Source organism: Halichoeres trimaculatus, unplaced genomic scaffold (genome assembly GCF_033239565.1).
Source record: "Halichoeres trimaculatus isolate MK-OKI-2021-1 unplaced genomic scaffold, fHalTri1.1 fHalTri1_scaffold_22, whole genome shotgun sequence".
Classification (NCBI taxonomy): Eukaryota; Metazoa; Chordata; class Actinopteri; order Labriformes; family Labridae; genus Halichoeres; species Halichoeres trimaculatus.
The window spans coordinates 8,060,271-8,204,449 of NW_027437200.1; the positions used below are offsets into that span (position 1 = coordinate 8,060,271).

The 144,179-nt window shown below is 40.4% G+C and overlaps 5 protein-coding genes and 1 long non-coding RNA gene across 7 annotated transcripts in view; 5 read left to right on the forward strand and 1 right to left on the reverse strand.

Moving 5' to 3' along the window:
- The first annotated feature begins 226 nt into the window (after positions 1 to 226).
- Positions 227 to 33,609, forward strand: LOC141811148 (serine/threonine-protein phosphatase PP1-beta catalytic subunit-like). The gene is made up of 8 exons (XM_074699088.1): positions 227 to 386; positions 26,135 to 26,266; positions 26,360 to 26,590; positions 26,808 to 26,912; positions 27,154 to 27,225; positions 30,649 to 30,800; positions 32,823 to 32,957; positions 33,094 to 33,609. The coding sequence occupies exons 1-8, from the start codon at positions 335 to 337 to the stop codon at positions 33,196 to 33,198; spliced, it is 984 nt and encodes a 327-aa protein (XP_074555189.1). The 5' UTR covers positions 227 to 334; the 3' UTR covers positions 33,199 to 33,609.
- A 7,502-nt stretch (positions 33,610 to 41,111) lies between these two features.
- On the reverse strand, positions 41,112 to 65,259 carry LOC141811335 (equilibrative nucleoside transporter 2-like). 2 transcript variants are annotated; one of them, XM_074699358.1, is made up of 14 exons: positions 65,058 to 65,259; positions 56,540 to 56,596; positions 56,123 to 56,204; positions 52,333 to 52,478; positions 51,132 to 51,271; positions 50,903 to 51,037; positions 50,584 to 50,681; positions 49,786 to 49,855; positions 48,762 to 48,791; positions 47,936 to 48,111; positions 47,754 to 47,859; positions 47,562 to 47,647; positions 46,907 to 47,106; positions 41,113 to 44,538 (listed from the first exon to the last, which is right to left on the reverse strand). In XM_074699358.1, exons 2-14 carry the CDS (start codon positions 56,569 to 56,571, stop codon positions 44,427 to 44,429), a joined length of 1,413 nt encoding a protein of 470 aa, XP_074555459.1. In that variant the 5' UTR covers positions 56,572 to 56,596; positions 65,058 to 65,259; the 3' UTR covers positions 41,113 to 44,426. The 2 variants fall into 2 exon arrangements, with proteins under 2 accessions (XP_074555460.1, XP_074555459.1); XM_074699359.1 differs by lacking the exon at positions 48,762 to 48,791 and having other exon boundaries at positions 41,112 to 44,538.
- On the forward strand, positions 56,314 to 75,786 carry LOC141811337 (uncharacterized). Its single transcript, XR_012600167.1, has 3 exons — positions 56,314 to 56,623; positions 75,353 to 75,465; positions 75,657 to 75,786. It is a non-coding gene; the product is annotated as an uncharacterized LOC141811337 (long non-coding RNA).
- A 7,504-nt stretch (positions 75,787 to 83,290) lies between these two features.
- On the forward strand, positions 83,291 to 89,894 carry LOC141784572 (uncharacterized). The gene is made up of 5 exons (XM_074662422.1): positions 83,291 to 83,499; positions 85,870 to 86,238; positions 86,315 to 86,437; positions 88,439 to 88,539; positions 89,768 to 89,894. The coding sequence occupies exons 1-5, from the start codon at positions 83,442 to 83,444 to the stop codon at positions 89,828 to 89,830; spliced, it is 714 nt and encodes a 237-aa protein (XP_074518523.1). The 5' UTR covers positions 83,291 to 83,441; the 3' UTR covers positions 89,831 to 89,894.
- Positions 89,895 to 94,107: 4,213 nt separating this feature from the next.
- On the forward strand, positions 94,108 to 94,829 carry LOC141784334 (protein S100-P-like). Its single transcript, XM_074662150.1, has 2 exons — positions 94,108 to 94,245; positions 94,692 to 94,829. Exons 1-2 carry the CDS (start codon positions 94,108 to 94,110, stop codon positions 94,827 to 94,829), a joined length of 276 nt encoding a protein of 91 aa, XP_074518251.1.
- Positions 94,830 to 130,665: 35,836 nt separating this feature from the next.
- Positions 130,666 to 144,179, forward strand: part of kiaa0232 (KIAA0232 ortholog) — a 14,897-nt gene continuing 1,383 nt past the window's right edge. The window contains exons 1-8 of the mRNA XM_074699265.1: positions 130,666 to 130,879; positions 133,193 to 133,750; positions 134,795 to 134,935; positions 136,907 to 136,976; positions 137,101 to 137,185; positions 137,306 to 140,681; positions 140,807 to 140,915; positions 142,708 to 144,179. The exon at positions 142,708 to 144,179 is cut by the window's right edge and continues 1,383 nt beyond it. Of these exons, the coding sequence (XP_074555366.1) occupies positions 133,514 to 133,750; positions 134,795 to 134,935; positions 136,907 to 136,976; positions 137,101 to 137,185; positions 137,306 to 140,681; positions 140,807 to 140,915; positions 142,708 to 142,724 (4,035 nt within the window). The 5' untranslated portion in view covers positions 130,666 to 130,879; positions 133,193 to 133,513 and the 3' untranslated portion in view covers positions 142,725 to 144,179. The remainder of the gene's footprint in view (positions 130,880 to 133,192; positions 133,751 to 134,794; positions 134,936 to 136,906; positions 136,977 to 137,100; positions 137,186 to 137,305; positions 140,682 to 140,806; positions 140,916 to 142,707) is intronic.

The window sequence follows — 144,179 nt, forward strand, 5'->3', positions numbered from 1 at the left end:
TTTTCATTGATCCTATATTTTTGTATATCAAAAATGTCAAAATGCCACAGATCCATAACTAAGCAAATCACAGTTTTATTTTTTCACTGTAAGTGAATGAAGGGATTTTTAGATGTTCTAATATGGGAAATGCAAGAGAACTACAGTGTGGTGTGGACATTAAGTAGGAGATCAGGAGAAGTTTCTAAGTTACCGAGGTGCCTTGAACGCGGCATAATTGTCGTAAATGGGAGGCCCGTGAGTGGGAGGAGGTCGGCGGTGCGTTTCAGTGCAGTGAGGCGGTGCCTGCCCTGCCAGCTCCAGACTGCGGCGGGCAGAGCTGTACGCGACAGAAATGGCGGAGGGGGAGTTGGACGTCGACTCGCTGATTTCCAGGCTTTTAGAGGGTGAGTTTCAGACCTCACTGTCTTGATATGGTCGAGATACTTGCCGTTTCTGTCCTCGATTGTTTGGAGGATTCGTTGAGGTACGAGTTAAGGAGAAAGGCCCGTCTGACGTTAGTTGCTAGCTTATCCCGGTGTACTAAAGAAGTGGACAGGACCAGTCCCGTTTGTCGATGATACAAAAGTCAGACACACCTTAACTAAAGTTGTCATGATTTCACAAATCAAGACACTCTAAACCATCTGTTTTTAATTTTGTGTTGTAAAGCGAGTATTTTAGATCTGATCCCAACAAAGTTTTTGTTGGGTGACTGTTGTTTGCCCTGGGCAGGTCGGGAAGAGGACAAACTAAGTATAGAAATTTAATTTATTTCTGAACTCTGTCGCAATACTTCTATTACATCAATGTGGATGTCATCATTTGGCACGCAGCCTTTTGTTGCGCTTTCACTTGAGAAACCTTGTTCAGAAAACCAGTCTGTATTTCTACTGTCTTATTTTTGCAGCATAACACCCCTCAGAGAGCGGCAGCTTTTTACACAAGGGTCAAAGAAGTTAACTTTTCTTTCAAAACCCAGAGTAACTCACTGACTTAAATTTGCCGAATAGTTCATCACAATCTTTCGATTTGTGTTGATAACAAAAACTGTGCTCACAACATGTTTACACCCTCTCTGCCTGTTGCTCTGTAAAACTTGACAACTTGTTGTATGGGATTTGGCGTTAAGATGTCAATTGTATAGAGAGGGCACGTCACAGAGATGTGCTGTTTGTGTGGAAGGGGCACTGCTGAATGGTGATGTTTACACTTCCCACAGGAGTTGATTTTCCCCCAACCTGAGTGTGTGTGCTGTTTGCATTTAAAATAGGGTAACTTATCAACTCCTGGACATGTTTATGAACTGTTTTAACAAATGATGCACCTAATCAGAAGACTATTATTTGCTACAGTAAAAGAAGCAAGCATTGTCACTGTTCACATTTTATTTTTATTATCTTAAAAGAAGCATAGATTCTGTGTGCATATTTACAAAACAACCTACGCTAACACTTTATTCCACCCATGAAGTAGAAAAAAATTTGCTGAAAAAGCTTTTCTAGCTGCTTTACAACCACAAGAACAGTCAGAAGAATCTTCTTGCACTTCATGGCAGCACCTGCTGCCAAATAAGTTGCACTTAGTTGCACTAACTAAGGTTTCTCCTTCTGTCAAAATATTTGCCTACGTTGTACATGGCTTTGTAGAACTGTTGAACTGTAAAGGGGTTGTGTCTGACCAATCGACTTCACAAAAGCCAGAAAGTAACTCAAGTCTCTGTATGTTCTCCATGTTCTCCATTGGGCTGACTCTGATGAGACCACGCTTCTTGTAAACAGACGCATCATGATGACATAAGCGGGCCATGCGCACGCCTTAAATCTAGTACATATTTGAGTAGTGTGACTGCTAGGGATGGGTACCATGTTTAGGTACCTAAATGCATCCTTGTGACTGTGAAGGAGAGGGAAAGTAGGCGATGGTCCATGCTGGACATGAACACAGCATTGCAAGTTGTTGAAGAATAAATGTATAAAATGGAAAAAAAATAGTGCTTTTATTATTAAACAAATTGATATTTTTTACCACTTAAACACAAAAAAGTACCCAAAACTAGTACCGTTAAGTACCGGTACCGGTACCGAGCATCGGTACCGTATCGTTTCAAATGTGAAGGTACCCATCCCTGGTGACTGCACGCCGTACTGACCAGAAGGGGAACAGAGTTGCAGGAGCCATTTGTGCTCAAGCACAGCACAGTATAAATGGGCAGTGCAACCACGCCCTTCATTCTGTAAAAACACGACTAATTCAGAACAGTCCTCACAGAGCCTTTAAATGTGCAAATCATTAGAAAAGCAGTCAAATGTAAACATCTATGATGTTAATCATAATATATTAAAAGGGATAGCACCTATATTTTTAAAAGCCAAGTGTTTTTTGGAGGTTAAAGCCATGCTATAGAGTAAAACATTATTAAGGGTCTGTTTAAATTACAACGGTTTTAGGGTGAAACGCAAAAGTAGTTTTGCATTTCAGTCTTGCATTTACACAGAAATGGCATTTTAGTGGACCTAAAATGCAAACTGTTGAACAAACAGCCATCAGAGTGGATTTCTTCTGAAACGCTGCCGACATCGTTGCTGTGTAAACAGTATGCAGACATTTTCAGTGGACACGCTGACGTCACGCTCCGCTTCACACAAGCGCATACAACAGTACTACAGTATCGTTGTTAGGGTTGTTACTACAATTGTGCTTGTGCTGCTAAATCTGCTGACTGTCTTTCAAAAAACGGTATCTGTTGCTCCACTTCTGCACTTAGTATTTCCAAACTACAGGCCTGGCATGCTTACTACAGTGTTTTCAGTCCCTTAGCGTAAATGCAGATTTTTTTCACTGTGTTTAAGTGTTTTCAGATGAAACGTTGTTGTGTAAACGGAGCCTAAACTGTTGCATTGATATATCTCAAGAAGGCCAGACCCTCAAGCTGTTATCTTCTCCCTTAATGCAATTCTCAGTAAAAACAACTTAAAATGTGCTGTTGGATCATTTAGAAAGTTAGAAAACAGGACTCTGTCTCCACAGGTAGCTGTGAAAACTGCATTTTTGAGTTTTAAAGCACAAAGCAGCCACAGCACTTTCGAAGAAAGCGCTGTTGTTGCTCTGTCCCTCTTGTTATGTGTTGGGTAGTGGAGGATGATTGTGCTAGTGGCACTAAATAAGGGATCTGGACAGGTGAGTTGATCCGTCTGTCTGTCTGTCTGTCTCCTGGCTTTCATTGAGACACAGTCCCTCTGTGTCTTTAGTAAACACGTGGCTTCGGTGAACAAACGGTCATTATCGATTGTCTGTCACACACACACACAGACACAAACACTCTCTCAGACACAGATTCAATGTTCTAGAAATCACACACACTTAAAAACGTCCACAGTTTGGTAGCTCATGCTCATGAAAGAGCTCACTGTGGGTAAACATGTCAGTATAACCTAATCATCCAGATTGATTGGAGCCTCTTATGTAACAGTGTCTGTTTGCTCTTAGTGTGTGTGTGTGTGTGCGTGTGTGTGTGTGTGTGTGTGTGTGTGTGTGTGTGTGTGTGTGTGTGTGTGTGTGTGTGTGTGTCTGTGTCTTTGTGTGTGTGTGTGTGTGTGTGTGTGTGTGTGTGTGTGTGTGTGTGTGTGCGTGTGTGTTACTGGGTAAAGCTTTACAGTTACTACTTTTTCTGCTACATATTTGGCTGCTTTTTAATGCAGCAACCAGGAAACCTCAGAGGAGGAAATTGGAGGGATGGAGGCCTAAAAGCTTCCAGATGTGAGCTGTGAATATATGCAACCGTCCGTTTCTTTCACCCACTTTCCCCTTCATCCATGGCCTTTTTTTTGTATCTGATGGACTCCTTTTTGGGGCCAAAATGTGAGTCAAGAGGGGGGATAAACACAAGAAGTTCTTTTTTTTTCCAACATAAATTAAGCTTTTAGAGAATTCACGATTCTTTGTGTTGTGCTGATATGCAAGCCCTCAAATGCTAATAGTCAAGGAATTATTTTTTTTATTTCTGTAAAATTGAGATTAAATAAGATAAGAATATGGAAATATGCTAAGCAAGACCATCTAGTTTCACATGAATGCAGCTGGTTTTCTTTTTGATCAGGAAGTTTTGGATCAATGTCTGTCTGTCTTATACCCAAAAAGTGTTCAGTTTTCATTCTGTAAACATGTGACACACACACACACACACAGACCATAAATACACACATGCACAACAGGGCCTTATGGCTGTATGTCAGAGGAGACTGTCAGAGTGACGGAGCTGTAAAAAGTCAACTTCACGCGTTGGTAGGGATGAGAATGCTGTAATGCTCTACTACCTGGATGAAATCAGTCACAGATGGCAGATATGTTGTAGCATGCCATGGTTTGTCAGTATGTTGATATTGTAAATGGAGATAAAGTTGTATGGAGGTTGTCTGCTAAACATATGATATCAACTTGATCTGAAACATACAGGCACAGCAGCTTCACAGGCAATCACAAAGCCAGAGCTTTAGCCGGATACACCATCCCTTGGGCAATTGTATAATATAATTTTTTAAATCTTTGTAATGGAAAGAATCACATTTTTGACAAGGCTCCAGAGAATTTTGGGAAATCTGTGAGAAGTGAAAAACATATGCCCCTCTTTTGCTTGAAATAGCTTATTTAACCATATTTTATTTTCTGTTGTTTTGTGTTTTTCAAGGATGACGTCACATGATCGGTCTAATTTAGTTTGTTTATTTGAAAAAAAAAGCAATTTTAAAAAAAGAAAACAAGGATCACACTTTAAACATATTGAACCATCAGACAACAAGTGAGCAATTTTTAACTCCACGACCAAATGACAAGCTGCAAACTACCTTATCTACTGAATGAAAAGTCCATGTTCACTTGCTGAACACTTAGTCAATGTAATTTTTCATACAAGCTTCAAAAGTGGCATTTACCATAAGCAGCCACCCAGAGATAACCCCAGCGGTAGCTTGTTGCTTTAAGGTCAAAAACTGTTTCCCCTCTGGGTGGAACACCTGACCACACAAAGAAAGCCCCCTCCTTCTGTAAATTTGACCACTAATCAACCAGTATGACCATACATACAAACAGCATGTGAACAAACCCATTCATAATCTGCATCCACAGAGGAGCTGAAAGGGCAGAGATGGAATTGTAGAGCCTGCGATGCATGGTTAGTATCAGGACATATAGTTTGTCTGTTCTAGATTGTAGATTCAACAATTTACACTTTTAAAAGGTGGTGCTGACTGTGAAATACAGCTCTGTGTGCTTTATTCAGTTTGTTCTTAACACTACATCAATTTATTTAAAGACCTGACCTCAAACAACACAAAGACCTCTTATCTCCTGTCTGATGAACTCTTGATATCCCTCATCTCAGTTTACTTAACAGGATTACATCTACAGCCTGATTTCATTTGGACATTTATGTTAAACACTTGTTTGCGTTTATGGTTTTCCCGGTGTCAGACGAACCACTCAGAAAGTTTTTGTTTTAACACTCCAAAGTTTGTTTTTCTTCTCTTTGTGCATAAAATGAGATATTTTCCTCATGTGCAGTGCAGGATTTCCTGCAGCACTTCAGTACTTGCTAAATGTCTCACTTTTTCAATGAGCAGTGGTGACAGACAGGAACCTACATGCTCATACAGACGCTCACACTGGGCGCACATATGGAGAGCTCTCTGATCTCCTACTAAATGTCAACAGGCACAGCTGTTCCTGCTGGAAATTAACCTACCCTTTTAGTGACACACACACACACACACACACACACACACACACACACACACACACACACACAGGAGAGAGGAAGGAGTACATTACAGTTCTACTGTAGACTTTTAGCACAGTTGTTTATTTTTACTCTCAGGTGTTTTCACTTTAAACACCAATCAATTAAAAAAAGTTTACTTGTATGAACCAGTCGGTAACAGTTGAACACATACTGAAAGTTACAACTAGTTACTAGGTTTTCCTTCTGTCTAAATTCTTGCTTGTGTTGTACGTCGCTTGGGACAAAAGTGTCTGCTATATAAAACTGTGGAACTGAAACTTTAGCAAGTTACTGCTGTGCTTAAAAAAATATTATTTTATGTATAAATTCACGTTTTAAGAGTTTAAAAAGGTCTATCTAATTACCTCAAACACTTATACAAATGTGAAAATTCTAGTATCATGAGTGAAATGTTACTTTTGTCAAGCTAACGTGCAGGAAGTGTACATTGACGACATAACAGATCCCAAAAGTGAAGCCAAAAGGCTCCCGCAAGAGGACATTTCTCACCTGTGCTTGTTTATTTCCAGGTAGTATACCATTACAGTATAATGAGTCAAAATATGACTAGCTTTTCAAGCTTTCAGTACACTAACGTAAATAACTTGTTTAATTTGCCAGTAGTTTTGGTGCTAACTAGCGAGGGTGATGATACTTAAATGTTTACATAACCTAAAACACATCCTTGATATTGCGATTAAGGTAACTATCTGTTTGCGTCACTGCTTCACGTGTGTTACTTTTGATCCACAGGAGTCATTTTGTTGTGAAAACTTTGCTTTAGTGGCATCTGAAGACACGCCTCCTCAGTGTCCTTCAGTTGTGGTTTGGTTGAAGGGTGTCCAGGCGTTTTCTAGCCAACAGGCTGAACCTGATCGACTGACAACATGGTTTACAATCACTGTTTCCTTGGCGCTGGCCTCAGAGCGCAGCTTTCTGGCCGCTCTGGTTTCATTTGTCACTCTGAATACAATGACTTGTCACTTGCTGCCTTGTGACTGGTTCTGTGAGTCAGAGTTTAAAGGTGAGCAACACAATGGTGCATAGATGAACTTATTAAAGCCAGTTGTCTGTGTAATTCAAAGTGACGTACGGTCTGTCTGGATTTGAGTCCTCCTCAAGCAGACATTCACTTATTGTTGCTTACATTCATTCAGTCCTGTCACTGCTTCACTTTTGGACTAGAAGCTCTCACATGGTTTGCTCCTATGGCTCACACATAGCTGGGAGAGCAGCAGCAGCATTACTCTGATTCCAAAGTTATACGATGCCTGTCCTGGGATTCAGTTTATGGCACTTAGCTCCACCATCATTAGACCGGCAATGACTTCAAACAGAAGTCAGAGGCTTATGGCTTCTGTTTACAAAAGAGTATTACATTTCATTTTTCAGCTCACTGATGTGACTCATCAGGCACCGATTTATCCTAAAGGTGTGGACGGATCAAAATGAAGAATAAGAGACTTGGAAGAAGACATGGCTCACCTTTTGTTATGAATCAGCTGTTTTTGTTGTATGTGTCTACCAGTGTTTGCTTTTCAGGCTTTGTGCTGAATTTTAGTTGTGCACAAGACCAATATTTTCTGTAAAAATAAAAATCTTTCTGGGAAATTTCAGAAGTTGGACTTTTACAAACTGTTACAAACTTTGTCCCAAATTTTTTTTCCCAAAAGTTTTTTAAAAATTGAGACTTTAAACATCATTTACAAGAGTTAAAGCGATATTTCAGTTTTTATGGAGTAGGGTATTATAAGTTGTGTCACTAGAAGTTGTATCAGCAAAACTGGATGCTGGTCAGTTTGGACCTCTTCGACGTGAAACTCCTAAGCACTGAACTTTTTTCAGCATTTAACATTTTGCACCAAGAAGTCTGTTTGTTTTTGCGCTTCTCCTCGGCCTGCAGCTCACTGATTAGCTGTTTGGTTTTGTTGGCTTCAACAACAAATTGCAACCCAACTCCAAAATGACAGAGAGCTACAGCCTCTAATATGCTTTTTGTGGTGGACACACGCGGACACCTTATTAGTGTTTTGTCCTGTCTAACGTTGAGTTTGGGTGGAAGACAAATTCAATGGTAATTCACAGGTAATGGTTATAGTTTAGCAAAGGAACCCTCAAATTTTTTCCACAAGGTTTCTTTCTTCTAAAAGAAATGAAGCCAGCGGTGAGGAGCCATATAGTGCAGTTCCTAGAGTGTCCACTGGGTTTGTAGCCCATTCAGAAACCAACCAATGACATCACCAACACGAGGTCTGTGTTTTATACAGTCTTCATTAAATAACACCTGTTTTTGAGCCACGTCATCTTAGCAGTCTTTGTACTGTTGCCTGAATTCTCACGGGATGCATTAGAGGAGTAGATCCTTTAAGCATCTAACATATAGATGAGATTACTCTGGCCTTAACTTACATAAGTAAGTTAAGTTACATAAGTAGGTTGATTAACATGTTTACCTTGAGTTATGCTCTTTAAATTGAGTAGCAATCCAAGACGGCTATGTCTGTAAACTGCTCCAGGAACTTAATTCAAAAGGTGTTTCGGGAGTGATACTGAGAATCCAAAGAGTTTGGGCTGGGCCAGAATAAAATCATGTTTCAAAGTATCAGGAATTTTTAACATTTTTAAGCTGTGATTGTGTTAAAAAAAAACTTTTTTTTGGTCCGAATTTAAATCCTTTGTTTTAGTCTTTGTTTATTTTTTTTTCTCTCTTTTTTTCCCTTTTTTTTTTTTTTTTTTTTCCTTTTTTCTTTCCTTAGTCTTTGTTTGTAAGCTTGGTTGGAGAAGGTTGAGATGTCAGATCCCCTGAATAAATCCTAAAAACTGACTCATGTGATGTGCTTTTTGGGGTGAAAATCTAGCTCCTTATGTAGTCTGTAGACATCATCATCATTCAACTTTTCACATGATCTGGGGTTAAATAATCAAGCCAAATAACTTGGAGAATCGCATTTTTAACCAAATCAGCCCAAAAATCATAAAAGAATCAGGAAGGAGCATGTCGTGAACTTTTGTCAGTCTGTGGGTATTTCACACAGTCTATGGTATTTCACAGTATTTACATTCATCTTAATGTTTATCTTCTCTTTAGTACCAGTATCAAACATACAACAAGGCAGGAAAAGGTTATAGACCTCCTCTGTGGTTTAGGTATGCTGTCATGATGGTCTAATGAGTAATGGTGAGGATGTTTCCCAGAACTCATCAATGATATCATAGTCTGTCACAGGAGACAGTGAAGTGTAATTTATTGTCTTGTTCAGGGAACTTGATGGTATGTTTCAGATTTCACAGCAGAATCAGTTTGTTTGGTTATAGTCTGTTTAAGCTGACATTTTTCACAGTCTTTACAGAAACTCCCTCCACCAGCCGCCTCAGAAACTCCTCCCTCTGCCTGTATGAGTGTTTTTCTGTCCTCGCTCACATTCCCTCTTCCTTCTGCTCATTACCTTTTGTTGCTGTTCTTCTACATGCTGCTGGAAAGTGGTTATTAAAGGCCCCCAGCTCTCCCAGCAGGCCCGGGCTAAAGCCCTCACTGGTCAGAGCTGCAGCCACAACAGGCCCTCTGTCTGGTCTGCCAGCACAGGTGGCCTGGAGGCTTTCTGTGGCTCTCAACACGCAGCGGAGGGAGAGTGAGGGAAGAGAGAAGGAGAGGAGGGAAGGAAAGTTGTTTTTAGGAGTCGTTTGGTTTGTGGGCAGAGTGCGTGCGAGTACAGGGGCAGTGTTTTGAACTGCTGCTTTATTCTCCATCAGTTTAGGAGTCAACAACTTCTCCTCACTTTGCTCTCTGGTACACTCCCCTCAGCATGCACTCCTCTCTGTATGTTTGTCTCCAGTGTTGACTGACTTTATCAGCAGTTAGTTTTGTAGTGCTGATCACAAAGCACATCTTTTTTGGTGTTTAAAAAACCTTGATTACTTATGAGTTATATTAGGCCTTGTTCAGGTTTAAACAACATAATTACATGACAAAAGTCAACAAGCTGCATTCATAGGAGGCATAGAAAGATCTACAATTATAATATTTACTGCTGCTCATACAATAAATTAGATAGGGCTTGTGTTATTCTCCTGAAAAAGTTATTTCTAGATGAAACATTTTTATTAGAATACATCTGTGACACAGAAAAGCACCCAGAAACTAGATGCTTCTTCAACAGTTTCATACCTTAAGCTTTCAGTCTGTAGGATCTGTTAATGTGTTTGATGGTGTTGAATAAAGAGCCCGACTGATATGGGATTATTGGGGCCGATGCTGATACCGGGGGCAAAAAAAGCCGATATCCAATATATCGACCGATATCCGATATATCGTCTGATATATATAATAAATTCATTGATATACACAGGATATATACTGTATATGAACACAAATCATTATAATACCCATATGATTCAAGACAGAGACAGAACACTATTACATTAAAACAAGGAACTTTAATTATAAAACTATCAACATAAGAACTGTAGTTAAAACCAATGATAAATAAGAACAAGCTGTAAACACAACAATAAATAAATAAGTCAAACTTTAAACACAGTAAGTAGAAAAAAAGTCAAACTGTAAACACACAATGAGCAACTTACACGACGTTAAAACGCCATCTTAAAGTCTTACATTAGATAATGGTGGACGGAGGGGGTGGGCACTCGGGCAGTGTGCAGCCCAACACACAGACACACAGGAACAGGAGTGACAGAATTCCGTGGAGCAAAAATTTTTATAATTGGCTACATTTTGGCCAATGTTGATTAATCGGTGACAGGCATAATCAGCCCGATTAATCGGCGGGCCGATTAATCGGTCAGGCTCTATATAATAAAGTTTATGCCCAAAAAACGATTACTGATGCCTGATACCTGGCAATCGATATCAGTACTCAAGGGTACCAGTTGTCAGTACTTTTATGTGTGTTTATGTGGTAAGAAATATTGATTTGTTTGATAATGAAATATCAAAGTTTTTCCAATTTTACATTTTTATTCTGTTATAAACTTGCAATGCTGTGTCCATGTTCATGAGTACGTGAATCGGTACTCGGTACTACAGTCAGAATTCAGCCAGTATCTGTAAAAGTATCTAATGCGGTACCCATCCCCAATATGTCCTGATCAGCATTTTTGTAGATCCAGTTTTTTAGTGGTTAATATCTGCTGATAGCGAGTCCTGATCCAGTTCTTGGGTTTGCAGAGATTAACTTTACTAAACAGGTCAGAAAGTGGAGCTGCACACTTTTTTCATGTCTTGTTTTTTAACAATAACAGCTGAAATATGTCTTGACCTTATTTATTCCATCTGTGTGTTCAGCTAGTATTGACATTAAAGCCATCTCATCTGTTTGACATGCTCTCCTGTCTGAGGCCTCCTGAACTAGTGTGCATGCACTACAGCACGCTTCAATTCAAGGCTGCCGACCTGAACAGGAAAGTAAAGGAATCAATCCAGTGTTCTGCGAGGCTCAGCATAAACACGGGACAAACATCTGTTGTTAGACTGATCACATCATGTTTGAATCTCCTCATATGTTGTCGAGGACTGTGCTGTACAGCTCCAGTGAGGCAGGATGTGAAACCAAGAGTCTGAACAGCAAGACATGCTGTGGATAACTGAGGTGGCATAAACCTGCATCCCACCTTCTTCTCAGAGCTTTTGGATGCTCTCTACCTGTCTTTGAGGACATTAATCTATTCTTTCAAAGATTTACCTCTGTCAGTAAACTATGCTGCTTGTTGTTTTAGGATGTTTTGGTCGTATGTAACGCCTTGTGAAAAGGTTGTCGCGCATTAATGTACTCACATGTCTGCTAAACTGTGTTCACATTCCAGTTTGAAATATTTCCACACTGTTGACATTCAAGCCATGGGGTTGCTAATGCTAAGCTAACAGAGTTTCCCATGTTTGTTTTGGCCTTTTTGAACAGTACGTCTCTGTGGGGTTACCGTAGGATCCTGTGAAGCAGGTGTTATTGCTATAATGTGCCTGGTTGTGCCCATGTGTTCTATAATAAAGCTAAGTGTGGCTGCTTTTCAACATCAATTTACCAAACCTTATTTGATTTTTTTTAACCATCAACTTTATGAGGTTGGGTGTACTCAGAATGCTCAGTTAAACTGGCGCATTAGCGATGAGAAGATGGACTGAAATGGTAATCACTGATCAATCAGAAAATGTGGATTGGGACATCCTTAACAGAAAAAAAAAAAGTTAAAGCTGTGGGATCAAAATGAGGGAAAGCTCTGAAACATAACCCCAGAAATGGCAGCAATTTAAATATATATTTGTGTCTGTAATCATCACAATCTCTCATCTACTGCTTTAACTGTGGCTATGTTTACATACAGTTATTAACTCTTTCATATTCAGGATATTAGCAATAATCTGGTTGTGCACGCCCATGTAAACACCAATACCCAAAATCACCCCTGGGTTCCTCCTTTTCTAACCTGAATATTTGATCATGCATACGCCTATCGGGGGTATCCCCATCCAAAGGAACATTTATTTGTGTCCTTAACCTGAATATAGAAGTTATGGGCAATAAAAGACAACATAAAAGTGCGAAGAGTCCTGATGTTGCTTGGCAAAGCAGCCAATTCGTATCAACACCCGAAGCAGCTGAGATGGCCACATATGATCTATGTGATCACATCTGAAACCAGTCTGAGCATTCCATTCATAACAAAAAAACCCCACCTGAATATCATTTCTGTTTTTGCTATATCAAAATTCAAATTGCATGATCCCCTGGGATCCCTGGTGTGCTCAAACATGATTCCCTCAAATAAACAATCATAATTTAAAACGTTGCAAAGTTGCATACTTTTTTGAAATAAATAAATAAATACAACTATCATTGCTAAATTTCAGCTTAAAACAAAGAAATGGAGAATATGATATTTTTTTTTTTTTGCCACATGACTCCTGAGAAGTGAAGCTGTTTTCCAGTGTTTTTAACAACAATGAAATATGACATTTTTTGCAGTGACCTATTGGTTTTTGTGTGTTCAGACGTGCATGTATCATTGAACCATGTCAGGGTGATGGGGGTCGCCTGTAGACTTGGTTCAACCAAAAAACATGATTCATTTTATTAATATTTAACTTATGAATTCAGCTTTTTATGATGTTGTTCTACTCCTCTTTCAGTTAACAGAGTGTTCCAGTGTTTCCGTCCTTTAATCCCTGCTGGATTTACTTGGATTTGAGGGGATTTCTCGGCTTTCCTGGCCTGTGATGAAACTTTAGCAGCCATGCACGCAGTGAGATGTCAGAGGCAGGAGAAAAAAGTGAATTACTCTATTAGCTGTGTTGTGTTCTGGATGGCGGAGTCACTCTTCTTGTTGTTGGCGTACGTGGAGCTCTGTGGCTGTGTTGCGTGGCGCTTGGGCTGCTGGCGTGGCACTCTGTTATGGAAACAACAATCATGGAGCCTGTGTGGCGGGGAGCGTTCACCCCCTGGCACCAAACATGGCACCGATCTCACCCTGGCTTTTCAGCTGCCCGTCTATGCTTTCCAATAAAAGCCTCCCTCCCTCCCTCAGCTCTCATTCTGTTCACTCCCTCTGCGTCTCCCCCTCACAAACTTTTCCAACATCTTCCTCGTTCACTCCTCTCTTTCTCTGCCTGTTTATTTCTCCCCCAGTCTCTCCTCTCAGTTTCATCCTTTCTTGTGCCCTACAAAGACGCTCATTCACCCTGGTCTCTTAGAGGCGAACAAAACGCTCGCTGAAAATGCAAAGCGCGCACAGAAAATGCCACTGCAGTGGGGATTTCTGCCTTAATATTCGCTCCTCGCTGGAGTTACTTTGTGTTTCTCCATCACTAAGGGGTCAGTGTTTTCCACTGCCTCTGTGTGGGAGAGGGTGAGACGGAGGAGTGGAGGGGAGCGGCTGGCCTCCTGCCCAGTTGGAAAAGAAAAGAGAATGGAGGTGGAGAGCTGAAAAAGGTCTGACAGGGCATCTTTATTGGTGCTGTGAGGTGCAGCGAAGAGTGAAACATGCACAGTCATACCTGCTCGAGATTCATGACTCAGCCTCAGCCATCAGAAGTTTTGCTCAGTATTTGTTTGGCAAAAAGAGACAAGAAAAACTAAGTCTGGCTGTAACTTTCTTTTAAGGGAGAAGTATTAATGCTGCAAAAATCACTTCTTAAGTTCAAATGGCAAAGAAGTTTAAACATGACAGATATAAGCATTTAGGCATCTTTAGGCTTTAAGATTTTGCTGTCTTTCTCGCAACTTTCAACTTTCATATTTTTGCTTTCATCTGCTGTTTATGCTGGCTGCTTTCAGCAAACAGATCTCTGAAAACCGGTGTTGTTGGTGGACAAAGGTAGCCACAAACTGGTTCATTTTGTGGAGTATTAAGCCGCTAAACACCAAAGACTCACCCACAGCTATAGATTACTGAGCTGATCTTGGGCCGAAGCAAAGTCCTAATTTCAGACCATTCTGAGGGTAATATGTGAACAGTAGTGGTGGGACTTGATTAAAAAAAATAATCGAATTAATTATGCCATTTGTAATTAATTAATCGTAATTAATCACATTTTAATCACATCAATATTCAACATCAGAAGCAACACTTTTCAATCAAACAGATTTTGGTAGAAGACTAAATCATTGAATATTCTCATACGCAAGTTTAAACAACAAAATCCTGTTTATTTTGTTCAGAAGATGTTTTTTTGAGGACACTACTTTCAAGTACATTCATCAGCCATTATGTGGTAAATGGTGCTGTCAGGTTATTAAAAAAAATGTTGTTATTAATTACAGGATTTGTAATTAATTGATCTAATTAATCACATTTTAATCATATATCTGCTTAAGGTCCCCCACATAAAGAATTTGAATTCTAAGGCATTACAAAATCATAGTGCATGACTAATGAGTGAATGAATGTATTCGAATGAATACACGAAAAAGAGAAGATTTGTAAATCCTTTTTTTTTTTACTGGACAATATTAATTAAAATGTCCGTGTTCCCTGCCATTGACATTCGATTACTGTTTACTGCGTCTATAGAAGTAAATTATATTTTTCAGCAGAGAGAGGCGGGGTCTGGTGGAGCTTGTCAATCAAAATCCTGCTCGTAAACTACTGTGGGTGAGAGTGGTGCGCTCTTTAGACGAGAGCTCAGCATGGATATGAGGAGAAATGTTAGATGACAGAGACACAGAGAGACGCTGCAAGTCAGAAAAGTTCAGTCAGCTCACACTCCACCTGAGGATGTGTTGCTGTAGCTCGGAGAGAAAGAGCGGCTCCATCGTGAGAAAAGACAACAGAGATCATGGAGAGGAGCAAAAGATGGAGCGCCCGAGATGAACGCGATGAAAAAAGTTTGATTTGTCTGATTTTTGGACCAAAATCAGGAAGAGAGACATAAGAGAAGAGAGTCCACTCTTCTTAAGTAACTTTGGTGTTTACATAGTCATAGAAAACAAGATTATTTGGGTCTTAAAAGATCATTCAAGATGCTCTGAAAATGGCCAGTAGCTAATGAGTTAACCTTGCGTTGATTTTTATAACACGTTAATGTTCGGTGTAGTTAATTAATCTAATTAACGCGTTAAAGTCACAGCCCTAGTGAAAAGTGATTTGACTTACCTGGATCCACTCAGAAAAAGAGTGTGTGAAATCCTAAACATTAAAAGTTCAATTTTTAAAGTCAGATATGTTGTTTGGACAGAGGATAAGTGAGCATACTCTCTTTGGAGTGCCATGTTGTGCAAAATGATAACCAATTGGAAAGCAAGCTGACTGAGCCAGAGACTGTTGACCTCCTGCTGTGTGAAAGCACTAATAGACCAATCCAAAAACACACAGAAAAAGGTCCAAGACACTTGATTTAGCTGATAAATGTCTGTTTTTTAAAGTGTTTACATTTTCTGTTACAGCACTGCGCAGAAATAATTCGACCATGTTAGATTCATCTTCCTGTAAAACTTTGGTCAGGAAACTCTTCCAGGATTTCTAAAATGAAGCAGTTTCATCCTGAGCTCCTGCAGTGAGAGAGTGAGAGGTTTTGTTTGCCTTCACTGTAAAGTCGAAGGACTGGCCTGTTGTCAATCTCTGCAGAAAAACAGTTTGCATTGTCGAGCTTTTGTGTTGAACCAAAGTCAAAAACAAACGAGTGAATGTGGGTCAGTGGTGTTTCTGTGACATCAGCGTGTGTCTTCTTGTCCGAATGAATGGTCTTACTCAGCTCTCTGCCTCTTCAGCTCACAGACTCGTCTTTGTCGTGGTCCTCCACTCGCTGACGGAGCTCCAGCCTCTGACTCTCTCCCTCTTTGTCCCGGCTGTCAAGCGCTACTTCCTCCTTCCTCTGTACAGTAACGCCCATATATGGTGATGCCTTCAAGACTCAGAGTGTGTACTTCACTTATCTCTGGCTTCAGCCGCTCTCTGCTCAATGAACTCTGCTCCTTTTAAAAACATGGAAAAACAGCTGACCTGCTTGACCCTCAGGAGTTTTCAGCCAGTGAAGCAGAAAAGATGACGAAAAGGCTTCTTTTAGATAACTTTGTTTTCAGACCTCTCTTCAAAGCTCAAAGGTCAAACACTTCTTCAACTTCCTTTCATGGGTTCTGAAATGATTGAAAAAATAAACTTAAAAAAAAGTTTCTTCCAAACTTTTTCAGGTGCTCATTAAGCTGTTCCTTCTCTTGGTTATAGCCTGTAAAGTGACTTTAAAAACCACTTTGTGTGTTTGCTCAACTGTTACAACATCTCTGGTGTGGTTCAGGACATTAATGGGTTGGGCACTACCCGAGATCCTCCCAAATATTTGGTGTGTTAGTTTGCCAGTTGTCAAGCAGCTGCAGTTTAATTCATGCCATCACAGGCTTATTAATAATAACAAAGTTAAAGCGTCGTAACAAAAGGTCAGTGAGGAGTGAAGAGCTTTAAAGCTGGAATCAAACACCGTTTACCTGTCCTCGGGTTAAAGATGTTACATAAACTGACTCTTTGTTATTGTACAGCCCAATGAGCCAACAGCTGTCTACGCCCAAGGGTTTTATTGTATACTTTATGTAAAAAATAAGTCTGAAAGCGTCAGTTTCATATCAAAAACACTAGCTCTCTTGGCCTGCTTGTAAGCAGTTATGGTTGTGTGTGCATTTTGGCAGAAGGAAGTGGCTAAAACTGCATTTTTTACAAAAAGCCCTCACTTTGAAGAACATGAACCACCTTCAGTTTCATGTGAAAGACATCAGCAAGTGTTGACACCCAGCATATACACCAGAGAGAGGTTTGAAAACACAAGTCACTCGATGACTTCATCCATGGATGGTTACAGACTGAAATGTTGGGACATAAACCAGTCAAACACAGGCCTGACACATAGAAGCAGTCAACTTTTCACGCACACACTCACCTACAGGCATTTTTGAGTCACCAGTTAACCTGATGAGCATGTTTTTGGACTGTGGGAGGAAGCCGGAGTACCTGTAGTACTCCACACAGAAAGTCCCACCTTGTCCAAAACAGTGCTGCGCTGTGTCCCAAATCCTTTACTTTCGTCAGTACACTGACATGAAGTGCACTGCATACACTCTGCACTAACTAGAACAGTGTACAGACCAAGCTTATAATAGTTTTGGATTTCTCATTATAGTTTAGTATTAGTTAGTTTCGACACTTTTTTTTCCATCACAGTTTACTTTTAATCAGTTTTAGAGCAGGTATTCTAGTTTTTATTTTTGCAACAAGGCTTAGTTTTAGTTTAGTTTTAGTTTAGTTTCAGTTAAGTTTTAGTTTTTTCATACCTTATTAACCAGGTGCAGGATTCAAATGGGTCAGAGTAAATATTTTGTAATACTGTTTACTTTTAAGTCCAACATAGTGCTCACTGCTCAGTCAATGCTGATACTGAACTGTTGGCTGCTGCCTTAAACACAGGAAAATAATATAAACTTAATATAAAAAAATATAAACATAAATTATATAAAAATAATATAAACATATATTATATGAAACATTGTTATATGAGCTTTAATAATTAGAAACTTGGACTTGTAACAATAAAGTCAGACTCACATGCAATGAAACTATTACAGATGCTCGATTCATTGCTCCTCTACGTTTTGTCGCAGCACAGCGCACAGCCAGTCAGTGCAGTAACAAGCATGTCCCAGTGCGTCACTGTGATGGTGCCGTACGGCGCTCACAACTGCCAAAAACTGTCGTAAAATTGGTTGGGAAAATGTGTCGGATTAAGTTAAATCCTAAAGGCTATTAATATTGTCAAAAACTATAACTAAGGACATTTTTTCTATAATTTTGGTTAGTTTCAGTTTTGTGAACACAAGATACTGTTTTAGTTTACTTATCCTTTTTGTTTTCTTTTCTAGTTTTTATTAGTTTGGGTTAACCGCAATGTATTTTAAACTTTAGTGTTCGTTTTTAGTTTCGTCTATTACAGCCTTGGTACTGAGTCTTACAGGTTAGTGTTGTCCCAAATCAGTCACTGTGGCTTCACGCTTACTGGAAACTACGATCGCATTTCACAACCATTCACAGCTGCTCTTCTGCTTTTACTTGATTGCATTCATCAACCATTGTTTGATCCACTCCTGCCCCTTCTTTTACGTAGCCAATATGGCCACTTCCACGCTCGACTTTTGACCGGTTTGAGTGCGCCAGCTGAGAAATAAAACTGTGTTTTCTCTTACTGTCAGTATGAACGCAATTAGTCATTTAAAACAGTAGGGCTGGGATGATGTGCTATTCTCGTGATTTGATTCTATTACGATTTTTGGGGTGCCGGATCACTTCAAATTGTAAGTCTTTGATATTAACGATTTTTGCAATTTTAAGTTTGCATTTTTAACACCACGCCATGTGAAAAAGTTAAATGATGATGATAATGTCTTCAGACTTTATCGGGAGCCATATTTTCCTTTAAAATACACATGACATGAGTCAGAGAGAAACATTTCACCCTCTGCTGGAGAAAAGCGGTAACTTTTTTCCAATCCAGTTTATAAGCAGAGACTGAAATGAAGAATTTGAATAAGAAACAAAAATATTTTTTGACAAAGAATCCTGATTTTGATGTTGTCAAACATGAAATCCTGATATGTAATTTTTTTATTTTTTCTCCCACTCCTACAAAATAGTGAGTGTAAGTGCAGAAGTACGTGATTTGGGACGCAACTAGTGTGCCGCCATGCTGCCCAGAATAGTTGATAGCTCTGTAATGTACTGTAGTTTTAGAAATCTGTTTCTGTCAGTCATAATTCAAACTTTCTTAACTTCAAACATCCTGTTTTCCTGAAAATAAAAGCACGGGTATGTTTTCTGCATGATAAGCAGGTTTATTGTTTTGGCTGCAGAGGTGAGAAGAGGGCAGTGTCTGGTTTCACATCAGTCTGGTCTCAACTGGAGAAAAATGATGTTTTTACACAAGATTAGTGAAAATCTCACTCTTCAGAAAGATCTTCACCTAATTTGGTCAGGTTTTTGTCCGTCTAATCCTTTAAGTTTGGGTTTGGTCACAGTCTGATCTCTCCTGAGGATTTTCTCCTGCGCTGAAGGCAGCTGCTGTCTCTATCTGAACCTCGCTCTTTCCCAGACCTCCTCTCCCTCCTCCTTCCTCTTCCTCTCTTCTTTATCTTTTTATCCTTTAGTTGCATTCTTAGCTGAGCCTGAACCCCCGGGGGTCATCGCCCTCCTCCGCCTCGTCAGTGAACTGTGCTGACGTCAGAGGGCAGATCTGTCCAGTTCTCCTCCCAGAGCGGGTTTACATTCCAGACAGCTCTCAGACCTTTCAGACCCAAACAGCTCAGACTGCATGAAGTGTGTCTGTGTGTCTGCAAAATACATCCAAACTCCAGATTTACTTCTGAGAGAGCAAACCTCCCCAAAGTGTCTGAAAACCAGGGTCATGGATGAAGCAGTGTCTGTGAAACTCTGACTAACATGGAGCTCAGCAGGAAAACACGCAGACAGAACCACAGAACCACAGTGCTTTAACAGAGCGAGGTGCTTCTCAGAAAACTCGCACTGCACCTGCTTTCCATGCATGTCAGGGATACAGAGAAGGCTGGGAAAATAGGCTCCAACTGTTCAGTGATTTTACTATTGACTGTGTCTAACAGAGCAGGAAAACTGATCTGAATCCAAGGACGATTGCAGTGTGCGACTTAAAGCGTTGAATGGTGTCAAAACAACTTCGGGACTGAATGTAACTAGCGTATTTTCACTTATTCTGTCAGCTGTCCAATTTTCACAGCTGTCCTTCCTTATCAAAATGAACCCCCAAAGCCTTATAAATGTCATCACTTGATTTACAGCGGCACTTTATTTTAATCACTGCCAAAATGAGTGGATAAAAAGGAAAAATAATTTTGCCTTGGCCTGTTTTCTCTCACTTGGTTCTCACCAACAACAGCAGATAGTCTTACTTACTTAAAGAGGGAGTGTTTTTCTATTTCTGGTCTGCAGTTTTACCTCTGGTTCCCCCTGTTGTAGCTTTAGATGATTTTTCTTTTACTGTTGTTTAAGGCCCTGTTTACAGGACAACATTTCATCTGCTAAAACGCAGTGAAAAAAATCTGTGTTTACACAGAAATGCAGACGGACTGAAAACGCTGTAGTAAGCATGCCATGCCTGTAGTTGGCGCTTTAACTGTCTTGTTCAGAAGCCGCTTTTGGGAGATCTCCATCGAGGTAGAGTTGAGCCGGTCATCTGGTGTATTGGTGAATGCCAAGAGCAGAAGTGGAGCAACAGATACTCATTTTGTATAAAGACAGTCAGCATGGTAGTCCACGATCATTACAACGGTACTGTTACCCTGTTGTATGTGCCTGGCGAAGTGGAGTGTGATGTCAGTGTTTCCACTGACAACGCTGGCTTATTGTTTACACGGCAATGGTGTTGGCACCATTTCAGAAAAATTCCACTCTGGAGGCCGTTTTTAAAGTTTGCACTTACGGTCGGCTAAAACGCTGTTTCTGTGTAAATGCAAGGCCGAAACGCAACAAAACTTTTGCAATTCAGCCTAAAACCGTCGTTGTGTATACACCCCCTTAGAGCGTGGTCACACTGGCCATCCACACCTTGCCATTCCCAACTTGAATGGCGCCCTTTAACGCAATTCCCTGGACAGTACAGCCTGCGCTCGAACTACTCCAGTATGAACCACACTTAAGTACAAGTGCCTTTTGTATGCCACTACGTTGTAATACACACGCATGGCCCGCCTTTGTCATCATGAAGCGTCTGTGTACAAGAAGCGCGGTCTCATCAGAGTCAGCACAGTGGAAAACACAGAGAACATGTCTACAACTTCAGTTACTTGTTGGCTTATGTTATGTCATTTCTCAGACACAGTCCTCTAACACCACCAAATTGATAAAATGTGCAATGCCACGGTTTTAAAGTAAGTAGTAAGTGACAACCATAAGCAGTTGCAATGATCAAACCTCATGTCCTCGTTGCATATGCGTGCTGTGAACCAAAGCCAAGGAAGTGTACCACAGTACCATACAGTCACACCAGCCAGTATAGGGTTAAAGCAGGGCATGGTACAAGTGGTCAGTGTGACCGCACTAGAGCCCGACCGATATGGGATTTTTGGGTCAATGTCGATACAGATACTCGGGCCGAAAGAAGCCGATATCCGATATATCGGCCGATATCCGATATATCGACTGATATCCGATATATTTGCTGATATATGTAATATATTCATTGATATACACAGGATAAACACTGTATATGAACACAAATTATGACTAGCTATTGAAGAGTTTCATCTTCCATTTAATGAATGGGACTAAACTAGATTTTAGGAAACAATGTCGCTGCTTTCAAATCATGCAATAAATACAATTACAACAAAATACATTGAAACATTTTCAAAAATTATTTCAACCAAAACAATAACTGGTGAATTTATAAGCACAGGTTAATCCTGCATGGCATTATAAAGTGAGCCGCTGTGTTGTAGCCTTTTATTAATTAACACACAGAAACAGGAGCAACAGAATCTCTGCAGAGCAAATTTTTTTATAATTGGCTACATTTTGGCCGATGTAGATTAATCGGTGACAGGCTATAATCCGATCTGCCCGATTAATCGGTCGGGCTCTAGACTGCACCCCGAGGAAACCCTTTTTTTCACCTCTGTATGAAATGCCTCATTTTAGTTGCTGTCTCTTTAAGGCTCTCTGCTCCACAAACCCCCTTCCCGATGATTGGCTAGCTCTCAGGAGGACTGTAAGTGGCCGTACTATTTGCACAACTTGGTGTTTGAGGCCCGCCCCCTCAACATGTCATCTTAGGAGATCTTTATGTCATGACCAGTGAAGATCTTGTGCTGATTTTTATGATGGACAGTTTTGAACAGCTTCCAGACTGATTCAGGGATTTCTAAAGCATATGACTACGAAGACGTTTGAAAATCTGCATGTTTAGTCTGAACAGCCAGCATCATTACTTCTCATCCATGTTTGAACTCAGGTCTGTGTGGTCGCTCGCTTAAGAGTTTTTTTCTCACAGTAATCTGGGAAATGTTGACTTTTACATCAGGCCAGTGGCTGTGTTTAACGAGAACATTTAGAACTTTTTCTTCCACTATTGCTGCACTTTCAGTATTCTGTGTGTGTGTGTGTTTGTGGTCACATTCCCTCCATGTTAGTATGCAGGCCGTGGGCTGTGGGAGAATCCACTTTATCAGCAAATCACTCTTCCCTGGTTACATGTACTCCATCAGCTCCCTGATCACAGGCGCCAGAATGGTCTTGCTGGGTTACCATGGTGACAGGATGTGGGTACCACCTCTTGGTATCTCTTTCTCTCTCTCTGGTGGGGAAGCTGCAGTGCAGTGGTGACTGAGTAAAGGATGCTGGGAAACCTCCCTGTGAGCCCCTAGTGGTACGATCTGAAGTCAAGGTCACGCAGGGTGTGTGTGAGGACGTAAACAGGTGTATGTGTGTGTTCTCAGGTTTACCTTAACTTACCCATCAGACGAAAGGGGATCCTCTGAAGGGAGACTGATGCTACTGGTCACTTTTTTCCCCTGTGAGTGTATGAGTGTGTGTGTGTGTGTGTGTGTGTGTGTGTGTGTGTGTGTGTGTGTGTGTGTGTCCTATATCAGGACTCCTTCCCTGTCAGCTGAGCCAGCACAGACCTGCAAACGCGTCATCGCTGCCCAGGAAAGGAGGGGTGTGAAATCACTTTGCACACACACACACACACACACACACACATACACGCATATCTGTGGACACTCCTTGGTGTTCTGAGTTTTAAAGAAAGACAGTACAAGGTGTTCATGTGTCTGAACCACACCTGTAAACACACATGTGTGATTCTGGATCATGTTTTATTCTGGCGTATCTGAACCTGTGACACTTTACCTCTGCACAGTCTAAAAATAGCAGCAGGTGAGTGTTTGGCTGCACGAACAAGACAGGAGTTTATTGCCAGAGGTCACAGGGTAGAATCAGCAGGCTCAAGTTGCACACACACACACACACGCACACACACACACACACACACACACACACACACACACACACACACACACACACACACACACACACACTCTTGTTGTCTTTTTAAAGACAACGAGTGCTCCTCGCCCTCGTCTTGTTTGATCGGAGGCGTTTGACCCCGTCCAGGTTTCCATCATGTTGCTGCGTGGTGTCATCTGACAGCAGCGGTCTGAGTCAGCGCTGGCCCACTTCTTCTTCGTGGTGTCTGTGACGCTGTGAGCACATGGGGGGGGGAATGTAGGGCAGCAGCAGAACATGGAAACACTGCAGGGAAAGTTAAAAACTCAAATCCCTGAAGCAGACTTCTGAGGTTGTTGTCACTGCTGGTTTTAATGAATCAGCGTTTGGAGGTCTGACAGTTTCTGTGCCTCTGTTTGGAAATGCTTGGCGAGCACAAACGTGGTTCATAAATGCTGCAAAGTTTTTAACTTTGGAATGTGACCACTCTGCAAAATGTTTAAGCTTCCTGAAGGAAACCATTCAGAGTAGGTTTTGTGAATTTTATCACTTCAGCTACTTTTACTTTCTGTTTCTGAGCTCACAGAGGAGTCTCATGATCAGGTGTTTGAGGCTGTCAATCTGGGATTTTTTCTGGTTTCCTTTCAAAGAATAGAGGGCGGCAGCTAGTTTTTGTTTCCTTAATAAAGTAATTTGAAAATAATGTTTTTAATCGACTCATCTTCAGCAAGTCCCTGACTTTTTAACAACTTTTTCAGTGTTTCCTGAAATGAAGACTACATTTCCCATAAGCACCATCACCCACTGTGCCCCCCACTGAGGGGCCAACTTGGGGATTTTCTAATTGACTGGGGATCAGTGTTTAAAATAATAGAATAAGGAATGGTAGATCGATGTGGAACAGCAGCCACACTTAGCTTTATTACAGAACACATAAGCACAGACATATTACAGCAATAACACCTGCTTTACTGCACCCAGACAATCAAACACAGGACAATCTGTTAGCTTAGCAAAATGACAAAATTATCAGAATTTATCAGAAGTTCCCACTTTTTTTTAGATTCTGATTGGTTGGTGATGGAGGAGTGGTGTGGACAAGCATGTTAGTGTCCCAAAGTTACCTCCTTTAACTCTTGAGCACTATAGTGTGTTAAAAAATAGACCCTACCAGAACAAAAGGAAAAACAATACCTATGAAACTCATGGGGTTAGTTTAAAAAGTTCAAATGTTGAAGATATGATAACAACATATGTAGGGAGGCCTGTCACGATAACAAATTTTGCTTGACGATAATTTTCCAAAATATTATTGCCGATAAACAATATTATTGTCAATATTATTTTGATTTTTTTCCCATTTTTTCATTGATGTAATTATGATAAATGGGATAATAAAATGAGTACACCATATCAAAAGCAAGAAACTTTAATTTCTTAAGAGTATTTAACTGTAATTAAAAGGTCAGGATCTTTTAAATAAAATAAATTAAACAAAAAATATAATAAACTTAAACAAACAAGAAAGAGAAAAAAATACAATGAAAATTAAATGGACTCTCTTTTAAAAAAATACATGTCAATGAAAATATAAAATAATTAATACTAATCAAAAACAATAAAACATAGACCCTGTCTCTAAAGAAAAAACAAAACTCCAAAAAAAACACAACAATAAAAACTATAGCATAAATAAAAGGGAGTTTATACAGTTCCTGAATTGTTTGTAACATGTACTTTTTCCCAGTCAATCCGTACTGTCTGTCAAACATTTTTAACATTTCTGGCTTTCAACCGTATCGAAGGGCTGCATTTCTTTGGCAATGTAGCTGTCTTTGAGCGCCCACCATTTGGAGCTTTTATTTCTCTTTACTTTGCAGACCAAAAACCTCAGTAAGAGCGGATTGTCAAAAAACAAGGCTCCGCTGCACCTCCCTCTTCTTCTTCGTCGCCACTATTTTCAAACAAATGCGACATATCAGCTCGTAGGTGTTCATGAGCTCAGACTTTGTTCATTCTGATAAAAAACAAAATATTCCCACTGTGGCAGGCGGCTTAAGAACCGTATCTTTCGTGCCATCACTCGTATTAGCGTGTGTTTCCTCCTTACCCCTCAGGACGCTCGCTTCAGCTCTCTCCGTGTGTACTCACTAGCAGCCCCATCTTCACCCCAAAGATCACATTTTTGACAGATGCTCACTCTGCTATAAATCCACTCAATCCTCTATAGAACCTATGCACCCCGATGTTAGGAAAGATAGACGTAGTGAGCCATCTTCTCATTCAGCCTCTTTGGTGGAAAGAGAGGAGGAAAACAAACATGCATGCACGTGTCAGTTTATCTAGGCTGGCAAACTTACCAAGCGTTTTTATTTATTGTTCGGTTAATTGATTTATTGATTATTGTGACAGGCCTATGTGTAGGGTTAAATAAAGAGTCATGTTGAGGGAAAAATAAGAGGATTCATTCAGGAATAACCCAACCTAGAGGTTTTTTCCCTAAATTCTGTGTTCCTCCTTTGTGATAAAACCCTGCGTTCTGTATCACACCTGGAGTCTATTCAGACCCCTCTTCGGCAATGATGTTATGTGCTCAAGAGACGTTTAAGAGAAATATATCTGAGAAGAAACAATGTCAAGAAAACTGATGGGAGAAGCTTCTAAAAGTCTGGATATTTTGCATTGATGCTGAGTTTGCAGAAGACACAGTATGCTGAGATCGTGTGCAGTTATCAGATGTTAAAAATAGATTTGTGAAACACAAAGATGCATGCATACTTGTAATCTCTGTTGTGTAAAAATCTGCCTCTCTCAGGGGCGGACAGTGTTAGACTTCACTCACACTTACAGCTTCTGCCTGAAAGTCTAAACACATATGCAATGATATCCCCTCCTATCCTCTTTTCTCTTCTCCAGTGCGAGGATGTCGTCCAGGGAAGATCGTCCAGATGACGGAGGCCGAGGTTCGCGGCCTCTGCATCAAGTCCAGAGAGATCTTCCTCAGTCAGCCCATCCTTCTGGAGCTGGAGGCTCCTCTCAAAATCTGCGGTCAGTACCTCCTGTAACTGTTCTCACTATCCAGAATTCTCTTTCTAACACTCAGCTCCTCTAAACAACTCCTCCTTCCTCTGTCCATCCCAGGTGATATCCACGGACAGTACACAGACCTGCTGAGGCTCTTCGAATACGGGGGCTTTCCTCCAGAGGCCAACTACCTGTTCCTGGGCGACTACGTGGACAGAGGGAAGCAGTCTCTGGAGACCATCTGTCTGCTGCTGGCCTACAAGATCAAATACCCCGAGAACTTCTTCCTGCTCAGGGGCAACCATGAGTGTGCCTCCATCAACCGCATCTACGGCTTCTACGACGAGTGTGAGTCTCTCTGCTCTCATGGTGTGATGCTAAGAGCTGGAAGTTCTGCTTTCAGTTCCTGCTGCAGTCGAGCTCGTTCCTTTAAGTACACAAACATGACACGGACTGTGGTTAGAGTAAAGAAGCAGCGTGATAAATGCTCATGGGATTAATGAGCGAAGATGTGGATTTTCTGGCTGCTCTCTTGTGAAACCATTATTCATTTTTGATTCTGCAGGTAAACGCAGATTCAACATCAAGTTATGGAAAACGTTCACTGACTGCTTTAACTGCCTGCCCATCGCTGCCATAGTGGACGAGAAGATTTTCTGCTGTCATGGAGGTATTCCTGATATTCCTAACCCTTAATCATGAAGTTTCTAGATGGTATTTGTATCTGGGAGACTTAAATGCAGAATTTGAGTTCCAAAGATTACATATCGACCTGCAATGTTTTTGGCTTTAGTAATCAGCTGTAAGGAAAGTGGGTCAGAGTGAGTGTGTGTGGATGCAGGTTAATACCTGCACAGACGCAGAGGATGGAGATTATTACAGAGGTTTATAAGCTGATGTGTCGTCTGCAGGTCTCTCTCCTGACCTGCAGTCTATGGAACAGATCAGACGCATCATGAGACCCACAGACGTGCCTGACACAGGTAGGTCAGCACACACACACACACAACACACACACACACAACACACACACAAACATGGCGGGCCAGGTGGTAGTTGTTTCATTGATGTCAGGGTTTGTATTATTATTGTAGCATAAAAACATCCTGTAGTCTGCAGAGATTTGAGCATTTTGTGTCTTCATTAAGAGACGACAGGACAGTGGATAGAGCAGGAAACAGGGAGAGAGTCACGAGTGACATCCTGGAAAGAGGCTACGCTAGGTCATACTGTCAGCCCGATTCAGCCTGATTTTTAACAAAAACATACTTCTTTTTTTTAATAACTTTCTTTACTGGACATGTATTCACCAGCGACAGTACAAAAGTGAAATATAACAGAACATCCAGTTAACATATTTTCCCTGATTTTAATCTTCTCCTTGTAACTTCCTATTCAAAACAAAACAAAACACATCAAGCGTAGCGTTAGTTCAGGCAGGCCACAAAGTCAAGCTCTAACAGCTTAGCTGTCGTCATCTGAGCAGATCAGCTGATTGCTCGGCTGACTCCCGTGTTTGCTTCCTATTGGAAAATTGCATCCAGAGCGGTCTATTTAAACAGCTCTAGCCCAGCCTTCGTCCTGCTACCTCCGATGGCATTTTAAAACCCAACTCCACCCCACCTCCTCCTATCAATGTATTCATGTCGATTGCTCTGCTCTGTCTGGGTTTTTATTTTGCTGCTGCTCTCCCTGCGTACGCCGTTCACGATAGCTTGTGATGGGCAGGAAGGTGTGCTCTGCCCGCCTCAGGCTTTTGGCGCAAGTGCATTGAAGAGCAGGGAGTCCTAGAACGGAACCATACCCCCAAATAAAATTGTGCAAGTTAATAAAGATTATTTTAACAAAGTGGTCCTGACTGAAATACATATGTGCAAAAACTAAGCAACCTCAAAAAAATCATAAATATACATAAACATATACAGACATTCATATTTAAAGACAAAAAAGGGAGAACTCATTCGTCACACTCAGATAAAGAGAACAAAGATTGTATTTGTCTTAGCAGAGGTCTCCAAGTCCTCTCAAATGAGTATAAGGAGCCATTGAGTGAGAATCTAAGCTTTTTAAGTTTAAAGGATAGAAGTAGCTCCTTCAACCACCTGTTATGAGTCGGAGGTGTAGGGTGTTTCCAGGTAAGGAGAATGATTCTTCTGGTCAAGAGGGTGGTGAAGGCAACAGATTGCATGACTGTAGAGGAAATAGGCTGTAAGGGAGAAACAGGGCTAAGAGGGAATTCAGAATGATAGTTGTACTAAGAGTTAAAAAGATTATGGACCAGAATGTAGCAAGTCTGGAACAGAAGCAGAACATTTGGGAATGATTATCTGGGGATTGTTTACACCTGTTACAAGAATCAGTTACATTGGGGTAGATCTGAGAAAGGTTTAAATTTGTTTAATGAACTTTGTGCACAACTTTACATTGTAAGAGGCTGTGCCGTGCACAGATTGAAGAGGAACGGAAAGAAGAACTTACTCTTAAATCACTTTTTAATTCTACTCCATAAAGCTAAAAAGTAACGTTTTAATTAAGATTTTACCTAAAAAATAAAAGCGACCCTTAAAATGTGGCACATTGTACTGCCACGGTTTGAGAAACACTTAAAATTAGCTCTGTGCCAACTTGCCAAAACTTGAAATGCTTCTTATATTTTAAAAAAGAATTCAAGTTTATTTAGGAAACAATTATATGATATAGCTATCTTTACCTACAGAAGCCTTCCAGGTTCTTCTAAAAGATTTTACAGGAGAGAAATCAACCTCACTTAGGTTTTCTGAGGATTTTATTCAGGTCAGGAGCTGCTGGTAATGCCGCGTCATGTTATAATTGTTTTCAGAGGTTGAAAGTAAGTGTGGAACATACAGAGCATTAAAAACAGACTTAATGGTCACAGATTGAGAAATGGAAGTGCTGCCAGGCAACAGTTAGTGCCAGTGAGGACATTCTGAAATTAAAGCTGTGGGCGCTGCCAGTGCCAAAAACAACAAAAACAGAAAAAGACAGAAAAAACAAGGGTCTATGTCCACCGACAGCATTTTATTGAAGGTATTTTATCTTTTATTAGAAAGGAAAGTTAGAAAGAGACAGACAGTGGAGGAGGCGTCAAACCAGTGACCACAGCCTCAGTTCATGTCTGCCATCAACAATCATCTTCCTCACCTTCATTCAGTAACATCACATCCTCACTGACCTCTGGATCACTGACTAACAGCAGATGACAGGAGTGCCAGTCTAAGCTGTGATGGCGTGAGTCACTGTGCCTCAGCAGGAAGACCTGGGAAAAAAAAAAAAAAAGTAAAGCTGCAGAGCTGAGAAAGTCGAGCTGAACTTAGGCACTTTGTTCATGCGTCAGCTGAGGAGAAGTCTAGACCTGCTGAAATGACCCACACTGCCACTGAGTTCTTCATGAACGCTGCTCAAATACCTTTAAAGGGAGAAGAGTATTTCTTACTTTAGAGTTGATATGAGCCACAGTCACCCGACAAATCTGAAATAGGTCTGATTTAAAGTTTAAAAGACAAAAATGACGCCTGAGTTATTTGTAAAGGGTAAGAAAAATCTGCCACTGTTATAAGAACAAGTGATTAATTTCTTATTCTAAGCCATGATTTTCCCACAGTTTTTCACATTCTGTAGATTAAGTTTTGAGTTATTTATTGTGACAGTAATCCAAGAAAAAAAAACAACTCTGACATCCCTGTTTAATGCAGGTTACACCCACTCCCGTCCTGACTGATAAACAGTGTCCTGTCAGGTCACACAAAACAAACCCAGGCCTGTATTTACCAAACATCTCAGGGCAGGAAATTGACTGTAACAGTCCTTAAGTTCCCAGAGTGACGCAGGTTTGCTTCTACTTTTAGCCGCTGAAGTAAACTTAAGTTTCCAAACTTAGAATCCTCCTCCAGCTCCTCCAGCGCTGGCCTAAACCTCTCCTGCTCCTCTATTCCAGCAGAGACTCTGAGGGAGGACAGATGTGTTTATAGGACAGTGAGGTTGTTAAATGCAGTCACCACATAAAAAGGTGAACTGCTGCGTCTCTGTACGACATGTTTAGCTGGTGTGTGGATGTGGGAGTTTTTACCCTCTTCTCTGGTCCCAGCTGTTCGTGTCCTTATAAGGCAGCCAGCGGTCAGACACTGGCAGCAGCTGTCTCTCAGATCCTCTTATGGTCTTTCATGGAGACTCTGTGTGTGGATGTGAGGAATGTGTGTGTGTGTAACCACGAGCTGGTGTGTATTTTAAAGCATGACGTTATGTAAATGAGTTATACACCAACTTAAAGCAGAAAACTGAATTGCAGATGTGGGTCAAACCTGGAGATGAACCATGTCTTGATTTTCTCTACAGACAGCATGAAGTGGGGAAAATCTGTGTTGTAACGTGTGTGTTTCTCCCTCCAGGCCTCCTGTGTGATCTGCTGTGGTCAGACCCGGACAAAGACGTGCAGGGATGGGGGGAAAACGACCGTGGCGTGTCCTTTACATTCGGGGCCGATGTGGTCAGCAAGTTCCTGAACCGCCACGACCTGGACTTGATCTGCAGGGCCCACCAGGTAAGCCAAACAATCGCACAAACCTTCTTCACTTCACAAGCAGTTAAAGGGATTCACAGAAACAGGTTCTGACAAACTCTAAGGAAAAGTGGAAGTGTGAAAGTGTAAATGCTGAAAACAGAGAAACCAAAACCGTACCCTGCCCTGAAGTCTTGTTTCATGTAGTTTGTCAACCAAACAAAAAGGATTCAACCCCCTCCCCACACACACACACACACACACACACACACACACACACACACACACACACACACACACACACACACACACACACACACACACACACACACACACACACACACACACACACACACGTAAACTCATTCTCGTAGATAAGATCCTTTTTCCAAAAACAGAAACAGATGTTGCATCACTCTCTTCAAAGCCACCAGACTTCTCAATCACAGGAAACAGAAGATGCTGCTCTGCTTATTATCTGATTATTAAGTCCATCTCTTTAATAAGGCGTCTGTGATGCTCGAACTGGTGATCTGATCAAAAACAATGATTAAATAATAGTCTGAAAAATAAGCTCTTATCATCTTAAAAAAAAAAAAAAAAAAAAAGGTGAGCTGATTTTGTGAATGACGTCTTAAATCACTTTAAGTGTTCAGTATTTCTTTCAGAAACCAAATAAAACTTCTAAATCTGATTTTTTTTTTTTTTTTTTTTTTTAAAAAGAGAATTTACTTTATTTCATGATCAGATTTCCTGAAAGCTTTTGCTCATTTCAGCTCTAATTTTTCTGAGCTCTCACATATTAGAACACACATTACAACAAAATAAAGGTGAGTGGAAACCACCTGTGTGGAGAAGAGTCAGATGTGCGAAACACTCAGAAAAGCTGAGGTCATGGGTCGAGGAATCCTGTTAAAGACCTGTATAAAGACATCCATCGTGACAGCAGAAATAAACCTGTTCACAGCAGGGGACTGGAGAACACCTCTGGTCTTCGTGCCTTGCTAATTTGTGCTAACGCTCCTCCGGGGGTGAACTGTTTTAAAACTCATCTGGTCTGAGTTTGTGTTTGGCATAGTTTTAAAAATTCAGGAGGACAGTGATGGTCAGATGGGTGTGTTTTCCTGGAGGTAAAAAGTCGACCTCCTGGTTAGCCTGTGGTTTGATAGTCAATCTTTAAGGGCAAAAAACAGAATGATAACACAATGCACAGGTTTAACAATTTTCAAAATACAGCTCTATTCTAATGCTTAAGTTTTATTATTTACAAGAGAAAGATTTTAGGAAAGCTGAAAAATAACATTCAAAGTTTAAAATTGTTGTCACTTTCGTTCTTAATTGAATTTTGTGAAAAAGATGGAAGCTCAAAAAACTCCTCTGGTAGAAAGAGTTTTGTTCCTGTGTTTAATTTATTTTGATTACATGTAAACATTGATGTCTGTTAGGTCTGTACATATGTTTTTACTCTTTTGTGTCTTTGTACCAATGTTGATATACATACATACAGCCTCCAACATATTCATTAGACCACCACCCAGTGTAACGTGTTTGCCAGTGTCCCTAAATTTACAGTAAATCTCTGATTACTCAAAAATATATTTTTAATGTTTCTGTGATGGTTCAGTCATCAAAACATGCAAACTCTTCAATCAAAATGATATCTTTATTACTAAAATATATTTTTTTGTTATCCATGAATTCCCAAATGTATTGTACTTTTCAGAAAAGCAGAAAAAAGTAAACCGCATTAGTATTATTATATTTTTTTGGGGGGATTGACTAAATAAAGTTGTTTCCCTTTTCCTCCTGAACAGAGAAAAAATGTTTTAGTTGGTCTTACGTTATTATTGATTAGTTTTCTGACTACCGGGAGAGTTCTAGTGTGCTTGCTCAAACTTGGATATAAAGAAGGCCTCATTTTCTGAATGAAACGTGATGTAGAATTCTCAAACTCATGTTTTTGTTTACTCAAGAGCTCCTAAAATCTGACATCCATCAAAGAAAACCAGCCTAACAAAGTGACACTGTACCATGTGTTTCTATCTTTGTGTCTGGCGCCCCCAGGTGGTAGAAGATGGCTATGAGTTCTTCGCCAAGCGGCAGCTGGTGACTCTGTTCTCAGCTCCAAACTACTGTGGAGAGTTCGACAACGCCGGAGGCATGATGAGCGTGGATGAAACCCTGATGTGCTCCTTCCAGGTGCGAAGTGATCACAGTTTGAAAATCTCTAAATTTGATGTAGCCTGAGAGTCTGCAGGGCTGTTGGAGGATGTTATCAGAAAATGTAAATGTCAGTAATTTAAAAGCCAATTATTTTTTCTGTGTTTGTGTTTAGATCCTGAAGCCGTCTGAGAAGAAAGCAAAATATCAGTACGGAGGGATGAACACTGGGCGGCCTGTCACCCCGCCTCGCACAGCCCAAACTCCAAAGAAACGATGAAGACGAACAGAGTGAAGAAGAGACCGGAAGAAGGGATGATTTTCAGCGATCGATGGCTTTTCACTACACAAAAATAAGTCCGAGCAACACTTTGTCAGAGAAAACAAACACACCCAAACCTCTATCATTTTTCTTTCTGATCTCCTTCTGAGCTGCTGTCACAGGTTTCTTTCTCTGCATCTGTGTAACATTTTTAAAAACAGGAAAGAGGAAACAGTTCAGAGGTGTCATTCTGTAGCATATCAGAGTGTTGTTTTTTTGTCTTTTGTCTTTTTGCCTTTAATTTTTCTTGACAACAGAATGACAGCTAGTTTAGTTTACCACATCTCCTGCTCCCCCTGCCTGGCTGAGCGGGCACAACAGGTATTACTGACGACTGCTGGGTTTTCAATAAATAATACAAGAAATAAATCCCCTGGGTGTCCTGTCTGCTTCCTGAAGATGCTGAAATTTGTCACAAGCCTCAAAGAAAACCTCTCTGAGGAGGAAGAAGCTCGTCTCTTGCTGACAGGATCTGTCTGTTCATCCAGGTTTTTGATTTTAAACCAAAACAAGCTGCAGCTGGTGAGCGAACTGTACAGGAACGACAGAAAAAAGCTTGTGTTGAGGCTTTGCTTTGGCACTTTTTCAGTGGGTAACTCACATTTCAGCTCAGTGTTGATAAAAAAAAAAAACTCAACAGATGAGGTTATCTGTCCTCAGGTCTGATGTCAAACTTGAGTTTTTACCACTATGATAAAACATTTAGTGATATTTGGATGGAAATGAAAGGCATGGAGTAGAAAAATTATATTTATTCACAAAAACAAAAACTGAGTGAGGTTTAGCCAGGGATGCTTTACAAGCTTTATTTTTACGGCTCATTTCTGAAGCACTTTTTTTTCCTCCTCCACCTACATGTTGAATTAAAGACTTATTTCAAATAGAGAAAAGTTGCTTGTTGCAGCAGCTGTCCGTAGAAATGGATACCTAATTAGGTACTTTTATAGATACCAACCAAATTCTGTTAAAAGCACCAGGTACCGATTCAGGTAAAATCAAAAGTTACCATGTTTAGGTACCTAAAAGCATCTTTGTGACTGTGAGGGAGTGGAAGAGCAGATGAATTTCTATACTGAACATGAACACAGCATGTGAAACATTTAAACCAGGATATCAGTTTAACCAGTCTTAAATATACACAAGAAAAAACAGCTTTTGTCAGTTCATTTGCACCAGATTCTTGCTCTCTTCTTCCTTTAAATGCAAATATTTTAGATGACTCATCTTTAACAATTATTGTAACTTTATCTTACAAGCTAAGAAAGTTGATCATGTCACAAAGCTCTTAACTTTATGCTTTGCTAACACTCCCGTAATGATTTTTCTGTCTATTTGAAAAGAATGTTCACACTTTAGTTTATTTATTTCACCAACATAGACCAACCCTGAGAAACACTGGAAGTTGTTGAAGAGCGAAGCACTAAAGAGATTTACGTTGTGACGTCTGAAAACATTTAGGTTACTGTTTGTACTCGATGGTTGTGATATAGTCATTTTATATATCTCACGTGCAAAAACCTGCGATACATCGAGTATCTTCGATATATCCCCCAGCCCTACTTAGAACAACCAGAACTGTCAATGTATGAGCAACAGTTTATTTAAAATGCAGAGGGTTTTTTGGTGTTTTGTGTGGAGGATATGTGACTGTGAGCTGCTAATAATAGCTAATAAGCTATGGGCTAACTGGGAGTTTACTAAAGCTTATGGTAGTTCAATGTGTGAAATCCTACAAAAGTCAAATGAGAAGTAACTTGACATAAAACATGATCTTTTCTATACAACTTGCAAGCATATAGATCAGTGGTTCCCAACTTTTTTTTTGGGCCGTGACCCCATTTTTACATCACAAGTTTCTGGCGACCCCAGACACCCAAAACAAGGCTATATAATGTATACTACAATGGATGAGGCAGGAAAGTTAGGTTGAGAATTTTAATGTCCCTAGTCAGGATATGTACATTCAGTGGAGCTTATATTTACAAGGCTGCAAATTATTACTGAACAAATAACTCAAACAATTCATTATGAAAGAGCTGCAGCATCTTAAACCAGCAACAATGAACATTTTAAAGATAAACCACAGTGCTTCAGTTTCAGCTTCAGAGTTTTTTGTGTCTTTTATGTATTGTGACTGTCTCTCTCAACTCACCACATTTAAAGTGATTCTCTGGGATGGAACAAGTTGGGTCCTATCACAAGGTTTAGGGCAGAAATTACCCCTACAGCAGTGTTTTTGTGCAGCAGAAGCCCAGAGCGCTCGCACCAAACACCCCCTCCCTGCTCCTCTGCCGGTTTCCTCTGCACTCAGACGGGGCCATTTTTACTTGACCAAAAACACAAATAAACGGACTCCCACCAAAAAAATCTGATATGGGTCTGCATTCACACTTTATTTAGAGAATTTTCAGCGCGTCACTTTCACACAAAAACATCACTGAATGAGGCTCTAGTTCTCATCATGTCTCTTCGTCCTGGCAGACTACCTGCATTTGTTTATATCTGGCACGCCGCGTGCGCGGACTGATACACTAAGCGGCGAGCGCCTCGTAGCCAGCTGTGGCTCTGCAGCGGAGGTAGCGCCGTTTTACGACACAATGAGAACAAGAGCCTTATTTAGCGGTGTTTTTGTGTGAAAGTAACGCGCTGAAAATTCTCTAAATAAAGCGTGAATGCAGACCGATACCAGACTTTTTCGGTGGGAGTCCGTTTATTTGTGTTTTTGTGTTTTCAAAGTCACGTGCTGTGGTGAAGAGAGTGCATCTCATCTCCGACGTAACATCCAGTCGAGAGGGTTAAACTAGTTATTATTATTATTATTATTATTATTATTATTATTATTATTATTATTATTATTAAAACAATTATTATTATAAAGGAAAATGTGTGGTGTTTTAATTTAAATGAAATATATGGGCCGATTCAATCATTAAAATATATTAGTATTTTGTTATCTTGTTTTTTTTTTTTATCAATTGCTGGAAATTCCAGGCAACCCCACGTGGGGTCGCGACCCCAAGGTTGAAAAAGACTGATATAGATGGAATTATGGCTTTCAGGCATTTTCAAGTCACAGTGTAATCTGTGAGCGGCTGTAATAACAGGATCAGGAGCTCAGGCTGAAGTTGGCTTTGGTTTTTTATTGCCTTGAACTCAGGTGAAATTTTGTTGAAACGTGGCTCCAGTCTCGCTGGAGTGAGACATGATTCAGAAGTGCAGGGCTCTTTACTAACTTTTTCTGGCTGACAAAACAGGTTATTTATTTTAAGTAACTTTAGAGAATCATCACAGATCTGCTTGAGTCTCTGTTTGATTAGAAATGTTTGCTGTGACTTTCTCTCTGGCCAGTTTTATACTAAGTGAACTTTCTAAATAGTATGATCCCACAGCCGCCATGTAACACAATGGCTCTGCAAACATAGTTCATTTAAATGTAAACAAAATGGCTCCTCCAGGATCAGCCCAACAATCCACACACAGAACTGTGAATTCAAATCAAAACACCTCACGGATCTTTGAACTGTGATGTCATAATACCACTGTGAGAGTTGATAGTGAGAGTTGAAACTATAAATATAAGACTGACCAAGAGAACATCACACTGAACATTTCTGATCGAACAGAGAGACTCAAGCAGATCTGTGATAAGATACTGAGAGCAAACATAATGATGGAGGAGAACAAACTACTGAAGACCATGAGTTGGGGCAGCTTCATGGATCTAGTAGACCCCATCGATGATGTAGAGACTGGGATGGCATCAAACTTGGTGCAAGCCACCAGCCAGAACAGCAGCAGCTTCAACAACCTGCAAGAGCTGCAGCAACAAGGACAGTCTCTGCACATCCAGCTGCAAGAGGAGAAAATAAGAGCTGACCAGCTCCTCAAAGATCAGGAGCAGTTAAGATCCTCTGTCCTCACATGTCACCAAGTCACTGACCTGGAAAGAGTCAGTCAACTTGAGGCAGAAAATGAGGCCCTGAGAAAAAAGCTCCTAAATGCAGAGAGAAAAGAGGAGTTGCAGCTGCAGAAACTCTCAATCCAGCTGCAGGAAAAGAGCAGCAGCTGCCAGGACCTGACCTCCAAACTCAAAGATCATGAGCAGGTCATGAAGGCTCTGCAGAAAGAGGTGCAGGAGCTGCAAAAAGGAAAGCTTCAGGCAGAGCTGAGGGCTGAGCAGCTCCTCAAAGATCAGGAGCAGCTCAAGTTTGCTGTTAAAGTTGCTCACCAGGCCACTGACCTAGAGCGAATAAGTGAACTTGAAGCTCACAATGAAGCCCTGAAAACTGAGCTCATGTACTCCCAGGGATACCGCCAAAGAAAAGAGGCGCAAATGGGGCAACAGCTGGACAACCTCCAGCTCCACCTGAGGAAGACAAACCACAGCTGCCGGGAGCTGACCTCCACAGTCAAACATCAGGAAGAGGTCATGAAGGCTCTGCAGAAGGAGGTGGAGGAGCTCAGAGAGGAAAAGCTTCAGGCAGAGCAGAGGGCTGAGCAGCTCCTCAAAGATCAGGAGCAGTTAAGATCTTCTGTTCCAGTTCCTCATAAAGTCTCTGACCTGGAGCAAGAAGTTCATCTCGAGGCGAAAAATGACGCCATGAAGAAAGAGCTCCAGAGTGCAGTGAGAAAGGAGAGGTTAAACATCAAGCACCTGACAAACCTCCCAGCCCAGCTGAAAGAGAGGAGAGGCACCTGCCAGAAACTGGCCTCCAAACAGAAAGGTCAGCAGGAGGTCATTGATGCTCTGCTGACACAAGTGAAGGAGCTCAGAGAGGAGAAGCTTCATGCAGAGCTGAGGGCTGAGCAGCTCCTCAAAGATCAGGAGCAGTTAAGATCTTCTGTTCCAGTTCCTCACAAAGTCTCTGACCTGGAGCAGAAAGTTCACCTTGAGGCGATAAATGACGCCATGAAGAAAGAGCTCCAGAGTGCACAGAGAGACAAGAGGTGGAATAAAAAGCAGCTGGTGAACCTCTCAGCCCAGCTGCAGGAGAAGACAGACACCTGCCAGGTGCTGACCTCCAAAATGAAAGGTCAGGAGGAGGTCATTGATGCTCTGCAGAAGGAGGTGGAGGAGCTCAGAGAAAAAATTCAGGCAGAGCAGAGGGCTGAGCAACTCCTCAAAGATCAGGAGGAGTTAAGATCTTCTGTTCCAGTTCCTCACAAAGTCTCTGACCTGGAGCAGAAAAGTCAACCTGAGGCGATAAATGACGCCATTAAGAACGAGCTCCAGAGTGCAGGAATGAAGGAGAGGTTGAATAAAAAGCAGCTGGTGAACCTCTCAGCCCAGCTGCAGGAGAAGAGAGACACCTGCAGGAAGCTGACCTCCAGACTGAGAAGCTGTGGGGAGTTCAGGTTATCCCACATTGAGCAGATGAGTCAACTTGAAGCTCACAATGAAGCTCTGCAGACTGAGCTCCAGACCTCTCAGAGAGACCGCCAAAGAAAGGAGGCGCAGATGGTGCAGCAGCTGGACAACCTCAAGCTCCACCTGAGGAGGAGAAACCGCAGCTGCCAGGAGCTGACCTCCACTGTCAAACACCAGGAGGAAGTCATCAAGGCTCTGCAGAAGGAGGTGGAGGACCAGACCAGACCTGTGTTGGCTCACTCCGGGCTCTGATTACCCACAACCGTAATTGGAAATAAAAATTTGGTCTAATTGGATGAAACTTGAAATAACATTTTCTTTTGCATGGTTAGGTTTGTGCAGAGAGTTGAGGTGTATTTCAGATACTGGTTTTTACAGAGATCATTGTGCTGTGACAGAATTATATGCTGTATTTGATGAGTGTGTATCTGCTGTAAAAACGGGAAACCCTACCACTGTCCTCACAGTTTCCTTCTCTAACACAAGTTATGATCAGTTAACAAAGAAAATCTTTTTTTCCCCCAGAGTTAAGTGAGTTCATCACTGATGAAAAGATTCAGACAAATGTGTTTTTGGGGTTTGATTAAGTCGAGTTTGGACAATGTGACTTTAATCTGTCCCTCAAGATACAATCCAGCTCTCAGGAACTTATTGCAACATCATAAGGGTTTATTTTGTTTGGTTTTGTTTTTAAGCTTTTCATGCCTTTAATGAGATGGGAGAGGACAGTGGATAGAGTAGGAAAGAGGGCAAGTTTGGGGAGTCACATGTGGGAAACATGTTTTACAGCCAAGTGTGATCATAAAAAGAGGAGATATAAAATAACCCTCGATGTAAGGTGCATTTCTAATCAAACATCACATGTTTGAAGTTGTTTTTGGTAAGGTGTGTTGCTCAAAATTTTCATCAGTACCTCTTAAAAGATAAAGATTTATACGACTACTACGAGTAGACTGTGGAAACTGCTCCACAGCCAATACTGACACTTTGCTGCATGAGCTCACAGCCTGCAAAGAGTTTCTTTAAACAGAACACTTTTAAGTTACAGCCCAGTCCCTGTACTCCCAAGTTTGTTTTGCTTACAGTGAACTTCCTGAGTTTAAATTGTTTTTAAAGCTGCAACATCATGTAAAATAACATGTTAAGGGGCTTGTGCAGTCGAAAAATGAAAATATAAAGATTTTCAGCAAAAAATCCACTGTTTTGGACAGGTAAACGGCAACATACCCATTTTGGGCCTTTTACACTCACACAATTTATCCCAGTTGTCATTAGACATGCACTGATTGGTTGGTCAGCCGATCGATCGGTGCCAATGTCCTTAATTTTGGGGGCCCATCCTTACATATGAAACTGATCTTATCGTGCTGTTCACGGACGTGGCTGATGGAGCTGACATCGGACGCTGGCCCCACATTGGAGGACCCTGTGGAGGTGGAGACTGGCTGGGCTGGAGAGTGGTGGACGAGTGGTGGACGGGATGTCGTCATCTAATTTCTTATGGACCTTTTTGCACTTTCTATACTCTTTCTTACTTTTGTTTTCTTAAATGCTGCGGTGACTCCTGAATTTCCCCTCGGGGATAAATAAAGTATTTTCTATTCTATTTCTATTCTACTCTATTCTATACCTCCGGGAAGGTCTGACAGCCAGCCATTGTTGCTTTTTTCTCTCAGACCTAAAACTCAGGACACTTTATTGGTTGTTTGAGTTGAAATATAAAGATTTTATTGTCTCATATGTATTGTTCAGTGATTTTCAATAAAATAAGATTGAAACTTTGAAGGTTTATGCTGCCAGTTATAAAAAATAAAAATCAGTATTGGTTTGGGTGTAACAGACAGGTCAAAGAAAGCAGAAATGACCAGACAGCAACATCAATGACGTCCACATTAAAAATAATTACATTCATAGTACTGACCATATCTACCATTTTTCTACAGGTGTCTGGTTGTAATACAGTATTCACACCAGGAGGTGGCTGTAGTGCCCCTTAAAGATGTTGGCTAACCACATCAGATAGAGGAAGTAGAATGTCAGCTGCATTATACAGAAGTATGCTTTTGGACTATGGGAGGAAGCTAAGGGGAATCCAAGCATTCACAGGGGAAATAGGAAAACTCAGATAAACAAGGATTAAAAAAAAAAAAAAAAAAAAAAAAAAAGCAAAACACTTTTGCACTAAGTTGGTCGTGTGGGGCAAACATCTACATATGGTTCACAAATTAAACTGTGTGAAATACAGGATACACCTCTGTTGCCTCACCTGGAAACAAACAGAAGTGACAACAGAGAAACATACAGCTGGAACAAGTGGAAATACTGACATTAGATCAGATTTAAAAGGAAAGAGCTGCAAAATAACAAGACGTGAATTCACAAGAAAAAAGTTGTTTCTCTGCCAAGATTTTATTTTATTCTATTTTATTTTTTGCAGAAGTAGTTGAACTCAGATAATTCTACAAATCACTTAAAGCAAACCCTGAAAAAACAAACCCAATCAGTTTTTGATGCAACAAGTCACAGTGTAAGTCATATATTGGTATAACCAGTGGGTTAAGAACATATGGCTTGTTATTTAAGAGATCAAAATTTAAGTTACACACATTTTCAACACCACAAACGCACAGATCTGTTCATAACCATCACTTTATTGACAGTTGAATCTACAAAGTTACATAACTCAGGCATGATTCCCTTTACTGTTTCCCAGACATGGTCCTGTGGTTTTTAAGCAGCACATGAAGTACCAGAGAAAACACCATGACACTTTGGATTACTCCACTTCTGTTGCTCATGTTGGATGATTTCCTGCTGCTAAAACAATTAGCAACACAAGCACAGACTAGTGACTACAGAAGGCAGCCGACAGCGTGTATCAACACTCCAATGTTACACTAACAACACCGAACTGAAACTAGAAACTGTACACATTCTATATAATACTTGTGTTATCTTTTATTTTACATTCTCTGTACAACAGGGCCAGGAGCAGAAACTAAAGACGTTAAATAACTGTAACATGTTTCTAAATGCTTTATCTTCATCACTGATGCAGCTTTGACACGCTGCAGGAAATATAAAGCACAGCAAAAATGCAGCATATTCTATACTGCAAAGTACGAACGTAGCATGTGCTACATTTTCTTTAGCGTAAAAACTAAACACTTTACATGTCCAGAACTTATTGATGCTCTATTTCCCATTCAAAGACTCCAAAGTACAAACTTGAGAGTATGCATGAATTATTGTTCAAGATCTGCAGGTGGAGACCTTTGAAGACACGTTTTTCGTGTTGCCACCAAACTCCATTGACAAACACAGTACTTTAACCCTTCAGAACAGCTATGTTTTTGCTCCACTGCTGCCACCATCCCTTGATTATTTTGTGAAAGTGTGTCTAACATAAACATTTGATGAAAGCTGAATGAAACAATGAAAGCTCAGTCAATCATTAACATAAACTAACCCATCGAAGAAATGTTCTGTAAATCAGAACAGTGTTAAAAACATAAAATGACTGTTTTGTCAATGAAATGTGGTGGGTCTGAAGACAGCGCTGTAGATTAACCTCATTAATTCGGCCTGCAGAAACCTTTTCAAATGTTTTAGGTTTACAAAACAATGAGGAAAATGTTGAAAAATCTAACTTTAAGTAAATGTAGCTTAAATCAAACCATACATGAATAAAAAAGATCAGTATTATCCTGTTAATGTTGCTCCCTCTATTATGACCTTAGCCTGTATTTCATCTGAAGCAGCAGCATCACAAAGACTCATTTAATGCTTGACTTTCATACAGACTCTGACAGGTGACACAGTTTGTGTACTGAGAATAAAAATAAAGGCTTTCAAGCATTGGAGAAATCAGTCCTAGAGATTATTCTTCAATAAATCTACATCAACCTAAAGATAAATATCATTCATATGCATGTGAAGATGTCGGTGCACAGTAAAACTAAAAGAGCTGAGTGTAAGTATTCCTCTGGGAAAAGAAACAACAGGATTTATCATTACTCATGCAGCACTTTAACAGATTTTCCTCATCTGACATGCAGACTCTTCCTGTGTAACCTGTGGGGTGTACCATGAAGCCAGCTCCTCCATCTTTCAGGTCATGGTTCAGTGTTAGGTGCTAGAGTCCTGGTTTTCTGGTGGGGTTTATGTGAATTTTCCAGGACTCTAGTGCTAATTTCACATTCTCTGTTCCTTTATATGCAGATGAAACTGAAAATTATGTTTTAGCAACTTTAGCAAGGCTTTTTCCAACTTTGCATTATTTTCCTATCAAAAATGCAATGACCTACCAGTGTTGATAAAAACAGCAAATACACAATAGTCTGTATGGGACTGATATCCACTAACGGGATCAGATAAGAGCATTCTTGGTGTTTTGGTTAAATTTTAAATGAAGGGCATGAAAGATTTGTAAAATCAGCTTATAAACACTGGTTTATTTATTAACACTGAGTCTCTAAACCTCAGAAAGTGGATGGACATTGGGGTTAAGTCATCCTCTACAGCGACCTTTGAGGACAGTCTTCTTGTGACTCTCCCGCTGTCGGCGGATCATGTAAGAGCTTGAAGTATTGTGCAGAAAGGATGTTATAAAGCAACATCTAGCTGTAAGATTAAAGACTGAACCGCTCCCCTGCTCAGCTGTCTTATTAAGAAAAAGTGACGGAGACTTTTGAGGACAGAAAGCTCCATTTGTAACATTTTTACCAACGATACAAATCCTTCTGCACCCACTTTTCTTCTTCACTGTCTTCTAACCAGTGCATTTTATGTGTCTTTTTAGTGAATATGAAAGAGAGGAATCCTGCAGGAAATGACAGTGTTAATTCATTAAAGATATCTAGAGTCTTGATACTTGAAAAACAGATTTTGTCTGGTTTTGCTTCGTGGAACACCCCTCTGCTTCATCGCCTCTCATGTTTGAGTTTTTTTCAGCAGACAAATGAAACACTGGAACTTTAAAGCCCAGCAGAGGGCAGCAGCAGCTTTCATGTCAGGGAAACAACCAATGCTGAGAAAGGGGACCAAGACTGGAATTGGCAAATTGAGACAAAAACACAACAAAAAAACACTCGATCTGACTAAATCTTAGCAGCTGCTGGAGTCTCTTTTGGTAATTTAGTGTAACTTTGTGGTCAGATTTTATGGTCCCTTGAACTACTGCCTCACACTGGTTATTAATTTAAACAAACAGCTGAAAAGAAGTTTGTTCAATTGGTGGAAACTTGTTAAAAATACAGAATGCATCTAGGAATAAAAATCAAAAGTGAAAAACTAAAAAGGTAGATTCACTGTAACCATTCAAGTCATCAATCAAATAAAAAAACTCATATCAAAAACCAAACTAATACAAAGAAGTTCTTCTAACATTTGTTTCTCACTGCAGCGTATGAAAAGAAAGTATTTCAGTCTATGTAAGGTTTCCCTTTTCTAAATACATGTCTAATTATGACACGTTTAACATAAATAATTCTAAAAATGGAAACATAAAAGGTCCAACAAAACCACCTCTAAGACCAGAGAGCTCTTTAACTTCAGGTCCAGCTCTTTCCTGGAGTAACAAACATTTCCTGCCAGTCTTTATGGCCTCTAACACGTCATGAGCTGCCACTTCACAGAGCCAGTCATTGGTTGTCAGAGCTGTCGCACACACAGCACCCGACTGATGAATGAAAACATGAGGAGGCTGCACAGTCAGAGAATATGCCATCATGTTCCTCCATCAGGTGTGTTTGAAAATACTCTACTCTGTCTACTGGGTACTAGCAGTGTGTGTGTGTATGCATGTGTGTGAGTGTGTCTAGACCAGAGCTCTGAGGGGGAAGGACACTGCGGCTCCGATGGACAGACCCAAGGCTAAGAAGAAAGTCATGAGAGCTCCTGCTGTCTCTGCGTCTTTGGGCTCCACCAACCTGATGAGAGAAGAAACTCAGACTGTCAGAGGGAGAAATCAGATGATTCAGACTTCAGAGAAAGTCGCAGGTCTAAAAATACAAACAGGTGCAAAACGGTGAGGATCAGGACATCTATTAAAAGCTACGGACTGGCAGAACTACAACACCAATCCCAATGACTGGGGCTCAGTGTAAAACATAAATAAAGACAGAATACACTAATTTGCAAATCCTGTTTAACCTATATTCAAATAAATGCACCAGAAAGACAAGATATCTGTTGTTTAAACTGATTAATTTCATCATTACCCAAACAAGGAGGTTATGTTTTGGGGAGAGTTTGTCCGTCTCTCTGTCTTTCTGTTTGTTTGTGAACAACATAACTCAAAAATTAATGTACAGATCTTGATGAAATTTTCAAAAAATGTTACAAATATGATAAGAAAGAAGTGATTAAATTTTGGAGGTGATCCAGATCACTGGCTGGATCCAGGACTCTTTTTGAAGGATTCTTTATCATTGTGAGATAGGGCCGTTTTCACTATATGTGTATATAACTCCACAATAAATGGTCAGATTGCTTTGAAAAACACTACAACACAAGGTCACTGTTAGGGCATAGTCTGGATTTGACCTTTTTTTTACCTCTCACTCCCAATGTTTTTATTTCATATCTATTATAAAGGGGCGCTGGGTACACTAGCAGCTCCTCGGTTCCTCCCATTCCTGTATCCCATGTCACTGTCTGTTTTCTTATATGTCTTGGAAGGGATGTAACTGAAATGAAATTTCCCTTCAAAAACAAAAAAGGAATTCTGATTTTGATCATTTCTGACAGATGTAAAAAAAACAATCTAGATCCTGCCGATATTCTGGATACTAAGATCTGGAATATGAAATATCTACTGGGTCATCATAATTTTCAACACTGTCAGGTAACAAATTATCATACAAACCTGCAACTAACACCAAATTGTAGCAGACAGTCTGCTGAAAGGGAGTATAACATTAAAGTAGGACTTAAGTGTTGGTGACAATCACAATATGTTTATTGGAGGTCTGCACTCTAACTGCTTTTCAAGTTTTTTTTTGTATATATTCACTCAATTTAAATTTGATGCCTTCAACGTGTTTGAAAAAATCTGAAACACGGACAACAAAAGGCTCAATGATCAATGCTTACTATTCAATATTTTATTAAATATCTCTTGGCTCCCCAAGCAGACATGAGGAGATGTGTTTAATGACTGTGCAAAGTTTGGAATTAACTTGATTTTTTAAAATATTCCTGCTGTTTTTCCTCCTAAATTCTTTAAAGCTGTAGATCTCTGTGTTTTTTTTTTTAATTGAGGCGCCATACCTGTTTTACCGTTGAGCGGCCTTGATGCTTATGCTTATTCCTCATACTGTCACAGAAGTGTTTTGTTATTTCATGGCAAAAAGCAAGCAGCTTTCAGATGCTCTGAAACCACCACCTGGCAGTTTTATTAAAATACAACCAAAGACTGGGGAAAAAAAATTGTGAAAATTCCTTTTTCAAAATGAGAATAGTCACATGAATGATTTTGATTTTCCTTATTTAAACAATTATTTAAACATCTAGCGAGAATCCCCGACAGAGACAGAACAACAAAAGAAGAAGCAGAGTAATCTGTATCTATTATCACTGTCAGCTTTTAAAATGAACTAGACTTTAACTGAAAACCTGTTCACTGAACCCTTTAACTTCTGTGAAATCTGCTTTTGCTTCACATCATCAGGTTATTTCACTGCTGACTCATGTGTCATGAACTGCAGGATGTTCAAACTTCTTGTCACTGACTTGCCGAGTTTATTCCCAGCTCATCAGGGTTTGTTCACAGGTATCAGGATGTTATCACCCGTTTTCAAAACGCTTCCAAAGTGTGAATGAATATTCCTCTGCCTACGTGACACCACAAAAAGGACTGAAAACAACACGAGTATGCCAGTCCACTAGGTGGCGATAATGTGGCACCGGTTGCATTGCACACCATAGATAAACATTGTATACCTGGGTATTGAGTGGAGAAAAAAAGAAACAGTTTTTAGTTTTTTCATACTTTAACTACTTTAATACCGGGTCTGGTCACAAACATGCTTTTCATTTTGATTTCCATTATTCAATAAGTCTCCCACTAAGTGTTTAAATTAGAGGCATAAATTAAAACATTTCAACAATCAACAGTTAGAAAAGGAAACTGTTGGATGTTTTGATGCCCTCTGAAAAAACAAAACCTCTTGTGTTGCTGTAACTTTGTCAGCTCAGTCTCTCTTTTTCCTGCCATGAATGGGCCAGAAGGAGACAAAAACAAAAACTTGAAGCCAAATCATAAACTTTCTAAAAACATTTCTGGTTTGTACTCACTGTGGAGCGTAAGACATGGAGAGGCAGACAAAGTAGCCGCTGGACAGCGAGAAGAGACACATGATGGCAGTGAAAGCAGCGTCGTGGTGGAAGTAGACTGGCAGGTAGGAGCGACTCTGAACGTTACAAAGCATGAGCAGAGGGATGAAGATCACTCGAGAGATGACCATCGCCGGGAAGAGACGAGACTCTTTACTGGGCTGCAGAGCAGATAAACAGAGAGGGTGGGTTAGCGACTTCTTTTTAAGTAGACACTGAGGAATGAAATACAGAAAGGGACTGAGAGTGGATATTTCAGCAGTGGTAAAATAAAAATTCCAATGTTTTTACTCCGAGTAATGCAAAACTGTTCTGTATGACAGTGTTTTATCTATAAGTCTTTTACAATTTTCACCTCTGTGGCTTTCTTTCAGCATTAATCTGCTTCTACGTCAGGGATAAACCTGTATTCTTTGAAGCTTAATCAATCTGTTGAGTCTTTTCATTTTGTGGATTAGTGTAGGAGGCGTAGATTATTCTCGACAAAACAATGATCTGTTATTTTAAGACCAAATCAAGCGTCATCAAATCTTCTCTGGATTCTGGTTTAATCATGTAGTCCAACCCACGAAAATCCGTTTAAACAACTGTGTTTTAAAGGAGTCTTAATACTCACCCAGCGTAACCACGTGGTGATGGTGCGACCGAGCCAGTCGTTGATGTTGAAAATCAAGAAGCAGCACGTAGAGATAAAGAAGCGCTCTGAAGAGGAAACAGACTGGGTTTAATTTCCTCCTTCACTGATGCTCGAGATACTGTTCACACCTCATGTCTATATTCAAGTGAGTGTCTTGATGGTTAGTTTTACCCCATTTGGTGTTTGGGAAATATGTTCTGACATCAGCAGTGACGGCAGGGAAGACGGAGAGAGTGACCGTGAAGACAAACGTGACGCAGAACGCCATCACCCAGATCTAAAAGTCAAAGAAGAGACGTTAACGCAGAAATCATAAAATTTGACAGAATTGAACATTTAACCAGTGAGCTCACTTTTTTGAAGACCTCTATGACTGAGGCTTTGGCTGCTCCTGTATTGCTCTGCTCCACAGACAGGAAGGCTTCTGTGTTGGCATCTGAATGTGGGTCTGACTCGACCTCATCTACACCGCAGGCAGCCGAGCCGTTAGCATGACCGTTCAGCTTTCCGTTATCTGCTGTGCCTCCTTCTGCAAATGAAAACAGCAGAAGAGTCAAAATCTACACAACACCACGTGATATAAATATCACTTACAGGATGAACCAGTGGGCTCTTGTCTGTCCTTTGTTGATGGAGAGTTGAAAATTGTTTAAACTGCTGTCTCTTTAAGGCTCCCTGCTCCACAAACCCCCTTCCTTCTGATTGGCCAGCCCTCTAGAGGCCTATTAGAGCAATGGGCAGACCTTGGTGTTTGAGGCCCGCACATGTTTAGTACGAACATATAGCACTGTTCCTTTACATCTATGTTAGAAATATGGGAAAACAGAACACCCCCTCTTTAAAGACAATTTAAAAGATGGAAGCCATAAAAAGAGAGTTTACCCTCCACCATCAGAGAACATATGTGAATGAATTATAAACCAATGAGACAAATATTAAATAGCAGGAAATGATAAAAGCTGACTACACAAAGCTGAACAGTTATTGGAGCCCACACTTTGACCTGGCAGACCACAGTTAGCATGCAGGAATGTGAAAACAGAGAACAGACACACACTTGTGTACGCGTGGGAGCACTGAGGACATGAAGGCCAAGTTATTCCTTTTTTTTAAAGTTTGTTTTGTTGTTTAGATTGGTGTTTGCCTCTGTGTTTCTCCTCCTCTTTGTGCACATCTTACCTTGGTTATATCTCACTTTGGTTTCAGTTCCTGAAAAAGTCAGTCATAAAACAAATGGAATTAAAAATGTATATCGAGCATATTTAGTTACGAATCTCAATTCATGTTTTTGCCCAAATTTTAAATGTGTACACTCCAACAATCCATCAGGATCTGGATTTTGTCTCACATATAACAGGTTTACATTCAAACTAAATACAGTCCGACCTGAAATCTGACCTCAACTTTGCTCCACTGACATTTCAGCCAGTATTTCCTGCAGGGAGGATTCTTCCGTTTGATATTTCCCAATGTTTAGAAATCAAGTTTGACATTTACATCATGCTGTTGCAACAATAAAACTTTTTTAAAGGCGCTATCTCGGTCAAACTCATGCTTGATGTTCAAAGTAATATATCAAAATCTTGATTTGTGCTTTAGTTTGGCTGATTTGATTTTTCCAGACCACAGGGAGGACAAATCCTGTGTTTTTGTAACTGTAAATTTAATTGAAACATGTGAGAAAAAGCGTTTCAAATGTAACAGATGAATTAAGGAGTTATTCATGTCAGTGCTGCTTGTTGTTCTTTGTATCATTTAGAAAGAACACTGAGAGTGTGTGTGTGGGTGTGTGTGTACGTGTGGGTCTCTGGGAGTGTAACAGGCTTGGTCTTTGTCCTGGCCTGGCAGGACTCTAATGGGATAAATGGAGGGGTCAACTCACTTAAAGAGATAATGTCCCACTGAATTGATTTAATTTGAGCGAACAGAGCGAGAACAAGCTGGGAAACTGAGAGGAAAAACTGAACCAGTTCAATCACAGATGGACTAAAGAGTCATAATGACCGTGAGCTTTATTTACACTGTAAAAGATTTCTGCATTTTTGATTAGATTTAGTTTGCACCTTTTTTTATAGGTTTTATTGGGTGAGTTTATATTTTATTTGTTTCAGCTTCGTGTTAAAGATATTTCTTTATATGAATGTAAGGTTACACAAAGGCTACATTCTCTGGGCTTAAAAGAAGTTAAAACCTTAAATCTTACCTTTCAGCAGCCCGTCTGTAGTTTCTGCCTCATACTTGCTGCTTTTGTTCAAATGATATCGAGCAAATTCCTGGAAACAGCAGAAAGCAAGAATTAGGCCAAAGTTGCAAAATCAAACATGACTCAAGCTGCTCACCTATTGTTGTACGTTGAGACTAAGATTAAGTTCAGACTAATGCCAGGTTTTCTGACAAGTCCCAGCTTTGTTTCATTTTGTTTTCAAGCTGTGGATCACGTCCACAAGACGAGCACAAAATGATTTTTGGGCTTTACTGCACTGTAGATGAATTTGTTAAATTGACACTAAAAAGGCAACAAGTGCTTGAGCCAGAGCAGTTTAAAAAGCTAGAAATGTCTGATTAAAAGCATGACGATGGCAGAGACTGACTGGTGTTTCATCTTAAAGAGCAACCCTGTTGATTGATGACTTCCAGTGTGACATGTCCCTCTCAAAAAGCTTTAGATCACCATTAAATACTCATCTGATAAGAAGATTTTCTCACACATATGTAAGACTAAACTAGGATGCATTCCTGAGGACTTCTCCTGTGTTTCAGCAGCTGTTTTACACTGAATGTCCACTGACACATTCAGATGAAGGTCTCCAGTTTACAGGGTCACTCTTTAAACTGGAGCACCAGGAGCTGACAGAGACACATCCACACTACCAGGCCCGAAGAAGACCATTGTTTAGGAGTTATCAAACCAAGTCAATCACAGCTAAGTGTCAGCTTATCGTGGATGGAGGGAGGGGGGAGCTCCACCGATCAGAAACCTTCAGCTCACAGGTGTACTGACCAGACGAGGAAGCAGCATGTAGCTGAAGAGTGTCACCAGCGTCCCCACACATGGAGTGATGAAGTAACCCAATGCTGCGGTCTCAGAGTCGGCATCACCTGAGAAATAAAAACAAATGAGCTTATTCAGATCAGAGAGCACATGAAACACTCCTCAGAGGGACACATCAGGAGCTGTGTGGTGGGTGGCTCGTCGTGCTGATTTCACTACATTAGCCCAGGATTCAATATGAATGTCGTCTGTTACTAGGCAACAATGGACGAGGCCTCTAGTGGTGATGGGCGTGTGTGTGTGTGTGTGTGTGTATGTGGGGGCTTACTGCCGATGGCTATGAGCATGGCAATGGCAGCGAAGGTCCCGGCGAGCCCCTGCCCGCTCATGAAGATGGCGCTGTACCTCTGAGGCAGCAGACCCACCAGGCCGAACAGGCTGCCCTGCAGCACCGCACCGAACGCTGAAACACATAAAAACACACACATTATAACATGGAACTGAACTCTTTCTCTTACAGGTTCCACTCACACACACACACACAGGTGATAGCTTACAGTTGATGAACCAGATGGTCGCCATGGTGACAGAGAAGAAGCTGTCTTCCTCCATGGGCACTTTGACCAGAACCGCAGTGACGATGAAGAGCAGCAGGACCAGAATCAGACTCCCGCCGATACGGAGAGCCTCAGATATCCTGAACACACATCACAACGGTCATTCAACCCAAAACACACTCAGTTTTATCCTTAACAAAAAAAATAAATAAAAGGTTTTACGGTTAATGCATTTTTCACAACTTTTGTACGTTTTTCTTTTCTGTATTGGTCTTTTTTTTTCTACAAACTTCATTAGTAGTTTCTCTGTAAAGAAACCCAAAAGACCCCACAGACATTCTGAATTTTTTTTTTTTTTTTTTTGCAATTATCTGTTGTATTCCAGTTTCCAAACTCTAATAATTAAACTCTGCATTAATTTTCTCATAGTAGCAAGCTGACAGACACAAAGAAAAAATTCATGACTATTTTTCTGAGAAAAAAAACATCAGGCTCCTGAAACTTTTTTCCTTAGAATTCTGAGATTAAAGTCAGAATAAAAAAAATATTTCCAAATATTTTTGTGTCTGATTTTTTTTCTGAGAAAAGTTTGAATTCTGAGGAAAAAAAGGCACAATTCTGAGATTTACTCAAATAAAAGAGTAAAAAAAAAAGGATGTTATTTTTTTTTAGTGGCCCTAATCCTGTTCCGTAGTCATGCATACTTTGGAGAGGAAGAGGATAGAGCTTCTGTTTCTGTAAAATGTATAATAACATTTTAAAGAGGTGAGTGGGTGTGGGAGGAAAATTACACAGTTATGTGGACCTACGGTTTATGCCAAAGGGTAGATTGGTGACAACAGTTCACTGGTTCATAGTTCTGCATCATCATGAAACTTTAAATCTATCGTCACATTCTGGTCCCTTAGAGCAAGAAAGAAAGCAGCGTTGCTCAAATGAGCCGTAATAATCTAGGTTTTACAAACTAAAAGGCTCAAACCTTGCAAAAAGGAGCTTGATTCAGTTTAAAGTATACTGTATGCTGTGTGTCTCTGCTCTGCCTGTCTCACAGACTCAGCACAGACCTCACCACCTGCTCTCCGTCAGAGGTTGACATTTCATGAGACAGCTAACCATCTGTGTTTGGTTTGATTTGAACGCTCTGTGAGACCTCTAGCCTCCTTCGACCCTGATCTAACGCCTCCTCTCATCAGGTCCTGACCTCTGGTAGAAGAAGGAGTTGAGTAGCGTGAAGAGCAGCAGGGGCAGCTGGGACAGGAGGGTCATCCAGTTGTTGAAGTAGTATTCCTTACGTTCCACCACCGTGCCATTGCTTATATATGTTGTGTTAAGGCGACTCTGAAAATACTGCAAAGCAAGAAGAGAGGAAACACATGTTGGATTGTCAGTAACAGATGATCCTTCTCTTTGCCCCAACGGCACCGAACTCATGATCCGGGGTCCTGTTTTGCATCCAAACTTTTATCCGGCAGTCTCTTTCCTCTCTCCAGCACTGCCAGAGTATTATTTGCTTTGTTATTATTATTGATTTAATATACAGAACCTTTGAGACCTTTGTTTGCTTATTATTTTCCATTCATTTCTCAGATCTTGATTCCCTGAAGAGAAAAACTAAAGCAGAATATGTTTAAGAGAAGAGATCATATTTTACTGATGCTTTGAGGTAATACATGTTTTTCTTTTTCTAGTAGGTATAGAAAATGTTTACTTTGGCAAAGTGATTGCTAAAGATTGAGTCAAAAATGGACTCTGTACCCACTTGTGGTTTGAGAGTGTAAGTCGAGTAAAAGTCTTGAGAAAAACACGTTTCACAACACTCCAGTATTGCTCTAATATTTGGTTCTGCTGCCTGACTCAAGCCTTCGCCCTCACACCTCCAGTAGTTGTGAACGCACGGCTTAAAATAGCTCTGGCTGGGAAGTGGCAAAGCTTTGTGCAGGGTCCACAGTGTTTCTGAGGCACTGCAGACGCAGGTAACAAGCATGTGAAGAAAAGAAAAATACTTCCCTGACATGTGAGTGTATTGTTTACATGCACATGGTTATCCAAAGTCATATGACGAAGCATGTGGGTTCAGAGGATCACCTTTAGGTCTTGATCTTTAATACCCAGACTGCATACCACAGGTTCATTATGAATACATGCTTGAGTGGTATGAACAGCTTACTGTCCTTAAGGCTAATGTCATCCATCCAGCATGTGACTCTATAAGAAGTGAACCTCTGAAATAACAGCTGCCTTGAGGAGAATTCTCAGACATTCAGCTGGTCTGAAAAGAATAACGATAGAAATCACAGTCTAATTTCACATCCTAAAAAGGTCAATCTTTAAATTCATCAGCTGTTGACTCACAAAGATGTACATTTCTGGGAATGATGGTTAATTTCGTGACATTTCTGGTGTAGCCAGCAGTTAGGAAAATGCAACTTCTTGCTGAACCTTGAGAAGCAACCGTGTGTTCAGATAAAAAGTGAAACAAAATCCATCCTTTAGATACAAGTATGTGTATTGAGCCCTTGAACTATTTGCCAAATCTTCTCTGCCAGTGACAAACAGATCAGTTTAACATAGCAGACACTCACAGGTGTGGCCAATCCAGCAAACCAGACCTCTGGTCGAACCAGAACCTCAGAGTCAGTGGCAACAGATGAACAAGCTGTTTGACATTGGCAGAGGAGATTTGGCAAATTTCATAGGAGCAACCCACATACTTTGCAGCTCCTCCCGTAAATGCATGTTCCTTACACCGTTAAAAAGAGGATAAACAGACTTTCCGGCAGTATAAGATTTATTACCAAGAAATATTGTTACAACAAAGAGAAAATCTACCAAATGATAATTTGGTAGATATGGTAATTTGAGATAAATTTACAAAGTTCCACAGATGCTTTACTCTGCCTTACTTAGGGAAGGGTACCTTTCGATACTTTTTTTGTTTATTTATGTGGTAATATATATTAATTTGTTAAAAATAATATAATTAAATAATAATTATAGATAATAAAATCTCAGAGGTTTTTTTTCAATTTAATATATTTATTTCTTTAAGGGCATATTGCAGGTTAAAGGCAACTGTCAAGAAATTGAATGGGAAATAACTTAAAAACAATAACCTGGAAGAAATTCCTAAATTAATAAACCAAAGGGTCTCCTGGAGAAGTTTTAGTACAGGTTTTTGTACTTCCACATTAAAAACCGTCATTTGAACGTGACGTCACAGTCGGGAGTCCCGCTGCTTCTGCCTCAGTTTAACATTAATAAACATGGATCAGACAGTCACTCCTGTCAATGAAGAGAAAGAAAATCTCAATTCCTATCTATATGATAGTCCTCAGGGTTAAAATTATGAGTCTGTTAGGAAAGATGGAGACCAGGAAAAGGGCAGGATGAGGAGGAATAACAGCCGTAGGAGAGCAGTGGAGTTGTGGAGCCAGAGGAGAACGGAGCAGGTGTCCAGGTGAGTGAGCGCTGTTAGCTAGTGATATGTAGCCTAATGCTGTGTTCACATCAACAAATTTAAAGTTTGAAATCAGATAGACTCCATCATATCAATCTTCCTGTTGAGAAATGAGCACCAAAGATGAATGCGTTTTTTGAGACTGATGCAGAAATAAAGTCCCGTCTTGTCAGCTGCACAAAAATGAATCCGAGCACGAAAGCTAACTCACGGAGTCTGAAAAAGTGGACTCTATGTACTGTTAAGCTAACATTTCTGCATCCATCCATCCAAACACATCTGATTCATCTTAATGGATGGTCAAATTAAATAAAAAACACAATAAACACGACCTGAAACGTCCGATCTCACTCATGACAACCTGTTATTCACATTAGCTCAAAGCAGAGTAAAGGAATGCGAGTCCCTTTTGTTACATCAAATAACGCGATGCTGAAAAAAGAGCATTTTAAACAGCTGTACTGAAAACAGCCACTTCTTCCTTTTAATTTGTGCCTTTTTTGTTGAATATCAAACAAAATCAGCGATTGACTTAATCTACTACCTTTATTAGACCATGTTTAGTGTTAAATCAAATTTTTTTTTTTAAACTGCACTATGTCCTTTAATATAAAGTTGTTGAGAACTGTGTACTCTTCCACTCCCTCACAGTCACAAGGATGCGTTTAGGTACCTAAACATGGTACCGTTTGACTTTACGTGAATCAGTACTCAGTACTGCAGACTAGGGGTGCAGTGATCACCAATCTTTAAAAAGCCTGCGGATACCTATCTTGGCCGATACAGATTTTTATTTTTTATAACTGACAGCATATACCTTCAATGTTCCAACATTATTTTATTGAAAATCATTGAACAATACCTGTGAAACAATAAAATCTGTATGTTTTAACTTAAACGACCAATAAAGTGTCCTGAGCTTTAGGTCTCAGAGCAAAAAGCAACAATAAAGTTTGGCTGTCAGACCTTCCTGGAGGTATGTAAGATCAGTTTCATATGTAAGGATGGGCTGATCACCAATCACCACTCATCCAAAATAAAGAAAATTGGCACTGATCAATTGGCCAGTCGATTGTTTGGTGCATGTCTACTGCAGACAGAATTCAGTTGGTACCTACAAAATGACCAGCCATCAAGATGGCCTAAAAATCATCATGGTGCAGATTGGTGAAAAGTCAGGCTTGGTCAGGTCTGTCCTCAAGAGGAGCAGAAAACTACTTCAGTGAGATCCATCATTTCTGATGCATTCCAGGAAGTCAGGAAATCTCACCGCTGACACACCACCAAGTAAATTTCCTGCTCTGGATAAACTGGTTTCTCTAAAACAGATTGTAAACTGCACCTGCATGAACACTGGAAGCAGTATTGGTCAATACGCCCTGAATTGCAAACACTTCAGACTGAAAGCAGAACACAACTTTCCCTGACATCCACACCCATGAGGTGTTTCTATAATCTCAGTTTGTTTATATTAAAAAGTCAAGATGAAAAGGTCATTTCTGCCTTTCTATATGGGACAGATTACTGCTCTCACCAGTGAAGCTGTCATGAAAAAGTTCCATGGTAGCAGCGTTCCCAGCCCCAGAATGAAGAAAATGATCCCCACCAGGCAGCCCCTGTGGATGGTAAATAAAGGGTGTTATTTGAAAACGGATTTACTGAATAAAACAGATTCTGCCAAGCAGCATTAAACCACACTTGTTCTTAACACCACCAGCACTGGGTGTCTGCGCCTCAACATGGACTAATACTACGGATTACAACTTTAACACAACACTGTGAGAGGACGAAAGAATACTTTTAGATTCAGAAGATGTTTGGGTCATCCTAGACATAAAATCAAAAACCACACAGAAACTGTGGTCGAGAGTAAGAAAACCTCAGTGGAGCTTTGGTCGAGAGCAAACAGAAGGAAGTGAAAGTTTCACTGTATCTGCTGATTTTCACTCACCGGTCCTGCGGAGCATCTGTTCGTTCCTTCATCCTGTCGGGAGAAGATCTGTTGCAACTGAAATGGCAAAGGAAGAAAAGAAAGGTCAGCAGCAGCTCCAGACATTATAAAACTTCTGGGTGTTTTCCTGTTCTGATGAGATGAGGGGGTATAGTGTGAGAGCGTGGAAAAACTAAGTCCAAAGGAATGTTAGAGTAAAGTCAGAGGTCTTAGTGTCTGGGAATAGAGGATGTCAGATAAGATCTCTGGTTCTGGACGTCTGGTGTCCTCCACAAACATTTTTAATCAACCCAAATCTCTACGATCTTAGCAAATGAAATTCAGGAGTTCATGCAGCTTAAATCTGAAAAACAGCAAAGATTTTACACAAGATTGGAGGCACTCAAGATTCATGTGACTATCAGAGTAAGTATCAAGAAGAAAACACAAAACTCACAAAAGATAAAAGAGAGAGTGTCAGAAGGTCTTAAACTCAAAATGTTTTTGTTTTTCCTTAAAATGACTGAAATGCTCTTAGAAAATTACAAAGAAATCCCTCCTATAATTTTCCTTATGCTGGTCATTCAATCCCAAACTCTAGTTTTCCTCCTCTCAAATAAACAAAACTTTGACTTTTAAATCATGTCTTGTGACTAATGATGTTGAGGATTAAATATTTTTCCTGACTCAACTGTCTCAAACATATTTCAAGTTTTTTTTCCCCCAAAGATTAAATAAATGAAATAAATACAAGAATAAATAAATCAAAATAATATTTTTAAATAATACTTTTCCTGTTATTTGAGAAAAGTTTGGACACACCTGGTCTGGGATTTGAAATAATGAACAAGCATTGTTTTAAGTTAAGGTGAAGAATTCAGTTCAAATTGAAATGTTGATCACTTTATCCACACTACAAATGTATTTTAAAAACAGAAATAAAACTTACTTCACAGAAAAGAAAAAAACATGCTCCGTCTGAGGAAGTGGGAGTACTGAAAATACTTTCATAACCTAGCAACAGTAAACACTGGTGAGGGCGCTGCTCAAAACATGGCGTGAAAGGAGACAGCCACGCATTTAATTCACCAGCAACACAGCAGTATTTATGACTCAACTAATCATTTGAGGCCCCTCGATACAAAGACCTGGTCCTGGCGTGAGTTAGAGACATCTCACACCTCTCCTATATCTTTCGAACAGCAGAGTGTGTGCTCCTTCAAAAACAGCTAAAAGAAGGCCAGAACGACATTTAAAGGGGGCATATCATGCTTGTTTCTCCTTTTCACTATACCAGACGAGGATGCCTGTAAAGCATTTCTGCCCTCAGTACAAGTCATTTAGTTCCTTCATTGCCCCACAATAGCATTCTCAATATCCTCATTTTAGGCCATTCTGAAGATCTCGTTGAAACGCTCCGTTTGGAGAATGACCTCCAGTAACCTCACAACGTCACAGCCCTTTGTGCTCTGATTGGTCACTTCTATCAGAGGGGCGGAGGGGGTAGAGCCAGGGGGCGGTTTTTGCAGCATGGCAGTATTTACAAAATCGCCATATTGAATGGAGCAGACCAAGCGAGTTTGCTGTTTGCCAAAACTTCACCGTAAGGCATTGATAGCACTAATAAAATGGCAGAGTGTAGGATACGTCCTTTTGTATAGGACCCCGAGTCAGACCCGGACGGTTCTGAAGCTCAGGAGGAAGAAAATCCACCTGGACACAGATCATCTCAGGACGCTTCAGTGTAGTGAGTCAAACCGGTACTGTAACATGTATAGCTTATACGTGGAAATATAGGCAGACTTCTCCAATAAACTATTTCTATAGCAGGGCTCCATCCTGCTCCTTCACTTTTCTCTGTCTGTTTTATCCATCATGCTGAAAGTGTAGTCTAAAGATCGCCTCTACAGCAGTCAGTTCATCACTATGTTATTACCGCAGCATTATTGTGGCCCAGGTTCACAGTGCATGTCAGAACAAGCATGCAAATATCACAGTATCACAAGAATTACGACGTCTGCTAAAACTTAACTGCTAATTCACCATGTAAAGCTGAGCTGCTCAGCAGAGCAGAGTCCCTGCATCCAGCACTCAGTCACTCGGCTCTTGGTGGGTGTATCCCTCGGTGGCGGTTGTGTGACTGACTGACATCACAGAGGAGGAGCTGCTTTATCAGATTACTCCAATAAAAAGAAAGGATCCTCATGTCGTCACAACGGTCAAAATCTCGCGGCCAAATGGCAATGACCTTTTTCCAGAGGTATCGAATCTCGTTCTGGGATATCAGAAAAAATACAATATCTCATTTTTTGAAAATTCAGGGGGTGTAAGGTCTTGTTTTCAAATTTAATTACATTATATGTAAGTATTAAATAAGGGATCAGCATGATATGTCCCGTTTAAGAACAACAAAAACACATAGAAATCAGACTGAAGGATGGATACGTGTCAGAATGAGTCCTCCATCAAATTTGTGTAATTATGTAAACCCCGTTTTTCTCAATCCAGACATCACCGATAAAACTTTTTATACTTTATATTCTACATTTAACATTTTTCCAAGATTTTAGTCACATTCTAAAATCAGGAATAAAATCCTACTCTTCTGACTCACTGCTGTCTCACTCACAGATTTATTCATTCTCAAAATCCCTCTTGCCTACGTTTATTTTTCCTCAGCTCATGCCAATAGCTGTGGGGCTCCCTGCCCATGCTGCTGGGGTCAAACCTGATCCTCCATGATGTTTTCTTTACCCTGGAAACTGAGCGCCCACTCCCTGAGCACACAAACACTAAGAGGTACAATGAAAAGGGAAAAAACACGCTTACAGAGTCTCAACCACCACCACCGCTGAGCATTACTGACCCACCTAGAGCCGTGCTACTGACAGTAAACAGAGCAGCTGCTTGTTCTCGCTTGTTGGAGGCGACTCAGGCGAGACGCTCAGATACTTTTACCCTTAACCCACATATGGGTGTCTGTGCCAGTTTACAAAAACCACAGATTCAGTCATGTGAGAGGGCAAATAAGCGTGTTAGCTCTGCAGCGTCGGGAGGAGGATGTGGCTTTTCTGATGATACATTTTCCATTCATGCCATTTTTCTGACACGGAAGTTCCTGTTAGCGTTCCCGTTTCCAAAACTTGAAAAATGACACCTCTGCAACAAAGGGAGGGCACACACAGCTGAGTCATCCTCTCACAGGGTGTGTGGACAGCCTCACCGAGTTAAAAGTAAAGCCTGTTTTTACTCCAGTGAGACGCCTGGTTGAACTTTCAGCGGGACGTAAGGCTCCTTCAAAGCTCTTCAAAAGTAAATCAGCGTGTTCAAGAGTCATTACAGCCTGACTGGAAAACATGTTTAAACAGCAGAGCAGAACTAATCAGATTGAGCTGGTAAATCATGCACAAAGGGAGTGATGGTGACACATGGGTCACACAAATATTTGTTTCATTAAACACATTAATAAAGAAGAGCAACACACAGCCTGCAGGGAGCATGCTCAGATGGTCACTGCGCTGGGCATCAAATCAATCAGAAAAGGCCGTCTGGTGTTTCAAAGCTCTCCTGATCAGATGGAGAGGAAAACAGCCTGAGGTGAACTAACAGAGCTGATATCACACTGTGTGGTGACTCTGCTGTCTGTGTACAGACTAAACATGTAGTATTTATCCTCAGGGAGATCTAACCGGCAGGTGAACAGTCTCTGTGTCCAGGTCACCTGAGGTCAGGCCTGTCTCATGTAGTCAGCTGTTTAATCTCACTCAGAGTGAGACTCAGAGTGAGACTCAGAGTGAGACTCAGAGTGAGACTCAGAGTGAGACTCAGAGTGAGACTCAGAGTGAGACTCAGAGTGAGACTCAGAGTGAGACTCAGAGTGAGACTCAGAGTGAGACTCAGAGTGAGACTCAGAGTGAGACTCAGAGTGAGACTCAGAGTGAGACTCAGAGTGAGACTCAGAGTGACAGAAGCTGCTTAAAACACAACAAACTGTCTGTCTGAAGGGTTAATTCATGACCTGTCTTGGCTCAGGAGAGAGAGGAAAAAATCCACAGAGCTCTGAAAAAAACAATAAAATGAGATGAGATGAAATTGTTGATCCATATTGAAGTGATACAATACTGATGCCTGGTACCTGGCAATTGGTGTCAGTGCTCAACTGTACTCATTTTCACTACTTTTCTGTATGTTTATATGGTAACAAGCTTTAATTTTTTCTAAATGATAAAATCTCAAAGTTATCAAATTTATTATTTCTCCTTAACATTCAATGCTGTGTTCAAGTCCACCATGGAAAATCGCCTCCTTTTCCACTCTCCCACAGTCACAAGGATGCATTTAGGTACCTAAACATGGTAGGGGAGACAGGGTATGGTTGTAACACGTATTGCTTCAGCACCTCCAACTCATTGAATTTTTGAGTCAGAGTTCTCAAACTTAAATGCAAAGTTCCCACATTTGTTTACTACGAATGGTACCAATTCAAACCTCTGCAAGAATGTCACAGAGCTCTACAACAATCCTTACTACCGGGGACGGTTGTAACAGACAGAAAAAAAAAGCAAAAATAGAGGTCACGAGACTGAAATAAATAAAAATCCAGAACAATGTCTCAATGTCTAATAACCGGTTGACCCTGAACTCAGAATTTCTTACTGGTAACTCAAGGGTGGTGTGGATGCTCCGACTTTCAAGTTGGACATTCCAAACTCAAGGGGTGTTCCCACTCGGAACTTGGAAATTCCGACTTCTGAGTACAAATGAAACACACCATGCTCAAGTTTGTATGCTAAAACACTACAGTGTAGCTGTGTAAAGAACAAGTAGGTCTAACAAAAGCAGTTTGTGTGTGTGTGATTTTAATCGAAGTCACAAATGCCTGTTTGTAACACTTAAGTGGTGGCCTTTTTGTTTTTTTCAAAATTTTCGCCTGTCCCTCAGAGAGAACCTTGTTGCTGCTCCAGTAACCTACACTAGGATATTACTGAACCCTCAGCTTCTGCAGTGATTTATAGGAACATGGCAGATCCCATGTGCCTTTGTGACTGATCTGACTGACTTACCGTTCTTTGTGACTCCATCAGATGCTTTTTAAAAACATCTGCAGGCACACCTCTGTCAGTCTTTCTTTTCAACTGCCTAGGTGTTGTGTAACATTATTCAAATCAAAAAGTTTTCTTAGTTGTACACAAAGGGATGTAACACTCTGCCAGTGTTTAGCTAGCTGTATTGGCACAGTGGACTGAAATTAGCACAGGAAAAGTGCATCACATTTTACCAGGGAAACTACAGTTTATTCTGATATAAGTCAAGTGGTTTTAACTGGAATAGTATAAGTACTAAACAGTAGTCTTAGTAAAAAAATGTTCTTTCTTACCTCAAAATCTGTATTTTTCTCTATAGAATCTGCATACAGCTGTTTCCAGCCCTGTGTGATCAGGGTGGAAGTGGGTAAACACTGAAATGATTGTATGACTCCTATCTTAATTGATTGGAGGAATTTGTGGTGTTACAACTCTCCCCATGTTACAACCATACCCAGTGTCCCCTACTGTTTGATTTTACATGAATTGGTACTCAGTGCCACAGATAGAATACAGTCACCTATAAAATTACCTAATCCGTTACCCAACTCTACTTGTTCAGCACAGACATGTTGATCTGGCTGCTGCTGATAGGTCCAAACACATACAGAAAGACAGAATGTTGAACTGAAAAATGCAAATTAGGGATGATTCAAATGACTACTTTTCTAGTCTCAAAACAAGAACTTAAATCCTGCAAACCGATTGGTCCAAAACCACCAGAAAAGTCTCAGAACTGAGCTAAATTTATCTGTCAGAGCTCAACACAAAACACAGTCTGTGGGTGAACAACATCAGGACCATCTTCCAAACATGTCCCCCGTGTTATCATGTAAACCAGCAACACACTCGTCTTCTGAAAACAGTCCTTCATTCACACATGTGGAAGCTTTGAGGCAGTGCTATGAGTAATGTGAGGATTTTAATGTTCAGATTAGGGATGTCCCGATATTATATTTTCACTTCCGATACAATACCGATACTGCAGCATTGAGTACTGGCCGATACCGATATTAATCCGATACGATATCAGCATCAAACATGCATACTTTTATTACTTATTTTGTAGTATGTCTGTCATGTTAGAAAAGGCTTGATTAAGTGATATTATTCAATCAAAGAACAGTAGTCAGCAGCAGTAGGTATGAGGAAAAACTGACCATTTATCATTAACCAATGGGTAACAGAAATTTTAACATTAAACATAAGAATAAACTAGTAATTGAATAAAATAAAGAATAAATTAGAAATAAACATTCATGTCATTAAGAGCACTGCAAGAACAAAACAAAAGGGCGTCTCTTTCAAGACACTGAGCACTGAAAACAATAATCTGTGTTGTTTGGCCAGGTGAGATCACTCAAGCTTCCACACAACGCTTGTTTTAGTTCCTTTCTACAAAAAGCTTCCTGACAAGAACCAGACTTACACTTATGAAAACACTTAGTACTATTAACAGGAAGGTAAGCTCAGAGAAACTTTACCCCCTGCTGCAGAGGAATGTAAAAACAGCATCCTCATGTCAAACTGTGCATACATTGTTCCACACAGTAAAGCTCAAACACCTTAAGGAAGCAACAACACACACAGAACATGTTGTGTGTGGATATTTGTTGTTCTTCTGACCCTTTCTTTCACATGAAAAACGCACAGGGCAGACAGGATCAGTGGCTTTATTGTTTCGTCCTTAGGCACTGAGACACGATGTGAGAAACATGTCAACATGCTGAACGAACACTGAGAACAGATTTTTTTTTTTTAACCAGAAGCTCCTCAGAGATTTCTCTCATGGAAACTACAATGTTAAAACAATCTTCCCAAACATATAATCATGAGCTTTAGTCAGCAAAGCTAAGTATTTATGAGAGCACTGCTCCTTTGCAGACAAAGACAGCTGCCAAAACACACGGTTTAAAGTGTCCTGCACTCATCCAGCCACACCAAGAATCTACAGGTGTTTGCATCTCTTTGAACTCTTGTTCAAAGCTCAATCCACTCTAAACTTAAGAGTTTCAACACACTCTCACTTCTAGATTCTTAGAGAATTGTGAGTTACTTAACACTCGTGGATTTTGATTCTCAGTAACTGAAATTAATCTTGTTAATCTATCTTAATCTTATAAATCAGTCTCCTTTAATCAGCCTTTTCTTCTTGGCATTTACACAAAGGGACTCCAGACTTTCTGCACATATCTTCAGGAGAATGCACACAAACCAGAGAAAATAATGACTTTAGCTCAGACATTTAAAGAACAATCAGGTCGCATTATTGAGGTTGTGAAAGCTATGGAAAATTTAAGTAGATTTCTTAAGTAGGTTTTAAGTAATGAGTTTATCTTAGACTGGAAATGTCATTATTAATCCATAAGAGCATATCAAAACCTTTGGACTCGGTAAATGACACGGTGTATTTCTTTCCCTGAAGCAGCATTTTCACAGGAATTTGTGTCGGATAACTCCCTCGAGGGCCTCTGATTCACCGCTGGCACAAAGGAAGTTAGTCATCCTCAAAGAAAGACACACCAACCATGTGGTCATCAGAAGCCTGGGCTGTGGAGCTGGTAGAACCAGGAATAGATGCAAATCATGAAGTAGAAAGCTGCATAAATACTTCCTTATGTAAACCCAACTGCAAACAGGTGAAAGAGGCGATATTCAATCTTAATCCCTAAACCTTTAACATGTCATGGATGTATCAACCAGCACCAAACTCAGACTTGTCACTTTAGTAATAGTAGACTTTACATATCCATGGGTTGTTTTGTTTGACAGGGAAGATGTTGCGGGCAGGAAAACCTGCAGGACAGCCAGTGCAAGAACAGACAAAAACGCCTCATGTCAAGATATATAAAGACAACAATGATGGAAAACAAGGTTAAAATATTTTAAATGTCAAATTTAAGAATAAAAAATTGGCTGAACAATTTATTGTGTGTAAGGGAAGGCAGAGGTGTCTTGTAAACGAAGCATTGCTGCTTTACCACACCCCCTTCATTTCCATTAATTTTATCGCTCAATAGGAAAATAACTGTTGAAATAAAATCATTAAAAACGAAAACCAGTGGGTTTGCCCCTCTGTAAAGGACTGCTCTGTAAAAAATAAAGGTGTCAAGCCTGGAAAATGGGTTTAATTCGAACACATAATTCGTCTTTCCTTTTTTTCTTAAAAAGCATAAAAACTGTAGAAACGTTATGTGAAATTAAAGCAGTAGCACATATTGTATGTTCGTACAAAAAGCACAGTAATGTCACTACGTTTGTACGCCCTCGTGAAATCTAACGTGGTCAAAAGCAGAAGAGGAAAGTAGTTACTATTCATTCTTCATCACCCTATCGACATCAAACGTCACCTCTTTCTCAGGTAAATAAAACTAAATACGATGTTAACCGTGGAAAACATCTCTGGCATCTGCTAACGATACCTCACTACGAGCTGACATGACAGAAAGACTCACCTTGGAAAAAAACCCGCTGGTCCTCTCACTGTGTTTTCATGATGTTCCGTCGATTAATTCAAGCACTTGTGAAGCGAAAAAATCAAAACTATCGAAATAAAACATGTGGAGAAGACCGTTTAACGTCCATACACGTGGAGATAATGTTCATGTAGCTTATAAAGCTGATGGTGATGATGAGACACCTACTTCCGGTCTGGAAGCTCTTCCTCTTCTTCTTCGCGGGTATTTTCAAATAGGCAGGTAGCCAAAACAGTCAGAACACCATTCTCCCTTTTTGATCAATTAGTGCCAGAAAACGGGTATTTCTTGATTTTTTTAAATGTGGAAATCCAGTCTCGAATCAATTAGAGATATTTTTCTTCTCTTCAGTTCGAGAAGAAATTCGTCTTTATGAGTGCAAACCATGGGATTTAAGTTGAACCCCACAGGAGGAAGTGATGTTACGCAGAATATGGGTAACGTAAATATTAGGTCACAACCTGCAGCTAATGTTACAGCAGTCATTCAAAGCATCTTTATACTGTAAATCACACGTAGACACTACGGACTTACATCCTGTTTCTTTGAATGTCCTTTGTATTTTTATGTAATTCTGAAGTCAAATAATTGGAATTATAAACTCACATATTAATTTATTCTTTTGATATAAATGAGTTGTATTTTTTTTAAGCACTAAACTTTTTTTTTTTTTTATTTTCAATGAGTTGTCCCAAATAGTTTGACATGTGAATTGATTGTCAAACATATCAACGCCTCCACTGTGTCTATTATTTATTTTGAATAAGATGCTCTCTGTTAAAATTATGTGTATAGCATTATTAAGCCTTATCAAACAAAGACAAATACAAGCCGTTAAAGCTCAGGAATGGGAAACCTGTTGCCTAACACATTTAAACATTTTTTTACTCAGTGCCTATTATTACTGGTGGCCTATTGTGACATTTAATGATGTGACAATAATTTCTCTCCACAGTTTATATTCATATTTACAATCATGTTAGTCATGAAAACAAAAACACTTACTTTATGAGGAGCTCTTTTGATTTACCCACAAAACTTAATCTGCCAGCATCCCTCGTTGAGGCAGCAGATGTTGCCATAAGAAAATTGTATATCTTTAAACAAGATGTCAAAAAGCAAAACAAACGAGCAAAATAAAAAAAAAAAAAAAAAAAAGAATAAGTAAAAATGGTGGGACCAGTCTTACTTCTGCCCATAAACTTTACATAGAAAAAAAATGTCTATTCAAAGCCAGTACCACTGGATTCTTGGTACAGTGTGCCCTCTGCTGGTAGAGCTTGGGAACTGAACTCCCAATATGAATCAAATTTGATGTACTTCTAGGAATCTGATTCACACTGGGTAATTGTTTTTGTGTGGTTAACAACTATTGTAAAAAAAAAAGATGCGTCTAAGAAGGACAAAAAATTCTTTAAACTAAAGATTATGAGTAGAAAAGAAACACTGGCTGAAGAAACTTTCAGTTGAAAAACTCATATGAAATGTTCAATGTCAAAACAATAGAGCCCCGCATGAACTAAGTGGCATTTTACAGGACTATTTTGGCACTTTTTACAAACTGGGTATCTAACGACTGCAGGTAACAGCAGGCAGCCATGTGCTGCAGGTGAAACTTTAGTTTTTATGAATGGAGCGTGGTGCATACCACGAGTAATTGTCACAGCTGATCAGACAGAGAAGACATAACAGATCTTACCTTAATAGAAGGTCTGACTCTGTGGGGATCCTCTCCGTGATGCCTTCAGATACTTCAGATACTTCAGATAACACCTGGAGCCTGTCTGTGGAATAAATAAGCATTTTTGGTACTTTGAACGGCTGCATTTGCCCTTAAGGATTACTTTGCTGCCATTTGCTTTTTCCCAGCGTGGCTGGAGTAATCCACTGGAGTGACTCCAAAGCACTTTTTTTTCTAGTAATGAGCTGGAAAGTATGTTAGAAAAACATGGCCCAGGTTTGGAGATATCAATGAAAGTAACCCTTCAGCTTGAAGGAAGAAGTTAATGAATTTAAAAGACAGACAAAACACAATCATTTGGCTGAAGTGACATACTGAAATTTGCATGTCTTGTGAGTGTTTTAATTCCTTGTACATGCATTTCAGTATCAAATTAACAGCTCCTTAGTACATATACTTTTAGGGTTAACATTAAAAAAAACATTTAGATTTCATATTCACCATGTCTTGTGATTTTGCACACCTATTTTTTTTTTTTCAGAATAAATGTTTTAAATTATAAACAACACAACAAGATTCCAGTTTCTTTGAATTTGAAACAAATATATTCACCATGTAATTCATTCCCCTCCAAAAAAGTAACTCTTTGCAAACAGGAGAAGGAAGAAAGTGAGGAATAGAAAACACCTTATTTTAGCTTAGTGTATATCCTAAATATGCAAAAATATTCAGAAAGCCAAACTTCTGTTGCCAAATGAACCAGATTTTAAACCAGACCTAAAACAACCTTGGAGAATTCTTATCAGAAAACATATTTCGTGCTGAAAAAGGAAAATTAAAACACAATGACACCACAGATAAAGCCACAAAACAACAGCATGGCATGATTCATAATGAAAGATCAAAATGAGAAGAACTATGAGCACAAATCATTCATTAAGGGCATAAAAATCAGACAAAAGGACTAATGCATGATTAGGGCTTAGTGGAAAGTTATGGATCAGAGTACACACCACTATGGTATTAAATGATTTTGTAATCTCTAATTACTTATAAATTGTTAACCATCATAATAAGATTAGGAACAATTGGTCAGAGTCCAATCCTCTGTGCTCTGAAATATGAATTCTTTACCTTCAACAGGTGCAAAAATTATGATAACAAAAGAAAAACAATTGCACTGAAAAACTGACCAGTGCTACACTACTTTACGTAACATCTAACAGGTTTTTAAGGTCAATAAGATTAAAGGTAAAGTAAATAGCATATATTGACATTGTTTATAGCCAGTGCCACTGAAGTCCTGTACATAAATCATGTAACACTTGTACATGAGTAATTAAAGAGGGTTTTTTTTTCCTTTCACATACTGTATCAAACATGGATATTAAGTAACACTGCTTGATGTTTGGACAAGAGAGACTTTCTGAAATGATGAGGTCATCACATGTTCACCTAACAGGCTCTTAAAACACTGGAGGGTTGGGCCTCATACATTGAGGTCAGACCATAGCTCGGCCCCTGACAGACCTCCAAAGGGCTGGCCAGCAGGGCGCCTCAAAGAGACAGAGGCTACAGTAAGGGTTTTCTAAAACTACAGTGAGAGGAAAACTGTTTTTTTTGTTGTTGTTGTTGATGCTGTTTTCTTTCTTTTTTTTTTTATTGTAAATCATGTAAAGCTACAAAAAAGTATTGCTAATATTCTTAATATTCTTGTAACTGGTGTCACTGGGACTGGTGAAATTATGTGTAAAGCGCCCTCTGCTGGACAGATCAAATGCTTGTACTGCATGAAATGACCCCTTTTAAATTAATTCAAGACAACCATTTTCTCAGTGATGGAGCTGTTTATTCACTAGATGATTGAGATTAACTCCGTGTTTCATGTAGCTCAAAGAATTTTCCAGAATTAGTGACATCTTTTAAATATCTTAGTGTCTCTTCTGTTTGTTAAATCATTGTTTTCTGTGAACATCAACTTCAGCTTTTTTTTTTTTTAAAGCCTATTACTACATCAAATGTGGTTTTTAGATGTATGACATACTTCTGTTGTTACCAGAATGCATGTAGCAAAGCCACTGGTGGGTTAAAGCCTTGTTCATCACACGCAGCACCTCGGGGTGTGCACACCAACCTCCCCAAGAACAACTTATTGTTCCTATTTTAAACATATAGAAAATGTAAATCTAAACCAGGTTTAAGTCTGCAGCCATTTCAAAAGCTCCATTGCTTTGACTTGCGTGTGACTGAAAGACTGATAAGAATTCAGTGACGTCAAAGAGACAGGACCTCTGTGTGCTCTGTGCTTGTGACATATCTGTTGTTGGTTCAATTCCACGTATCACGAACATGAAAACCTCAGGCTGCAAAAGGCTGTGTCAGTCAGAGGTGTGAAGACTTGAAGTTTAGTGGTCTGTGGTCTCGGTACATCCTGTTTTTCTCTGTCATCACACTTGACAGTCCAGAGCAGAGCACAAGGCCTCTTCTGAGAACACATTTGACTTTAGCAATGAGGGATATTTATCTTTACTTGTCATTAGACAGACTCGCAACCTGAGCAAACTCCAGCTCCAGCTCCAGGAAGTTTCTGCCTAGCCAGGAATGCTGCGGACGTGTCACTAGGCTCCGCTGCTGTCGACGTTTTATATCTGTTTTTATGCGTTTTTACCTGATCTGATTTCTAATCCTGTTCTCCTGTGGACTGCCGCTACTATATTGGACTGTTCGGCGTTGCTTTTTGCCATCGTGATATTGCAAAAACACTACTATAGTTGGTACCTGTGTACTGTTAGCATTTTTAGCCGCTATGGCTACTCTCTCCGCCGTCAACATGCCGGGCGCTCCCTGTAAAAGCTGCCTGGTTCTGACACACACCCAAGCTGAGGTAACTAACCTTAAAGAAGACATCCGCAGGCTTTCCGAGGATTTGAAGCAGAAGGACGCAATGTTATCCAGCTACATCGACATGGCTGCCGCACAGTCAAAGAGAATCCTGTCCATGCATTCCGAAATTTCGGATACCTTGCTGTGGGATTCTTCGCGTCCTCGTCCTTCCTCCTGCTCGACCCCAAATCCCCGCGAGCCCTGGACAGAGGTGATGGTCAGGGGCAGCACGATGAGACTGTCGGTCTCTCCTCCACCACTACACCTTGCTGACGCACCGCGGCTTGAGGAGGCACCGGCGGAGCCGGGTGAGGGTAACCAGGTGGCCGGTTCGGTCTCTCCTCGTGCCTTCAACAGATCCGCTCACTGCCCTCCGAAGCCTGCATGTGGTGCCCAGTCCGACTTCTCTGTGACTGTCCCCGCTCCATCAAATGAATCACCTGCGGCTTTATCTCCTCCCGATGTGGCCGCCCCCTCTCCTGCTGCATCAGCGACTCATCCATCCACCGAGGGCTGCCGTGCTGCTGCCGTGTCCTCCACTCTAGGCTCCGTTGCTGTCGGCGGGGCGACTGAGGTCCCCGTTGCTGGGAGGCAGGGCAGACGGCGGGGAGGATCATCTCCCTCTTACCGCCGAAGGCTGCTACGGGAGGCGGTCAATAGGCGGTCAAGTGGAAAGGATTTCCCGCAGCCTGTCGCTCGACTTCCCGAGGCTGGCGCTTCTCTGCCGGTGAATGACTCCTGGGCACGGCTCGGAGCGAAGCCCAAAGCTGTCGCCCGCTCCTCAACAACTCTTCCAGAGCGCTGGGTTCGAGTAGGCGCCAGTAGGCGGAGCCCCTCCTCCACTGTACCTGCATCCACGCACTTTAACATTCAAGTCAATAATAAATATGAGACTCTTGGCATCAAGGATTTCCCTCCCCTGGACGACAGGACCGATCGTCCTTCACCAAAGAGGTCTGACACTCCATCTCGGCCGGGTTCAACCGCGGGCCGACGTCGCCAACCCCGGGTCCCATCCCGCCAGCGACGCACCTCCAGGCAGCCCGCGGAGCAACACGCCCCCTCCGTGCTGGTTGTCGGGACCTCGATGGTCCGGCACGTGAGGGTGCACAGCGGCCGGACCTTCTGCCACCCTGGAGCCCGCGTCAAGGAGGTCGAGTCCTCCGCCCTCCAGCTGTGTGCTCAGCACAGCGCGGCCTCTACGCTGGTTCTGGAGGCTGGGATTAACGACCTCAAGCGGGATTTCACGTCCATGGTCGACTGCCTGCTGGACACGGGGAAGCAACTGGTCATCTCTGGCCCGCTTCCCCCGCCGCGCTATGGTGACGTCACCACCAGTCGCCTTCGCCAGCTGCACTTGTGGCTTAAGGGATACTGCCTGAGTAAAAGTATTCCTTTTGTGGATAATTTTATCGCTTTTTTAAACAGACCCCACCTTTTTAAATCAGACGGCCTGCACCCAAACCAGGAGGGGTCGAGGCTTTTAGCAGTCAACATTGACCTGACTGTCCGGTCCTGCACCACCACCTCCTGACTCACTACACACAGGCGCTCTCCACCTCACTCACACTCACCTTCACCACCCCATAGGTACACCATACACGCCCCTCCCTCAGTGACCTCAGTGGCACAGGACAGTATAAGCACAATAAAAACAATTATCTCACATAGACAAAAGAGACAGAGGAGGACTGTTTTTAGACCACAATGTGCTTTTAATGTTCAGCTGGAAAAATGCGTTGAGCGCACGTTCAGCTTAGATGTTAAAATGGCTGTGCTGAACGTGCGCTCCCTTTTAAACAAATCTTTTATTGTTAATGATATTATTGTGGACAACAACCTGGACAGTATTCTCCTTACTGAGACATGGCTCGGCACTGATGCACCTGTTGTTCTCACCGAGGCTTCCCCACCAAATTTTAACTTTTTATTTTCAACTAGAGGGTGCAGAAAAGGGGGTGGTACGGCCTCAATAACAAAGACCGATATGCAGGCGAAAGAAATCATTTTTAATAGGTACTCATCATTTGAGTACCATGCTTTCGTTTTTAGCAGCCCACCTATCCTCTGTATAACAGTCTACCGACCACCCCAGTACTCCACCTCTTTTATTAGTGAATTTTCAGAGTTTTTGTCAATCATTCATACCACTTTTAACAGAATTTTAATAACTGGTGATTTTAATCTGCACGTGGACATCTCCTCGGACTTAATCTCAAGAGAATTTTTAAACCTCTTACACTGTCTTGATTTTAAGCAACACGTCACGCAGCCGACCCACAGCAGGGGGCGCACCTTAGATCTGGTTATATCTTATGGTCTGTCCATTGGAGCGCCCTCTGTTGTGGACCTGGCTGTGTCTGACCACTTTTGTGTGTTTTTTACAATCACCAGTTTTAATCAGAGGGAGGCCCCTGTGAGAACAGTGAGGAAACGCTACCTAACTTCTGAAGTGGCTGCAAATTTTATCCAGATTTTACAGAGCACTCCTGCAGAAATTTTACCAGCACCCTGCGATTTTATCACTGACAACTTGAATAAAAATATGAAGTCAGCACTGGATTCAGTGGCTCCACTTTTTATTAAAACAGTTAAATCAAAACCCACATCCCCGTGGAGAACTGAAGAAATTAAAAAACTCAAAAGGGATTGCAGGAGTGCTGAAAGGAGATGGAGGAAATCTAAATTAACAGTCCATTATGACATATTACGCCAGCATCTCAAAATTTACAATAACGCACTGAAACAAGCAAGAATCTTACACTTCCAAAACTTAATCCAAGACAATAAAAATAACTCAAAATTTTTATTCTCCACCATTGACCGTTTAACTAACAAAAATTTTAAAGGATCCTCTATGACTCCGAGTTATGCCCTTTGTGAGGACTTTGCAGACCACTTCAGAAGAAAAATCAACGACATTCGATCCAGTCTTTTATTCCAACAGCTTCCAACACCTGGATCATCAAATTTACCTGAGGAAACACTGGAGAGTTTTGCCCTGGTTGATGCGAGGACACTTGGTCGAGTTTTCTCCCAGGTAAAGCCCACAACCTGCCTTTTAGATTCAATTCCCACACCGTTTTTTAAAACACTCTATGGATTCTTTGAGGAACAGCTGTTATATTTGGTGAACTGCTCTCTTCAGACTGGTGTCTTCCCCACCTCCTTTAAAACGGCGGTGGTGAAGCCCCTTCTGAAGAAGAATGATTTAGATCCAAATGTTTTAAATAATTACCGGCCTGTATCCAACTTACCATTTTTAAGTAAAATTTTAGAAAAACTTGTTTTTAACCAAGTAAATGAATTTCTTAACTTAAAACATATTCTGGAGACTCATCAGTCTGGTTTTAGGATGAACCACAGTACAGAGACAGCACTTTTAAAGATTTTAAATGACACCAGATGTAATTTAGATAACCACAAACTCACAGTGTTGGTTCTACTGGATCTAACCGCCGCCTTCGATACAGTAGACCATCACATTTTATTAAATAGACTGAGGAATGTGGTCGGCCTCTCTGGTACTGTTCTTAACTGGTTCACGTCCTACCTGACTGATCGAAGTTTCTTTGTAAGTATGGATACATGTTCCTCAGGAACCCATAAGATAGAGTGTGGGGTTCCCCAAGGGTCAATTTTAGGTCCAACTCTTTTTAATCTATACATGCTACCCCTTGGGGACATCATCAGGAGGCACGGCATCAGCTTCCATAGCTATGCTGATGATACGCAACTGTACATTGCCGTGTCTCCTGATGATACAGGGCCAATTGATGCCCTTTTTAACTGCATTTTAGACATCAAGTCATGGATGGCAGCTAATTTCCTACAGCTCAACCAGGACAAAACAGAGGTTTTAGTTATTGGTCCTGAAGGCCAGAGAGAGAAACTCTTACCTAAGTTACAGGATTTTAAATCCTCAAAATCTGTAAAAAACTTGGGCGTGATTTTGGACTCTGAGCTCACTTTTATTCCACACATTAAAAACATAACGAAGATAGGTTTCTACCATCTTAAGAATATAGCCAGAGTCCGCCCGTTTCTCTCTCAGGCCAGCACGGAGGTGCTAATGCATGCTTTTATCTCCTGTCGTTTAGACTATTGTAATGCCCTGCTCTCTGGTCTTCCCAAAAAGAACATACACAATTTACAATTATTGCAAAACTCAGCCGCACGAGTGCTGACGAGGACCAGAGGGCGGGAGCACATTACGCCTGTTTTAAAATCGCTGCATTGGCTCCCCGTGCGTTTCAGGATCGATTTTAAGGTTCTCTTATTAGTTTTTAAGTGTCTTAACGGTCTTGGCCCATCTTATCTATCTGAAATACTTTTACCCTATCAACCCTCGCGGACCCTGAGGTCCTCCGGTGCTGGCCTTTTAACAATACCACAAGTAAGAACTAAAACTCACGGGGAGGCGGCATTCTATTATTATGGTCCCCGATTGTGGAATAGCCTCCCGGAGAGCCTCAGGGGCGCAGAGAATGTTGATATTTTTAAAAAGAGGCTCAAGACCCATCTTTTTAATCAGGCTTTTAACTGACTAGATTAACCTCTTTTTATGCTTACCCCTATCTTTACACTTTTTTATTATTACTCTACTTTTTACTATTATTATTAATTCTGTTTTGTTTATTTATTTATTTATTTATTTATTTATTTATCTATTTATTAGATTAGTTTATCCTGTTCTATTATGTTGTTTCATTTCAATGTTGTTTGATGTTTATGTTAGGATAAAGATTTATTTAATCTCTACTGTTTTATTCCTTCAGTTTTAGCTTCTAGACCTTTTATCTCATTCTACTATTTTAGTCCCTCGGTTTTCCAGTGTTTCCTCCTGGGGGTCTGCCACACCGGGAGCTGTTTTTGGCCCACTGATTGGGGCGCTGTCCCATGGATGGCTCCGGCCCTGGTGGCTAGTGAGCTCTACACCTTGGTGTGGAGCCACCTGTCTGCCTGGGCTGGGGTGGTCCCTGGGGTGGCGCCCCTTTCAGCCACGGGCCATGGCTCCTCCCGGTGTGCGCAGCCCCCAAAGGTAGCTTTTTCCTCACCTCAGATCTTGGTGCCCAGCCATGTCTCCTCATCAACAGCCTGTCTATGTGTGTGTGTGTGTGTGTGCGTGTGTGTGTGTGTGTGTGCGCGCGTGTGTGTGTGTGTGCGTGTATGTTTGTGTGTGCCGGTATGTATGTCTATGTATGTGCGTGGGTGTTACCGTGTTCAGTGGGTATATTTGTGGGGGTGGGAGGTTTGGGGTTTTAATGGTATTCCTTTGTCTTTGTTTGTTTTGTTTTTTTTGGTCTTCCCTTTTGTTTTTATCCTCTGTGAGGCACTTTGTGTTGCAGAAGCATGAAAAGTGCCATACAAATAAAATAAAGTTGAAGTTGAAGTTGAATTAGAAACATCAAGCCACAGGGGCTACAACTTTATAAAATACAGACTAATCAACTGCAAAAAGCCAGGGATGGAAAAAGTGTCTTTCAGTGACTTGAATGACCAAGAAGTTAAAGTAGAAGTCTGCAAATCTACTCAAATAGTAAAAAATACTTAATTTTAGATTTACCTGAAGTATTGACGGAATATCTTCTTGTTCTACTTGTTTGAGAATAATCAACACGAGATCATCAATGTAAAAGTAAATACTGAATATTTTTGTTGCATCTCTGTTTTAACTTTTTTGTTTTGTTTTGTTGTTATTTTGCACCAGGGACAGTCCCTGCATCAGGTCAACAGCCTTCTGTGAAGAGTTCACAATGAATTATCCATTTTGCAGGATGACTTGTGCTACAACAGGTTGTAGCTCTTCCTGGTTGGAAAGAGGTGTGGAAACTGTGAATAAAGTAGATGTGATTTCAGTATGAGCTGTTCTTCTCCTCTTCTCCTCCTCTCCTCCTCTACAATAGTTCACTTGATCCTGTCAGTAACTGTGACTGATGCAGTGTAAAATAAATTAAAGTACAACAATGCTGAATGTACAGATTAATTTATTTTCTACCACTTGTCCTGTTCAGGGTCACTGGTGGCTGGAGCCTATCCCAGCTGTTTTCAGGCGAGAAGCGGGGTGCTGGACTGGTCGCCAGTCAATAACAAGGCTGACAATCTTTCTCACGCACACTTTTCGACTGTGGGAGGAAGCCAGAGTACCCTGAGAGAACATGAAGATGTACCAGGATGTGAACTGGTGACCTTCCTGCGAGGCAGCAGCACTAACCACTGTGACGCCCCTTTACAGGTTGAACCTGGTTGTTACATGTGTATCAAATAAAGATGCAACACTGATACCTATAAGACATATAGGTGATAATTGAGGAGCTTTTGAAACTCATTTTCATTTTGTTTCGTATTCCACCGCTTATCCGGGACTGGGTTGTAGGCAACAGTGCTACAGCAAAGACCAATGACCCCTGTCCTCGGCCACTTCCACCAGCTCCTCTGGGAGGATACCAAGGCATTCCTAGGCCAGTCAAGAGATGTTATCTGTCCACCGTGTCCTGGGTCTGCCCCGGGGTCTCCTCCCAGTTGGACATGCCCAAAACACCTCCCAAGGAAGGCGTCCGGGAGGCATCTTCACCAGTTGCCTGAACCACGTCATTTGTCTCCTCTCGATGCGGAGGAGCAGCAGCTCTACTCCGAGCCTCTCCCGGATTTCAGAGCTCAAACCCTATCCCTATGGCTGAGCCAAGCGACAACCTCCAGTCTGAGAATATGCGACAATGCGGAAGTGCTAAAATCTGCTGTTTCTCGAGTGTTCACTTGAGGGTGGCTCCGGAAGTAGCGGAAGTCACATACACACCAAGCCAAAAAAAGCCATTTTCAAAGCAGAAATTAAACTATTTACAGCCTGGTTAAAAAAACGTCTCCTGTCTGAGTTGCTAGTTTTACTACCGGCTCCCACCGTACGGGGGATGAATTTTTTTTATCTAACTCGGCCGTTCGGAGGATGTTAAGATCGCGAGCTCCCCCAATAAGAGGCCCAGCTGATGGTCACGTGACCGACAGGCACCCTATGGCTGTAAGCGAAGCCCTTGCCACTACCAATATGGCCGCTATAGCCAATGTGCTTCATTTCCCGTTTCAGAAACAGACGGGTGATGTCAGGGAGACTACGTCCATGTTTTATACTGTATATGGGCTGAGCCCACACACTCTGCGGAGGAAACTCATTTCAGCCGCTTGTATCTGCTAACTTGTTCTTTCGGTCACTACCCACAGCTCATGGCCATAGGTGAGGGTTGGAACGTAGATTGACTGGGAATTGGCCGGTAATTGATTGGCTTTTGAAACTCATTAAAGATAAAATTAGAATATATTTGTTTGTTGTTAATTAGTATTATTTGCCTGGTAAGTCCCATTCAGTGTTTTTAGACCCCATGAGCCCAGCCTTACCTGAACAGGTGAGCTCAGCAGTCAGCACCTGTACTTAAATAAATTCTTAAATCCTTTGACAGACAGGCTTTTGCAAATCTTAGAATTGTATATTTTACTGGTTTCATTGTTTCATTGAATTTACTTTTGACTTTAACAAAACCTGATTACAGTTTATCTCATGCTGTTAACAGCTCTAGTCTTACATTTGATGTTTTCTGTTTTAATGTGTTTTAAGTCTGCCTGTGTTTTTTAAAAAAATACTTTTTGGTGAACATAACTTGTAACTGTGTTTGTATTTTATTATTTTATTATTGGTGTATGGCTGTTACTGCTGGCCTGGACTTCCTTGTAGATTTTCAGATGACTCATACCCATTAATTTCTCAAACTGAACATAAACTCTAATGTCCCACATAAACAAGGTACTGCTCAAAATGCCATGGAAAGAGTCAAGAAACAACTCTATTTTACTCATCTGTGCCCTTTTTTATTATTAGTTCTTTCTTAATTCATCCCTAACTGTTTTTTGATTTTGTGGTTTCTGAGTCTGAAAAGTCAGAAACAGGAGGTGTTACCACTTGATATGTCTGCAGCGAGGGGCTCGGCATCAAAGAGATAACTTTCATCAGTCAGACGGTGGTACGATGAAGCTTCCACTGAGCAGACTGTTTCTTGTGTGTCTTTACATCGACTCGTCTTCAAGTAAGTGAACCTCCTTTTAAACAGCAGTTATAAGAGATGAGATAGAGAGATAACGAAATGAGGTGTGACATTTCACCAGACGTGCAAGTATCTATTAACACTCAATAAATTACTGCACTTATAACATGGTGGGTGTTTATAGTGGTATTATTTTTCCCTCTGAAGTTAGGGAGAGATTTTGGGGCACAGCTGCTTTTGTCATGTGTGTACTGTAACAGGTCGAATGATGGAGAAGAGTGTGAAATTTAATGACTGAGTGAGCAGCTAATGCTTGTCAAACTGAGTAACCAAATCATTATTTTTAATTTCTTAATAAAAGATCCTTAAATGAAGTCCAGAAGCTATGGAATCAGTAGTTTTAGAAAGATTGCATAGTGAGTTCAGATGTATAAGAAAAAAAGTTTCTCATTATGTTTTTTTTTTTTTTTTTTTTTTTGAGGAGAAAACTAAGGTCACAAAAAGGATAGTGGTGAAGTGTAGCTCGCTGACTGACAAATCTGAGGTGTTTTTTCACCCTCAACACTCTCCATGTTGTAAGATACTACAGCACATTTCTGTCCTTCTCATGCTCAATGTAACAGGAAATCTGTTTTATTGCAATTCCATTTGAAAAAAAAAAAAAGTGTTACTAGGTGAGATCAAAAACAGGTTGGTCTCCAGGCCTGTGGCGTGTCTTAGCCAAGCAGCAACCTCCAGTCTAATATGAGTATGAATATGAGACAGTGCGGAAGTGCTAAAGTCTGCTGTTTCTTGAGTGTCTGTTTGAGGCTGGCTCCGGACGTACCACCAGCCCAAAAAAATCTGTTTTTACAGCAGAAATTAACCTATTTACAGCCAGGCTCAAAAAACATCTCCTGTCTGAGTCGCTAATTTCACTAGAGGATATTAAAATGGCAAGCTTACCCAATCACAGGCACAGCTCAGGTCAAATGACACTCAGGCACCCTATAGCTGTACTCCAAGCCCCTGTCACTGCCGATATGGCTCCTGTTAGCTGATATGCCTCAAAAATCAGTTTCAGAAACAGACGGGTGACAACTGTGGACTACGTCCATTAATTATACAGTCTATGGCCTTGTCTTTTTCTTTATAGCTAGTGTTTCAGTACAAGGTGATGTGGTGTCTAATTTGAAACATTTTTTATGTAACTGATGAGGATTTTGTAGTTTTGAAGCATTGCAGAAGAAGGTATCAGGGAAATCTGGGACATTTGATTGGACAAAAAGGAAAAAGGGAGAGTGTAAATCAAAATGCTTGTATTTCTTCCCATTTTATGCATTTCTTAAGTTTTTGTTGGTACTTAGAGTTCTGGTACATACGGCTGAATATGTCAGTATCCTGGGAGCAGAATTGACAAGAACCTCTTTAGTAAGACTTCAGACAACACGTTTGTCAAGACAAGACAAGACAAACAAGACAAGACAAGACCCAGATTAGTAATACATGAAGTAATGGAGCACAAGTGGAAACTCTGAAGGTGGAGACAAGTGCAAGGGCAGGAAACACATCAGGGCAGGAAGTGACGTTATTTTGTCCTAATTTGGAGCTATATAAATAAAGACTGATAACTGATTGATACTGAAGAATTACACCTTTGTCTGTCCCTGCAGGTGTTTCATCAGGGATTCCTGTTTTGACCCAGACTCCACTAGTCTCAGCCACTGTGGGGGAGAACGTGACCATCACCTGCTGCTGGACAGGAGAACTTGAAAGAGGAACTATTAACTGGTGGAAAAATCAAACTAAAGTAAAGAGTGATATTTTTATCTATGATGTCACCAAAGAATCTTTGCAAAAGACATCTAGCTGCTCCGACTTTTACTTTCCAAAAGTCACAAAAGCTGACTCAGGAAGATACACCTGTGAGCTGTTAGTGGAGATTCCTTATTTGGCTCAGGTCATTGGAAGTGGTACTGTCCTCACAGTTAGAGATAGAGAACCCAAATATAACACGTATGACAACTCAGACGACAGTGGTAAGACATCTCAACATTTGTGCATTGAAGATCTAAAGAAAACCTTGTTTTTAATTTTTTTTTCTTTTTTGTTAGGACACCAAACTGAAGATGTACCCCGCAGTTCTGACAGTAGGTCAACATGTGATCACACACACACACACACACGCACACACACACACACACACACACACACACACACACACACACACACACACACACACACACCCACACACACACGCACACACACACACACACACACACACACACACACACACACACACACACACACACACACACACACACACACACACACACACACACACACAGAAATGTATACACTTGTTAAAGATTTTCAGACCAGCTGAAAAATTGCACACACTTACACACTGAACGTGGACAGATTGTTGAGCTGCAAGGACTCTCATGCTCTCATGACACGTCATCTCTGCTGAGGCCCGATGCAGTCAGACAGCCATTTTGAAGTTCTTCAAAGATCCTGAGGGTTATGGTACAAAAGAGTCAAGTGGTACACCCAAAATATTTCACTGGCGCTGAGCCCAGAGGATTTGATTAGCTGTTTGTCAGTACAACAATACTTGACCCAAATTGAGGCCGTTACTGGAGCCATCTGCAGCCCATACCCATCAGACTACATCTGAGAGAATGGAATGGAAAGACAAAAACCTGGTTCATCACAAATGTAAAACCATAAATCACACTATGATGTAGATTTATAACCATGAAAACTGAAGTTGTGTCAGGTCTTCTTGAAAGAAAAATACAGAAAACTGCATGGTTTACAGTTTCTTCTCTGTTCAAAGCTATTGCAGCTGACTTAAAGCCTTTTAATCACATGAAAAGAGTTGAAGCCCTAAAAAGGTTGTGGTCTAAGTTGTTTTCTCTGTGTTTAAACTTCAGATGTTGGGCTCCATCTCCTGAGATGTCTACCTCTCCTGGCTCTCATTGTATCCTTCTTCTGCCTCAACTATTGGGGTACCAAAGTTCTGAAACAAAAAACAGGTATGAAACAACTTCCAACTCACTTCACAAAGCATGATGTCTGGGTGTAGCTTTATTTATGAATAATTAGTTTCTTTATGTTTCAGAAGCTGCTGGAAATGCTGTCCCTTCAGGCCAAGGAACAGAAGAAGAGGAGGGAGGAGAAGAGGGAGGAGAGGAGCAAGGAGAAGAGGGAGGGGAAGAGGAAGGAGAAGAAGCTGAAGGTGGCAATGTGGAATAAAAAACAGACAAAATGAGGATGGATTGATAAAGCTATAAGAGATGTGATGATTCTATTCATTATGATGAAACATCATCCATTGTTGTGAGACCAATACAAAATAAATTTGATGCTTACAGTTTGATGGTTAGGGCTGCACGGTGGCACAGCGGGTAGCATTGCAGCCTCACAGCAAGAAGGTCACCAGTTTGATTCCCACTTTGGCTGGTGGGTCTTTCTGTGTGGAGTTTGCATGTTCTCCCTGTGCATGTCTGGGTTCTCTCCAGGTACTCTGGCCTCCTCCCACAGTCCAAAAACATGCTCATCAGGTTAATTGGTCACTCTGAATTGTCTGTAGGTGTGAGTGAAGAGTTGTCTCTGTGTCAGCCCTGTGATTGGCTGGTGACCAGTCCAGGGTGTACCCCGCCTGAATGAAGTTTGACAGTTATTATAGCTTTTTTCATTTGTTGCATATTGTGGATGAAGTGTAATATAATAATGTCTGCTTTGTTATCCTCACCTCTGCTTTTACATATATTTGATCTTTTTTGACATAAACTTAGTAACATGGTACCAGCCACAATTCATTAAGGACTAGATACAGAGAAAAGTGTTCATTTTTTATTCAACACTAATAAAAATAAATAAATAAATAAATAAATAAATAAATAAATAAATAAATAAAATGAAACAAGAAAACAAAAATGAGGGGGGGTGGGTGGGGTGGGGGGGATTGGGCTTTAGGTGTATCATTTCGAAGGATCACAATACCCAACACTGTTAGTGCAAACTATTTTGAATTTAGGAAAATAATCATTCAACCACACAAATACATTTAACAATGTTCTTTTTTGCTTATTTGTTGCAAGTTAGAACTGGATTTCAAAAGTACAAACACACTTTGGCCAATGGAAACAGAAACACAAGACCATAATCATGGTTGAAAAAACTAACAGCATTGGTCTTTGCTTATCCAAAAATCTGTTCTGCTAGAGAGAGGAACTCACACCAGACATTGTGGTTGTCTTTGAAACAGTTTCTTTTTTTTGTTGATGCAGAGAAGAACTGCACATTTTTCACAGTGCATTTCAGTTTTGAGATCCTTGGACACAGTGCATCAACAGCGATTTTCTTTTTTGACAGACCAGTGTGCAATTTGGTTGAAACACATATCTACACTCTGATAAATTTGAACAAATCTGGGTGGTAGCGGGGTGGAGTGGCCAAGAGTTTGGGAGGAGGGGCCAGGAGTTGGTGGCCTACCCCGCCTTCTTGTTGTTCTAAATTCAACCAAGCTTTGAGCAACCAAACCCTCAAACTTGCGAAGTTTGAGTAATTTCGATCCAGTGATTCCCTGTGCCTCACAGTCATGCTGGTAAAGAAGCCATGCATTGATCACTGCAACAGACAAGAAATACCAGAAAAGTATACCAGCGAAGGATCCTGATGGGAAATTTACAGTGTGCAAGATACGCATCCAGTATATCAACTCCTCCCACAGGCTTTGTGTGAGGGCCTCTGTGTAGGAACTGGGGCTGAAGTATAACCAAAGGCTTAGGTCAAGGTTTCAGAGCACACTGGTGTAATAATGCAGAATATCTTTGAAGCCTTTTTCAAAAGGTCAAGTTCAGAAAGAAAATGTGGTTAAAATGGCCATAAAAACTCTGTTGAACTTCAAATAACAGTAAATGGGAGGTGGCCAAGTGTTTTTTATATATAGAGTGCTTTGCGGTCTTTCTGACCACTCAAAGGACTTTTCCACTTCTCATTCACGACACATTCACACTGATGGTAGAGACTGCTGTTGTAAAAAAGTTTTTTAAACATGTTTAAAAGTTAAATCAACTTCTGAAATACTCAGTATAATCAGATTTTTATGTGACAGCCCTCCTTTAACTAAACCCTCCGGACATTCTTTAGTCAGAGGTAAGTTACTGCCACAAAGCCAGACTTTAGAGACCTCTAGTGGTAGATTTTCAAAAAACACTGACTGAAGACGAACAAAAAAAAAGCTTTTTTACCTGTTACTGCAACCAGCTTACACCAGCATTCATTTAAAAAAAAAAACAATATTTCCATACAAAACAATAAAAAAGATAATGCATTTATTGATCAAACTACATACTAAGAGCTTCAGAGGAACAGGGAAGAGTTTCAGGGTCATGCTGCTCAAACACCTGGAGATGTTCTGGGGGGATGAAAGTACAAACTTTACCAAACCAAGTCAAATGCTAAACACAGATCTTACTGCATCTGATTTGTCTTTTTCACCTTGCAGCAGTGGGGGAAAGGAGACAGATTATCACTTTTAGTCTCAGGAACTGAAGCTGCCCTCTATCTGAAGGAGGAAGGAACACACGCTGTGGTTTTCTCACCCTGCTGCAGAGTACTGAGAGGAACACTGAGAAAGCATGATGCCCTGTGTGTGTATGTGTGTTTAGTGTATGCGTATACGTTTGGTGTGTGTGAGTGTGTGCATGTGCTGTGGGAAGGACTTAGATCTGCTGTGAAGACGAATCTCAGTAATCATCGGTGAGTCAGGGAGTAAAGATGAAGTTTCTTCTCAGCAGTTTGCTGCTCGCTTCGTTCTGTGCCCTCTCTTCATGGAGTAAGTCAAAGATTAACGTCCTTACATCAAACCTGTGTCATAAATCTGATTGATATTTTTGGAATTGACCGTACAAATTCTTTCAAGTAGTTTCAGTTTTTGGTCAAAGGCAGACAAGTGTACGGAGGCACAGAGCAGACATGCTGGCTTCTTTTAGAAGTTGTTTTCTGGATATGAGTTAGTTCTTTAACATGTTAACATCATGCAATCATTGAGGGGTGTATGTGACACTTGCATTATTCAATACCAAAATGTGCGATCAGATTTATCATTAAAAAAAAGACCAAACATCGTATGGAAGCCAAATGCTCAATATTTTGTGATGTAATTTTCTGGTTTGCTGTATATGGGAAATATTTAATTATGTTTATCATGCTGGAACATTCTAATGCTGATTATATTGATCTTTGTTTGCTTGAACTGATCTTTCTCTGATAATGTCCGTCTATCAAACAGTCAGAAAATCAGAGCATTCAACCCAGAGCCTGACTCATAATACTTAACTTATTATGATGTGAAGTCAAACTTTAAAATCATGTTAAGCCAACAGTTTTTTTTTCCCCTGGTTTCACTCTTTTAAACTGGTAAATTTGGCAAACATATAAACCACAAGGAAATCCAAACTGACCACCTTAGGATGCGAAGAGTTGTGATTTTTTTTAATGTCATTGTTTTAAGAAAACACTTTCACAAAAACAAAAAATAATGTTAGGAAAAAAAAGTCACGATGACCTGCTACTTACCCTCTTGAGTTTACTGTTCTAATATGATTCAAAACTGTTGGTGAAGTTCAAATACTTAGATAGATTGAGTTAATATGTTCAAGTTTCAATCTTCTGCCTATTAAACAAAGTAAGTCTAACTTAACGCCATTGAGTAAGAATAAATTCATTGTAGAGCAAATTATTAGATTCTAAATTTAAGACAGTGTTGATATTTAATGGTTTAAATGAAACATCCTGAGTGTTTTCAATTTTTTCTACAGTAAACATATATATATATAATCAACATTTGGGGAATAAAAAGTCATCATAGCATGAGAATAAGGTTTGAATTTATGCAAAGCAGAGTTGTATAAGTAAACACATACATTTATAAGAATTAAGTATTTTTGGAAGAAAGATATATACACAGGCCTGGTTGATCTCTAGGTAGAGTCACTCACAGGAGGATACCAAAAAGAGCAGCCGGTCGCCTAACTTTGTGAAGTCAGACTCAGCTCAGCTATAGGTGTATCATTCTTTTCATTTACAGAGGCTGCCACAAAAGCAGCCCAGTGGAATTTACAGAAATAAAACAACTCTAAAGTAAAAAAAAAAACACTTTGATTAAGCCTCAAAATAGTTAAAAGCCAGATTTAATCATTAGGTTTCCCTTTTAACATCAAGAGGTGAACGGTAAAACAGAGTCATTACCCCTGATTACATAATTTATTTAGAACTCTGATTCTCATGATACTGGTGAAAAGATTTAGTCATTAATGAAATAAGTACGTCAGTAAAATTTCTTAAGAAGCTCTGTGTTCCTCATTTTGGTGCAGGCGGCTGACTGCTTATCAGATCCTCCCCTTCAAAGTCGATTACAGCCAACCACCAACTAAAGTAATAACTTTTTCACATGAATCTATAACTTTATTCTTGTCAAGTTATGACTTTATTTTCTAATATCAAAAAATATACAATTTTCTTCTTAGTCAAAGCTTTTCTTTTTCTTTGGTATCCCAGCCTTTACTCTTTATCTTAAATATAATAATCCTATATCAGGAGTTCAAAGTGTTCAGAACTAAAAAGTTACTTTACTCACCAATATTTCTGACAAAAACACAGACAATAACCATTTATCAGATAAAAACATGAGCCTTAATCCTAGTTAAAAAATAATTAAAATAACAATAAAATATACTTGAAACTTTGTGTCTCAGACTAAGACAAGTGGAGAGTTTTGTTAGAATATTGATTAAAATTGAATAAAAAAATTCAGACTGCTTTTCCAGTTTTGGGTGGCCCATACAAAAGTAAACTTCTTTTCAAAAATCATTCGATCTGTGCCTTTATGTTTTAGAGATTTATATTTTTATCCTAATTTATACATTAATTTTATTCTTTATTCTTAAGTGGGAATTCCATTTTTTTCTTCTCATAGACTGAAATTCACAAGAAACATCACAAATATGATGCCAAGGAGCTGTATCAGTGAGGGAGCTGTACACAGACGAGCGCCCCAAGTGATCAAATTACCATATCTTAGGGTTCAAAATGATCTCAACCACACTTTTTGCTATATCGTTTAAAAATTGTAGCCTAAGTAAAATACCTACTTGTCCTTAATGGAGCATAATGCCACAACAAGCAACTAATTCTGTCTCTGCAGGTGTTTCATCAGGGATTCCTGTTTTGACTCAGGCTCCACATGTCTCGGCCAGGGTGGGGGAGAACGTGACCATCACCTGCTGCTGGACAGGGGAGCTTGAAAGAGGAACTATTAACTGGTGGAAAAATCAAACTAGAGTAAAGAGTGATATTTTCATCTATGATGTCACCAAAGAATCTTTACAAAAGACAACATCTAGCTGCTCCGACTTGAACTTTCCAAAAGTCACAAAAGCTGACTCAGGAAGATACACCTGTGAGCTGTCAGTGGAGATTCCTAGTTTGGCTCAGGTCAATGGAAGTGGTACTGTCCTCACAGTTAAAGATAGAGAACACATGAACAACACACATGACAACTCAGATGACAGTGGTAAGACAACTCAACATTAGTGTTTTGAAGATCTAATGAAAAACTTGTTTTAATTTTTTTTCCCCTAATTTTTTAGGAAACCAAACTGAAGACGTACACAGCAGTTCTGGATCATATCCAATTATCATTTCTCTGGGTGTAGTGGCTCCATTGCTCCTCATCAGTCTCCTCTGTTTCTGCACTCTGAGAAGGAAACAAGGTACGCAGAAAAATAGGTCAGAGTCAAAGAATTAAAAACAAAAAAGGGGTCAGAAAATAAACAATCAAAATTAAAAATAAGGTCAAAGTAATACGTTCAAAGTAGTACGATTAAAAAACATCTACAAATGACATTGTATCATGAATGGGTGACTGTGTACGTTAGAATCCCAACAGGGTGAATAAACCGTCTTCGTGAAGCGGATTTTACAGATCTTAAAATAATTTATATTCATAAAACTGCTCACCAGATTTAAACAGATTCTTATCAGCCTATAAACGTAATGAGCAAACATCAAACTAACATTTAACTCACACTCTGGTAACAGAGCAACATTAGCCTATTTTCTTGTTATCGTTTGATAAAAGTGCATGGTTTTTATTAACTCCAGACAAGGTTAACAGGACTCGTCTTGTACCACCACTTTTTGACGATTTGTATCTTTGCTCCTCTTTGAGCTTTACGGTTCACACCACTGCTATAAATGAAGCAAATGTCAACAACTGTCTATCGTCACTATCTCTGTGGCCAACATGACTTTGTTGACATCAACTTTGAGATAATCTCACCAGCTCTGGACACAACTGAAAACTGAAATACTCTCCACGATCAAGACCAATAACAGAAAAAAGTATCAGTATCAGGGACTAAATAAAGTGAAATACGAAAAAAGGGCAAAAAACAATTCAAAGACGCAAAAAAATAAATCAAGACAATCAAAGGGCCCTAATTTTAGTGCGGGGCTGCAGGTAATCTGCACAGAATATTCAGTTCCCTGGAGTCTGGCGCTGATAATGTTGGATATATTCATACAATGGCTCTGTGTGACTAACAGCAAGATTTTGCAAGGATTGGCAGATGACCCATCATACTGGATCAGGGCTTCTCCTCACATGCTCTAGCCCGATGCCGGCTACCATTTGTTAGATCATAACTTTCAATCATCAATCATCCTCCTTCTCATCAGCTGACACTCGCGTGAGCTAAAGCTAAAATACTTGCTCTAAAATATTGTCCCCATGGCGTTAAGTGGAAGTGTCTTTAACGGGTGGTTGTTTGAAGAAGGTGTTCAGTTTAATTCTGAGGGACTGAACAAGAGATACGACTTCACTGCTCAGACTGAGAGCCCTATATCATATCTTGTATTTTCAGTTGACTCTTACACCCCTAGCAGAGACGCAGCTGGACCACATTGTAGCAGATCCAGTGTGAGTCGCCTCAGTGACTTGAATAGAAACCTTTCTGATCTGGTTACATGATAGAGCTGAGCTGGACTGGAGACACGTCTGGTGTCTTCTGGCTGTAAGGAAGCACTGAAAAGTTTCTCGGTATAACCTTGCAGATCAGTTACTTTTCCACCCAGTATGAATTAAAATTAAAAGTAATATTTCTTAATGTACCGCTTAATGCTGTGACACCTAAAACATTTTTTTTTTTAAATCAAAAAAGATGAGTCAGAAGCAAGCTGTTTTTATTGATGGTTGTTTGCCAAGACCCTAGGTACTTTTCTTGCTCCTTGTTTCCCTATTTTATGGTTTTATGTGTCACTGTCATTAACCAAACATCTAAAAAAGTTAATGCTATTGTGACTTTGAACAAGCTGCATCAAAGGATTTGATACAGAATGTGCAAACTGTCATTTCAGCGAGAAATTTATAGGGGACCGAGTATTGAACCCTGTGGGACTACGGTATCCCTTATTACATTGGAACAACCTCTGAAGAATATGACTTACAGTGCAGATGGAAATATTTTGATTTATTAACTCAGCCCTGCTTAATGTGGAAGTTTTGTGTGTGGGAATTCATCCTATAACATCTCTGTGGAGTTTCTGAAAACGATGCTGAGTTGGTATTAGGTGGATTGTTGCAGCACCTTAGCAGAATGATACTGCTAGATCAAATGATTTAAATATCAACTTGATTTAAAATAAACCTCATGTGTCACTCAGAATTTTCTAACAGAAGTGTATTGTTTCTTTTGTGTGTGTTTCATGTTTAGCAAAAGCAGCCAGGGTGATCTACGAGGTTCCCCACACCGACTCTGAAATGTCAGAAACGGACAAGCACAGCACCACCTCCTCCAGAGGCTCCTCTCAGTGGGTGAGTCCTTCTGGATTTTAAAAGTGTCAAGGGATTAAACAAAATTGAGCCACCCAACAAGTAAAATGATAATCTTTTTCCACAGAAGCATTTTATCACTGGTTGATATATAAAGTGTGTGAACTGAGGTGGAATATGGTGTTGGTGACATGTTAGTGGTGTGAAATATGAACATGTAGATGCATCACATCATCTTTCCATTTTACCTACCTCTATGGTTTTTTTTATTCCTTTTTTGTATTTATTAATATTTTTTTCAGTCCAGGATGAAAGGCGCTAAATCAGAGCTGTTGTGATAAATATTGACACGCCAGCCGCAGTTGTTACGAAGCCACCCACAAAACCACCTGTGTTTAGGTTTTCTCTATACTGCGTGACCCACTTTCTTTTCTTTTTTAGTATCAGTATGTTGAGGTCTATCAACTTTATAAGACAAAGGAGGCTTAAGAAAGAAATTTTGTTCTACTTACAACATGCTTTATTCTTGTGCAGTTAATTTTATGTTGAAAATGGACAGACAGAGTCAATTCTGGCTGCAAAGTAGAGAGAAACAACCAGTTTTGGGGCTTTTCGCTTTTTCAGTCCCACAGAGAACAGAGAAAGCTAATTCAGATCTGCTACAGAAGAGGCCACTTCTCACAGGAACAAACCTCTAAATCAAAAATGAGTTGCCAAATACAGCTGAGGAAATAATGCCCCACACCCCTTACACAACTTGTGGTTTGCAAAACACTTCCTTTATCATTTTTTTTATTGCATTTAATCCAGTGATCTTCAAACTGCTTAAAAAAGCATCTTTTTGTTTTGTATTGTGTGTGTGTGACATTTTATGCCGTGCAGAGCTGCAAACTCTAATTTCCAAACAACAACACTAATGGGTGTCAGAGACATGCAAAAAAGTCCCTTTAAAGTCTGTCAGGGTGTTAAAAATGGACAAATTCAGACCTGAGCAGCTGCAGAAAAAATTTTCCATCATTGCTACATTAGTCTATAATAACTGACATCCTGTGCGTGACTAACTTTGACTCACACCTACGCAGGTCTATCTGAACTTAACCAAAAGTCACCTTTAGGATCATTACATCCACCATCTTTTTCATACCAAACCCTGAATGGAAACATGTTTTACTGATTTTCTGCACCCACACAGTATGAAACTCCTTTGTAATAGTATTTATAGTAGTTATAATGGTGTAATGATAGTTTTTTTTATCTCTGTCTCTTGCAGTGTCAGGTGCCGGTGTACGAATCCTTCTACTTTGAACGTGTGCAGGACAAAGAAAGCGAATGAGGATCTCACGTTTCTTTTTCTGACCTTTCAATGTGTACACACTGTAAATAAGAGCTCTTCTTTGTATGAACCATGTAAAAAATGTGACTGTGAATATTTCAATAAAATCTGAGTGTTTACATCTTTGTGCTTTCAGTTTTTTGGGGGGCTGATCACTGTGGTTTTTATCACGTTAAAAACTAGAGACTAAAATAACCTTGCGATGCTTCTGGGTATTTTGTGAGTGGTACTGATTCCACAGTAGAGGTGCAGGTTTCACAATGACTTCTGATCACGTCGGGGATGCTGGGTGGAAACTGTGGTGTCACAGGGCTGCTGCAGTATAGGTCACTGACAGGAAGTGAAAAAAGCGCCTTTGACAGTGGGAGCATGTCTCTCTCTGGCCTTGTCGTGAGCATCTAACCTGACAAAGCAGACTAAAGTGATACAGTGCATCTGAAAGTGCAAGTACCAAAGGGAATTAACACAGAGGCTGATGAGACTCTTCTGCTGAGTTACAACTCGTCCTCGGACCAGCATCATCATGGACTGGACATGAGTTAACACCTGTACAAAAAGAAGTGTAGTTTAGAATAAAAAGCAATTAATAGAACAGAAAATACTTTATTTATCCCAGAGGGGAAATTCAGGAGGAGTCACAGCAGCAATCAAGAAAACGAAAATAAGAAAGTGTATAGAAAGTGCAAAAAGGTCCATAAGAAAATAGATGATGACAGCTTGTCCATCATTCTCCAGTTCAGCCAGCCTCCACCTCCACAGGGTCCAGGACTGAGCTTCTTCAGCAGTCTGTTCAGTCTCTGTCTCCTGGATCCTGTCTGCTCACAGCAGGTGAAGTTCTTCCAATGTGGCGTTGGTGTCTGATGTTAGCTCCATTAGCCGTGTCTGTGAATCAACAGATCTTAGGTTCCCAATAACAATAGATGGAAGGACAGGTCCATGTCTTAACTTCTTAGCTCACACCTGAGAACCAGCATGTTATCCTCACCTCCTCCTCTGAGAAACATCAGGCCTTGCACCAGTTAGCATTGATATGCTACAGGCTGCTGCCAGCTGATTGCACATGTAAACAATGTGGCCATGGCTACATGTAGGATCTCCAGACAAACACAGGAGCAAAAATAGTAAAAATATCACTGAAGACAAAACCAGTTTGGTATCCATGACCAACAAATGAACCATAGAAAGTAATGACCCACTCCAAAAAGAAAGATGATGAAAAAGAGATGAAAAAATGACAAGAAATGGACAGGCAGCCATAACCAACAGAGCGGCGCCCAACAACAGAGTTTGGAGTTAAAGCTAAAATTTTGGTTTGTGTCTTGGTACGAGACAGTGAGTCAACACCAGGGAGTGTGAGAGAGTCAGTCTGGGAGAGTGAAGGAAGAAACCTTGAAGTCATAAAAGTGCAGAGCTCACCACGCCCAAGAGCAGCTCATCCAACTGATCCAGTCAGGGCACAACAACACTGAAACACTCAGACAGACAGAGCCCAGAGGCATGAGTCCTCTGCTGAACCTGTCCCTCTATTTCTACTCTGAAGTCACACTCTGATCCAGATTCAGCTGCAAGCTTTGAGGCAAAGTCCCCTTACTCACTGACTGTAACAACAGTTGTATGCCATGAAAAAAGTTATTTACTTTAGTAACCTTCAAGCAGACTCCTAAAAATCTTTCCTCAGTGTGAGAACTACTCCTCACCTTCCCTTTGTGTAAACATCTCATTTTTTTAACCTGGTGTTTTCCTTCTTGGGAAAACTAAACACTCCATCATCAAGAGAAGAAGAACGGGTTGGTGGGGTTAAGTCGGGTTTCTATTTGAACACAAAGTACAAAGTTAAGCAGAATCAGGGGCGCGGCAGACACGATTGACAGCTGTTAGCAAAGAGGCTAAAGACGTTCTCTGACTCCAGGTCTGAAACTTGGCTTGAGTCAGCATTTCCCCTCTGTCAGTAATAGACAAAACCAAAGGATGATGACCAAACAGCAACCTGTGGTCTAAAAATATGGCACCTATTTCAAGTGTCCTCTTGAGGCTGGCTGCAGAAAATCCTGAATTGCTTAAATTTGTCAACAGGGTAGGAGAAGAAACAAGCGGCTTACATTTCAGTTTTTGCAGTTGTTGCTGAGAATTTTTCTTAAATCAGGAGGACACCTGGGTATTTTGGATGTATGCAGAGTTAGCCCTTTTTACATACTGCATACTTCAAAATGAGCAGGGAACAACCACAGCAAGCAGTTAACTTGTTTCATGCAAGGAAAGTTGTTTACTGTATTTTTAATGTCAGGTATGTTGTGTATTTGCTTTTGCCAAGAGTTAAAGAGGAGAGGAAAGCTTTAACTAACGTCATAACATCTGCTCATGTGGACAGACATTAAAGTAAACTTAGTGTCTGAGTGCACCTGACTTGTCTTTATTGATCTGTGGCCCATTTATAAAGCCAGGTTGGTGTATGGACTCTGGATTTCAGCACTTAAGTTTTGAGTCTTAAGTTTGAGCACTTGGCTGAGCAAACCTTGCCCTCGACTCGTACAGTAGGACAGCCTGTAAGTCAACATCTGGGAGTGTTGACACATCGACTGAGGCGTGTATGAAACTTGTTGACATCTCTTAAGTTCCTTCAACTTGTCATGAGCATCTTTCAGTGGCTGTTGAAAGGCACATCTAGTCCATTTCTACACTTACTTGTAGACCAACCAATATGCAAACACACACTTAGGACTGCCCCCTCATTTGAGTATTTTTTTTTTCTGCTGTGTTTAATGCTGGCAGTGTATGCCACATAAAGTAAATAAATATGAGAGCAGAGTGCTTTTCTTTACTCATTTATTGATAATCAATTCTTCTTCCACATTTGTTTTTGTATTTTTGTGTCTTTACCTATTCACTTACTTGTGTTTACAGTTTTTTGTTTTTGTTTATTCATATTTAATTTTGGCAGTTTTGGTCCTCCATAAATTTGATGATGCAATCATATGTATTGCATGATTTACATCTGTGGAAATTTATAAGTCCCAACACCTGACTGTTATATCACCGAATAGATTAATGAGTGCCAAGTGTGTCAGCCAGGACACTCCTTCAACCATGAGAACAAACGGGATTATGTTTGAGTGCTCACACCTGCACAGACACACCTAAATAAAGGTGAAACTGTGTTATGGCACAGCAATCAACCAAATGACCCAGATAAAGTCCACACTTCCAAAAACTTAAGACTCAATTATTACTAATTACATGAGGCCCAGCAGCAGGATCTGCATGAAGCTCTGCACAAGACCTGCATGAGGCCTGCACGATGCTTGCATGAGAAATATCCAAAGAACCTGCATAACGGTCTGCATGGGGTCTTGCATGAGGAAAATCCAAAGGACCTTTTTGAGGCCTCCAGGAGTCACTGCATAAGGTCCTGCAAGAGGTCCTGTATAAGGTCTTGTGTAAGACATTACAGAAGATCCTGCATGTGGCACTACATTAGGCTCTGAATGAGTCTCTGAATGAGGCATGTTAGAGCCTGATTTGTTTTAACAACCTGAAATATCATTAAAAATTGTAATAAAACCCAAAATGTAACAAAGTGTTTTCATTTGGGCAGAAAAGTTACTCCATTTTGGGCTCAGCGTCTTGATACATTTCAGGTTTTATTTCATTTCTATTGATTAAATTTCAAGTCGTTACATTTCAGGCCATCGTTAGCTATCAGGCTCTAACAAGGGACATCCGCGCATGAGACCCTGCACAACGCTCTCTTTGAGATTTTGCATTGAGCCCTGCAGTCCCCATTCAAAGACCTCCCAGCAAACAGTATTATGGCTTTGCAACACCCAGGGCCACATTAACCACCTGTGATTTCACCTGGCAGAGGGAACAAAGGGACAAAGACACTATGAGAAAATATACAGCCGATCCACAGACCTCTCCTCTGGGTAGAGGAACAAAAAGTTCAAACATGTTCTCTTGAAGAAAAAAAAAAAGGCAGAGATGGTCGGGAAGAGGCTGTCATAGATGTACTTTGGCTTTATTGCCTTCTGTGTTTTAACTTACAAACCACCTCCTCTAAAACCAACAAGTACGCTCCTTTTGGATTATGCTGTAATATTTACATTGAATGTTAAAGGTAACGGTCATGTTGACTGAGCTGAAGCCACCACCTATGTGATACTCCAACCTTTCCTTTCAGACGGTATGTATATATATATGCTGGCCTCTTTTTCAAATGTACCTGTGCTAGTCTTTCATTCACTGCTCCACAGCATCAACCATCCTTTCAAACTGCAACCATGAGTAGTCTGGAAACAGCCATGGCCCTGCTGATGAAGACCTTTGATACCTACGCCGCTGCTGAGGGCCGTAAAGATTCCCTGAGCAAGACTGAGGTCAAGACTTTGCTGCAGAAGGAGATGCCGGGACTGCTGAAGGTACTGTAGAGCCCAGCAGAGGAGAGGGGAGCTGACAGCACCAAGACGTGCCCGCTTTAGTTATAGATCTACAAATTTAGCTCCTGAGAAATCATATTAAATGAGACAGCAACCACTACGAGAAAGGAGTGTGAGAAGTATTTAACTCGAAACAGAAGAAACAAAAGCTTTTCTGCGACATCAGTCTTAAAAATGCCAATCTCTGTTGTGTCTACCCTTGATGCTTAGTTGATAACATTTTATTTTCCTTTGTCCAATTTTCATATTTTATTGAGTGCAACAGAATGATATAAGGCGATTAAGAGATGTGACAAAACTATGAGTAAGCACACTCCAGAGACAGAATCAGACAAACAGAGAAAAGTTGAAACTATTTCATTAGAAATTAGTGAAACTGTTCTGTTCTGGTCTGTATGGTTAAACAAATGTCTGCTTGGTGTGTGCAGGCAGCAAAGAACCAAAAGGAGGTGGACAAGCTGATCCAAGGTCTGGATATTAACGGGGACTCTGAGGTGGACTTCAGTGAATTTGTTGTGTTGGTCGCTGCTATTACCTGTGCCTGCCACGACCGCTGTTCCAAGTGAGCTCTACAACCACACCCCGAGGTGGCGTCCAACAGCACCAACAAAGAGATGAAGTCCCTGTGGTGACTGCTTTATTGAATGACGGAATTAAATGATTTACTTACCATTTGAATTCCTGTGAAGTGTTTTGTTAGTGACATGAGTAATGCAAAGGCGCTTACACACACCACAATTGAAAAATCAAAGACTGTATTACAGGATTTGTTCTAATTGTGGCCTGAGGTTCACATTCATACAGCCCCAGCTTTCATCTTAAAGTGTGTTAGTTATGACACTGAGATAAATCTTATGTTTACATCTGCTAAGAGCACATCTCACTAAACTACATTTAGACTGTGACAGCTGATGTGTAAGTTATGAAATGGTGCAGAAAAGATGAAAACTGGCGCATAAAAATCATTCGGGATGCAGGATTGAAATATTTGGAGTAAAAAATGCTGATTTCAGGTCAGAAAAGTCTAAATATGAAAAAAAAAAAAAAAAAAAAAAACTCCTGATAAAATCTAGATCCTGATCCTGCCCCCCCAAAATTCTGATATAATCTCCATATTGCCCCCTAATGGAGAGCATTTTCTTGGTCAGGAGCAGAGTTTGCCGATGTTTACACAGCATGTAACTTACAGAAAACTGTCAAGTAATACCACTTTTCTGGTATCAAGACGCATATTAGAGACAGGTGTGGTTTCATAAGTCTGTAATGATGACAAACGTATGTTTGACCAGACTTTGTGACTTTTTTTTAATTTTTTAATTTTTTTTACTCACTGAAATTACTAAAGCTTTTTCCCGCTGGCTATCAGACTGCTGAACGCCGCATAACCCACCCATACCCACACTGGATAACTTCTGGACCTTGGATGTGCAATATTTTTAATATTTTTAATATTTTTATTTTTCTATCATGGGACAACTCATACTACCTCTACTGTGTGGATCAGTGCAATATTTCTTCCTCTATTTTATATGACAGATTTTTCTAATATCTAACAGTGCAATACACTTTGTTAATTTTATTTTTATATTATTTATTCTGGCACTGAAGTATTTCGTATTTTTATACACTTATTTATGGACAATATCACTGTGTGTTGTTATAATCCCGGAAGCCATTGCAACAAAATTTCATTCCAAGTGCACTGCTGTGTTATTTGCGTAATGACAGTAAAGGAAGTCTAGGTCTAAGTCTAAAGAAACTGTTAACAAATAGTGCAGTCATAGGTTTTTTTCATGGTTGATAGATATGTCAGTGACAGCTTCTGGTCCTTGGTCACTTTCACAAAATCAAATGTGGTCCTCTTTGAAAAAAGATGCACACTGTCAGGAACCACTAAGATTGAATTAAACTAAATCAAAATTAAACTAAACTCAAGAACCGAAAAAACTCAATAGAAAACCAAGAAACACAACGAAGCACAAAAGCGTCAAATGCAGACGATGAACTGACAAGGGAACTCAAGAAAGACAGAGACTATAAAAGAGACAAGCTAACACAGGTGAGAAAGAAAGACACGGGTGAAACACATGAGGGCAATCAACATGAAAGGAAACACAAGGAGAACTAGACTAACGCAGGGAAACTGAAGCCAGGGACTTGGACTATGTCCACACACAGCCGGGTATTTTCAAAACTGAATATCCTTCCCTTGTTCGTTTTTAAAAATACTGTTGTTCACAAGCAGCGGGCAAATCGTTCACAAGTGCAGCTCAAGGCATTCCAAACCCATTTGTCAGTGTTTTCCAGACGTAAAACCTGTGCCAGCCAATCAGAATGAGCGCCTGTCAAGCGTTTACACAAAACTATGAAACTGTAGTTTTCTAGCGTTGTGTCTGTTGATTATACCAGCATTCTTTAACTGAATCACAACGTCTGTGTCCCATCTCTGTCTCATCACATCTGGTCAGTGATAAAGAGCATGTAGCTGATGGTTTGTGTTACTACTATGACGACCATCAGTGTCACTGGACAATCAGGTGTGGATACAACTCACTGGAATTTTCCCAAAACAATGTTGAACAAATAACAAACCATCCAAACAACATGAACACAAATAAGTTTTGTAGTCCCAACATGTAACCTGACCAAATACAATACACACTCTAGCTGATGTATGATCCTTTTTCACCCACGTTAAACAAACCTAACAGCCCTCCAGCCTGCATGCCTACAGAAACCCACTAACATAAGCAGCTGAGGTGTTAACCACCACCCAGCATCACTCAACTGTAGCTCTTCTCAAGAAGTGAACTTTCACCTCCTATACACACCTTTACACACAGTCACACAGACTGTGTGCAATCTACAGAATGGTAACACAGCGTACCAGACAAGTATCAACTTGTGTCAGTGTTTTCTGGAGCAGTTCACTCTAATTCAAATCCTCAAATGATGGGACACTGAGGGCTTCATTCACTGCAGGAGCTTCTGTCTGCTAATGAGCCAAAAAGACATTCATTGTCATATTCACAAAGCCCAAGCACATGGTTAATTCCAATTCAAAAAGGAAATTTATTCACTCCCTGCCTTAGTGATTGTGATCCCTGTCCCTCTTTGTGTCCACATGTGCTGCTTCGCCTCATGTATTAGAATCTGAGTAGAGAATATTAGGATCCTATTGTCCTGTTTCAGATCATCCTGTCAGGTTTTTTTTTGCAGTCCTTGTCTTCCCTCCCGCTTTAGTTTGTTTTTCAAAGTTCTGATTTCAGTTTTCCAGTTTCATACTGTGCGTTTTTGTATTTGGCTTTTTGTTGCCCGCCCTTGTCACAGTGAACCTCTGCTTTAGTCTCTCCAACACCTCAGGACATCCGACTGTATTTGTTGCAGCATGCACGTTGTTAGCTGAAAATGTTTGCACTAAGGGTTAAATGTTTACACAGTGTCTTTTTTTTTCAGATGTAGTACAGCCAGAGTTGTGCTAAACCAGTTGAACCAGAAGAGCCGAAAAAATGCAATAAGACATGAACTGTCATGTGAGTGGGCTCATTTCATCACATTTAATCAACAAATGCAGGTACAGGAGTACTTTGATTGTCTCGGTGATTTCACTACGACCAAAGTTAAGACAGTTTGAGGGTTCAAGCCTTTAAGCATGACTGGTTTCCCTCAAATCAGCAAATCACAAAGAAAGAATTGGAGTTCAGGTTGAATAAGGAAACACACAGTGTGTTATGTCACATGGGCGTTACATGTCTGAAGCCAGGTTGGAGCCAACACCCAGGCTGGTGTCTGAGCCTTTCAAGGAGTGAATTATTGTTGTTTGTCAAAGGGTATAAGAGGAGCTGCCTGCCTCCGTCTTCCACTCCACTTACAGCTTCATCTACTCGCGTTCATCTTCCATTCCCTTCTTCAGTATGGAGGGCAGGCTGTTGGGATCCTTAGCCCTCTCGCTTGAGGTATTCAAGAAATATGCTGGAAGTGATGGTGATGCCACGACGTTGTCCAAGAAGGAGATCAAGACTTTGGTGGAAAAAGAACTGTGCTTCTTGCAGGTACAGTTCTGAATGAATAGCTAACAAGAAACTTCTGCTTCAGACATCTATCCATGCTGCTCATCAAAGAGTGGCTCTACAGCTCAAAAGAAGCTACCAAAATATTTTTTTAGTGTTCTTATTTACAAATAGTTTGATAATCATTAAACTGATGTTTCACTGTTGTGTGCAGAGAGAAGAGACAGGACTGCAGCAGAAAGAGCTGGATGATCTGATGAAATGTTGGGATCAAGATGGAAACGGCACGGTTGACTACTTTGAATTTTCCGTGATGATGTCTGCTTTAGCCATGATCCTAAAACCAGCACTTGAATGTATGTGCAGCCAAATCAGTGTTAACAAGAGCTGAGCACCTTGACCACACCCTGAGATGGGTCTGTGCCATCAGCACACAGATACAGTCCCTGTTGTAAATGATTTGTCAGTCAACCGAATAAATGGATTCACTTTTTACGCATGTGTCTGTGACTCATTTTGTTTTTCCATGAAATCATAATTGATACGGAGATGCTGTGGAGTGAGCAAATTATACTTTAAATCGGGTTGGATTTAAAGACCAAGACATTCCAAAAAGTGTTGGGCAAAATTGACAACTTCTTTTGTTCTTTTCTGCCCCTTTATTAAACTGGTCACTATTGGTTGTAACCAGTAACGTGCGGTGAGGTCCATGACGAGGGAGGCAGGGCACCCAGCTAAAGTTGAAATTTCTATATGTGTGTGTTATATATACAGTGCACTGCTCACATTTGCTAATACAAACTGTTTCTGGCCAGCCCTGCCCCTTTAACCCTGCGACAGTCTGTGCTGTGTGTGTGCGCGCGCGTGTGACAGCAGAAGGAGAGACGGTCTGAGTGCATGCATGGTGTGTGTGGGGCGGGAGTACATTATTTTGGTCTTTGCTTCCTCAATAAATGTGCGGTTGTGCACAAGGTGCACCTTTTTTTCCTCCACTTTAGTCTTTTCCCTCACTTTGGCCCGGACTCCTAGACACCGGTTACCAGCAACGAGCCAAGTAAGTAAATGTTAATCAGCTTTCCCATCTACGGTTCAGAGACAGACTGAAGCCCCGGAGTTAACGAAACGAAATGCCAATTAAAACCCAAAACATACGTTCACCTCCATTTCTACAGGATTTACATCACAGGAGAAGAGCAAAATACAAACAAAAATAACCCGTATCTCAACAACACAAGAACACAGGCCAGACAACTCCGGTATACTCTATTAAACGTCTGCACTAATAAACTATCGCGAGACCTCAAAGAGCGTGCGGTATTACAACCTGCGGAGGCAGAGGAGCCCTGTGCCTCATCGATGCCCACGTTAATCAGTGTGAGACCTTAGTACGCATGCGCGAACCTGCAAAACGTTGTGATTTCAAGTAAACGGTCTCTCTCTCTCGGAGTCTCTGCCTCCGACGCACATTACAAGCATGAAGCCAGCGCGAAACGCTGTCCGTCCCCTCTGTTAGCCTCCCTCTTATTGACAAATAAGCAACTTCCTTTTTTATTTTTTAATTATGACAAATTGTATACAAACAACTGGAAAAAAAATATTTTTATGAAAAAAAAAAAAATCTTGTTAGCCTAGGGGAGGCACTGCCTCCCCTGACCGCACACCACTGGTTGTAACCACATCAACTAACAAAAAAAGGCAAAGTTGAAAATGAAATGCTCATAACAGCCTAAAGTGGGGAGCGTCCTTTCTCCACCAGCTCTCATACACACTCACTCACACACACACACACACACACACACACACACACACACACACACACACACACACACACACACACACACACACACACACACACACACACACACACTCTTTCCTCTTTCCTGTTATGGCCGTCAAAGTGGTAACAGTTGTCTGGAGTTACAACAGTATCATTTGGCTACAACTCAGAGCTGCAGTCATTAATTTTACTCGTCTTGGACTTTAGACGATCCAGCTGAAACACTTTCAAGCAGGTCGACATGTTGAAACAGAGATTACAGAAAGTGTGAAATGATTCCGTCTAAAAGTCTTCTTTTGACAATAAACAGGCTCAGAATTTAGTATGGGTGTCTGAAAGGAACACTGCACGGACACATTTTTCTTTAAGGTGGGGCAACAAAAACAAAAAGCTGGCAAGGTCTTGTCAAACTAATCAAGTTCAAGCACCAAGTTTTAGACTCCACCCTATTTGCACACAAACACAGGTGTGTACGCTGAAAGTCTTTTGATGCAACAGCAACAGAATTTCACACGGCCTGTGTATTTACTATGTCACTGTGATTGATCATGTTCTAAAAAATATGTGCATTTCCTTTTTCTATCAAGGTCAGAAAATAAACCAAAGTTTATTTAGTAATGTCTCACTAAAATACGTTTGGACCGTGCAAAGACTGCTTGTTTTAAGGTAAAACTCTGTTCATTCTGCTGAAACTCAACAACTCTTACGGTTGACGTCTTTGAAGGAATGGAGGACACAAGACTAGATTAAACCTTTGAGATGATGCAAATAGATCAGAATCCAGGATCAGAAATATTTGGGGCTAAAATGTTGTTTGCAGGTATATGAAAAATAATCTGCAAAACCCTCCAGACATATTTTTACCACATCGCCCCCCTGATGGAGAACATTTTCCTTGGTCAGAAGCAGAGTTTGCTGATGTTTACGCAGCACAAAGCGCTGCAGAAAACTGACCACTTATCATTTGATATCTAGAGACACCTGAGGGACATATAGCTTCACAGACTCTAAATCTTTATCCTTTTGTTACACTTCTGACAGGTTACTTAAGACATTGTGCGAGGAGCTGCCGAGTTATGTGCACAGCTGGAGACACCACCCAGATCAAACATGTGAGCCAGCAGCTTATATAAAGTGAATCATCATTGTTTCTAAACCTGTTTGGAGAGGATACATAAAGAGCTGTCTACCTTCAACTTCATCCACATTTCTTCATCTCTGCTCTTTTTCTACTGACAACATCAAACCATGGAATGTTGCGGGGAGATAAGCGGACTGCAAATATGTATTGGCCTCATGCTCGAAACCTTCAATAAATATGCTTCAAGGGAGGGGAACCCAAACACCCTGAGCAAGAAAGAGGTCAAGGAGTTGCTGGAGGCAGAATTGCCTATGGTTTTGGAGGTAAGGTACACTTTCTAAAAATGAAATGATTACAAACTGTATTGACTGAGTTTGTAAAGCAGTTTTCATACATAGTTATTGAGGAGGCTGGACCAGACATTTTTAAAGCAGCTTTTTTTGTCAGAGCACCAGCTTTACACAGTTTAACAAATTAGTCATGATAGCTGGTAAGCAGGTGTTAAAGTTTTATGTTCTTGAATGCTCAAAATTTGACTGTAAGGAAAGTAAAAACAAAAAAATGTATGTTTTTTTTTTTAGGGTTGCCAAGAGGCAGAGGTTGAGGCCAAGATTTCCAGCCTTGATGCAGACCAAAATGGGGAAGTCTGTTTCGCTGAATTTGCTTCATTCGTTTGCGGCGTAAGCATGGGTGTACATATGTTCCTTCTACAGCAACTGGACCAGACAAATCTGCCTTGTCGTAACTGAAAGGGAACTCAAAAGCAATGAAATCCCTCTGGAGACTTCTCTGTTAAACAAATGAATAAATTGATTTTCAGCCATTTACAAGCCTGTGACACATTTTTTTCGTGGGAAAAAAAACCTTTTCTCTGTCAGAACAATTTACAACACATATATACAGAAATAAAACTGTTCAAAATCAAGTTTTCAAAGGCTTGCTGTGCTCTGGGGAAACATTTCAATAATCGACTTAGATGATGCAACTCAAAATGAAATATTAAGGGTTAGAGTTAGGCTTAGAAAACTGAATAAACTCCTGTGCAATGTTTTGATTATCATGAGAAATTGTACTTTTCCCCCAAATTTATTCTTACACTGGGTCAATCACATCCCAATGAGCTGCTTTCAGCTGGTTGGTTGAACTGCTGCAGACACTTTTGGTTGACCATGTGCTGCAGAGCTATTCATCAGTCAGTACAGATTAATACAGATTAAACTATCAGTGAACAAAAGAGTAAGTCCCAGGTCAAGCGTGTTACTGCACAGACTCATGGCTTCATACACAAAAGATATTTTTAAACTGCTGTTTAAAAAAAAAACTCCAGTTAACTGTTACAGTAAAGCTCTAAACTTGTTGTGATAGCTGCAGTGGAGTAGAAACGTGCCCACCAAATTATGTCCACTAAAAGTGCGCCTTGTGACTTTGAACAGGCCCAGAGTTTAGTATCAGTGTCTGATACCATGGCAGGAAGAATCCCTGCACGGCAACATTTTTGTCTAAGGCAGGACAACAACAGCAACAAACAAGGTGGTGAGATTTTTTCAGCCTTTCAACTTTCAGACTCCGCCCTATGTTCACACAAAGGTTAAAGTCTTCTTTTATGCAGCAGCAAAAAAGACAAAATACAAAAACCATACTAGTGAATCTAACCAAACTTATGTTGCGTTACAGCAGCTGGAGGACTGCAGACCAGAGTAGGTGGATGAACTATAGAAAGTGTGTTGTGAGACGTCCAAAATCAGACCCAGCGGCCATTAAATGCCCTAAGTTCCTCACACTGCCCCCAGTTTTCATCTCTTTGTGTATTGATTATGGTACTGAAATGAATCCCGTTCTAAATGATGTGTGCCTTTACATCAGGGATCACCATCTCCTACCCTGGAGGGCCGAGACACTGCAGGTTTTCTTTCCAACCGAAAACTCCACCAGCTGATTTCACTGATTGGTTCCTGCTCTCTGATTGAAGGGGAGGTAATTAGTGAAATCAGCTGGTGGAGTTCTTGGTTGGAAAGAAAACATGCAGCCTCTTGGCCCTCCAGGGTAGGAGTTGGAGAACTCTGCTTTACATATTCTGTCAAGGTCACAAACCAAACCAAAGAAGATCTTGCACAGTCTCACAAAACTTTTTGGACTGTGCAGGAGCATAGACTGTATAAAGAGGGGACAGCATGGCTCTGCTATTTACCATTGTACGGTTTTGAAGCCAAAATATCCCCATCACAGGCGCCACCATTGTAGCTGTTTGGAGCCAGAGTCTGAGCAGTAGAGACTGTGAGGGGAAAATGTGAGTGGAGCTGGGTGACAAAAACATATATGTATTTTTTCTTTCGAGAGTCTAACGATTCTTGACTCTACCTCCCGACATATTTTACAATCCCCGAAAAAAATTCATGAGAACAGAAGCTGTCAATCGTTGTTAAAAGTTACATAAAGCCTTGTTTCTAACCTCATATAACTAATGAAAATGAAACTTTTCAGAAAAAGAGGACATGAATACAAAGCAGCTTAATAATATCTTCCAACCACCACAACAAACGGACGTGAAAAACATTCCTATGAGGTGTTATGATTTCTTTAAGTTTGACCACAGCCCATCTGGAATGACTGGAGAGACAGATTTTTTTTTTTTTTTTTTTTTTACCTTTACTGCAGCCAGCCACCAGGGGAGCAGTTTTCGTGGTGACCTCACTTCCAGCCGAGCACGATGACGTCCATTCTTTTACAGTCTCTGTGCAGGAGCCAGAGAGGTTTGAAACAGTCTTTATTCAGAAACAGTAAGGGGTACACGAGTTATTCAGGACAACAAGCAAAGATACCAAGGCGACAGGTTGGTTCAATCACAAGGATTCAGAAACATGGGCGTAGATTTATGTTTGTGCTTGTAGGTGCTAAAAACTGACATGACTGCCACTTTAATAAAGCAGGGAAATTGGGTTTAAGCACATTCAATATTTAAAAGCATTGCAAGTGAACAGACAAGCACGCACACACACTGCAGCATTAACTGGCATAAATACACAAATGCACACAGTCACATAATCTCATAAATATTACTCACTACACCAAATTTTCTTTTTTTCTAAAGCTTATTTAACTAATAAAACGGGCTGTAGTGGACAGGGAAAATACAGAAAAGCTATAACAAATCTAGACAAGATATCCAAACAACGCACTGTACTTTAGGCCATCATGAACAGAGCCGTCTGCCATTCTAAAAGTTAACATCCTAAATCAAGACATGTCAGTCTGCCAGTTACCAGCATATGCAACTGTTTTACAACTCTGATCAATCAATTCAGCTCTTACTGCTCATCGTGGAGCTTTAAGGAGACAGATATCATTACTAAACAAAGCTTAAAGGGACATGCTAGAAAAGTAATGACATGACTGGCACACTTTGTGCTCGGCACTCCCCATGGGTGCTCAAGCCCTGAAGCACCCAAAGTAACAGCACATCAGAAACAGGTCAAACTCGAGGAGTCAGAATACTATAACCCTGGGGAATCAAAGAATACTCTAGAGGTAAACTGGCAGGGAGTGAAGGGAACACCTGTGTCAGGGAGGAGCCCAGTGATCAGCAGCAAAAGAGGAACTTGATGGGAAAAAGACAAGAGACACAAGTTAACACAGTGAAGCAGTATGTGGTGAAGGAAGGTTTAGGTATTGAAAAAAAGTTTGCAGGCTGGTGATCCTGATAGCATTGACGACTTGCACAAAGCTAAAGCTCAGTACATTTTGCAGGAACTCAACAACTCTTGCAGCAGACGTATTGAATGACTACTATTATCATGATCTGAAAATGTGAGAGTTCAAAAACACATTCAAGGATGCAATACCAGATTTAAGTTATGAAATATTGCATAATAATCATTCAGAATCCAGGGTCAGAAATATTTCGGGCTAAAAATGTTGTTTTAAGGTCAAAAAATTCTGAATATGAAAAAAGATCCTGTTGAATTTAAGATTCTGATCCTGCCAAAAGATCTTGACATGTTTTCCTCATATCGCCCATTTATTTTCTGATGGAGAACATGTTATTTGGTCAGAGGCAGAGTTTGCTGATGTTTACGCAGCACAAGAGCTGCAGAAAACTGACCCCTTATCATCTCATATCAAGAGACACCTGAGGGACATATAGCTTCACAGACTCTTTGCCTTTATTCTTTAGTTACATTCCTGTTGGGTTACGTGTCTGTGAGGAGCTGCCCAGTTAAGTTGACAGTTGGAGACACCACCCAGATCAAACATGCGAGCCGCCAGCGTTATATAAAGTGAATCATCATTGTTCCCAAACCTGTTTTTGAGTGGATATATAAATAGCTGTCTACCTTCATCTTCATCCACATCTGCTCTTTTTCTACTGACAACATCAGTCGCCTTTAAACCATGGATCGCCAAGTGAGCCAACTGCAGCTGAGTCTTGCACTCATGGTTGATACCTTCGATAAATATGCTTCAAGGGACGGGAAGCCAGAAACCCTGAGCAAGAGAGAGGTCAAGGAGTTGCTGCAGGCAGAGTTGCCTATGATTTTTGAGGTAATGTACACTATGTGAAAATGAAAGGATTAGAAACTGTATTGACTGAGGTGAGGAGGTAGATTTTGTACTTGCAGTAATGTAGGAGGTATTAGTGTTACAGCACTAGCTTTACGTAGTGTTTTGCATGATAGTGATATGGACCCCGGCCTCCTTTAACCACATTTCTATAACTCTGTTTTTCTGCTGTGACTTTGTTTCTCTAAGATTAACTTTCTGTAATCACATTTCCGATTGTTTAAAGAATCTCTCCTGTTGTTGCTTCACTCTTCAATATGAAGTTATGTACACACCCAGATTTTAAAAAAGTATATCTTGAACTTGTAAAAGCACAAAATTAAATTCAGATAAAACACAGCTGGTGAGCAGATATTTAAAGTTTTCTTGAATGCTCAAAGTTTGACTGTAAGTTAAAACATTTTTATTGTTTTGTCCCCTTAGGGTTGCCAACAGGAGGGTGTAGACCTGGCTACAGATCTGGATGCAAGCGGAGATGAAGAAGTTTGCTTTACAGAATTTGTTGGATTGGTGATGGGCATGTCCCTCTGTTTACATAAAACTCTTCTTGATTCACTGGACGGGATGGATCTGCCTGTTCCAAGATGCAAAGGACAAAGAAAGCAATAAAATCCCTGTAGAGAATCCTCTGTTAAACAGCTAAATAAAATGATTCTCTAATCAATAACAAGCCTGTGACACGTTTTCTTTCATCAAAAAATGAGTTTTGCAGAAACTTTACACTGTTAGAACAATATAAACCAATAAGTAAAGAAATACAACTGCTCTAAGTGAAATCAAGTTTTACAGGCCTGCTCTGCTCTGGGGAGACATTTTAACAACCTTCTAAGGTAATAATAATACTAATACTGATACTACTACTAATAATAATAAAAACTGCCTCTGCCTTAAAACTTTACACAAACCGTCTTCGACTTTTGTATAATGTCTTTTGTTTGTTGGATGTGTTCCCTTTTCGTGTACTTGTGCAAGATTTACAGTTTTTTAGAAAAGAAAGGTGCTTTAGAAATCCTTTAGTAACACAGTCATCCTCTCTGGTACCCGTCAGTACACAAAAAATTGTTGGGTTATTTTTTCAACCCAACAGCTGGGTTGAGACTGTTGGTTAGTTTAATTGGGTTGTTTTCATTAAATTGGGTAATCTAAATACCCAGATTGCTGGGTTATTGTAGTTGGCAGTTGAGTTATTAGCTGTTGGGTTGTAATTTTCATTATTATTAATTATGCATAAGTTCATATATTTTTATATAAATATGTATATTTGTGTACTTGGATGTATGTACGTATACATGGATGTAGACCAAAACGCTATTTAGATACTTAAATTGAAGATATATATATATATATATATATATATCTTTTTTCGTTCTTTTTTTTTTACTTTTTGAGATAAGGGTATAGGCATTATAAGCTCTACTTCAGCCTACACCTTTTCGGTCAGTCTCTGTTTTTTTTTTTTTTTTTTTTTTGAGGACTCGATCATTTTCTGTTTGTTTTTTGCCTTTGTATTTTTCTACTTTCAGTATTTATTTTCCACTGTTAAATTGACCGAAATAAATCAAATCAAATAATAATAAAAAAAAAAATTATATTGTGTTGGGTTATTTCGGACTATCCAACATGTTGGGTTGACGCTCACGCATGCTTGACCAACAGCTACCCTCAGTTTACCCTCACTCATTGGACCCCTCCCTCAGCTGCTTGCACTCAGGACGCTGGATGGGCAAGTCTCGTTATGGCCCAACCACGATTCTCTTTGCCGGCTTCTACGTGCAGTACCGCCATCTAGCAGTGTCGCATACTGAGAGACACCCTGAGAGACTCAGCTCTATACAAGCAAGGTTTGCTACGTGTGCACTATTCTTTCACCACAATGTTCAAGTTATATTAATAAAATGTATATAAAGCTAACTGAAGTAACCGTGTATCTTGGCTATCCGACTTCAACATGAAATGGGCGTCAGTGGTGCAGTTGGATAGTGCCCTTGGTCAGTGATCAGGGAGGTTGCAGGTTCAAGTCCAGATCCGGGCAACATGTGGCGATGTGTCCTTGGGCAAGACACTTAAGTTGTTTAAGTGCTCCCACTGCTGCGTCAGTGACTTGTAAATGGGCATGAAAGGGTGTGAATGTGTTTGAGTACTGATGGACTTCTAACATAGAAACTCAAAACCAACAGTGAATGAATGTGAGAGCGAATGGGTGTGAATGGGTAGGTGTAACCTGCGGTGTAAAGCAGCTTTGAGTTGTCAAAGGCAAGAAAAAGCGTTACATAAGCTCAAGTCCATTTACATGAACGTGTGAGGCAGTGATTGTGAGCTCTTGGTCATTTGTAGTTAACCTTAGCGACAGCTTCTTGTGGGTTAAAGGAAACCAACCCAACTTGTTGGGTCAAAATAACCCAGCATGTGTTCTGTCCAATATTTAACCAGTGTTGGGTTAAAACATAACCCATATTGGGTTGTTTTTAGCCCAACATTTCTAAGTGAGTAGGGATGCTCAAAAGCCCCCTTCTAGTAGATCAAATTTAAAAAAAAAAAGAGACTTCTGAATACTTCTCCAGTGTGTTAGATGTCACCCTCTGATAACTCTCAGTGGATGAAATGTTTAAAAGTGCTCCCTGGATGCAAAAGTGGCCTCTTTATGCTCTGCATGCTATTCAGTTTTAAAAAGATGTTTCCAAAGATTATAAACATTAATACCCACACATGATGGAAAAATGAATGAGCATTCAGTGAAACCAACATTTAACAAACAGTGAATGCTTGCTGACACGCTGTAAGGTGACATTTCATGTGGTCAGTACCACAGGATGGAAAATGTTCTGCTTGTGGTCGTTCAGCCGGCTCATGTTAGAGGAACAGCGACATTTCCTGTAATGCTACAACGTGAAGGGGCCTCAACTAAAACTGCTTAGAGTTTTAAGTTTTACATTTTTTATTACTTTACCTGAAGCATAAGAGATAATATAAAGGCAGTACTTGGAAAACAAAAAAAAGATGGATGGATGGATGTGCAACATCATCTCTGAAGCTCTGCAGTAGAAGTCTTTGAAGAATCTCAAGCGAGTGGTCAAAGCCGCAGCTCTGCGTCTGATGCAACAGGACGAGCCACATGCTGATGAAGCATGTAGGTCTCATAAACAGAGCCTTGCAGACGTCTCAGCGGTCACATTCAAGCCACTTTGAACACAAACGTGACAAAACAAAAGTGGATTATAATCAGACAGATGAACGATGAGGTGCTTTGGCTTTTACTCTGTGACTCCAGCGTCAGCCTAAAGGCTACACTGACGCATCTTTTGTTCAGATAGTGCAACAAAACTGGAACATCCCACATCATAAATCAGCTGAAGAGACAGGCTGGCTGGTTTGGGCTTTTGTTCCTCTAAAAAGCCTGTTTGATGCCCTCTTTGTCAATCAGTGAAACTGAGCAGGTTTGAACTGAAAACTTAAAAAATCATAGATGTAGTCTCAGCCTGTCCCAGCTCCTGAAGATAGGACAAGAGTATGACACAGCTACAGAAGCAGTGAAATCAGGTGTAAACAAAGAGCTGCACAGCTCACCTGTCAAACATCCAGGATGCTGCTCATTACAAATAAAAGAAATGAATTCAGCAAATGTTTGATTTTATTCATCCAATGTGTTCTCAAAGGGGGAAGGATGCTACAAGAGGAGCAGCTTTTGAGTAAAAAGCTGTTGTGGTTAGTGTGGACTGACTCTGTGGGACATTTTGGATGCATCTAAACCACTGTTAACCAGAACTTTAACCTATTAAGCGCCTTAGTTTTTTTATGATTGCATAAACACTAAAAACAAAAGAATTACAAAATCATCCACACCTTACACTCAAGGAGCAAAACATTAGACCAGATCCACCACTATAAACACAAAGTCAGCCTCACACTTTTTGAAGAACAATACACACAGTGACACAGTGACACTGTGAGACACAGAAGGACATCATGACATCAATTCCAAAGCACTCGTTGACAAATCAGTACACCCATGAGCCAGTTGTGATTAAACACACACATCAGATGCGTAAACACATGATTGCTTGATTGTAGACACACCAATCAGGTTTGAGCATTTTAAAATGCAGCAGGTGAGTTCACCTGCTTTCAACCAAAATGGAAGGAGTCAGAGGAAGAAGAGTGAGGGTAGGAGGGGGAATCTGTGGAGGATGAGCAGGAGCTAGAGGTAGAGGAAGACGTGAAGCAAGAGGAGAATATTTTTTGTTGTGATTGTCTTTGTTGACTGATTTTGGTTATATGAAGAGAAATAAAACATATATTCAATAGTCTGCAGCATTAATCTTGTGTTGTGTTTGGTGAATTTATATATTTGTTATAATTTGTATATTTGCACTTCCTCTGCGTACTCACAGCAATCTAATAGAATAGAATAGAATAGAATAGAATAGAAAATACTCAAATACTCAAATTCAGGAGTCACAGCAGCAATCAAAAAAACAAAAGTAAGAAAGTGTATAGAAAGTGCAAAAATGTCCATAAGAAAATAGATGACGACAGTCCGTCCACCACTCTCCAGCCCAGCCAGCCTCCACCTCCACAGGGTCCAGGACTGAGCTTCTTCAGCAGTCTGTTCAGTCTCTGTCTCCTGGATCCTGTCTGCTCACAGCAGGTGAAGCTCCTCCAATGTGGCGCTGGCGTCCGATGTCAGCTCCATCAGCCACATCCGTGAACAGCACGATGCCACTCTGCTCTCCGGCAGCCCCTCTGCTGCTGGGCTAGCAAAGCTAGCTCGTCCATCTTATTGGAGATAGATCCCACGTTCCCAACAGCGATGGATGGAAGGACAGGTCCACGTCGTCACCTCCCAGCTCACATCCGAGAACCAGCACGTCGTCCTCACCTCGAGGGAAATCATCAAGCCCTACACTAGTTAGCATTGACATGCTACAGGCTGCTAACAGCTAATTTCACATGTAAACAATGCAGCCATGGTTACATGTAGGATCTCCAGACAAACACAGGAGAAAAAGTAGTAAAAAATATCGCTGAAGACACAAAAAGTTTGGTGTCCGTGACCAACAATGAACCATACAAAGTAATGATCCACTCCAAATACAAAGATTACGAAAAAGAGACAAAAAATGTACAAGAAACGGACAAAGAAGAGAGAGCTGCTGCAACAGGCAGCTACTTGCGGTAGAATTGCTAAAAGTGTTTTAAGTTAAACACAGCAGTGTGTAACTGGTTCAAACAGAATTTAGCCTAATGAAATGTGTGAGTTTCATATGTTAACATAATGTGGTTTTTATTAATGCGTAAATAGTTTTTACAAGAGTATTTTATTTTGCACAGGATCTGGGGTGTTTTGCATATTGTGTGTTTGGTTGTACTAAAAGAGTGTAGTGTTTTGAAATTCTGAGCCTTTTTTTCGAAATCGTGCTTAAGCAATCGTAAAAAACTGTAAAAGCAGTTCTTAAGTCAGATTAGCTGGTAGCATTACCATTAGCATGCTAACCCAGTAACTTCAGTTTCAAGTAACTTTGGCCATTTTCTTACTTTTCTGACAGATGTGTTAAAGTCAGAGTGTGTCCCTGTCTTTTACTTGATCGTTCTTTAACATATTCAACACGTTGCTCTGCTCTTGCTCAAATTACTGTGAGCTATTTGAAGCTATCACACGGCTGGGAGAGTCTCTATCTTCAGGAACTGTAGCTGAAAAACAAATTGTTTCAATCTTGGCAGCAACCTCAGATTGTCTGCGTCTTTTCCTGTTCCCACCCTGTCTCTTGTGCCCCTGGTATGTGAAAGGTGTGTGTGTGTGTGTGTGTGTGTGTGTGTGTGTGTGTGTGTGTGTGTGTGTGTGTGTGTGTGTGTGTGTGTGTGTGTGAAAGGTGTGGCTTTCTGCCTCCTTGTTACCTGGTCTGACTCAATTTAAACCCAGCCTGCTGTACGAGAACTTTTTAGCTAATCTTGAAAAGGTCTCAAATCTAGATACATGCCTGATCATAATCCGCAATTTGTAATGAGATTGCCAGCACCAAAATAAGGTAATCCTTAATGCTACTTCTCGGTTTACTGGTGGGGCCAGACAGGACTGGATTAAATTACTGTACTTTGGGTGAATGGCAACACCATGTGGCCCAAAAAAGTTAAGCAGTGAGAAAAGGGGCATGTGTTGTCAAACGATTTCAAGCAGGAGAGACTGATACACCAGAAAGAGTTATGAATGGATTTAAAGAATAAATGTAAAATCAAAGTTTGGTGGTCAGACCCCATCAAGTGTTTAGAATAATAAATAGAAAGCACAATGACATTCTGAATTACGAATATCCCTCGACGGGCACTGGTGGTGGTAAGAGTCTTGAAGAGGCTGGATCTTGATGATTTGGTGAGGACTGCAGGAAACACCTGACTTCAGGAAATAATCAACATAGAGGGCAAACCGGCTGTCCTAGCCTGTGTTTCGTCATTCAGTAACAAAAATATGCAAAAAAAATATGAGTAAAGCTTCATTTACAATTTTCGTCTTGGGTTCTGGGCAGGGGCGCCGCCAGGAATTTGTGGCCCCATGAAAAGTATTATTGCTGGACCCTTATTATAATTTTACTGGGGGCTTTTCTGGGTCCCTGTCAATGATGGGCCTCTAGAATCCTTCCCCGTTTCTGGACCCATGGTTCTGGGTACCGTTTAGTTTATGTTTGCTGCTGTGCTCATGACCTCTTGACGACACTTCCCAGTCTGCTCTTTTCATTGGTTATTTCAAGTGTGTGAGGCAGTCTGACCAGGAATCATAAAACTAAACATGATGATAGTTACCATTCCAGATCAGGGAGCTCTGATGTGATCAGGAGCAGTGAAATAGTCAATCATAAGGATTATTTGAACAAATAAACTGGATCACTGAGGAAGCAAATGAGGCCTAAATCAGCCTTTCATTCTTGTGAGCTGCCAAGACAAACCACAGATGAAGAGGACATGTTTAAAAGTCTTTTTAAAAGTAAAGTTGCAGGAAAAGTAAATTGGTAGAATCCTAAAATCATTATTAAATGGAACAATTAAGCTGGACTGAAGTGTATGGTGACCACCTCCAAAGCACTTTCAAAGGATAAGTTCGGTTTCTACAGCTTTTACATTGTTTATAGAATGAAGTAGAACAAAATACTCACCAAGAAGTTTTTCCTGATCCAAGCAGTGCTTCGGGAGATTATTAGATCCAAAATCGTGCAGCATACATCCATATAAAGGGATCCATCGGGGCATAGACAGCGCCGCTCCTAAAACTGCATTTATCATCCAAAACTCATGTTTTTCACCAATATTCCATCATGGTCCGCTCCGGGTTAGTCCTCTGCGGCAGTCTGTGTCACTCCAGAAATCGTTGTGTGGCTGTACTGACCTCTGAACTGACGAAGACTTTGTTTACCTTTGCCACTCCGCACATGCGCAGTACTCTCTGGAGAGCTGACTCCTTTCTTTGAGGGGCAAAGGTAAACAAAGTCTTTGTCAGTTCAGAGGTCATTACAGCCACACAACGATGTCTGGAGTGACACAGACTGCAACAGAGGACTAACCCGGAGCGGACCATGATGGAATATTGGTGAAAAACACGAGTTTTTGGACCATTAATGCAGTTTTAGGAGCTGCGCTGTCTATGCCCCGATGGATCCCATTATACAGACCTCCGCTGCACGATTTTGGATCTAAATATGTCCCGAAGCTCTGCTTGGATCAGGAAAGCCTTCTGAGTGAGTATTTTGTTCTACTTCATTCTATAAACAATGGAAAAGCTGTATAAACTGAAATTATCCTTTAAGTACACATCAAAATCTTACAAGAGTGTCAATTTTTCACCTCCTGCCTGATCACGTTCAGACTGTGGCAACATAATGCAGAAAAACAGACAGACACACACACACACACACACACACACACACACACACACACACACACACACACACACACACACACACACACACACATAGGGATTTGCAGATTCAAAAACAGTGGCGTGGAAACTTTAAGAAGCAGCTTCTTTGTTATTCCCAGCAGGAGTAATCCAACCCGTGGTTCTGTCTGTCTTTGGGTCAGGTCAACACTCTATTAGCTCGCCAGCAGGGAGCAGTGGCCGAGTAACACACTTTCTCCAGAGGAGCAGTTATGCAATTTAAGAATGCCTGTGCTGCCCTCTAGTGGCTGTATCGTACTGTCTGTTTTATGAACTGCAGAGAGCGCTCTGCAGTAGGAGGTACAGAGGTTAAACATCATTACTTATTATCAGTCCCTGTTTCTGCATCAATAAACTCTTTTTTCTTTAGTCAGGGTGTCTTCAGGCTGAGTCCGAGGCCTCTGTTCAGGGCTGGTTTTGAAACATTGCTGCTCAGTAATCGGCTTGCAAGATCTTTAAGCTCTCTCCCTCTCCCTCTTTCTCCCCCTCTCTGGGGCATTATGAAGGCTTATAGGGATTAGGTGTCAGAGCCGAGGAGCATGTAGAGCTGGAGTCAGGACAAACAGGTGGAAAGATGCTAGTGTAAGTGGTTAATTGTATTTTTTCACGAGTGCGAATGAAATCCAAACAAGTTTTCATGGCATTGTTGCAGCCTCACAGCAAAAAGGTCACTGATTCAACTCCCAACTTGGCCAGTGGGCCTTTCTGTGTGGAGTTTTCGGTAGGTGTGAGTGTGTGCGTTAAAGGTTGTCTGTCTCTGTGTCAGCCCTGTGACTGCTGGCAATTAATCCAGGGTGTACCCCGCCCCTCACCCAATGGCAGCTGGGATAGGCTCCAGCCACCTGCAACCCTGAACAGGAGAAGCAGTTCAGAAAATGAATGAATGAATGAATATTAATGATCATAATATGAGTCCATTTCACTTGAGCAGTCCAGAAAAAAGTCTTGTTTCATGATATCAAAGACAAAAATGACACATGAATTGCTCATAAAGAGTAAATAAAAACTTTTGGAGGCATTTTCTTACTCTTATCTTTGTTTATTATTTTAATTTTTTACAAGCAATTCAAGTATCATTTGTGTCTTTTAATGTCATAGAAACAATATTTTTTTTGACCTGGTGGCTGGCTGCAATGTAGGAAAAAAAATCTGTCTCTCCAGTCATTCCAGATGGGCTGTGGTCAAACTTTAAAAAATCAATACACCTCGTAGAAAAGTTTCTCACGTCTGATTGTTGTGGTGATTTGAAGATATCATTTGGCTGTCTTGTATTCAAGTCCTGTTTTTTTGGGAGTTTTGTTTTCATTAGTTATGAGGTTAAAAACAAGGCTTTACATCAAGTTCAATGATGATTGACAGCTTCCGTTCTTGTATATTTTTTTTCAAGGATCATAAAATATGTCGGGAGGTAGAGTCAAGAAGTGATAAGACTCTCGAAAGAAAAATAAATTATTATTTTTGTCACCCAGCTCCACTGAGATTACCCCAGAACCCCTTACAGTCTGTACTGCGCAGACTCTGGCTGCAATTGCTGCCAATGGCTGCGCCTGTGACGGAGGAATTTTGGCTTCAAAACTGTTCAATGGTAAAAAGCAGAGCCACGCTGTCCACTCTATATACAGTCTACGGTCTGTCCTGACTCCAGTCCTGCATCCACAAATGTACTTGTTCTGTTTCATGAAATAAGAATAGTGTGAATACAAGAAAGTACATTTTTCTTACGTCACTGGCAGATTTTTTTTACTCTTCATAATCAATTCAGCGGTCATTTAACTCTTTAAACACAAAGGTTTGGGAGATTTTGAAGTTGCTCCACAACAAAAGGCATAAAACAAAGCACTTATCATGTATAAATATTATCAAATTGCAAAACAGGTTGAACAGGAGCAACTCAGCTACAAGTCACCATCAAGTCTTTCTTCACCCAAACTTTCTGTTTGTTTGAGTAATACCTAAGTTTTAAGAGGCCAGTGCTTCAGAGTTAAGTCAGTTGATATCTTAAAATGAGACATTTTTCTGGACTTGCCAGGAGAACATTGCTTATATACAGTCTCATTAGAAAAGTTTTACCAACAACATGACATAACGCATAAACAACTGTTTAGACATCAGGTTTTGGAGTGAATGTGGGTTGTCATTTTGGAGTAATGTAAAAGCAAGAGTTTCACAGCCCCCCCCCCCCCCCCCCCCTATTGACAGGCTGAAGTATAAATCATAAATAAATCATAAAAAATGTGATAATTACTTTTATTTGGTTTATTTTCAAGTGTCTGCTTTTTTAGGAGATAAGTCTGAATTATTTATTTAACTCTAAAAGCAGCTCTTGTATCATCAGATCTTTTGGCTTTAAAGCTCACAATGGCTGAAATGAAAGGAACACGTTTTTTTTTTTGGTATTCATGTAGCTGGAAGTATCCAAACTGGAAGTTTTTTTTTTTTAATATTTTTTTTATCTAATCATTTTGCATGTTCACTTGAATAAATACCCCTACCTCACCCCCATCAATTTTTCGTGCTGAAATATTTTCTAAAAAATGTGGACGTATTTCAGTAAAGACAAAGAAATCAATATGACCTCACAACGTCAGAACGAATGTGTGTCATAAAGTCAATCAGTCTTTATTCATATAGCCCATAGTTATCTCAAGACACTTTCTGAGAGGGGGAAGGGGAATGTTTTGTCAAGTATTTTAAGTTTTATGAAAGGTTTTTAGTTATCATGTATCACTAGTTTTTACTGTAAGGCCTGATAACTGTGTTTTAATGACGCAAAGGCATATTTCAATCACTCGGTCGTGACTGTTACTGGAGCAAAGGTTCCCCTTTAGGTGAGGATCCCAAACCCTGTGTCACTCTGAGATATACACTCTGCTCAGCTGGGTCAATGTGAGGAGGAAGAGCACTCATGAATATCTTGTTCTGTCTTAAAGCCACACATCTCTGGTCATATGAGAAGCCAGAGTATCCACATCATCTCGTGGCCTGACTCTCAGTGGGAGAAACACAGAAAACACACTGATGCTCTTTGTCTCTTAAAGCCTTGAGTGTTTTTTTATTTGTCTCTAGAGTTATTAAAAGGTTTCTTTGGTTTCCACAGAGGGACTGCAGTTATTGACACGTGTGTGAAACCTATTTCCACCTTCTTCTTCTGTCTGCATTTTCTTGTGTCATTGTAAGAATAAAGGAGCTGCATGGTTTTTCATGTATGTCTATTTAAAGCTCTTTAGTCTCATCAGCTGTATAAATGACCTGAAAAGCAAACAAGAACAATAGTGACTAAAGGTGTTTTTCAACCACACGAATTTCCCTCAGAACTAGGTCAGGGTGTATGTACCCCCCCGGTAGCACTTTCCATAGGTCCAGGAACTTTGAGGGTGGGGCCTGCAAGCTGAACATTTCTAATTGGTTCTCTATGATTGACTTTGTTTGATAACTCCTGAACAATTCTCTTCTTTGAATGTGTGTGTCGGCTCCTGGTGCGACAGTTTAAACTGGAAACTGGAAACTTTCAGCTGAACGTGTTAGCGGATATCCAGTTTAAAAAACTCACTGAAACAAAAAAGAAGTTCTAAGGAATTAATTTCCTGTTATATATATACTGTATATAGGCCTTATGCACAATCGAGCATAATGTATATCCGGTTAAAAACTGGTTGGCATGTAAACTTCCAGTCACCATAGAGCGCCGTGTTGATAATATGACCGATTGATAATATTAAATGTTTGTCATCGAATTATCCAAAACGGTGCGGCCTGATTTTTTTAGTGCTAAAGAAGATTACGTGTGATCGTACACAAGTATCCTTTTCAAGACGGGATGTCAAGTCTTTCAATCATCTCCAAACCACTCCTGTGGTGTAGGAGAGCTATAACATGTTGAATGGGCTGAAAATTAATCTCTCGTGAGGAAATTATATACATTTGTTGGCGTGTTCAGTGATGAAAGTTGATACTCTGCTGAATAATGTTTTATCGATGCATGCTAACTGCTAGCACACTAATTGAATTCCTGATGCATGTTAGCATCTAGCTAGTGCCAAGTGCTCTGTATCATTTTTGGTAGAATAAAAGGTATAGCCTACAACATGATGAATGGATTATAAATGACTCTCTTGTCCAAGACTATTACACCTGTTTGTGTGTTTATTGATGAGAGTTGATATTTTCCTGGAAAAATGAAGCTTTATTGATGTATGCTACCCGCTAGCATATATCTTGTAAGAGAGTTATGTATCAGTGGGCTTTCAGGGAGATCTCCTGTAGCCCCGTTTTTACCTCATGCTTTCATAAAAGTACAAACATATGAAGTCAGAGGTATATACACATCATTACACTTACTTCAAAGTATCATTGACCTGAAGCCCTCAACTTTAAACATTAAAGTAAGTCTTCAAGCCCAGGCTAGCTTTTGTTAGCAAAGTACCTGCAAAGCTCCAAACAAATAAAAACATGTACATTTACTGACTTGCTGCATAGTGTTGGACTAGGTGCCTGTAAGATTCTCTGTATGTCATTAACAGAAACTTTAGGCAACTCCAGCAAACACTGTATTTATTTATTCATTTATTTAATGTCTTCCATCATAACACCATCTACAGTCACTTTCTACTCCTTCTTTCGGTAACCGGAAAGCTAATGCGGGAGCGATCTGTGCATAGAGCCTATTTGTGTGTCTGTGTAAGTTTACAACTTCTCCTTCTGTGTCGTTTCTGTCTTACTACCTTCTACTGGTCTGGTGGTGTGTTGCACTTTTTTCTTTTTCTTATAGGCCACTGGCCAGATTTGCATAGGCCCACAGCCAAAATGCAAACGAACAGTGGGCCAAAGGAACCATTTAGTTTCTTAGAATGTTTTACCAGGAACTAAAAGTTCCTGGACCTTCTGAGTAAAAATCATCTCAATGAAAAATGCCTTATTCATCTACTACAGTTTTTTTTTAGACCTTTAGAGCTGCCCACTTGATGATCAGAGAGGTTATGTTTTTTTACTAGAAAAGAGCAAACAGTGTTAAAGGCAAGCTTTAGCTTGGTTTTAAACAGTTCATAACAGAGTCATTGGCACAAGACTGAAAATTTACATTGGAGATTTACATTTTATTGATGTTACTGATATAAAGAATGAACAGCAGCGGTCTCAACACTGACCCTTGAGGCACTTCTACAAGGATCAACAGGAAATAAACGTAAGAAAGAAACATCTGGATCACCTGTATGTGCAAGAGAACTTCAAACTAGCCACTTTGCACCAACAGATACCAGAGTTAGAGTAGGGAGGCTGTGGAGGGGGCTCAGAGGATGGTAAACGGGATAAAGAGGCCAAACTTGGGATGCTGTACCAAGACTAAGGATTACCAGTCTGTATAAATTTGTTGACAGACAAGCCACAAAAACATCACAAGACTCTTGTGTTCCTGTGAGAAACTTTTGGTTTTCTGTTGGATTTGGCGCCCCCTGTTGACACAGCACCCATGGAGAATTTTTGAATCTGGTCAATCAAATACATGGCTGCATGCAGAGTATTCCTTACTTTGGCGCCCACTGCCTGGCAGCAGGTTTAACAGCTTCAGATGTTGACGCTGATGATACAGATGTGTTATGTAGTGTAATTAAAGGGTATCCATGCAACCTTTCCTCTTTTTCATACCCAGCCAAAGACTGCTCACAGAGTTTCCAAATTGATAGAGGCTGTGTTGTTATAGATCCTCCCTCATCATCTAAACCTGCACTCAGCATGTGATCACTGTCAACATTTAACTAACTAACTGAAACCATCTTTACTATCACGTGGATGTCTTGCATTAGTTTTATAAGCTCATGAGTCATGATTCTTTTTAAATGGTAGCAGTACAGCCATGTGAGGCGTCCGACCACACCGTAAATAGATGCTGAGTCATTCTTTGTTATTATGCATGACTGGAATAACTTAAGTGATAAAAATACTTCTCAAAGGAGAAGGCTGAGCTGCCAGATTTAGTTTATGGTTGTTTGATCATCATGAAAAACCAGTCTCCCAGGATCGACCTGTTGGCTGCGTGTGTGCTCTGGAGGTTCGTGTGCCGGCTAACAAACAGTTGTCAGGGATTAAACGACACAGGAGTGAGTTCCTGTCATACCACACATTACTTCAAACTTAGTGTCACAGAGGCCACTTCTGTCTAACAGGATGCTGGAGTGTGTCTGCTCCGAAGACTCATGTCCAGTCTGACTGTCTGGATCCTGATTTATGAGCCATCACATGACTGTTTACTCTGTGAGTGAGTTGTGCTGATAAGATTTCCTGTGTTTAATGTATCAGCATGACTGAGGCTCTGTGAGGTGTGACAGGAAGGACACCAACAACAAACCAGCCTCACTCACATCAGACAGTGTTGGGTCTGTGACCTTTGACCTGCTCATGTGATAAACAGGATACTGGTGCAAAGGAGTTTTAAAGGAATTTACATCTATTCTATTCTATTCTATTCTATTCTATTCTATTCTATTCTATTCTATTCTATTCTTTTTGATGAAATGTAATTTGATTATAGCTGCCAAAGTCGGAACTAAAAGGTTTTCTATCAGTATTTATTCAGGTGAGAAATATATTATTATCCATTACAAAAATATTATTATGATGAACTGGAAAATACGTTAACCAATTTGTTTTAACATTGACAATTGGTCAAAAGAAGTCATGGACTAGTTGTTAATGGAACGGCAGCCTCAGCTCTCCTTGTTTTGTTTTGTTTTTTAACTTTATTGTGTCAGTTGGTATCATTAACACAATGATACATATCTTAATGTTTCAGACAATATTGACCCATCTTTCCCTTCCTTTTTTTGTGCCCACCACCCAGAAAGAAAATAAAACATACATAAACAATTGATACTCACAGGATCATAATATCATAATAATGGATAAATAATGCAATTCTTAATTCATTGTACATACTTGGCAACAACTTTCCATATAAATACATTAAATTGTGTTTAGATTTGAAACATGTATTTGAGTTTGAGTGTGGAGTTGAAGGACCCTGGAACTTGATAAGACATTATTTAAAAAAATAGGTTGGATGATAAATTTTTGTAAACGCACTACACCCCCCTCATTGTGTATTGTCTTCTAATGTGTGTTGTAGTGCATATTGTCTTTTGTGATGAATTTGTTGATTCATGTTTTATAAGTAGTGTACAAGTGTTTTGTTTCGTTTTTGGAAAAAAAAAATATTAAAAGAAAAAGCTGGATGGTTTATCATCCATCAAAGTGATGTTATTGAGAACAAAACTGAAGTTTCTGGAGGTTAGGCCACTCACATAGCTTGAAAAACTATTGCACTCTGCAGGTACTTCCATTGCTAAAATGTACATAGAGCCCAAGTGTTTACAAACAGTCAAGGGGTCTATTGAGGATCCCTTGACTCTCAGAGTGTGCCTCAACTGGACACTTAGGCAACTGCTGCGTCTGAGGATATCACTGTCAGAGTTGTAAGCTGTCAGATCAAGAACCACCTTGTGACTGTCACCTTACTTCCTATTAATTTTCAGATGGAAGGAGATTATTCTGTGATATGTAATCAAAGTTTTTAAGATACAACACCCAAAGATTCAGGACATCTCTTGTCTTTGATTTGAGGTATTACAGTGTTTCTTATACTCACTGAATAATAGCGTACTTGAAGTTAATCTGCATGTGTTAAAATGGACAAACGACAAGTTTGGTGTTATCTTTGTTCAAACCTCAGGTAACCTCCTTGAATTTTGTCTGATCAAAGGGAGCAAGCACAGGCTGCAGAAGAGGAATAGACACAGGAGCATTTCCTAAACTTGTTGAACCGCCTGTCAGCGGTCATTCATCATCTGCAGACAGCAGACAGGTTAGCAGCGGTCTGTGAGGCTGGGTTATTTGCATTGAGAGCACATTCATGCCTGCACTGTGCTGATAACAGCCTCTCTGTGGACGGACTGTGACCGCATGATGTAATCCACATTTTCCTGCTTTTACAGACACTTGTTTGTGACGTCAGTGAAACTCACTGTGTCTCTGCGCCGGCCCGTAGTGCAAACAGGCCAGCTCTGTGTCTGCTTAGTCACATACTCGCACACGCCCACCACACGCTAACACACGCAGTGAAACACATGATAGGGAGACTTTGTCCTTCTTTATCGTCAGCAGACCCACAGACGTCCGTCAGCACAGACACATTTACACACTGTAGGAGTTATCTCAGACTTCACTGACAGATGGCATGTGTCTGAATGTAACTAACACTACTGGCTCCTGGAGAAAACCTCATGTCCTTGAATCACAAAACTGTATCTCAGCTTTGTTCACCTGAAGTACGGGGTGAAAAATGTTTTCCTCCTCTATTTTTTTTTTCTCATCCTTTGTTTAACACTCCTTTAGAGTTATGTAATGCAGCTCATTTCTTATTTGGGTTTAAGTTACAGATGAATTAATGAGCAGTGAATTGTTAGTTAATGGTCAAATATGCTATATTTACAGCTAGCATGAGTATCTGAGTTTAGCACCCCACATTGTGTAAACCAGCTTTAAAAGCCTCAGGCTATCTGTAGAGCATTGGTTACGCTGTTTCAAGAGTACAGTGACCCTGATCCATCAGACCGATTGATTCCTCTCCAATGACCCACCGATTGACCCCTCAGCTGTGATAATCCAGTCATGAAAAAGTCCGGCTCTTTAGATCATGTGTGAACGACTCCTTCCAAATAAAAATAAACGTCTTCACCCCGAAGCCTTGCATACAAATGTATCAAACAACAGGGTGGCAAATAGTCAGAAAAATACAAAAGTGAGTCACTTTATCCTTTCAAGGTAACAACCTTGAAAGGATAAAGTCAGTGATAATGGTCCAGAAAGAAAAAAAGAACCTTTGTGATGGTGTCTGGGATGTTCAAACTATTTGCAAATTAAAAACACTCTGTAAAAGGAAACGACACAACCATACCAATGAAAAACATAAATGTAAATGCAACAACACAGCAGGAGTAACAAAAAAAAGGTCAACTTTAGCAGTTTTCTAATCAACGGTCATTCCAACAGACGCAGAAATGTATAAAAGCATGTAGAACATTGTTTTCTTTTCTAACTTCTGATACTGATTAATTAAGCCGCGCAGTGGTCTCAACTTATGACCTCCTTTGTGATAGTTATATTTCTATAATACTCACCGGTAATGTGTCATCCTATATTTAGCTTGAAGAATCAGTCATGCCATGATATTTGCATTTTATTTACATTTATTATAACTGAAGTTAAAGAGTCTGTGAGGAGTTTGAAAGTGATCTTGCAAAAGTCTCCCTTCCAGATATATGCCCTATTGTAATCCACACTTTAAAATGTGATTATCAGCACCAATATGGCTGCTTACAGGTTATTTTAAATTGCTACATCTTAGCTTCCAGGTCAGGTTGACCAAAACTGGATTGACTTATAACACATCAAGGTCTCTTGACGTGTCAACACCACACTGGCTGACAAAGTTTAGTAGTAAGACGAGATAAAACACAGAGATCTGTGTGCTTCTCCCACATACTCTGCAGTGGTCTGTTCAAACTTGAGAGTCTATCAATAAAATGAAGAGTGAGGCTACGTTAGCTCTGCTTGGTAGATGACTGGCAGGACATAGCTAACCAGGATTCACTTGAGTTACACATTACAGACATGTCTTAGAGCACCGGGCTGTCAGCTGCTGAATATCTACACATACCGGTCACCATACTTTGTAGGATCAAAACTAAGTCCAAATAGGTGCCACTTCCTTGGTTTATTCATTCATTTTCTGAGTTGCTTATCCTGTTCAGGGTCGCAGGTGGCTGGAGCCAGCTGTGATTGGGCGAGAGGCGGGGTATACCCTGGACTGGTCACCAGTCAATCACAGGACTGACACAGACAGACAACCTTTTACGCACACACTCATACCTACAGACAATTTAGAGTGACCAATTAACCTGATGAGCATGTTTTTGGACTGTGGGAGGAAGCACGAGGACCCACGGGAGAACCCACACATGCACATGGAAAACATGCAAACTCCACAGAGAAAGGCACACCGACCAAGCTGGGAATCAAACTGTTGACCTTCCTGCTGTGAGGCTGCAGCACTAACTGTTGCACCACTGTGCAGCCCCTCCTCCAGCCCCTTGAAATGATGAAATATCCAAATGATGAAATATTTAAGCATTTGTCTTTAAATTTGATGATTGGGTTTCTCAGAGGCTTGAGTTGCTGTGTGACAGGCTCTTCTGTCTGTTTTTTTTTTTTTCTATTGTTAGGGCTGTTAAAAACCAGTGTTTTTCAACGACAGGAAATATGTGGAAATAATGTGGAACAGAAGAAACAGTAAACAGACTTAATAAGTGAAGCATTTCAAAAGCATGCTTTAAAACGAATGTACTTTTATACTCAACACTGTAAATTTATCTTCACCACTTCCCTTTTCTGTCTTAGTTTTATCTCTGCATGAGCAACGAGCGGTAAACAGAAGACGAGGGGAACTACATTTGGAGCTCACACAGTATTATATTCATAAGTGCTGGCAGACACTTTGTTTTCATTATCCCTCTGAGTAGCCTGGGGTAAGGTATGGTAAGTTGGCTATGGGCCAGTGGAAGTATTGCACAACAGTAATCTCAGGAAACAACATGAAGTCCCTGTCACAACAGTCTGTGAGAGCGCGCACACAAACACACACACAAACATACACAAACATGCAGGCAGCCAGGCGCACATGCAGAGTCCAGACACAGAGCAGACAGCCGTAAACAGCTTTGCAGACAAGAAACAAGAAGTGGAGTCACGTGGTCTTGTTTGGGGTGGGATTTCTTTCATCAACAGGAACTCTTATTGGTGTGTTCAACCACAGCTTTGAGCTGTGATTGGTCACTCCAGGAGGAAGAATTTAAACTCAGTAAAGAGATTAGTGTGGTGAGAAGTGTGTCAACTTAACAGAAGGATACAGTCGTTTGTGGTTTGCTGTTTGATGCATGTTTAATCTCAGGCCCTCTTTTATCATCGCTGTCATGTGACTGATACCCGACAGTCGTATCAGGGAGGAGGATTAAGTTCCATGAGATCAGTTGAAAGGTCATCTGTTGAGCATGATTTATGCTCGTATTGTCTAAAATCAAGCACTTGACATCCTGATTCTAGACTTTTCCCAGCAATGCCAATCTTCTGATGATCTAGTTTGAGGCAATAAAAAGAAAGGTGTTGCATAGCATTAAAATATTTGACATTTACTGAAAAAGTTTTTTTTATTATTTTTTTTAAAAACAGACTCATAGCCTGGTTAACTGTTAAACTGCTGCAAATACAGAAAAATCAGTCTTGTAGTTTTTGAGTTTCCAAACTCATGGTGTTGATTAGTCGAATGTGTTGTTACAGCAAAATCCTGAAAGAGACAAGTTGTACTTGTTTCTTGCTACTAAGTTCATCTCAAACTAAATTTGTGAAGTTTTGTATGAGTGCAAATCAATGAGTCCAAATACAGTCAAAATTAAACCATCAGAATCAAATAGATACAAAAAAAAATCTGCATTTGCATCTTTAACAGGTAACAAAGCTGAGATGAAAAACCTAAACAAACCTAAATCACCTCTTTAAAAGCAGCAGATTCAGATTTTTTGAGTCTGTGTTCTGAATTCTCTTGCTCCTCTGATGGTCTGGTATCTGATCTGGTACAGCTCATACAAACTCTAAAATGTGGCTTCAACTTAATTACCTGTCTTCGAATTAAAGATTAGTTATCATACTATGGTAATAAATAACTTTCCTAACATGTCTAGGTCACAGGTTCACAAATCTTCTCAGCCTGTGAAGACTTAAACTAATAGGCCAATGCAAACTCAGACAGTAAAGAACAAAGAAGTCCTAAGACATGTGATCTAACTCGTCTGTAGGAAATCAGGCTACCTATGGTCACATATTTCTGTGTTTCCTAGATTAATCTGCCTACATTCATTCCTCCATTATCCTGATTTAGTTGCCTCAGGGGTCTTCAACAAAGAAATGTGGAAAACAGAACAAACATAGTCTTTTTTCGTGCTTTTAGTACCAAACTGAACCCTTTGTTTTCTATATGTTTATACAGTAATGTATGCAATACACAAATGTCAATAGTTTTTGACCTTGGAAAGCATATCACAACCATTTATCAGTGTTTCCTCACCCTCACTTTGTGGACCACTGCTCCAGGTGACTCTGAGGGCTTTCACACCGGCATGTTCTGGTTCTGTATCTGGTCCCATTCAGATCCTCAGAACCTTGGTACTGAACAAGTCTGTATTGACACCAGTTTAAGTAGAAAAGTCGGAGGGTGTTATTCAGAGTTACTCAGGGGGAAGCAGCAAATGTGAGATCTGCATTGACTGAGTTTTTTAAACCTGTATGAAGGACAGTGCTTTCTTTTTTTACACAGTATATTTGATCAACGTTTGGTACCTTCACAGATGTAAATATATTTTATTTTAACTCCATATGCTGCCAGCTCTTTAAGTTGTTGTGTGGTGTTTTTGTTATATGTAATGGCTGTGAGAGAAGTGCCATGTTATACTTTTAATTAAAAACAGAATGTCCTTTTGCCTTTTCAATACAATCAAAAATAAAACCAGGAAACAAAGATCTGCTTTGGGACAAAAACGTCTTGTGATTTTTTTTAAATAAAATGTAAAGGTAAAACTCAAAACCCCTCAAATACTTCACACTCTTGTTCGTTTTCCTCTACTTCCCAAGTTCTTGCTCATTTTATCAACACAGAATACCACACCACCCACCAACGACGACTTTTCAGGTTCTAAACAAACTTTTTTCCAGTCTGAACACACTGGCAGTTTAAAACTGCTGAGGTGCAATTCATAAAAGTCATGAAAAGTTTCTTGATGGTAACAATCTTGACGCAATCTCTACAAGTCAGATCAAAAAATTATTGTCTCTGGGTTGCTGGTCTGACTGTATTTGCTGTTTACTTGCATTTTCCAACTTAAAAATGTAGCAGTCTGCTAAAGTGTTGTTTTTTATGTCCGAGGGTTGTCTTGGGGCAGTATTGTTCACTGATTCACACCTGTTCCATTACAAATGAATAGGTTCACCCCGAAAGGTTGGTGCAGATTCGCCCAACATAGACTTTAAAGGTTTGGAAATCTTTTTTGTTTAACGTAGCTTTTTAAATAAGATATGACATATAATGAGAAAATACCCTGAGGTGAATGTTTTCCAGACTTGTAAAAGTTTTTCTTTGAAACCATCTCATGAACTCAGGTTGGTGGTATTTGTTCTTGCAGCTAAAGCATTTAAATCTGAGCTCTATCAGCTTCCATATAAAACAAGGTTATGCAGGGACACAAAGGCAATGTAAACAAGATAGCGTGTAGAGTCAGCCTCATGTCTGTGGTTATCTGGCTGCAGTGAGCAATAACGCCTTTACCTCAGTGACCCACCCTGCACATGGACCGACCTGGCCTCAGACACCCTGTGAACTCTCTGTGAAGGTATAAAACTAAAGCTTGGTGGGAAACATTTCACTTTCACAGCCGTGCGGCCTCTTATCCTTCTCCCTCCCCCAGCTCTCTTTAACCCCGTTCCTGGGATTACAGGGCATCCTTTAACTGTGCCATCTGCTCCAAATTGACTCTCAATTAACGCCGGCAAACGAGAAAGCCGTTAGAGCAGAGGGCTGCTGAGCAAGTTGTTGTATTGTCAGGGTTGAGTGTTGTAGTCCAGTGATATGAAAAACAAACAACTAGAAAGAAAAGAAATATTTACTGAAACAAGCTCAGCAGTTAGTATTTTAACTTAGCATCCATATCAAGCATTAAGGTGTAATATGACTGCATCATTTTTGCTTTTGTGTCAAATGTTGATCTAGAATAGAAAAGCTTCCTGTTTGTAAAACATTTTTAGGAAAGGTTGTATTGTTGACATGCAGTGAGTCACCTGCTCTGACAGCTAGCCCTCTTCTGCCTCAGACATTTGATCAAAGAAAATAAAAAGATGCTCTTCTTATCGGTCTTATTTGCTCTTCCAAATAATGAAGAGACATTTAAATTTATTGTAACGTGTTAATCATCCAGTTAAAACACCTTTAAGTAAGATTTAAGAATCACTTTAAAACATCTGAGATGACAACTGTACAATTTCAAATATTTAATTATCTTTTCTGGCTTAATAACATTATTTAACCATTAGATAGAGTCATTAGCTTTATTTCTTCTCTTTATGAGTCACAAACCTTTATATTGTGCTGTCCTAATTCCTTTATTAATTATAACCCAATTCTACTTCTTTCTTGCATTAATCTTTATTTATTTATTTTCTTTCTATTTCATTTAAACTTAATAGTTTATAGTGTTTGTTTGTTTTTGTTTTGTTTTGTTGCTTTTCTAACATTTTGATGTTATTTTGCTTGTTTTACTCGGCTCTTCTTGGTCAGAGTCTAGAGATGAAAATCCTTTTGGCCAACTTTGGTGTCATACTTACAGAAATATTAGTTAATGTGTATTTTGTCTAAGAATGATAAAAAAAAGAGTTAAGAAAAGGTCAGTTTCAGCTTTTTGGGGTATCAAGATGACAGCCATAGATAAATAATTGAGAAAAAATCAAGTGGCAACCTCCGGTCTGAGAATATGAGACAATGGTGAAGTGCAAAAATCTGCTGTTTCTCGAGTGTTTGCTTGAGGCTGGCTCTGGAAGTCACATATACACATGAAGCAAAAAAAAGCTGTTTTCAAAGCAGAAATTAACCTATTTACAGCCTGGTTTAAAAAACATCTCCTGTCTGAGTCGCTAATTTTACTATCGGCACACACTGTATAGGGGGTAAATTTTTTTCTATCTCGGCCGCTCAGAAGATATTAAGAGTGCAAGCTCAACCCAATGAAAGGCACAGCTCAGGGTCACGTGACTAACAGGCGCCCTATAGCTGTATGCTTATTAAAGAAGTGTTCATGTGTCTAAGAGTGACTTTTGTAGCAGATGGAATTTAAAGTTAAAATGTCAAAATTTCATCTTTGATCAATAATTCCATGGACTGGATTTCTCATGTCTGAACATGTGCAAATATCTACATTTATCAAACAGCTAAGCACTGAAGAGTTAAATTCACTGATAACTACAACTTACAGAATTAAAACTGACAAAAGGAAGTGAATTTTATCAAAGGTTCCAGCTTATGTATCCACATTCATATTGATAATAGTCAACAGATCTGAGTGACTTTGCAACCTACTGGAAAGGATGTTTTGCAGTGTGCATCCTGTATATTGATTGTGAAAACCCACAAACGACTTCCTCATTGATCAGACGTCTGTGTTGCAGAGGGTCAATTTGTGTTTGGCCTGTGGCTGCAGCACTCTGGCCTCACAACAGCAGAACTCAATATTATTCCACAAACCGGCCCTGAGGGACCCTGGGTACTGTAGTAAAGCTTTACATATAGGCTATACAACACATCAGCTGCTGGATACACACACCCTCTCTCCTTCACACACTGCAACACACCCTCCCTCTCTATTGTTTCTGCTCTCACGTGCTCATGAACAGACTTCACACTGGTAACACAGCTTAGTGTGCAAACAGCTGGTCAATAGGCCTCAACTCATCTCTGCCCAGAGGTCATAACCCCTGAGGTCAGAGGGCAGAATAAGTGTGCCGCTCTATAGACCTGTGATTGGGGCAGGTGGTGAGGCTAAATAATGAGCACCACCCCTGGACACTTTGTGGTTATTGGTAACTAAGAGGCTTTGAGGGGCAGGGAGAGGTTGCTGGTTCATGTTACAGTAGTACTTTAGGATTAGTGGCACTATAAATAGTAATGGTAATGGAAGTAATGGTAACACTTCAGTTGTAGTAATATGAGTACTTATTGGAAAAAGAACAGTAACAAGAGCAGCACTGACAGTGGAATTATACTATCAATGCTTAAAAAGGATAGAGTAAAGCAACTGAAATAATCTGATTTCTCCAATTTGTACTCAAATTTGACATACTGTGAATAATTTCTCCCTGATCGGCAGCTGGAAATACAAAAAAAAGCTGGAATCGTAAAAAAATAAGGGTATATTAAGCCTCTAGCTTAAAAAAAAAAAAAAAAAAAAAAGTCTTATACCATTTTTGAGTTATTGGACAAAAACAATCTAAGTGAAAGTTTTACACAGCTGATTCAGTAATAACACTTAGAGAGAGAAGTTTAAATTAATTTAGCACAAAGTATCTACTGAGGTGACTCTTAGATATATAATATATTTTGTGTGGATGAGAAAACTGCCTGAATACTGCCACAAACACTTGGCATAGCAAATAACACGTAATAAAGGAGTTACATAACCCCATTTTTTTTGTTTGTATTGTTTTTTTTTCAGAGTTAATTGTATTTCTATTTCTTTAAGAAATTCTAAGATTTTAATTTTGTTCGTGTAATTTTAATTAACTGAATTGTTCTCTCTCTCCCTCTCTCTCTCGCTTTATATATATATATATATATATATATATATATATATATATATATATATATATATATATATATATATATATATATATATATATATATATATATATATATATATATATATATATATATATATATATATATATATATATAGTAATCAAAACAACTAACTTTTACAGCCTCTTTCAAAACCTTAGTACAAATGGCTTGAATTGGAAAAAAAATCTTTAAAAGTCTTCGAAAAAGCATCTAAACAGACCAGCTAATAAAACCTACTCAGGGGCTACAACCCCCAAAAGCTCAGCATAAGGAGAAGAAAACCAATCAATAGGAATGCGATAAAAAAAGGCCAAAGTCAATAAGAGGACGACATGACATCAAAGCAAGTGGGTGAAACTGTGTTCTTAAAAGATAAATCTTGAGTTAAAATGACAAAGCACTAGTTATGCTTCTGATGCAACACCCGAGCGGACGTATCAAACCTACGTGAGTAGGACGGCTGAGGTTTGCCTTGTTGCCTGGATACGAACGCGGAGGGTGGTGCATTGGGGAGCCGTCCTGCGAGTGAAACTGATTTACGGCGGCGGCCATTGTGGCTCTATGTCATCACTGTTATCGTGGAATGACCTTCCTCCTTCTTGAGCCAGAATGTCGCTGGTTTCTTTGACGCTGTTGAAGAAACAGTGGATGTGAAAACAGCGCCATTTCTGTCGGCGTCCATGATACGCGATGCTACCGCAGCGGATTCCAGAGCTCGAGCTCGGATCGGCAGCGGGAGAGAAATAGCCGCTCCCCTTTCGCTGCTCCTCTTTACTTCAGCATACGGCAGGTGCGTAAAACCAGCGAAACAAGTGTGAATTTTCTCGTATTATTACAGTGTTTAAGTGTGTCTGAGAGGTATTTCGTGTTTGGCCAGCTTACTCTTTCGCTGTGTGACGATATGGCGTACCTTTTTGAAGGGAAAGCGTCTGATAGCCTGCCGGGGCAGCTGCTCCTCCTCCCCCTTGGACATAACAACAAGCAGACTTGAAGCTCACGATAGCTAAAATGCATTTCAGTTTCCGGTGGACTTCTTTGTTTTAGTACATTGACATTATTTAGGTGTTGTATTTTCGACCGAATAGATAGACTTGGCCTAATGCTCGTGAGTTACGGTTAGCTGGCTAACTTTGAACGGACGGACTATAAATGTCACCGTGTAGAAGCAGCCTCTGTCCACCTGCCAGACATTTAACATAACCCAATACTCATTATTTCTGAGGGAAATTTAAAGAAACCATTATCTAATTGGTTGCAATAATATCGCCCGTGTGCCATGAATGTGACTGAAAAGAAGCATGGTTGTAACCTGACTGATGAATTTGATGAGAAGCTGTCGGTAGCTAACTTGGCTAACTTAGCTGATAAGCTAAAGGTCGGTGGTCCGGCTAACCTTGCCATTTGAATGCAAAGCTAATCCTGTTCCCTTCCTTCAGCATCAAAAGTCAGAGCATTGACAGCTGACACTGAATTGGTGGCTATCTTTGTGGTGCATCAACATCAATTTACTGGGTTTCTTGTAGTCACCGCACTCGATCGTCCAGCAACATAAAGTCAGTAAAGCTTGCGGATCTGCACAGCGTTATATCACAACCGAAAATACAGGAGGTTACTCATTTTTAGGCTGCTTAAACAGAGTTGTTGTGCTAACATGTATGTCGGAGTTGTCTTGACTAGTGGCTTACATGATAAAGTTGTGGACAGTGCAATCACGGGCTAGCTGCCGGGGCTAGTGTACATACAAGAAACAGCTGGGCTGTAGACATGGTCAGCCATATTTTATAATTATGACGCTAGCTAGCGTTTCAGCTGTTGTGCATCGGTAGTTAAAGATTTGACAATGTATTACTTGACATATATATCAGGTTAGCTGAAAGGATAGCCCTGCATACTGTAAAGCTTCTTATCTTGCCCTTTTGACGTCTCTTACGGGTAACCTATAATATGCCATTGTTGAGTGACGACCAGGCCAGCCAATCATATTGGGGCAGCCTCCATTTGCTCTTCACGTCGGTTCACTAATCCACTGCTGCCATATGACACACATGTACTTGACAGCAAGCATTTTCCTGCCCCTTGACTGCACACTTCAATGGATTATTGCTTGTTTTTATTGTTTTGATATGGGGACAAACATGTAGCGTTTTGGTTACACTACCTGAATCAAAAGCCAAGCTGTTTTTTTAGATCAACATTGTAAAGTGGTAGTTTACAGAGTTTTGGGAAGTAGATCTAACACAGACTTCATTAACTTGATATTTTGAAGTGTATGCACACAAAAGGCCAAGGCATTGATGTGACTGTGCATTATACAGTTGAGGCATGACCACGCTCCAAACTGGAGCCTGACCCATATCACTGGTCTGTGAGTGGCTACAACAAATATAATGTCTGCTTATCTTAACTGAAAATGTATACATTATATATCATTTCAATCATATTAATTTTATTTTGAAAATATACAATGAATATATTAATAACATAGATTGGCATCATTCATTGGCTGTTAGTCAAGATCATGTGTCATGATGTTTGAATGTTCAAATTGTTAAATAATAAAAAAGATAGAACGCCTAGAGTGACTATTATCTCATCTTAAAGATGTATTTTATTCAGCTGTTTTAACCAGCCCCTGGTTTTTATGTGATATAACTGCTAAATGTGGTTGTAGGGCATCTAAAAGCTGTTCATTTTTGCCAACAGCAAAAAACAACCATAATCAAATGAGCAAGGATCAGTGTCAGTTACCAGAAAAAAACAGTTGGACCCATTTGAGATTGAGCACTGGAGAAGAACGCAGACTTCTGCATAAATAGTTCAGGAAGGAACTTCTACTGGTAGGAGACTGATGTCACACCGACGCTGCTCAGCAATGTGCATTTAGGGCAAAAGATTTAACGTTACAGAGCCGTCAAGTCCAGCTCACGGAAGAACAGATTCTTGTCTTGATTCAAAGCACCCACCAGGCAGCAGAGTGGAACTTTAAATCTTTATATTTGTTGAACTGTTTTACAATACATTTCTATAGCATTTTTCAAGGTTTTCAAGCCAGTTTTGTTTATTCTCAAAGTATAAATCTCAAATACCATTTCCTCTGTTTCAGGTTGTGCCGGTGAAGTAAGAAGAAGCCCCAATATGGACCCTTCCAACTAAAGCGCAAACACATTGTGTGTTTTGCTCAACAGCATAAGCCATGCCTGATGAGTAAACCCCCCCTTTTTGCTCAAAGCAATAAAAAAAGAAAAAAAAACATCCTACATGCCTCCCCATGTAGAGCCCCTTCAGGGCGTCCTGCTGGAGTGACTGTCCCTTCTTCCCAAGGTTCTGCCTCGTCCTCTCTCTGCACCCTTCTCCACCAACCACCCTTCAGTAACTACCCATCACAATGCTGCTCTACCTGAGAATGGCCTACACCTGAGGTCCCATGCGTCCAGTGAGCACCGATTCAGACGGTCCTGCTCCTCCTGAAAACCTCTCTTGCCCCTACCCCCTCGTGGGCCCCCTGCCTGCCTCAGAGATGTCCCTGCTCCAGTCGCTGGGTCCAGTGCAAAGCTGGCTCGGCCAAGAGCTTGAGAAGTGCGGGATTGATGCCATGATTTACACCCGCTACGTCCTCAGCCTTCTCCTGCATGACAGTTATGATTATGACCTGCAGGACCAGGTACGTTCCCTATTTTAGTCCAGCAAGAGCAAAAGAAAATGTTCTTGCTGTAATTGTTGGGGTGAAGTGTTGAAATGACAGGGAATTTGACTTCTTGGTGACACCAATTTGTGAGGAAGAGTTAAAACAGTGAAGCTTCCTTTGACATCATAACACTTGATCCAATGAGTGTCTTTAGCTTTCAGAATCAATAACATTTATCAGAAGAGTTCACAAAGCATTTATCAATCTTTCACATCTTAAACTGATCCACAATTTGGAAAGAGAATCATTTCCAGTACTACTTGTGTCATAAAATGCAGAATTTTCTACTGCTAACCCTTTTGAAACATTTTTTAATGTACAACAGCGAAGTATGGATCAGATTATTATGACTAGGGATGGGTACCTTTCACATTTCAAACAATACACTACCGATGTCTGGTACCTGGCAATCAGTATTGGTAGTCAACTTACCGCCGTGTTAATGTCCAGCAAGTAAAATCGTATTCTCTTCCACTCTGTCACAGTCACAAGGATGCATTTAGGTACCGAGACATGATACCTTTTGATGTTAAGTGAATTGGTACCTGGTACTTTCAACAGAATTCGGTCGGTACCTATAAGTACCTTATTCAGTACCCATCTCTAATCATGACACATTTCTGGTTCCTTTGCCTTCTGAGGAGAGCCAGAAGCATCAGTCATTTACCTGAAACAGTTTTATTCAATAATTTTAAATTTTTTTCTGTCTTTGAATTTATTTTACTTAAGTGTCTATAAGAAAAAAAAACTCTTTTTGAACAAGTAGATTCACATTGCCACTGGTATTAGATTGATTTTGGTCTAGTGATTAATATCTAAAATCATTTCCATTTTGCCACCACATCTTTATAAGCATTTTTTTGCATAACAGCACACTTTAATTTGCAAACTACTCTTTTGATAGAAAACAAGAATCGATCATCTGTAATCCGTGTGTAATCTGCATTTTGCCACACTAGTTTAGCCGTTAAACCATTTTGTGACCTTACCTGACCCATTCCTTTTGCTTGGCTCTGTTAGGAAAATGACATCTTCTTGGGCTGGGAGAAGGGAACTGGGAAGAAATGGGGCAAGAGTAAGAAGAAAGGAGGGACCGACCTGAGTCTTGAGGAGATGAAGAAGCAAGCTGCTGTGCAATGCCTCCGCTCTGCATCTGATGAGGTAAGCATGAGTATCTTAACTTCCATTTTGAGTGGTGTTAATTAACTTTTTTTCTTGATCAAGAATATTTATAGGCGTTTTGCACTTTTACGTTTTTTTTTAATTAAAAGCCTGGTCAATACTGAAACCATGACAGTGTAATTGGTCTTATTATGAGAGGAATTTGTGACTGTAGTACTGCTTGTTTCTTGTTTAGGTGCAGTCATGCAGATATTAATTGAATAAATCACGGTGAATAGACTCTGAGTAAAGCTGTGTTAGTGTGAAAGGCTAAAGCGTTGAATGTTTAACTGTGATGTTACCTCATTTCTCTGACTTCAGTCAGTTTTAAATAGGAAGTGTCACTGATAACCCATCTGAGAGCAGTGGTAGTAGTAGTAAGGAAGGTGTGATTTAGTTGAATATGACACAACATATTAAGTAGAGGGAGGCAGGGGGAAGGGTCTGTAAGCCAAGAGGAGGAGGAGTGTGGAGCTCCTCTCAAGGGACTCGACTCTGTGGTCTATTTTTTAACCAGCACACGCTGCACAGGATTGCAGCAGTGAGTAGCGGAGTCGGTCTGCTGTCAGCTGACCGGCATTAGCACAGTGATGCAAGAGGAAACACAGGGCTGGGGAGAACTTTGCTTTGCTTTTCGTCAGGTGGCATGGTAAGGATTAACATTTTCCGGAAGAGTGAGTGTGGCAGGCCTGGCACTGAAGAGTGGTTATGTTTGAGGCTGTTTGAGTTGACTGTGCCAACTTGGACTGTATGTAAGCGTGTTTGTCCTGCTACTCACCCTTGTTTATATGCCAGTAACCTTTCTTATTGCTCAATATTTAGTAGTAAGTGAGCTCATGTGTAGTTCAGTGCTCAGATAACTATGAGGCAGCCACTTGTACTGTTTATTTGAACTTTTTTGTTTTTATTTTCCTTGAAGGCATTTCTGAACCAAAGCTAAATTTAGCCCAGTCATGGTCAAGAATGCCAGCGCTCTCATAAGTCAGCTGGCTCGAGTTGTGTCAACCCCGTGCCGTTCATTCTTTCTTTAGGTCACACCAAGGGTCTTAGTAGCATCTCACTCCCTTACTCTGCTCTCAGATTTGGGGATGTTGATTTTTTTTTCTACCGTAGTTTGTTTCATAATTGCTGGGACCACAAAGTTAGTCAAGATCTGCTTTTGATTCGATTCAACTCAAGGGCTTGCTTTTGATATGATACAATACTCGGTCTGTCCCGTACAGCTAGTTATAGTTATAGGATCACCAAACCGGTTATAAAAACTGATTGGACCATTTCATGGATAAGCTTTTAATGCAAACAAAAATAAGTTAGAGTGATTTTCACTGTGAAATCAGAAATATTTCCTTTGTGCCGGATGACAGTTACATGTAGGGCTGCAGCTATCGAATATTTTAGTATTCGAGTATTCTACTGAAAATCCCATCGATTAATCGAGTAATCGCATAAAATACATTTTTGTTTAGTTAAAGAGCAGTTATTTTTCAAATGAAAATTTCTCTCTTGAAGAAATAGAATTTTCTGATACAGCATGTCAATAACAGCACTTGCTTTGGTAGCTCCAAAATTTTGTAAACACACTTTGACACATTTTTTGTGCCTTGTACATCTCATCAAATGTTGCGGACCTAAATGGCACCCATTTCGTAGAATGACCCATTAGTCTCCAAACTCCAGAAAAGAAGCTAGATTTGTTGCTAGTTGCTATTTTGTATAAGAGGTAGCTTGAGGGGTCTGAAAACTCTCTTATTATGGCCTCAGCTCTATTTAAAATACCACTCTTTGATCTTTTTTAAAATTAAACGATTCCTCGAGGCGGATAAAATTACTCGAGTATTTTTTGTAATCGAGTACCTCGAATCATTCGAGGAATCGTTTCAGCTTTAGTTACATGCATCACAAGTTAAAATGAACTGTAAGTGTCGATATTTCAGAGAGTTTTTTCATAAAATTCCTTCTCATTTGTTGCAGAACTCTGGAATTGAGAGCCTCGTTGAAGAGCTTTGCTCTAAACTGAAGGACATCCAAAACAAACAGAAAGGTATGGCTGATACTGTTCAGTTCGATTTATATTATTTCTATTAAGAACTTTGTACTAAAAGGTAAAAATCGAACATCTTTTATGAAATCCCTGACATAAATGATGCTTTTTATCGTCTTTACAGAGGAAAAGCAGATTCAAAAGAAATCTGATGGCGCTCAGTCTCCGGAGCGAGTTGAGTCCCCCTCTTCAAAGGACCAGGTGGAAATGTAAGTATTTATCAGTGTGAGTGTTTTCATACATGTGGTAGCAGGGCACGTCCATAATAAACCGCTGGAAACACGATTCAACATGGATTTCTTTTCCCTGTGTTTTTTTTTTTCCTACAGGTATTATGAAGCCTTCCCTCCTTTGTCAGAAAAGCCTGTTTGTCTCCAAGAGATAATGACGGTGTGGAACAAGACTAAGGCCTGTGCTTACTCAAGTTCATCATCCTCTGCAGCCCCACAGACCAGCACGGACACCTCCTCCCCAAAAGATTGCAACAGCGAAGGAGAGGCAGCGAAGGAGCGCAACCCAGAGGCATGTAGTGCTACCACTACTGTGACCAATGAGAGAGGCCAGCAGCGACGCAGCAAGAAGGAGAAAGAGAACAGATACTACGGTGGGGCAGCAGCAGAGGAGAAGTCTACCGTCCACTCCAAGAGACAGATCAGACACAGATCTGAGGGCAAATACAGACCCAGGTCCTGGTCCTCTGGCTCTAGTGAGGCTGGCTCAAGCTCAAGTGGGAACCATGGCGACTCTAAGTCATCCAGGAGCAAGGCAGTTAGAGTAAGGCACAAATCCAGGGAGGCTGTGAAGAGTAAGAGAACACGCAACAGCGGGCAGATGAAGCTTCAGGTGAAGGTAATCGACAAAGAGGATCGAAGAAATGCCGGAGGGAGCAGCAGCAGCACCGCAGGAGGAGCTGCCAAACAAACACAGCTTTATAAAAAGGGGAAGAGACCGCTGAAAGAGATTCGTAAAGATCCAGGCTGTAAGGAAGCAAAAGAGTGCGGAGTTGAGGTCAGAAACAAAAAGGAATACATGGAGGAGCCACTTTGGTACACTGAGCCCATCACAGAGTATTTTGTACCTTTCAGCAGCAGACAAAGCAAGCTGGAAACAAAATATAGAAGCAAGGTCGACTCTCCTGATGGCTTTGCTTTGTCAGCTGACATGGAAAGGCTGCCGGAGAGAATCCAGGGAATCTGCATTGCCAATGAGAACTACCAGAGAGCGTACCTAGCAGCAGGCTCGTTTGTGGATGGGCACTTTGTTGAAGGGCCTGGCGAGGCAGAAGATGAACCTGCTGAACTCACTGGGACCTCAAGCTGCCCTCAGCCCGAGGATAGTAGAGATTTAGATGACAAGCATCTGTCTGAATTCACTCACTTCTATGAAGTGGATATTTATCAATCCATATTGGATACTAGTGCCTCAGACTCGATACAAGAGAGTCGGATCCTAAGCATGATTCGACAAAAAAGCAAAGAGCAAAGAGACGTTGGGGCAGAATGTTGTTTAGTGTTAGATGGCCTTGAGCAGCAAGGGAAAAGTGCAATACGGGCAGACTCACAGGAAGCTTCGGGATCGGTTGGATTCTTGATGGAGGATCTTGAAACCATGGCTCAAGTGTGGGGATGTTATTCACCATCTACTTCAGAAGATATAGACGGAGAAAGTTTTGTTGGAGATTCTCCTATCCGGCTCTCTCCACTCCTTGATAGCGTTTCATTCACCCTGAGCAAACTTTCAGGACACCTGGAGGAGCCGCCTGTTCCTGAAGCCACCAGTGAACCATCTGTTTTGAACTCATCCTGCTTCTCTCTTTTTGAGTTGCAGTATGACAGCCCCACTTTTCCTTTTCCCCGCGACTCACTCTCCATTGGTCACGAAAACAACACAGATTCTAGTAGCTGTCTCGACCCTCATTCTAATAAGCAGTCTCGTTTGCTAATATGGACCAAAAATAGTGCCTTTGACGAAACTGAACACTGTTCGAACCTTTCAACACGAACTTGCAGTCCGTGGTCACATTCGGAGGAGACTCGTTCAGACAATGAGCAAGGAGTTGTCCCGACAGAGGATGCTGCTCATATTGGCAACGAAGAGATTGATTGTATAATCCCTCCGCTCTCTGGTACATATCTGGAGGAAGAAATCTTGGAGTTTTTGCAAGAAGACTCTGGCCGTAAGTGTGAGGAGGTCAGTGTTACAACAGCACCCAATCAGACCTTCACCAAAAAATCTAAACTAGAGTCCATTTGTGGCATAGCATTGGAGGAGGACGAGAGTAAACAGTACAGCACTGGCATGTTTTCAGACAACACAAACCAACATGGTGATGACTACAGCTCAGGGATAATAAAGGACATTTGGACTGCAATAGGAGATGACAAATCTGTAATGTCAAGGCAAGGAGCAGAGAAACCCGGTGAGGGGCTTTTCTCAGATGAGTCGGCTGGTTATTGCTGCAGCTGTTTGGAGGTGAAAGGAGGTCCGATTCAAGGACCTCAGAAAAAAGCAGTGCAGCGCTCAGAGTATCACTTGTGGGAGGGCAAGAAAGAAGAACAGGACTTAGCCAAAAACAAGCTCTGCAAGGTGGATGCTGCCGGGGATTATATGACTCCGTCCAAGTCCTGGGACTTAAACTCTGAAAAAGAGAGTACATCTTTCATCCTGGGAGGTGTGTATGGAGAGCTGAAGACACTAACTGGTGATAAAAACTGGGCTGTCATGCCGCCCAGTGACACCCAAGAAAGCCTGCTAACATGTGCTGCTGCAGCTGCTTCTGCCTCCAGCTCAGACATGCTCACCATCACTGGAACAGATGTGTTCATGAACACCGGCAGCTGCTTTGCTCCTGGGCACAAGCCCCTGTGGAGGCCTCTTGTTTCCTTTGGGCAGAGTGACCAGGCCATCAAAGGCGGCGGGGACGGATTAAATAAGGGATTTTCTTTCATCTTCCATGAAGATTTGCTTGGATCTTACGGAGGCTTGCATAGTGAGGAGCAAGGTTTGGAATATCCGTTTGCATCCTTCAACCTGAACAATCCCTTCTCCCAAGTCCTTCATGTGGAGTGTTCCTTTGAGCCTGAAGACATGGCCTCATTCAGTCCAGGGTTCAAGCCCAAATCCATTCTTTGCTCGGACTCTGAGAATGAAGCCTTCCATCCAAGAATATATGGCATCAACAGGACACAATACAGGGCCATTCGCATTTCCCCCAGGACTCATTTCCGACCAATATCGGCTTCAGAGTTGTCTCCTGGTGGGGTGAGCGATTCGGAGGCTGAGACTGACAAAGAAGAGATGAGTTTCCCCGTCCAGGCGCCAGTGGATGTCTTCGATGATCCTCAGGCTGACCTTAAACCTCTTGAGGAGGATGCAGAATGTGAGGGCCCCTATTATGGGAAGTCAGAACTGGAATCTGGTAAATTCTTACCCAGATTAAAGAAGTCTGGCATGGAGAAGAGCGCCCAGACCTCTCTGGATTCACAGGAGGGTTCCAGCACCCTTCTGCCGATTGCTGAGCAAGAGATTTGCTTAGACTGCAAAACGGCAGCAGCTGCTTCAACTGCAGGCAGAGAGACGGGCGTCTCGGTCTGCAAGATTCAAAAGGAGGAATCATCAGGAGGAAAACAGTCCTGCTTATGTGCACCAGCAGGTCAGATCCCCAAGTATGGGATCACGTATGACTTTGTTGGAGAAATGCCAGAGGTGAGGACTTCTTAAACCACACCATGTTTTAGAATATATTATGAGCTGTAAAGTGAGTTTCCCCTGTGATGTCTAAGGCAGTGCTAACTGAAACACTCTAACCACTTCTCCTTTGTGTTGTTTAGTTCCCTCTGTTAAATGTAAGTGGACAGGGAGGAACTGGCAACCAGCAAGATGAGTGCTGGTGGCAGAACACACTCTGTTCCCCCCTTTTCCCAGGATCTCAGTGTACAGGTAAAACCAACGATATCCATTGTTCAGTTGTAACCAATTGGCTGTTTGTAAACTCTTTTTGAGAGGTGATCAGAGATAACTAACACAGTGTTGTAAGGGTCGGAGTAAAAATGTAACGTACAGTTAAATGAAAACCTCTGGTCCCAACCATTGTCTGTGAGTTTACTGTTGAGCCTGACTGCTTAATGCAGCACAAATCCTGGAAACCAAAAGGTAAAAGATGAACCGTTAGATTTCCTCAGGAGAGTGGAGAAGATGTGTGTCTTTGCTGCTGAACATTGACAAGGAAATGAGGAATCGTTTTGATCAACTGGTTTGGAGAGTCAAACAACAGAGTTGCTGGTCTCCTGCTGCCTAGTATTGATGCGTGACTAAAGTGTGTTCAGGTGTTGACTTAGGTGTTTTGTTGACAGTAACAGTACATGAGAAACAGGGTTGTAATAGTCAGGGAATTTTCTATGTTGGAAACTTTCCATGGGAATTTTTTCAATATTTTCATGAATTAACTGGATTTTAACAGCATTTACCTGGACATATACATGTATACATATTCAACGTTTTTTATAAGCAGACATGCAAGCTAACATGTAATGTAGTATTTTTGAGTAATATCAGGATTTTGGGAGATTTTTCCCAACAGTGGTCCAACAATCATAAACATAGACATGTAAACATGTGTTGTAGCTTGCATGAAAAAATGGAAAGCGTTTGTTGCTTTACCTTAAATGTGTCTATTACTTAAAGTTGAATCATACTTCAGCATCGGTGAAAGACAGATTTTCAGGGCACATACTGATACTGATTATCAGCAGTCAAGGAACTTGATACCTGATATTTGGGGCCGGTATTCATTTGCAGTAAAAGTGAAAATTTGGCGTCAGAATTTCGGGTAATACAAGGTCTAACACTTTGTTTAAATGCCTTTCAAAATTTTTTTTAAACAGCTCCTAGGCTGTCTTTTAGTTAAATGAAAAGTTAAAAAAATGGCTCCCTAAAGTTTTCAGCAAGTCAAATTTCTAACAAAATGGCTCTGCGTGTCACCAATCAGATGGTTCTGCCACCAGATTTTAAAAAAAAGTCAGATGCCCATATGCTTCAGAATGCTGAATATTGACATAGCCAAACTGAGAATTGGCCCAAACGATAATCAGACTGAACGATTATCTGTCTACCCCTTTTCCCTGAGTATTGTCATCATCAAAAGTTACCTCATCAGGACTTAGGGCACAGTTACACTGGCCATCCAAACCATGCCGTGCTTGAGTACAATTGACATTGACATGTAGGGAGTTTTGTCCCTTTAACGGCGTGAAACATCACTTGTGGTGATACACTGTTTAGTTTAAAACCTCTTATTCATGGACTTTTTTTTTCCATGCCTGTTTTACTCACAGTTGTGTTATTTGGTGCATGACATTACCAACTCTCTTTTTCCATAAAGAAACTCCCATAATGGGGGTTGCAAAATACTGATGGGGCAGTTGTATTCCAAAATCGAAAACTGTTTTCAACTGTATATATGATCTATAACTATAAAAATATAAAAGCCAAATTAAGTATTTCAGGGCTTTTTTGTTTGGCTATCGATTGGACTTTTAATGTGTCCCCACAGCAGGGATCCCTGGTCTCTGACACCACTACTCTGAGGGGCAGTTGTTGGTCTATAGCTTTTGAAACCTTTTAGCTTTTAAAACACACTACACGCAGGTTAAGGAGCACCAGTACCTTAGGAAAAAGGTGATTTGTGAATTTTTGGTATGCATTTATTAACTTTTTTCATGTCTTTCTCCAGGGAGCAGCAACATTTGAATTCTCCAGTTTTGCAGAGGACACCTGTCGTTGAGGGAAACCTTCCCTCTCCTTTTGTGACTGGACCTCTACCAGCAAAGATTCAGGGTCATCTCAGAGCTGGAAAACCTAATGTAGGCTAATTGTCTGAGACCACCCAACCAAAACACCCCGCTCATAACCCTGCTGGTTTTCATTTACTAACTTACAACCTTGTGTAATCAATCAGATCAACAAAAAGTGAGTGAAAATAGGAAAACTCAAAAATGTGTTCTGTGTTTGAGTGATGCCATGTGCGGAAATGCATTTTAGGCATTTTTAGAATTTGTTTCATTTCATTCTTCTGTACACTGGTCCTCATCGAGTCTCACAGCTAGAAAGTTGGGACATTCTTTTGTTCTATCCTTGTCAGTTTTGTTCCCATCATTTTTGCTTTTGAACTAGGATACTGGTAGTTGTTGGTGTCTGAATGGTTGTGCATGTGTGTTCGTCCAGCCAGTCTCACTCCTCTTTTTCTGATGTTGTGTGAAAACGGCTGCGTTCACATCCTCTACTTTTCATCTTGTGTTCAGAAGTTCAGAAAGATTATATAAGGATGTTGAGGTTTCTGAGTTGTGTAATCTTTTGAGAGTTTAATTTAAATAGTTTGGACGACTTTCTGAATGTTAAGTAGAGAATGTGTGCAGCTTTCTTCTAAATATCCCTGAAACCCTCCCAAGTGTGAAAAGTTATCATCAATGAGTCTGATTTTTGAATGGTGATAGTCTTACAGAAGCTAGCAGTAGACTTAGTATGGTTTGTGAGGCTAAATTTGAAAAAAAAAAATCCTTAAAATTACAAAAAAAAAATGGGAAATCAAAAATGAGTTTTGTAGGAAAAAAAATAATCTACTTGAAATGCAATGCTGTAAAAGAACTGAGGGGGAAAAAAAGAAAAAAAAGTTTGTGTTTTGCGGTAAAGCCCCATCATGAAAAGACAAAACTACAGCCATTTCTGCAGATACCTTTGTTGCAACTGAATGAAACTTTGTTTTATTTTTTGTAATCTCAATGGTACAGACTATTGGTGCTATAAAGATGTTCAATTTGAAGTTGCAGTTCAATGATGCGGCTGTGAGAAGTAGAGAGCCTAGTTTTATTTGTAGTCCAAAAAGTCAGACTCCATGAATATCTTTTTGCTGAAAATTGTGAAAAGAAGAAAAAATTTTCTTGCTAAATGTTGCTTGGTTTTTAATTTAAGGAAACCTTTCAGTTGTCAGGCCTGTACTAGCTGAAACAGAAATACTTGCAGGTATTTAAGTCTCACCTTCTCAGTTTATTGTCCAGAGTCAGCATTGACAGATGGTTAACTGTGTTTGCTGCACCCAAACAAACGTATAATGAAACAAGCGGCGGGGCGACGGTCAAACCAAAAACATAAATAGCATAAATACACTAAGGTACAAATGCTTTTTTTCCATATGAGGTGTGTTTTTTG

Bases quoted from the DNA above. Each gene is read 5' to 3' on its own strand.
- LOC141811148 (XM_074699088.1), top strand. From the start codon at position 335: ATGGCGGAGGGGGAGTTGGACGTCGACTCGCTGATTTCCAGGCTTTTA. The intron at 26,591-26,807 runs GTGAGTCTCTCT...TTGATTCTGCAG, and splicing joins CTACGGCTTCTACGACGAGT to GTAAACGCAGATTCAACATC. The intron at 27,226-30,648 runs GTAGGTCAGCAC...TTCTCCCTCCAG, and splicing joins CACAGACGTGCCTGACACAG to GCCTCCTGTGTGATCTGCTG.
- LOC141811335 (XM_074699358.1), bottom strand. From the start codon at position 56,571: ATGAAGGAACGAACAGATGCTCCGCAGGACCG. The intron at 50,682-50,902 runs GTAAGCCCCCAC...TTTATTTCTCAG, and splicing joins CATGCTCATAGCCATCGGCA to GTGATGCCGACTCTGAGACC. The intron at 47,648-47,753 runs GTAAAACTAACC...TTTCCTCTTCAG, and splicing joins TTTCCCAAACACCAAATGGG to AGCGCTTCTTTATCTCTACG.
- LOC141784572 (XM_074662422.1), top strand. From the start codon at position 83,442: ATGAAGTTTCTTCTCAGCAGTTTGCTGCTCGCTTCGTTCTGTGCCCTC. The intron at 86,239-86,314 runs GTAAGACAACTC...CTAATTTTTTAG, and splicing joins TGACAACTCAGATGACAGTG to GAAACCAAACTGAAGACGTA. The intron at 88,540-89,767 runs GTGAGTCCTTCT...TGTCTCTTGCAG, and splicing joins CCAGAGGCTCCTCTCAGTGG to TGTCAGGTGCCGGTGTACGA.
- LOC141784334 (XM_074662150.1), top strand. From the start codon at position 94,108: ATGAGTAGTCTGGAAACAGCCATGGCCCTGCTGATGAAGACCTTTGAT. The intron at 94,246-94,691 runs GTACTGTAGAGC...TGGTGTGTGCAG, and splicing joins AGATGCCGGGACTGCTGAAG to GCAGCAAAGAACCAAAAGGA.